Raw genomic sequence first — 144,179 nt, 5'->3', positions numbered from 1 at the left:
ACAAGGGAGTTTAAGTCACCTGCCCAAGCTCTCACAGGTGGTAAGATTTGGGGTGCTCTTCAGTGACTGCCAGGGTTGCTCTTCAGTGACTGCCAAGGGATGGAACTAGAGAGCGATGGTAGAATCCAGACTTTTTGCTGAGCTTCTCTGCTGGGAGGAGAGGGGATGCTAAGCCTATTTTGGGTGAAACATCCCCTTGGGAAGCTAGAGAATTGCCTTCCTTTTTCCTCAGATCACAATGCTGCTGGGTGGGACCTAGGGGGTAATGGGGCGGGAGCAAGGTAGGTCATAACCGGAATATCTTCTCTCTGACTGAGTTTATTTTTAACTAGGACATCTTGAGACTTCAGTGAAATGTGCTGATGGGAAAGGAAGAGAATGAGTTTCGGTGCAGAAAGGCATCTGAGGTAGGTATTGCCATTTCCTAGCTGTGTATCATTGCACAAGTTACTTAACTTTGCTGAGGTTTTTTTTCCATACCTGCAAAATGGAGATGATAATAATTCCTCCCTCTCCCTCAAAGGGCTGTTGTATTAAAAGGGGTGAGGATGTAAAATACCCAGCATTCACATATAATAAATAATGCTTTAGTGTTAGCTATTTTGTTATAACTCAATTAAATTTTGTTAAGCATGTACTATCAGCACAAGAAAACTGGAAATTGGAAAAATGCTAGTGTAGCCACAAAAGAAAAATGCTAATATAACTGGAGCCAGTTGAGACACATCCGATTTCCCTCCTCTCTTTGTCAAAGAACCTTTCAGCTCATGCTCTGGAGGTAATGAAAAGCTCATTATTATTTTCTCTTCTGGTTTGCAACTCTTCCTTTCAGGGGTTTGGCAAAGGGGGAAAGCACAAGTTGCCTTATCTAAAACAGTGTAATAATCGGTTGTCTTAGTGGTATTTCATGTTTTATTTTCCCAAGGGGATGGTTACTGGAGCAGATGGACTGTCTGGGCCCCACAGGAAGCCTCTGGGCCTTCTTACAGGAATGCATTTAACCTACACTCATAATATACACGCATTCACACAGTGTACCTATGCAAAATAAAGCTGCCAAGCTGCAAGTGCCTCTGTGCAATTAAAAAAAGGTGATTAAAAAAATAAAGCAAAACAAACTCTCTATGCAAGGACTTCAATTCGTTATGATTGTAAGCCTCCAGTCTCACTCTCAGCTAAAGGAGATTGCACATTATTGGTCTCTGAAAACCACTTCAGCGATCTCTTTCCGAGCTGCTGTTTTTTGTTTTTTTTTTGTTTTTTTTTCAGTTGCAGAGATGCTTTCTTTCTTTCTAAAAGATGGCCACTTCCTTTCATTCAGTGTTTGTGCTTCTTCACGTATCAATACAAGAGAAAAAAAATATTTTAAATGTTATGTGTCTGAAAATGAGTCCGTGGCTGGCTGCTTTTTATTTACTTGCTGGGTCCAAGGTGCTTTTGTGGACTTTGAGCTCCACCCAGTGGCAATGTGTAGCCAAAAATCTTAAAAAAAAAAAAAAAAAAAAAAAGAGATGATTTGGAGATGAAAGAAAATATCAGAAGCAATTAATTAGTTTCCTTTTAAATGATCTAGAGAACCTGGTGTTTCAAAAGCAAGGATATGACCAGGTCATTGCAATCCAATCAACATCACTGTAATGCTGACCTTTTCTTCTTTCTTGCTTTTTGTTCCTTTGGTTCTTTTGTGCAGTTTTATTATTATGGTTGCTGCCATGTGTTTAAAAAAAAAAAAATGAGTTTTTGCGATGGTTTGTAATGCCTATTCCCTGAGGCTGTTAGAAATAGACACGTTAGTAGTTTAAAATTGGATGGATAGCAATCTAATTCAAGTCCGCATGTTCCCACCACCACTCCATAGGGGTCTCTGAGACCTGTGATGCTACTCTATTGAGGAGAGAGCTGCCTTGTTTGCTTATTGTAACTGGGGCTGGCCACATAATTCTTCTGTTTTTAAATTCAGGGTACTGCTAACCTTGTCAGGCAAACTAAATTCACATGTGTTATAGACACTCACACACTGTTAGCTCACACCAAACTCACAAACAAGAGGGTCCTTTAGATGCTATAATTGCTTGTCCTGTGCCAAGTGCAATGTCAGGGAAATCCAACGCAGGTCCTTCCTTTTACTCACATCAAATTTCATCTGTTGGTTTTGGTCCCAGTGTTGTTGGGGACCACTGAAGTGTTTTAGTCATTTGGTCTAGTGTTATATCATCTAGAAATTTAATAATCATTTAGGCTATGTTTCAAGCGATTGATAAACATTTGAATAAGACAGGGCTAATAAGTGCCATGGCAGCATACCGGCATTCTCTGTCAGCTGTTAATCAACATTTTGGGGGTTGGTTTCATGAGTTTAGCTGGCTACTGTGAAGTTAATAAAATAATCACAACTATGACAATTTTTTTTTTTTTGAGATGGAGTCAGGCTGGAGTACAGTGGTGTGATCTTGGTTCACTGCAACCTCTGCCTCCCAGGTTCAAGCAATTCTCCCTGCCTCAGCCTCCTGAGTAGCTGGGATTACAGGCGCCTGCCACCACGCCCAGCTAATTTTTGTATTTTTTAGTTTCGCCATGTTGGCCAGGCTGGTCTTAAACTCCTGACCTCAGGTGATCTTCCCACCTTGGCCTCCCAAAGTGGTGGGATAACAGGTGTGAGCCACCGCGCCTGGCCAACTATGACCATTTTTGATCATCTTTTATACCCAGGCTTTGAGCTAGGTCCTTGACATGTAGTATTTCAAGGACTCACATTTCTGCAGAGTACGCATTATTATCCTCATTTTGTAAGCTGTCAAATAGAAGACTGGAGAGATTAATTGATACACTCAAGGTCACACCCAGCTTGGAAGTGATGGAGCTAAATTTGAACATACACCTTATTGACTTCAACGTCTACAGACTTTTCATTAGACCAGATTGCCTCATTGTTCCATCTTCTGGAGGCGTGACTCTCTGAAAGGTGACCCATGATCAAAAGAAGGAGAGAAATAGAGTTACAATTCCACACAAGTTTAGCTGGAAACAATTAGTATTGGTGGAATAATTAATTCATTATTATTATTATTTTTGAGACAGAGTCTTGCTCTGTTGCCAAGGCTGGAGTGCAGTGGCGTGACCTCGGCTCACTGCAACCTTGGTCTCCCAGGTTAAAGTGATTCTCCTGCCTCAGCCTCCCGAGTAGTTGGTATTACAGGTGCTTGCCCCCCCGCCCGGCTAATTTTTGTATTTTTAGTAGAGATGGGGTTTCACCATGTTGGCCTGCCTTGGCCTTCCAAAGTGCTGGGATTAATTAATTCATTATTAACGCAAGTCAGGACTGCATATGTATAATTGTTTCTGGGAATATGACAAAGTTACATTGTGATGAGAATGTCAGTCTACCTTATGTCAGTATGATAAATGGAGTAAGTACCAACTACTCATTAGTGAGTTAAATGTATTCAAATTCGTTAGAAATATATGCCTACCATTTAGGATGAAGACTAGTAACAACAGTGCATCCTTGCTCTTCTCCTGACCCTAGTAGGGATGCTTTTCATGTTCTGCTCTTAGGTGTGATGCTTGCTGTAGGTTTCTATTTAGTAGCCATCATTTGAATGAAGATTTCTTCTATATTTAGCTTGCTAAAGGTATTTTAAAAAATCAAATACTTTTTATGTGTCTAATTAAACAGTCATATTAAACGTTTTATCGTAAAAGACATAATATACAGAAAAGGTCTATAAGACACTATGTATGGTCCAAAGAACAATATTAAAATGAACACCTTGTATGAGATATTTCTGCTGAATGTTATCAGTTTCTTAGAAGCCTTCTGTGATTCCCCTTTCTTCTTCCCAGAAGTAACTATAATTCTTATATTTGTGTTAATGGTTTGCTTTTCTTTATGGTTTCACCACCTGTGTAGATATCATTAAGGATGTATAATTTAATTTTGCCTGTATTTGAACTTGATCAATGGAAATATACAGTATTCTCCTGTACTTACTTTTTCTGGCCCCAACATTGTTTATTTTAGATTCATCCACATGTATGCACCATACTGTACTTCATTCATTGCCCAATAGGACTCCATTGTATGCTGATGCCACTATGCATTTATTTACCATCCTGTTGATGGACATCTGAGTTTGTTTCCAGTTTGGGGTTATTATAAACATTGCACTGTAAATATTCCTGTACATACCTCTCAGAACACAAATGCCCTTTCTTCTCTGTGGTGGCCGTGGAGGTGCTGCACTCAGGTGTTCTTCAGGAGAATTAGCTTTGAGAAGCATGGCTGATTGACAGCCTCCCACTGCCATACCTTTGGATCTAAGGTGGGTCTAAAACTGCTTCCCTGTCCCACCCCAACTGGTAGCCAAGATAGTAAGACAAAAACCATATCACGCTCTAGGAATTGGTGCCACTATTAAATAAATAATGCAGGGATGGTGGTCTCTATCTTTTCTCCATTTAATTTGTTGGTGGGCTTTTAAGTGGGTGCAAGCTGAAAATAGCAGCTGCATTGGGGATGGCCTTGAAAAATCTCAGTGGGCTGAAGGCTTATTTATTTTGCATCTTAGGTCTTCCATCTGAGGTAGGTTTCCTTCAGAATACAGTATGCTCTTTTGAGTTTTTAAAAATAAGGATCTGTCAGTAGTCGTTTCTCTGTTTTTGTTTGTCTAAAATGTCTTATTTTGCTCTTATTTCTGAAAGTCTTTTCCTCCTTCTCCCCTCCATCTCCCTTATCACTCTGTGATATGGTTTGGCTGTGTTCCCACCCAAAGGCTCATCTTGAATTGTAATCCTCATAATCCCCACATGCCAAGGGAGGGACCAGGTCGAGGTAATTGAATCATGGGGACAGTTTCCCCCATGCTGTTATCATGATAGTAAGTGAGTCACAAGATCTGATGGTTTTATAAGTGTTTGATTGTTCCTCCCGTGTTCATTTTCCTTCCTGCCACCTTGTGAAGATGGTGCCTTGCTTCCCCTTTGCCTTCCATCATGATTGTAAGTTTCCTGAGGCCTCCCCAGCCATGCAAAACTGTGAGTCACTTAAACCTCTTTCCTTTATAAATCACCCAGTCTCAGGCAGTTCTTTACAGCAGTATGAAAATGGACTAATATACTCCCCTCCCTCCCTCCCTCCCTCCCTCCCTCCCTCCCTCCCTCCCTCCCTCCCTCCCTTCCTTCCTTCCTTCCTTCCTTCCTTCCTTCCTTCCTTCCTTCCTTCTGTCCTTCCTTTCGATGGGATATAGAATTAGAGGTCAGTAGTCATTTTCCCTCCATACATTTGAAGATATCGTTTCACTGGGTTTTGGCTTCCATTGTTCCAAAGTTGAGGTCAGCTTTCCATCTTGCTGCTTTCCTTAGGCTGCTTTTAAGCTTTGTAGTTTCAGTATGGTATGTCTGGTGTAGGGTTTTTTTTTTTTTTTTTAAATTCTTGGGATTTGTTGGTTTCTTAAGTCTAAAGGTTGTTGCATTCCATCAGTTCTGAAAACTTCTCATATCAGGTGTAGTGGCTCATGCCTGTAATCCTATCACTTTGAGAGGCCGAGGTGGGAGGATCACTTGAATCCAGGAATTCGAGACCAGCCTGGGTAACACAGTGAGATCCTGTCTCTATAAAAAATTTAAAAAAATTAGCCAGTATGGTGATGCATGCCTGTAGTTCCAGCTATGCAGGAAAGCTGCTGTGGGAGGATGGCTTGAGCCTGGGAGGTTGAGGCTGCAGTGAGCCAGGATTGCACCACTGCACTCCAGCCTGGGCAACAGATCAAGACCCTGTCTCAAAAAGAAAAAAAAAAAGCCTGCAGAAAACCCAAAATAAAAAACTTCTCAGCCATTAGCTCTTAAAATATTTTTCTCCACTATGTGTTTCGTCTTGAAAACACGGAGGCATAATTCAGCATAGATAACAAAAGTGTTCAGATTTGAGAGAATTAACTATCTAAGAAATATTTATTTTGATGGAAATATTTATAAATTGTAAAATATATCTTCCTATTTTTTTTTTTTTGAGACAGAGTCTTACTCTGTTGCCCCAGGCTGGAGTGCAGTGGCACAATCAATGGCTCACTGCAACCTTGAACTCCTCAGCTCAAGTGATCCTTTTGCCTCAGTCCCAGCTACCCGCTAACTTTTTTGAGAAATGAGGTTGCATCATGTTGCCCAGGCTGATCTCAAACTCCTGGGCTCAAGCAATCCACCCACCTTGGCCTCCCAAAGTGCTGGGATTACAGGTGTGAGCCACCGTGCTGGGCCTCCCTATTTTTTACACAAGGATATGATCAACTATGTAATCATTTATTGCAGTGGGAAGCAGGAGCTGGCTCCTACAGATTGAGGAGAGCCGTTGTTAAATATTCAGGAATTTTGCCAGCTGGTCATTACTATTAGTAGCTTGAAATTGGCCATTGGTGTTGGTATTCACACCTGAAATCAGCAAATGCTACAAATTAGAAGTTTTGCTTTGTTTTGGGGTTTTCTGGAAAGCCTGTTTACCAGGATCCCAATAGTTCTCATGCTTCAATCTATTCTCCACGTGAAGTAATCTTTCTATAGTGCAAATCTGTTGGGTTGTTTTTCTTCCACAACCCCCTTTATCCTTGGGTGTGGTCTAATGTTCTAGCGTGAAGTTGTAGCATCAGGAGTGGCTTTTGGCAGGAATTTAACTCTTCTAGAATGTCATTAGTTTTTCTCCATAATTTGATCCTGAAAATTGATATTTTCTCAATGATACACAAAGCCCCTCTTCTCCCCATGCAACCACATTGCCAGATGGTCTTTCCTGCCTCCAGTCTCTCCTTCCTCCTTTTCACCTTCCACAGATACAATACATTGTAGCTTCCTCTAATTCTGAACTTCCATGTCACACTAGCTAACTTATGCCATCACAAGGCCAGCTACATAATCTGCAGGACTCAGTACAAAATAAAAATGCAGGGCTCCCTTTCCAAATAGCAGGGAAAAAACATAAAGCCTTTTCCTTTCTTAAGTAGTCTCTCTCTCCAGTGGTTTTTATTTGCTACTTAATGTCATTGTAAGTACAGAAAAATTAAAAATTTAAATCCTTTTCATGAATTTTACCATTCATCTTCATATTGTTTTTTAATATAAGAAAACTTAGCTCCTATTTTGAATCACTGAAATTACCCAATTTGTATTTTGTAGCTGGTACATGTATATATATGTCTTTGGTTCTCTTCAATGGAGTGGAAACGCTTCCTGCAACTACCTCAACTGCCTCAACTGGTTTTTTTCTCCAGATATTTATTTTTTTTTTGAGACAGAGTCTCGCTCTGACACCCAAGCTGGAGTGCACAGGTCAGATCTCAGCTCACTGCATTCTCTGCCTCCTGGGTTCAAGTAATTCTCCTGCCTCAGCCTCCCAAGTAGCTGGGACTACAAATGCGTGCCACCATGCCTGGCTAATTTTTATAGTTTTAATAGAGATGGGGTTTCGTCATGTTGGCCAGGCTGGTCCTGAACTCCTGACCTCAGTTGATCTGCCCACCTTGGCCTCCCAAAGTGCTGGGATTACAGATGTGAGCCCCTGCGCTCAGCCTTTTTCCAGTTTTTAACACATGCATGTTCTACCAACACTCCTACCTTTTATTTAGTGATGAGTTAAGGAAGAATTGAAATGAGAAAGAATTATGAGTTACTCCTGCCCCCCACCCCCCACCCCCGCTTTTTCTCTAAGTCATTGTTTTCAGAAAGGATATAATAGATATTCTTGATCAGTGATGTTTCTTAGAGCACCATTGCCTTCTTTTTTCATTGAAAGCAACTTTTGGTTGGAATGGAAAATGTAGCCTCTTGTGCTATTGAGAGGTGACAGTGTGCTGGCAGCCCTCGCAGCCCTCACTGGCTCTCGGTGCCTCCTCGGCCTTGGTGCCCACTCTGGCTGTGCTTGAGGAGCCCTTCAGCCCGCCACTGCACTGTGGGAGCCCCTCTCTGGGCTGGCCAAGGCTGGAGCCGGCTCCCTCTGCTTGCGGGGAGGTGTGGAGGGAGAGGCACGGTGGCAACCAGGGCTGCCCAAGGTGCTTACCGGCCAGTGTGAGTTCCGGGTGGGCGTGGGATCCATGCGCCCTGCACTCGGAGCCGCAGGCCGCCATGGCCAGCCCTGGGCAGTGAGGGGCTTAGCACCCAGAACAGCAGCTGTGGAGGGTGTGCCAGGTCCCCTAGCAGTGCCGGCCTGCAGGCACTGCGCTCGAATTCTCCCCAGGCCTCAGCTGTCTCCCCCCGGGGCAGGGCTCGGGACCTGCAGCCCACCATGCCCGAGCCTCCTCCGCCTCCCCTGCCTCCCCCACCTCCCCCTCCCCCCACCCGAACATTCTGGTGGGGACCCTTTTGGGACCAATCCCATGGAAAACACAGCCTCCTTACCTTGCTCCTCCTGTTCCTGCATCTTTTCCTTCCCTTCTCTTTTAAGCAGCAGGGGTTCTTGTGAGTTTTGAATCTAATTTAAGACAATACAACACAAGCCAGGACTATAGGCCCTGTGTCCCATGTCAGTCATTCCTTTCTGTTTTCCACCTTCCATGCTTTCTCTTACCAATTAGCAGCCATGCTTCCCATCCAGTAGCTCAGCCCCTAAACCAGGCTTCTTGTGCTGTACTCAGGCATGATTAGCTACCTGAACAACCATCCTTGTTAGTGAAGATTAACCAAGTCTTGACCTTCTGGGTCAAAAAATACATCCTGGGTCTGTGTTAAAAAATACATATTCCCATTGGCTTTTGGAGACATGGTTCTAGTATTTTCCAAATCCTGCCTCTTTGATAGAGAAGTTTAGGGTGTTATTTCTGAACACTTAACTTGGAACCTGATTCTTCAGCCCTCTTAGGATTCTTTGAACTACCCCAATGCTTTCATATAAAAATTCCTGGCTGGGCATGGTGGCTCATGCCTGTAATCCCAGCACTTTGGGAGGCCAAGGCAGGCAGATCACCTGAGGTCAGGAGTTCGAGACCAGACTGGCCAACATGGTGAAACCCTGTCTCTACTAAAAATACAAAAATTAGCTGGGTGTAGTGGCTGGCGCCTGTAATCCCAGCTCCTGGGGAGGATGAGGCAGGAGAATCGCTTGAACCTGGAAAGCGGAGGTTGCAGTCAGCCACTGCACTCCAGCCTGTTCAACAAGAGCAAGACTCTATCTAAAAAAAAAAAAAAAAATTCCTTTCCTTTCTTAATCAGTCAGCAATAGAAGTTTGTAAGTGATAACCTAGACTACAGAGAAAGATCTTCAGCTTCCTGTTTTTTCTCTATTTCTCTTTGCTTTTTTAGGACTTTACCTCAATTCTTCCTTCTCCTTGCACACAGAGCATCATAAGAAACTACATCCATTGAGAGAACTTCTCAATGGGACCTGTTGCCTCTGCTGACTTCATTTCCTGTTTCTGAGCATGCTCATTCCTTCCCTATCAGCACTTGTCTCAGATCAAATTTCTCAACATGAATTCACCATTAGATTCCCAGTGCATATCCAGGGTGCCGCTCATCTTTCCTTCTTGCTCCACATGCAAGATTCATTCTCGTCTTCTGAATTTTTGGGTCTGAATTCTAGAGTTGTCATAAACAAAGCTAGTTTCTCTACTGGTGTTTTCTTATTCAATAGAGAATATTTAACATATATTTACTGATATATACTATGTAACAGACACTTTTCTAGGGACTGGGATTTCAGCAGTGAACAAAGCATACAAATTTCCTGCCCTATTATACCTTATATTTCAGTTAACATGTATGTTAGTTATATATTTAGTTTATATATAATACATGCTAATTATATTATCTATTTATTATATATAATTTATTGCATATATAATATATAATTTATTTATATAATTTATATATGCATTTTGTGAAAAACAAGTAAATATATAGTGTGGCAGATGGAGATGAGGGCTATGGAGAAAAACAAGCAGGAGAGAGGGTCACAGGAGGGTATAGGAATGGATTTGTGTTTTACACAGGGACTGGCAATATGATGTTTGAGCAAAGACATGAAGAAAATGATCATCTGTATGGAGAAAAATATTCCATGTAGAGAGAACAGTAAAAACAAAAACTCTGAGACAGGAATGTGTGCTTGATGAGATGACAACTTTGTCCCATAGATCATTTGGAATGTTTCTCAATCTGCAAATGTTTCTAAAACATTATGTGGCAGAATTTCTAATTAAAAAGTATAATCATCTCTTTCTATGGTTTGAATGTGTCTCACCAAAAGCAAGTATTGGAAACTTAATTTCCTATGCAGCAGTGTTGGGAGGTGGAGCCTAATGGGAGGTGATTAGGCCATGAGGGCTCTGGAGGGGATAATGCCATTTTTGTGGAAGTGGGTTTATTATTATAGGAGTGGGATCCTTATAAAAAGATGAGTTTGGCCCCCTTTTCTCTTTCTCTCTCTTGTCCTTTTTTGTCTTTCTGCAATGGATGACATAGCAAGAACACCCTTACCAGATGCAGCTCCTTGACCATGGACTTCCCAGACTCCAGAATCATAAGCCAATACATTTCTGTTTATTATAAATTACCCAGTCTGTGGTATTATGTTGTAGTGGCACAAAACAGACTAAGACATTTCTCTTTTACATTCAGTCTAACTAGAGGCAGAACTAATGTGTTCTGCCTGGGTTTTAGAAGCTGTTGTGCTTGGGCTTAGGGAGTTTAAATGCCTCTTTGTTTTCTATGTCACCCTGTCATCATGATACTTGAAGATACATTTCTGAGATTCCAAATTTAGGTAGTCTTAATTTCTTCCCCTAGCGGAGTGGGGTTTGGGCAATTATATATTTAATGAGCCAGGTTTGGAAACCCCTGGGATATTGGGAGGAGGACAGGGTTAGGAGTTGAGTATTGATTCTCTTCTAGATGGCCATGATGACCGAGGAAGGCAGTATGGTACTCTGCCAAAAGTCAGGGTGCCAAACATGGACTGCTGGGTTCTGCCATTTATAGCCACCTAGTTGTGTTCCTGATGTAATCCCAAGGAAGCTGGGCAAAGACAAACATACTGCATGCAAAACACATAAAAGTTACATTTCCCTGAGATAAACCCAAAAGACACACTTTAAGTAAAGGACACTAGTGAACATCAGTCTGGGGCCTATTCAGTGAGTCTTTTTAGTCAGAGTTAGTAGAAAACATATTTAACATGGCAAGGGCACAGACACCAGCCCATCAGTGGTGTCTCCTAGAGGCCCCTTACTGTGCCAGGTGTTAATTCTTCAGTTATTGAATTTTGAGGAGATGAGACAGGGACCAGGGGAAGGGCTAGGGCAGTGTTCATTTACAAAACAAGGTTATTATCTCTTTTTAAAATTACTTCAATAAGAAAATCATCATATTCATCGTACCAAGGATTACACAGGCTGTCTCTGTGAGAGGGTGGGATGCAGCATCTTGAGGACCACACTACTAGACTTGTTTTGAGGATTAAATGTGTAATAATGTATGTAAAGTACTTAGAACTGTCCCTAGAGCAAAGTGAGTATAAAATAAATGTTACCTACTATTGTTATTATTGTTATTAAGTCATTAATTTCTTTGAGCCTTAGTTTTCTCATCCATGAACTGGAGATAAAAATAGTGAAGATATTATAAGAATTAAATGCAGCAATGTAGGTGAATACACTTTTATAGTTGTAAAAGGTAATGCAAATGTTAATTGTATTAATCATTATGCAGGGAGGAGAATAGGCAGAGGGGAAGAGACAAGGTCTTCAAGGACTTTAAGGGGAACCAATGTTTCTGGACAGTATGAGCCTAACTTGCACTGAGTGGGCCGGGGGCAGCAGTAGGGGGTGCAGGGAGGGTTGGAAATGCCCTACCTTGCTTTTGACTCTACTGAGTGCCATGTGCTAAAATTCAAAAGGATGATTCCTGTACCCTGAGTACAAGGGTATGGGAACTAAATTCTATTTGAAAACTACTCAGAGCCAGGTACTGGGTTAATAATAAGTATAATAATTATTATGGTAATAATAGTATTGAAAAATAGGCTGGGTGCAGTGGGTCATGCCTGTAATCCTAGCACTTTGGGATGCCAAGGTGGGAGGATTGCTTGAGACCAGGAGTTCAAGACCAGCGTGGGCAACATAGTGAGACTGCCTCTACAAAAAATAAAATAGAAAAAAATTAGCCGGGCGTGATGGTGAGTGCCTGTAGTCCCAGCTACTTGGGAGGCTAAGCTGGGAGAATCACTTGAATCTAGGGGGTCAAGGCTGCAGTGAGCTACAATTGTGCCACTATACTTCAGTCTGGGTGACAGAGTGAGACCCTGTCTCAGAAAAAGAAAAAAAAAGTAAAAGAAAAAAAGGAAAACGGAGAAAAACTTACATTGAGTGCTTAGTTTGTGGCAGGTGTTTCATCTATGCCATGCATTATAATTCTCTCAAAATCCCTGTGGAGGAAATAGAAAACCCCATTTTGCTGAAGAGGAAACTAAAACTAAAATAGTTCCTTTTCATTTTGTTTTTGTGTTTAGTGCTTCTTACCCTCAGCGTACAGTCAGACTGACAAACCCAACCCCAGAAGTTCACAAAACCTTTGTTCTGTCGTTTCTTTTGGTTTAAAAAATTTAGAAGTTGTAAACAAGCTGATGCACCCCAGCTTGCAGTTGGTAGTAACTGCAGTTTTCTCTGCACAATGTTTTCACTTCACCTAAACAGAAGAATTGATGCAAGTTTTTTTAAACTGCTAAAACCTTGATAAATTTATTGGCATTAATAGGAATCATAAATTAAAAAACTCAAAAGATAGTTATATATTGAAACATATGCAATATTCTGATATCTCAGAGTAAAAATTCCAACTGTCTTCAAAGACCTTCAAAGAGATCAAGGCTAGAAGCATTGGAAACGTGAATTACATTAAGACTGACTGCTAGCTATGAAAATAGCTTGAAATAGCAAGAAAATAGAACCAGCATGAACAATCATGTCCAGCAAGGCCAGAATGCTGCCTGCCACTTTTCTTGGGCTTACTGAAAATTTTTGATAAGATAGATCTGGACATTTCTTTCCAATGGTGGATCTTTGATAAGCAGCCTGGTATCAGGAACAGACAGTATTCATTAACTTTCCATTCAGTCCATTTTAGGAAAACTCACTTTGTTCATTTTTATTTATAAAATAGTTCTTTTAGGATAATACATTGTGAATGAAGTAGATGAATTAGATTTCAAACAATATATGAATGCTGTCTTTTCTATCTGAAAATGACCTGAGTGTCTCAGCATCAATTGCTCTGTGTTAGCATCTTGATTGTGATGACAGCTTTCCCGTGATTGAACAGCATTCTCGTTTTTTTGCCGATGATCTCCATTCATATGCTTGTGAAAGATGCCTGACTGGCAATGGGGCACATGGTGATGAAAAAAAGATCAGAGACATAAAAACGTACAGCTGGAAAACATTCTAGACATTATCCAGTGTTTCTCAGACTGGAGTAAAATATGGACCTCTTTTAAGGGCAAATTTCTAGGGCCCTTTGTATTGACCTACATTATTTATAATATTTAAATATTTACATATAAAACCAAGGTTAAGACTAATTATTTAAGGTGACATAATATTTTGATAAAAATTTATAATATTGAATTTAATTCAAAAATATAAAAAATGTTTGGGCTTTATACGTCATTTGAAGATCTGATTCTTTTGATCTTGAACATAGTGGACCATCATCTGAGTCCTTATTATTATTGATATTATCTTGCCTTTAAAAAATAAATTTCTATTAAACCATTAATCTATTAAATGGACTTATAAAGGTATATTTCAATATTGAAGATTTAAAATGTTTTTCTGTCTCCTAGACTGGGATGCAGTGGCATGATTTTGGCTCCCTGCAACCTCTGCCTCCTGGGCTCAAGCCATCCTCCCACCTCAGCCTCCCAAGTAGCTGAGACTGCAGGTGCATGCCACCATGCCTGGCTAATGTTTTTGTATTTGTGGTAGAGACGGAGGTCTCACCATGTTGCCTAGGCTGGTCTCAAACTTTTGGGCTCAAGCAGTCCACCCTCCTCAGCCTCCCAAAGTGCTGGGATTACAAGCATGAGCCACCATGCCCAGCTTAAAAAGTTTCTTTCAACCAATAAAACAGGTAGGTACTGGGTGCCACATTTATCCTAATGAACTGTTTCAGTTGGTGTGTATAAGCAGTATGTTGGCTAGCAGAGTGAATATGATTCTGATTGTCACAATGTTGTTGTTTCTGTCAGCATTTTCAATGTGCTTTATGATACTTGAATTCTACCACCTTTATTCTCTATTCAAACACTCTGAACCCTTCATTTAACAGTGCCACTGTGATACCATGTAACTTACCTTTTTATAAATTTAATCGTTTATTTATTACATTTATATTTTCCTGTTTCTCATTAGCCTGTGAGATGGAGCACATTATTCTGTTTTACTATATTGGATTGGAGATAATTGACTAAAACATGTAGAACAATGCCTGGCAACTAGTAAGCATTCAATAAATATTACTCTTATAATCCTTTACAGAGTCTGAAACCTAAATTTATCTAAAAGATGCAAAGAAGCAGCAATTACACCCTTAGTATGAGAGACAGATACAGCATCCCTATTGCCAAGCTTTGTTTTGGAATGAGGTGGATCACACATTTAATGGATACGTATGTTTAGGAAATGGAAATTCTTACAGAGATGTTTGTTGAAGTAGCCATCATATTTATTTTGATGTAATGATGTCCCCCTCCCCATTTTTCTTAGATTCTTTGGCGACAGTGTGGGGAACTTGGCACTTCTCTGGTAAATAGTAACCCCAATTCTAATTCAATTCTAATTCTGGGATAGGGTTCAGTCAGGTCTGTTTTTGTTTTTATCCTTTTAATGAGCCAGGGTCGAGAACTACTGAGTTACATAATATGTGCATTCAGCCCATTATTAGCAAAAATGACATAATCTTTCTCCACCTCAGTTTTTTCATATATAACGTGAAGATTGGGTGAAGTACTTTTTAATTAATTTTTTTAGTTCAGGTACCACAAGTTTGGCTATCAACTGTTCTTCTTCTATGCATAAACATTTCAAAAAACTCAACTCTCAAAAATTATAGAAGTAATTCAGTTTCATTGTAGAAAAACTGGAATAAAGATAAGCAGAAAGGGAAAAATAAAAGCCATTTATTGACATTTTATAATCTTTCCATACTTTCAGAGTGGGTATATTGTATGTGTGTGTTAAACTTATTACTATTATTATGAGTGTTTGAGAGATTTTTTTAACAATATCTGTCTGATATGTTAGCTGAAAAACTGAGCAGAATAACACATATATCAGTAGTTTCTCTTGTTGCTTTTTAAGTTTAATTATTATACTTTAAGTTTAAGGGTACATGTGCACAACGTGTAGGTTTGTTACATATGTATACATGTGCCATGTTGGTGTGCTGCACCCATTAACTCGTCATTTAGCATTAGGTGTATCTCCTAATGCTATCCTTCCCCCATCCCCCCACCCCACAACAGTCCCCGGTGTGTGATGTTCCCCTTCCTGTGTCCATGTGTTCTCATTGTTCAGTTCCCACCTATGAGTAAGAACATGCGGTGTTTGGTTTTTGCCCTTGTGATAGTTTGCTGAGAATGATGGTTTCCAGTTTCATCCATGTCCCTACAAAGGACATGAACTCATCATTTTTATGGCTGCATAGTATTCCATGGTGTATATGTGCCACATTTTCTTAATCCAGTCTATCGTTGTTGGACATTTAGGTTGGTTCCAAGTGTTTGCTATTGTGAATAGTACCGCTATAAACATATGTGTGCATGTGTCTTTATAGCAGCATGACTTATAATCCTTTGGGCATATACCCAGTAAAGGGATGGCTGGGTCAAATGGTATTTCTAGTTCTAGATTCCTGAGGAATCGCCACATTAACTTCCACAATGGTTGAACTAGTTTATAGTCCCACCAACAGTGGGACTGTAAAAGTGTTCCTATTTCTCCACATCCTCTCCAGCACCTGTTGTTTGCTGACTTTTTAGTGATTGCCATTCTAACTGGTGTGAGATGGTGTCTCATTGTGGTTTTGATTTGCGTTTCTCTGATGGCCAGTGATGATGAGCATTTTTTCATGTGTTTTTTGGCTGCATAAATGTCTTCTTTTGAGAAGTGTCTGTTCATATCCTTCACCTACTTTTTGATGGGGTTGTTTGTTTTTTTCTTGTAAATTTGTTTGAGTTCATTGTAGCTTCTGAATATTAGCCCTTTGTCAGACGAGTAGATTGCAAAAATTTTCTCCCATTCTGTAGGCTGCCTGTTCACTCTGATGGTAGTTTCTTTTGCTGTGCAGAAGCTCTTCAGTTTAATAAGATCCCATTTGCCAATTTTGGCTTTTGTTGCCATTGCTTTTGGTGTTTTAGACATGAAGTCCTTGCCCATGCCTATGTCCTGAATGGTATTGCCTAGGTTTTCTTCTAGGGTTTTTATGGTTTTAGGTCTAACATGTAAGTCTTTAATCCATCTTGAATTAATTTTTGTATAAGGTGTAAGGAAGGGATCCAGTTTCAGCTTTCTACATATGGCTAGCCAGTTTTCCCAGCACCATTTATTAAATAGGGAATCCTTTCCCTGTTTCTTGTTTTTGTCAGGTTTGTCAAAGATCAGATGGTTGTAGATATGTGGCATTATTTCTGAGGGCTCTGTTCTGTTCCATTGATCCATGTCTCTGTTGTGGTACAAGTACCATGCTGTTTTGGTTACTGTAGCCTTGTAGTGTAGTTTGAAGTCAGGTAGCATGACGCCTCCAGCTTTGTTCTTTTGGCTTAGGATTGACTTGGTGATGCAGGCTCTTTTTTGGTTCCATATGAACTTTAAAGTAGTTTTTTCCAATTCTGTGAAGAAAGTCATTTGTAGCTTGATGGGGATGGCATTGAATCTATAAATTACCTTGCGCAGTATGGCCATTTTCATGATATTGATTCTTCCTACCCATGAGCATGGAATATTCTTCCATTTGTGTGTATCCTCTTTTATTTCATTGAGCAGTAGTTTGTAGCTCTCCTTGAAGAGGTCCTTCACATCCCTTGTAAGTTGGATTCCTAGGTATTTTATTCTCTTTGAAGTGATTGTGAATGGGAGTTCACTCATGATTTGGCTCTCTGTTTGTCTGTTATTGGTGTTTAAGAATGCTTGTGATTTTTGTACATTGATTTTGTATCCTGAGACTTTGCTGAAGTTGCTTATCAGCTTGAGGAGATTTTGGGCTGAGATGATGGGATTTTCTAGATATACAATCATGTCATCTGCAAACAGGGACAATTTGACTTCCTCTTTTCCTAATTGAATATCCTTTATTTCCTTCTCCTGCCTGATTGCCCTGGACAGACCTTCCAGCACTTCGTTGAATAGGAGTGGTGAGAGAGGGCATCCTTGTCTTGTGCCAGTTTTCAAAGAGAATGCTTCCAGTTTTTGCCCATTCAGTATGATATTGGCTGTGGGTTTGTCATAGATAGCTCTTATTATTTTGAGGTACGTCCCATCAATACCTAATTTATTGAGAGTTTTAGCATGAAGGTTGTTGAATTTTGTCAAAGGCCTTTTCTGCATCTATTGAGATAATCATGTGGTTTTTGTCTTTGGTTCTGTTTATATGCTGGATTACATTTATTGATTTGTGTATGTTGAACCAGTCTTGCATCCCAGGGATGAAGCCCACTTGATCATGGTGGATAAGCTTTTTGATGTGCTACTGGATTCTGTTTGCCAGTATTTTATTGAGGATTTTTGCATTGATGTTCATCGAGGATATTGGTCTAAAATTCTCTTTTTTTGTTGTGTCTCTGCCAGGCTTTGATATCAGGATGATGCTGGCCTCATAAAATGAGTTAGGCAGGATTCCCTCTTTTTCTATTGATTGGAGTAGTTTCAGAAGGAATGGTACCAGCTCCTCTTTGTACGTCTGGTAGAATTCAGCTGTGAATCCATCTGGTCCTGGACTTTTTTTGGTTGGTGAGCTATTGATTATTGCCTCAATTGCAGATCCTGTTATTGGTGTATTCAGACATTCAACTTCTTCCAGGTTTAGTCTTGGGAGGGTGTGTGTGTCGAGGAATTTATCCACTTCTTCTAGATTTTCTAGTTTATTTGCATAGAGGTGTTTGTAGTATTATCTGATGGTAGTTTGTATTTCTGTGGGATCGGTGGTGATATCCCCTTTATCATTTTTTATTGCGTTTATTTGATTCTTCTCTCTTTTCTTCTTTATTAGTCTTGCTAGCAGTCTATCAATTTTGTTGATCTTTTCAAAAAACCAGCTCCTGGATTCATTACTTTTTTGAAGGGTTTTTTGTGTCTCTATTTCCTTCAGTTCTGCTCTGATCGTAGTTAATTCTTGCCTTCTGCTAGCTTTTGAATGTGTTTGCTCTTGCATTTCTAGTTCTTTTAATTGTGATGTTAGGGTGTCAATTTTAGATCTTTCCTGCTTTCTCTTGTGGGCATTGAGTGCTATAAATTTCCCTCTACACACTGCTTTGAATGTGTCCCAGAGATTCTGGTATGTTGTGTCTTTGTTCTCATTGGTTTCAAAGGACATCTTTATTTCTGCCTTCATTTCATTATTTACCCAGTAGTCATTCAGGAGCAGATTGTTCAGTTTCCATGTAGTTGAGCAGTTTTGAGTTTCTTAATCCTGAGTTCTAGTTTGATTGCACTGTGGTCTGAGAGACAGTTTGTTATAATTTCTGATCTTTTACATTTGCTGAGGAGTGCTTCCATCTATGTCGTCAATTTTGGAGTAGGGGTGGTGTGGTGCTGAAAAGAATGTATATTCTGTTGATTTGGGGTGGAGAGTTCTGTAGATGTCTGTTAGGTCTGCTTGGTGCAGAGCTGAATTCAATTCCTGGATATCCTTGTTAACTTTCTGTCTTGTTGATCTGTCTAATGTTGACAGTGGGGTGTTAAAATCTCCCATTATTATTGTGTGGGAGTCTAAGTCTCTTTGTAGGTCACTAAGGACTTGCTTTGTGAATCTGGGTGCTCCTGTATTGGGTGCATATATATTTAGTATAGTTAGCTCTTCTTGTTGAATTGATCCCTTTACCATTATGTAATGGCCTTCTTTGTCTCTTTTGATCTTTGTTGGATTAAAGTCTGTTTTATCAGAGACTAGGATTGCAACCCCTGCCTTTTTTTGTTTTCCATTTGCTTGGTAGATCTTCCTCCATCCCTTTATTTTGAGCCTATGTGTGTCTCTGCATGTGAGATGGGTTTCCTGAATACAGCACACTGATGGGTCTTGACTCTTTATCCAATTTGCCAGTCTGTGTCTTTTAATTGAAGCATTTAGCCCATTTACATTTGAAGTTAATATTGTTATGTGTGAATCTGATCCTGTCATTATGATGTTAGCTGGTTATTTTGCTCATTAGTTGATGCAGTTTCTTCCTAGACTTGATGGTCTTTACATTTTGTCATCTTTTTGCAGTGGTTGGTACCAGTTGTTCCTTTCCATGTTTAGTGCTTCCTTCAGCTCTTTTAGGGCAGGCCTGGTGGTGACAAAATCTCTCAGCATTTGCTTGTCTGTAAAGGATTTTATTTCTCCTTCACTTATGAAACTTAGTTTGGCTGGATATGAAATTCTGGGTTGAAAATTGTTTTCAAGAATGTTGAGTATAGGTCCCCACTCTCTTCTGGCTTGTAGAGTTTCTGCTGAGAGATCAGCTGTTAGTCTGATGGGCTTCCCTTTGTGGGCAACCCGATCTTTCTCTCTGGCTGCCCTTAACATTTTATCCTCGTTTCAACTTTGGTGAATCTGACAATTATGTGTCTTGGAGTTGCTCTTCTCGAGGAGTATCTTTGTGGCATTCCCTGTATTTCCTGAATTTGAATGTTGGCATGCCTTGCTAGATCAGGGAAGTTCTCCTGGATAATATCCTAAAGAGTGTTTTCCTACTTGGTTCCATTCTCCCTGTCACTTTCTTGGTCTTTTCACATAGTCTCATATTTCTTGGAGGCTTTGTTCATTTCTTTTTATTCTTTTTTCTCTAAAGTTCTCTTTTTGCTTCATTTCATTCATTTTGTCTTCCATCGCTGATTCCCTTTCTTCCAGTTGATTGCATTGGCTACTGAGGCTTCTGCATTCGTCATGTAGCTCTCGTGCCTTGGTTTTCAGCTCTATCAGGTCCTTTAAGGACTTCTCTGTGTTGGTTATTCTAGTTATCCATTCGTCTAATTTTTTTTCAAAGCTTTTAACTTCTTTGCCATTGGTTTGAATTTCCTCCTGTAGCTCGGAGTAGTTTGATCTTCTGAAGCCTTCTTCTCTCAACTCGTCAAAGTCATTCTCCATCCAGCTTTGTTCCGTTGCTGGTGAGGAGCTGCATTCCTTTGGAGGAGGACAGGTGCTCTGATTTTTCGAGTTTCCAGTTTTTCTGCTCTGTTTTTTTCCCATCTTTGTGTTTTTATCTACCTTTGGTCTTTGATGATGGTGACGTACAGATGGGTTTTTGGTGTGGATGTCCTTTCTGTTTGTTAGTTTTCCTTCTAACAGACAGGACCCTCAGCTGCAAGTCTGTTGGAGTTTGCTAGAGGTCCCCTCCGGACCCTGTTTGCCTGGGTACCAGCAGTGGTGGCTGCAGAACAGCGGATATTGATGAACCGCAAATGCTGCTGCCTGATCGTTCTTCTGGAAGTTTTGTCTCAGAGGAGTACCCAGCCATGTGAGGTGTCAGTCCACCCCTACTGTGGGGTGCCTCCCAGTTAGACTACTTGGGGGTCAGGGAGCCACTTGAGGAGGCAGTCTGCCCGTTCTCAGATCTCCAGCTGCGTGCTGGGAGAACCACTACTCTCTTCAAAGCTGTCAGACAGGGACATTTAAGTCTGCAGAAGTTACTGCTGTCTTTTTGTTTGTCTGTGCCCTGCCCCCAGAGGTGGAGCCTATAGAGGCAGGCAGGCGTCCTTGAGCTGTGGTTGGCTCCACCCAGTTCAAGCTTCCTGGCTGCTTTGTTTACCTAATCAAACAACTAACTAGGCAATGGCAGGTGCCCCTCCCCCTGCCTCGCTGCCGCCTTGCAGTTTAATCTCAGACTGCTGTGCTAGCAATCAGTGAGACTCCGTGGGCGTAGGACCCTCCGAGCCAGCTGCGGGATATAATCTCCTGGTGTGCCATTTTTTAAGCCAGTTGGAAAAGCGCAGTATTAGGGTGGGAGTGACCTGATTTTCCAGGTGCCATCTGTCACCCCTTTCTTTGACTAGGAAAGGGAATTCCCTGACCCCTTGCGCTTCCTGGGAGAGGTGATGCCTCACCCTGCTTTGGCTCGTGCCTGGTGCACTGCACCTACTGTCCTGCACCTACTTTCTGGCACTCCCCAGTGAGATGAACCCAGTACCTCAGTTGGAAATGCAGAAATCATCTGTCGTCTGCATCGCTCACGCTGGGAGCTGTACACTGGAGCTGTTCCTATTCGGCCATCTTCTCTTGTTGTTTTTAATGTCAAATAATCGTTCTCTGAAGATTCAAGGACATTCAATGCCTATATAACAGTAGTGTATGTTTTTAATTATTTGGTTTACAACAAATAATTCACAGCTTTATAAATGATAAACTTCTTTTTACCCTCATTTATCACACTCTGTTTCCTCAAGGATTAAGGTAGCACCTTGATTGTATTCTGCATCTTCGTCATTAGAATTTTCTCTCATCATACTCCATTTACTATGTGAGTTTCTAGCTAATGTGTTGCATGTTAGATTTTATTTTCCAATTTTTTATTTTGGAGATAGAGTCTTACTCCATCACCCAGGCTGCAGTGCAGAGGTACGATCATAGCTCACTAACCTCAAACTCCTGGGCTTAAAAGATCCTTTGCCTCAGCCTCCTGAGTAGTTAGGACTAAGGCATGTGCCACAATGCCCAGCTAATTTTTAAATTTTTTTTTTTTAGAGATGGGGTCTCACTATGTTGTCCAGGCTGGTCTCAACTCCTGGCCTCAAGCAATCCTGCTTGTCTTGACCTCCTAAAGTGCTGGGATTAGAGGTGTGAGCCACTGCACCTGGCCCTGATGTACTTTTTAAACTATGTGGGTGAGAATGTTTACTCTGAATTTTGGGGTTAAAAAAGGAACTATGCATGAGGCAAAATGGGTGCAACTTTGAGAAATTTAGTTTAATTCCACTTTTTGAAAAAAAGTATTGTATACCTTTCATAATGGCTTGAGGCATGAAACTTTTCAAGGGAATTCTCAATTGTATCTTTATTCACAAAATCCACTGGAGTGAAACTATAAACATTACCTCTTACAATATTTTCTTCTGCTTCTTCTTCTTTTGTGTTGATCTCTGTCTAGTATGCAATCTGACATGAAGACACTTTTTACCAAACCTGGAATATTTGGATTGCATTATTTCCCTGCTACTGCTCTTTTTTATATGTAGATCAATTTTGAAAACTGGGTTTTAAGGGGCTGATTGTTCTTTGATAAAAATATTATATATTAGTGCTATCTGTCATGCATGACGCATTTTTTCTCTCTCATTGCCTAACTAGAAACTTGCAAACATTATTTAAGTTGTAGATAGGGCTCTGGACTAGAAGTTGTGTTTTTTTACTTTGCCATTTGGCACAGTTATCAGTTGAGAGCTTGGAGGTACCACTGTAAAATATACTAGTTTATTAGTTTAAGGAAGACCATGGGCCTTCCTGGCCCCTGACATTATGTTAGCATGTTAATTCAATGAGGCTGCTAGAAAGTGGTAGAATATGAAATTCGTAACTACTTATACAATAACCACCTAGTGAGAAAAAATGAGTGTTTAATATGAGATGAAGATGTATTTTATTACTTGCCAATTGACGATTTAAAAATGGATACAAAGAACTAAAGTTATAGTTAATAATGCAAGTGTAAATGTAGGTCCAACTTTAATAAATGTATCACTTCCTTTTTCAGATGCTGCCCAAGTCTGGGCTATTTATATTTTTAAACCTTCCCTTGTACCGTTCACATCACCAAAGCTTCTCTTGTTGAGGTCACCAGTGACCTTTATGTTGCTAATCCTCTGGTCAATTCTAAGTTTTCATCATCTTATCAGCAGTATTTGGCAGAGCTGATCATTCCTTCATCCTGGAAACACTTTCTTCATTTGGCTTCCGGAACCCTACTAGCCACTTTTTCTCCATTTTCTTTTGCTGGCTGCTCTTGTCTTCCCAATCTTTTAAGTTTGGTATTTCCCAGGGTAAAATCTTCATTATTTTTACTCACTTCATTGACAATTTTACACAGTTATATACTTCCAAATATCAATCATATTCTAACAACACCTAAATTTATCTCTCTAGTTTGGACCTCCCTTCTCAATACCAATCAGTTATGTAACCAAACATCATCTCAGCGTATCTATTTGTAAGTCTAGTAGAAGTCCAAAATCAAACTGCCCCCCCTCTTATCTTGTTCCTCTCGTGGTTTTCTCTGTTTCAGTTAATGGAATTCAGTTCTTCTAGTTGCTCAGGCAAAAATCCTTGGGGTTATTCTTGACCTCTTTTTTTCTTCACACACCCCACATCTAATCCCTCACTAAACCTCATTGGCTCTACTGTCTTGAAAAATATGTTCTTTATTGACCACTTTTCACCACTAGTCCCCTGGACCATATGACTATTATCTCTTGTCTAGATTATTGCAATAGCTTCCTAACTCATCTTGTCTCCCTATACTGTACTCTTAACACAGCCATCAGACTGATCATTCTGTTAAACATTAAGTCAGATCATGGTTCTCTTTCTAAGAACTGTCCAATGGCTTCCTCATTTCCCTTAGAGTGAAGTTGAAGTCCTTATATTATGCAGCAAGGCCCTATTTGATCTGATTCCCATAATCCCTAAAACCTCATCTCTCACTATTCTAACTGTTCTGACACCCCCCGATGCTGCCCCTCTATTCCATGTCAGTCACACTTCACACTTCTTCTTGTTTCTGAATAGGTTGGGCATGATCCCACCTCAGTGCCTTCTTACTTGTTGTCCCTCTGCCTGGATTGCTCTTCGTTAGCCATCTATATGGCTCTCTCCATTATCTCTTTCAAGTCTTTTCTCTAACACTAGATTCTCCTTCAGGCCTTCCAAGATTACGCTATTTAACATTTTAATGCACACTTCAGTCAGTGCTCAAGGCTGTAGCATTTCATCCTATTTCTATGCTTTGGTTTTCTCTATTGCATTTATCACTTTCTAACATAGCATGTAATTTACTCATTTATTTTGTCTAGCATCTGCCTCCCCATACTAGAGCATAAACTCTATAAAAGCAGAGATTTTTCCCTCAGTGCCTCAAACTATGCAGAGCATGTGGTAGACTCTCAGTAAATGTTTGGTAAGTGACTAAATGATTATGGTAGGGTAAGTGCTGATAATGCTCTAAAAATTAAAAAATACTTAATATTTTAGAAAAATTCATTTTTTTTCAAGATATCACCTAGAATTGGGGATGTCATAGAGGAGGGGGAGAGAAAGGAAAAACCTTTAAAAGTATTTTAAAGGTTTTATTTTATCGGCAGAGGTTAGAGATTAGGGAGTTAAATAAGATGCAAACAAATGGAAATTAATATTTTCTTATTGAAGGACAATATTATAAAATGTCAAGTCTCACAAAACTAATAAATGAATTTAATGCAATTCTGTATTAGTCCATTTTCACATTGTTATAAAGAACTTCCCTGAGACTGAGTAATTCATAAAGGAAAGAGGTTTAATTGACTCACAGTTCTGCATGGCTAGGGAGGTCTCAGGAAACTTGCAATCATGGCAGAAGGGGAAGCAGGCACCTTCTTCACATGGCAACAGGAGAGAGAAGTGCAAAGGAGAAACTTCCAAACACTTATAAAATCATCAGATCTCATGAAAATTCACTATCATGAGAACAGCACTGGGGAAACTGCCCCAATGGTCCAATTGCCTCCCTCCATGCGCAGATAAAATTTAGGTTTCTTTAGTTAATGAAGTTATAAGCTATGACTATTAAAAACAATAGCATATTAAAAATTATCCTGGGAAATGTTCTGTAGATAGGATTTTTGTCTTATTAGAATAAGCTTGGTAGAATGCCAAGTCCAGGATTGGCAAAAATTCTGCCTCACTGCAATTTCTTTCAAGTCCCTGTTTTCTTTTTGTGTTTCACATTATGTTAGCTTTAAAACCAGGAGAATTAAGTTATTCTGAGCAGTTACCAGGTGAGTACAGATGGTTTTGTATGGTTGCGGGGTGGAAAGCTCTGTGGCACAAATTTATAGTCATAAATTGGGTATGCCAAAAGAGGGGAGGATATTCACTTCTTTATGTGAGCTCTGTTTCACCAACCTGTTTTTCTTTTCTCCCACTCACTCATCTGCAGGAAAGCAGCTGAGTGAACTCTTATGTATCATGATCAATAATCTCTCACTTGCTCCTACAAACAACATGTTGTTTCTCCTGTTTGTTCCTGGGTACTTTTCATAAGCAAAAACCCCAGATGACATATGGTTCCACTGATTAAGAGTGTCAAAGCTTAGTGACCAAGGGCACATAGGAAAATACCTCTAGGGGTCAGATCTAATATATTGCATGGGTTTATTTGTGGTGCCAGTCAACTGTTCCTGGTTTCTCTTTATGGATCAAATAAACTAGCTAAATATGAGTTACAGCTACAAAGTTAAGGGTCTTCTAGTTTGGTCTGTTCATCTTGAGAATGTGAATTCTGTTGTTATTTTATGAAACTTCTAGGTTTCACAAAATCCAAATAAATAGCTGGCTTATAGTCAGAAATCTACCACATCTAACCGACCTGTCTACCAGACATGTGCATTTTAAAGGTGGCATTTCTTACTTGAGATCATTTTGGCATTACATGAGCAGTTTCTGAAACTCTGGTGGAAATCCATTCTTCAGAGAAGATGTCCAGTATCTCACATAAGACTCCACTGAGACTACCAAGCTCTTTTATCTTTCAATTTCCTCCAAGCATAAAAATGGCAAAAGAGTTAATTCTGAAAATGCTACAAGGATTTTCTGTCGCATATTTGTTTGAGATTAATCTCTACTTAAGTTGTCAGTTTTTGCATCCTGATTGGCTGATGAGAAAAATATTTCAGTATAAGTTTTGATATAAAGGTGGATTTCACCTGTTTGAAATTTTTGGAAAAATGTATTTAAATGTCCTTAAAGCTAAGCAAAACTGTGACCAAATATGCAAAATTCAAAAATATTATATTGTTTGATAGGAGACAAAAAATAAATGCCATAATTATTATACTGTAATAGCATTAAAATATAATTTTCATCAGTGACATAAATGAATGATTTATTTTGCATGTATTACACTTAGTTTTATGGTTCCTCCTTGGTTCAATTTTGGAATCTGTTATGCAAGAACTAGAGATATTTGGGGACTTGAGTTAATGATTAACCCAAATAACTGTCCAACATATTTCTGTTGAGATGGATTGAGATTTGAATACTCTTTTTGTGGCTATAGCATGCTGCATGTTTGGTGTATTTAAAAAACCAAAGAAAATTTCTTGTTCTGCTTGGAAATCTTTCATTGTTTCACTAGATTTCAAGTAACTTTGGAAGTAAGAGATGCTGGACTTTGGTGCCTGTATTGCGGCCATTTGAAATACATTATAGAGCTAGGACAGCAGAAAACTAGTAAAACCAAGCTGGTGAAAACTAATTACATTCCCATGCTCCCATTTTATGAGACAATCTCTTAAGTTTTGGAATTGATTTCTGGATTGCCATCCCATAATCCTCCTGCACTTAGAAAAAATGTAAGCTCTATAAATGACCAATTTAAACAAGGGATCCTAGGAATTAAAGTCAAGGGACTAGGGGAATGATAGGCTATTATTTGGATTCACACGGCATGTCATTTAGCTTTTATTGAATAAGAAACCACCCCAAAATGTAGAGTTTTAAACAACAGCCATTTATTTAGCTCACAATTCTTTATATCAGCAGTTTGGACTGAGATTCATGCTGGGTGATTCTTCTGGTTTCAGCTGGCACCTGTAGTAAGCTATTGGTCAGCTCTACTTCCAGGGGTTGGTTAGCTCTAAGTTTGGGTGGCAGGGCTGACCACATGTCTTTCATATCCCTTAGGCTAGTTGGGCTTCTTCACATAGTAGTGCTGGTGGCAGGGGTCCTAACAATAGCAAGAAGGGATGTCCTAATACACAAGTACTTTTGAAGTCTCTGCCTGCATCATGTTTGCTAGCATCCCATTGGTTAAAATATGACACATGACCAAGCTGAGAGTCAAGTTTGAAGGCATTGAAACTTACATGATGAGGAGGATGATGGATACAGGGAGAGGAAGCATGTGTGACTATTTTTCCAGCTTACTGCGTATGGTTTATTAAGACCAACTATTGAATTCAGTGGGAGAATCCTGGTCGTATAATTTTGACACAACCCAAAAGATGTTACTTTTTTTTAAATATTAGAGATGTTTCAAAGATAAGCTTAGTGGCAAATAACAGGTATGTTCAGCTAAAATTAACACTTTACATAAAAACTTTTGGGAATGCTATTTGGATTATCAGGCTTTATGGAGTTCAGAGGGAGTCATGAGCCCTCTGTGCTTGAAGTTTCTGTGGTCCGCATTAGAAAGTCCTGACAACCTTTGCTTAGGTTCTAACATGGTTAAATCCACCCAATCCTTATGTGTCTATAGTTTTAGTAAAATTATGTATTTTTAGCTAATATGTATTAATATGTATATAATTATATCATGGACGACTTTTAGTGGAATGGTAGTTGTAAAGGCAAGTTGGAATAAGATATTGCATTCTAAAAGGTTGAGAACTGTTGATTCACAGAGCTGAAAGAGGGAATTTTTTATCACTGCCTAATATTAGAGTGGGGACAAAAGTGATAGGATTCATCTGTAAAAAAAATACAATCACCCCACCTCCCTGTCCTACTCAGTCTGTTCTACTAAAGCTTAGCTTTGGTATTTCAGAAAATTCAAGACACAATAATACTTAGTTTTAAGAAAATCACCTAATTTTGTTCTTATCTAAATAATTAGCACCACTTTATATAAACTAAAGTCAAATTGTTTTCCTACTTAATATTTCAAGTAAGAACTTTCTGTTTTGTTAAAACTTTTCTAAGGACTCTCTCTTAGACTACTGCTTAGTGATTCTTTCTATCTCTTTTAAGGAAATTGCTAATTTTCAGACTCCTTTTATGTTTCTTTCTTGCGATAGATGCAGGATATTTTCTTGATCCCTTTGTTGGACTCAGGACAGGGAGGTTTCGTTTGCTCAGCCTGCCCCTGTCTACTCCTAGGAGGAGGGAGTGTGTGAGCAAATGAGTGCAGGAACTGTAGTGAGCGACTGCAGGAACCAGCCAACCACTTTTGGGTGGCAGCAGGTGCAAACTCTGTGCAGGCCCCATGGCAGCATCCAGGTGGGGGTGCCTGTGATCCCTGAAGCCCTAGAGGGCATGTTACAGTGCTGTTTCAGCTCTGCCATTCATGGACGGCTTAAGTGTTAACAGCTCAGTGGGCCCTTTGCCTTGTCACATGGGGCAGCTGCCCTCCGCTGGTTAGGGTAAAGGGCCAGTGTAACAACCTCTTTTTTTTTTGGGTACCCACACTCATGGCTCCTGAGTTCTTGTCTGATGTCCAGGAAAAATGAGGTCACACAAACGAATTGAAGGATGGTAAATGTGGAGGATTTTATTGAATGCCGAAAGTGGCTCTCAATGGGAAAGGGAGCTGGAAATGGGATGGGATGGGCAGGTAACCTTCCTCTCAAGTCTGGCTGTCTGCAGCCAGACTCTTCCCCAAAGTCAAGCCATCAAGCCATTCCTCTGAAGTCAAATCACTTCTTTCCAATGTCCACCTGCTTCACCCCTTCTCTCTGACCGAGTCTGGGGTCTTTATAGGCACAAGATAGGGGGCAGGGTGGGCCATGAGTAGTTTAGGAAAAGGCAACATTTGAGCAGGAAAGCAGGCATAGAAGTTCTCACTTTGGGCTGTGGGTTTTAGGCTTTTTGGTTTGAAGGTGGGGTTTTGTCAGGGACCTGCCCGTTTGCCTAAAATTTCTCTGCCTCCTGTTGCTATGACTATCACGTACTTGTTGCTCCAGAATTGACTGTGATGTCAAGCTTAAATAATTTTCCAGATGCAGACCAGCTTCAGTAATTAATATTGTTTGAGAAGGTTGATTTGAAGGAGAACATTATTTGGGAAGGTTGATTTGATTTGAATTCAAGTCATTTTCATGAGAAAAATATTTATTGAATTATGGTTCCACAAAGTGTTGAGCTCTTTTGATGTTTAAAAGTCAATAGTACCTCCGTTGTAGGAATTTATAATTCATTTTAAGACCTGCTTATGAAAAAGTACTAGAAATAAGAGCTGTACTGCATAGCCAGAGTGGGTAGCATGGATCTTGAAATTAAAGAAGAGTAATTCCACAAAAATGGCTAAGAAATAAGAGTTCTTCAAGGAGGTGGGACTTCAGGTGAAACAGGAAGTAGGAACTCTTGAAATGGAAGTCACTAAGGAATTGAGACTCTAAATCATAGATAGAGTCCTAAGCATGGAAGAGTCTCTAATTTCTAGATTCTGCTTTGTTAAAATTCATTCCAAAGTGCAAGGTCCTGAGGTACCAAGAACAAAAGGAGCAATCCAGGAATCAAACTTTCATGGGATGCCCAGAGCCGAAAGAAGAGTGACCAGGGGGTCATACTAGGGAGTAATGGGAACCAGTGCCAGGTTCTTAAATAAAGATGGATTAAGGAGGGCCTTGGCTATCCAAATGAAGATCTTGTTTTTTTTTTTTTTTTTTTTTTTAAACATTTATTTATTTATTTTTATTGACATGTAACAATTGTGTATATTTATGGGGTACATGGTGACATTTTGATACAATGTGTAATGATGAAATCAAGATAATTAGCATATCCATTTCAAACATTTATCAGTCTTTGTGTTGGAAGCATTCAATATGCTCTCTTCTAGCTCTTAGAAAATACACAACACATTATTGTTTAGTTATCCTACAGTGCTATAGAAAACTAAAACTTATTGGTCCTATCTAGCTGTAATTTTGTATCCTTTAACAAATCTTTTCTTATCCGTCCCTACCCTCTACCCTTCCCAACCTCTAGTAGCCTCTGTTCTACTCTTTATTTCTATAAAGAAACTTGGGTTTGACTTGTGCACATCAGGGACCCAGAAATGTTCAAAAAGAATTTTTTTTTTTAAGATTTGAGTACTGAACACTATTTGTTCAGTTATTTGGTTAAAGATGAATGGTGCCTGAAGGAAGAGCCTGCCAAGCTGCTCTTATGGTCAGATCAGGATAATTGGAAACCAGCTTATTACTTATACCATTAGTGGCAGTTGATTTATTTTCTTTCTTTCTTTTCTTTCTTTCTTCCTTTCTTTCTTTCTTTCTTTCTTTCTTTCTTTCTTTCTTTCTTTCTTTCTTTCTTCTTTCTTTCTTTCTTCTTTCTTTCTTTCTTTCTTTCTTTCTTTCTTTCTTTCTTTCTTCTTTCTTTCTTCTTTCTTTTTCTTCTTTCTCTCTTTCTCTTTCTTTCTTTCTTTCTTTCTTCTTTCGTTCTTCCTTTCTTTTTTTTTTGATGGAGTCTCACTCTTGTTGCCCAGGCTGGAGTGCAATGGTGTAATCTCAGCTCACTGCAATCCCCGCCTCCTAGATTCAAGCAATTCTCCTGCCTCAGCCTCCTGAGTAGCTGGGATTACAGGTGTCTGCCACCATGCTCAGCTAATTTTTTTTTTTTTTTTTTTTTGTATTTTTAGTAGAGATGAGGTTTCACTATGTTGGCCAGGCTGGTCTTGAACTCCTGACCTCAGGTAATCCGACCACCTCAGCCTCCCAAAGTGCTGGGATTACAGACATGAGCCACCATACCTGGCCAAAATTGATTTCCTTTTTGTACTCGAATTCCACTGCACTCATGGTAATGCTTGCAATTATTCCTTTTGGGTGTATGGTACAGATGGAAGGTTCAAATTCTCCAGTTGGGATAACACCAATATCAAATTAATGGCATCTGAATAAATGATACATTATTTTGAAGAAGGTGTCTTAGAACTCAGAGAATTTAGAAGAACTTAGAGCTAGAGAAGAGAATTAAGCTCTGTATTTTTATTCTGGCCATTCTTACACTAATCAGCGTTCTGTTATTCTATAAAAGTTAGTATTATCGACTAAAATATGATCCTTTCAAATCATAGTCAAAGCCCTAAGCCCCAATGTGACTGCATTTAGGAGATGGGGATTTTAGGGAGGTAATTAAGGTTAAATGAGGTTATAATCGTGAGGCTCTAATCCAACAGGAGTGATGTCCTTATAAGAAGGGAAGGAGACACCAGAAAGCTCTCCCCCTCCACCCAAGCACAAAGGAAAGGTTGTGTGAGGACTTAGGAGGTGGCCATCTACAAGCCAGAAAGAGAGACCTCACCAGAAACAGAATTTGCCACTACCTAGATCTTGAACTTCTAGCCTCCAGAACTATGAGAAAATAAATTTCTGTAGTTTAAGCCAGGCTGTCTGTGGTATTTTGCAATGGCAACCTGAGCAGACTCATTCAGATAGTAACCTTCAAAATGGAAGACATTAGGTCATTTGGGCTGTAGCTTAGAGCTGCCTAATTTGCCGTGTTGTCTATAACTAAGTTCTACGCATGGGAAGTATCTAGGGTTTTCTAATAAAATTGCTAAGAAAATTACTTCAGAATTTCTGATAAAATTTTAATAATAACTTTAAAATTTATAATAAAATTACTTTTAGAAGTGTGAGGTCTCAGATCTTGACTTTTGTCATTGTGGTGTACATGCCGTTCTCAAATTTTAGGGAAGAGTTTCTTGGCAATACTTTGGCAAGGACTATTATAAATTGTGGTCATGGATGAGAAATTTGGGAGACAATTTCCTAAAGAAATCTACACTGTTGTGCTGATAAGAGTAGTCATGTTTCTTAATACAGAACATCGATTCATGAACTCTAATTGAAGTTTGTGAGTGACCAAACTCTTCACAATAGCAGGGACTGACACATGTATTTGTGTAGTGAGTAGATTGTCATTTGGTTGCTGAGCATTATTTAGCACTATGCCAACAAGCTCTTTCTCCTGAATAATCCTGTGTTGCAATGTGCATTTATATAATAGTTGGTTTCCAGGCAGAATCAATATGATTTTGACTTAGGTTTTCTAGGACTCTTTTAGGTTTTGCATTCTCTTAAATATCAATTAGTGTGACTCTAAAATTAAAGCTGGTCTGCCAGACACTATTTTTTGCCACAGGATGTGCAATAATAACAATAATATTTCTTTCCTTCCTCCCTCCCGTTCTTCCAAAATGCTACCTGTTTCTAACCTTGTTGTCATAGAAAAAAAATCTATCAATTCAAACAGAACCCATTAAGATGTTTTGTTTTCAGGTTAAAAATATCTTTTAGTAGGATAGTTGCTGTAGTTTCAACATCAGTTTTGGTCATGGCTAGCAGAAGCAATTCTGCATTGGCTGGTAAGCTTGTAATCTGGAATTGGTGCTGTCTGTGTGGCTGATGCCTAAATGCTGTTTCTTTCTCTCATGGAGCATTTTATGGACTTTTAAGAAACACCAGCTTCCTTTCCTTTACCAAAGCCTTCAACATTTCCCTGAAGTTAGTGATGAATTCTCTGGCTAATGGCTTCTGATGTCCCTGCTAGTCTACACTATGCAGTCTCTTTCTGTGGGCTCACCATATCTCTCCAGGTAGTCCTCTAGGGTAAGGGCCCTTAGAGGTCACACAAGCCTGACTACCTGCTGCCATACTCACCCCAGGCCTTTGGAAACATTCTTCCTCGGATGGGTGCAAGTGCAGCTTTCTCACATCCCAGGTTTATCTCCTGGCTCCTAAAGCCATTCCAGACAGCTTCTCATTTTAAGAATTTCTAGGGCCGGGCGCGGTGGCTCACGCTTGTAATCCCAGCACTTTGGGAGGCCGAGGCAGGCGGATCACGAGGTCAGGAGATCGAGACCATGGTGAAACCCCGTCTCTACTAAAAATACAAAAAAATTAGCCGGGCGTGGTGGCGGGCACCTGTAGTCCCAGCTACTCGGAGAGGCTGAGGCAGGAGAATGGCGTGAACCCGGGAGGCGGAGCTTGCAGTGAGCCGAGATTGCGCCACTGCACTCCAGCCTGGGCGACAGAGCGAGACTCCATCTCAAAAAAAAAAAAAAAAAAAAAAGAATTTCTAGATAAAAGGTAGGCCCCAGTACCTACTCTCCAATTCTGGAGGATGCAGGTTAAACTTTCTCTCATGGCTGTGCCAGGACAGAGTAACATAAGCCTGCAGCTCAGTAAATGTTCACTTGGGGGTTCCTTTCATTGTTCACCTTTTATCCTCCTAGAAAACACCACCTTTCTCTCTGAGCATTCCTCTGAAAGCCCTGTCCTTGAGCTAGTGGTAGGGGAGTGGAGTAGTGTCTGGCAGACCAGCTTTAATTTTAGAGTCACACTAATTGATATTTAAGAGAATGCAAAACCTAAAAGAGTCCTAGAAACTAAACTCAGAGTGGAGTTTGGGGTTGGAATGCCTGACACTCTGACAACGCTGTTGGAAGGACTCACCAATAACGTTAAGTCATTTCTTAGCTTTCTCTCCTATATCCTGGTGATGTGCTAAGGGTTGTAATCTTGATTTTTTGGATGCTTTTTAGCCAGTCCTATATTTGGCACCTCTCTAAAATGTAGAGATAACTGTTATCTGTTAGTTTCTGCTGAAACTAGATTAGATTAGGAAATGTCCCATTTAATATTCAATTGTAAGAAGAATAATTGGAATTGTGAAGAGGAAAGAAATCTCATAGAATTAATAAAAATGAAATGTAAATATGTCATCAATAACTTACAATCAAGGTAGAAAAGCATAACAGGAAGATATGTTTTATAATTGTGAGCATTGCAATGTGAGATACTGCAGACAGTTAAGCACAGATAATAAACACACTGAATGCTATCTTAGGCATCTGTTTTATTATATGAGCTCTTTATAGGGTATGCATATGAAATGACAAACTACAGGAAACGTATTAGAGAGTATAACTTAGCAAAGTGTTCACATCAATAGTATAGCACTTGGGGGGGCAGTTCCAAGATGGCCGAATAGGAACAGCTCCAGTCTACAGCTCCCAGCGTGAGCAACGCAGAAGACGGGTGATTTCTGCATTTCCAACTGTGGTACCGGGTTCATCTCCCTGGAGCTCGTCGGACAGTCGGGACAGGACAGTGGGTGCAGCCCACTGAGTGTGACCCGAAGCAGGGTGAGGCATTGCCTCACCCAGGAAGCACAAGGGGTCAGGGAATTCCCTTTCCTAGCCAAGGACAGTGGTGACAGATGGTACCTGGAAAATCAGGTTGCTCCCACCCTAATACTGCCCTTCTCCAATGGTCTTAGCAAACAGCACACCAGGAGATTATATCATGCCTGACCTGGGGGGGTCCCACACCCATGGAGCCTCGCTCATTGCTAGTACAGCAGTCTGAGATCGAACTGCAAGGCTGCAGCGAGGCTGGGGGAGGGGCGCCTGCCATTGCTGAGGCTTGAGTAGGTAAACAAAGCAACCAGGAAGCTTGAACTGAGTGGAGCCCACCGCAGCTCAAGGTTGCCTGCATGCCTCTGTAGACTCCACCTCTGGGGGCAGGGCATAGCTGAATAAAAGGTAGCAGAAACCTCTGCAGACTTAAATTTCCCTGTCTGACAGCTTTGAAGAGAGTAGTGGTTCTCCCAGCAGGGTGTTTGAGATCTGAGAACGGACAGACTGCCTCCTCAAGTGGGTCCCTGAATCCCGAGTACCCTAACTGGGAGGCACCCCCTAGTAGGGGCAGACTGACACCTCACATGGCTGGGTACCCCTCTGAGATGAAGCTTCCAGAGGAACGATCAGGCAGCAACATTTGCTGTTCAGCAATATTTGCTGTTCTGCAGCCTCTGCTGCTGATACCCAGGCAAACAGGGTCTGGAGGGGACCTCCGGCAAACTCCAACAGACCCACAGCTGAGGGTCCTGACTTTTAGAAGGAAAACTAACAAAGAGAAAGTACATCTACACCAAAACCCCATCTGTACGTAACCATCATCAAGGACCAAAGGTAGATAAAACCAAAAGATGGGGAAAGAACAGAGCAGAAAAGCTGAAAATTCTAAAAATCAGAGCACCTCTCCCTCTCCAAAGGAATGCAGCTCCTCACCAGCAATGGAACAAAGCTGGATGGAGAATGACTTTGATGTGTTGAGAGAAGAAGGCTTCAGATGATCAAACTACTCTGAGCTAAAGAAGGAAGTTTGAACCCAATGCAAAGAAGCTAAAAACCTTGAAAAAAGATTAGATGAATGGCTAACTAGAATAACCAGTGTAGAAAAGTCCTTAAATGACCTGATGGAGCTGAAAACCATGGCACGAGAACTACGTGACAAATGCACAAGCTTCAGTAGCGAATTCAATCAACTGGAAGAAAGGGTATCAGTGATTGAAGATCAAATGAAGAAGAGAAGTTTAGAGAAAAAAGAGTATGAAGAAACAAACAAAGCCGCCAAGAAATATGGAACTATGTGAAAAGACCAAATCTACATCTGATTGGTGTAACTGAAAGTGACAGGGAGACTGGAACCAAGTTGGAAAATACTCTGCAGGATATTATCCAGGAGAACTTCCCCAACCTAGCAAGGCAGGCCAATATTCAAATTCAGGAAACACAGAATCGCCACAACAATACTCCTCAAGAAGAGCAACTCCAAGACACATATGTGTCAGATTCACCAAAGTTGAAATGAAGGAAAAAATGTTAAGGGCAGCCAGAGAGAAAGGTTGGGTTACCCACAAAGGGAAGCCCATCAGACTAACAGTGGATCTGTCAGCAGAAACTCTACAAGACAGAAGAGAGTGGGGGCCAATATTTAACATTCTTAAAGAAAAGAATTTTCAACCCAGTATTTCATATCCAGTGAAACTAAGCTTCATAAGTGAAGGAGAAATAAAATCCTTTACAGAAAAGCGAATGCTGAGAGATTTGTCACCACCAGGCCTGCCCTAAAAGAGCTCCTGAAGGAAGCACTAAACATGGAAAGGAACAACTGGTACCAGCCACTGCAAAAACATGACAAATTGTAAAGAGCATCGATGCTAGGAAGAAACTGCATCAACTAACGAGCAAAATAACCAGCTAACATCATAATGACAGGATCAAATTCACACATAGTGATATTAACTTTAAATGTAAACGGGCTAAGTCCTCCAATTAAAAGACACAGACTGGCAAATTGGATAAAGAGTCAAGACCCATCAGTGTGCGGTATTCAGGAGACCCATCTCACATGCAGAGACACACATAGGCTCAAAATAAAGGGATGGAGGAAGATCTACCAAGCAAATGGAAAACAAAAAATGGCACGGGTTGCAATCCTAGTCTCTGATAAAACAGACTTTAAAACAACAAAGATTGAAAGAGACAAAGAAAGCCATTACATAATGGTAAAGGGATCAATTCAGCAAGAAGAGCTAACTATCTTAAATATATATGCACCCAATACAGGAGCACCCAGATTCATAAAGCAAGTCCTTAGAGATCTACAAAGAGACTTAGACTCCCACACAATAATAATGGGAGACTTTAACACCCCACTGTCAATATTAGACAGATCAATGAGACAGAGAGTAAACAAGGATATCCAGGAATGGAACTCAGCTCTGCACCAAGCAGACCTAATAGACATCTACAGAACTCTCCACCCCAAATCAACAGAATATACATTCTTCTCAGCACCACATCACACTTATTCCAAAATTGACCACATAGTTGGAAGTAAAGCACTCCTCAGCAAATGTGAAAGATCAGAAATTATAACAAACTCTCTCAGACGACAGTGCATTCAAACTAGAACTCAGGATTAAGAAACTCACTCAAAGCCACTCAGCTATATGGAAACTGAACAACCTGCTCCTGAATGACTACTGGGTACATAATGAAATGAAGGCAGAAATATAGATGTTCTTTGAAACCAACGAGAACAAAGACACAACATACCGGAATCTCTGGGACACATTTACAGCAGTGTGTATAGGGAAATTTATAGCACTAAATGCCCACAAGAGAAAGCAGGAAAAATCCAAAATTGACACCCTAACATCACAATTAAAAGAACTAGAGAAGCAAGAGCAAATACATTCAAAAGCTAGCAGAAGGCAAGAAATAACTAAGATCAGAGAAGAACTGAAGGAGATAGAGACACAAGAAACCCTTCAAAAAATCAATTAATCCAGAAGCTGGTTTTTTGAAAAGATCAGCAAAATTGATAGATCGCTAGCAAGACTAATAAAGAGGAAAAGAGAGAAGAATCAAATAGGTGCAATAAAAAATGATAAAGGGGATATCACCATCAATCCCACAGAAACACAAACTACCATCAGAGAATACTATAAACATCACTACACAAATAAACTAGAAAATCTAGAAGAAATGGGTAAATTCCTGGACACATACACCCTCCCAAGACTAAACCAGGAAGAAGTTGAATCCCTGAATAGACCAATAACAGGATCTGAAATTGTGGCAATAATTAATAGCCTACCAACCAAAAAAAGTCCAGGACCAGACAGATTCACAGCCGAAATCTACCAGAGGTACAAGGAGGAGCTGGCACCATTCCTTCTGAAACTATTCCAATCAATAGAAAAAGAGGGATTCCTCCCTAACTCATTTTATCAGGCCAGCATCATCCTGATACCAAAGCCTGGCAGAGACACAACAAAAAAAGAGAATTTTAGATCAATATCGCTGATGAACATCGATGCAAAAATCATCAATAAGAGACTGCCAAACCGAATCCAGCAGCACATCAAAAAGCTTACCCACATGATCAAGTGGGCTTCATCCCTGGGATGCAAGGCTGGTTCAACATAAGCAAATCAATAAACGTAATCCAGCATATAAACAGAACCAACGACAAAAGCCACATGATTATCTCAATAGATGCAGAAAAGGCCTTTGACAAAATTCAACAGCTTTCATGCTAAAAACCCTCAATAAATAATAAGAGCTATTTATGACAAACCTACAGCCAATATCATACTGAATGGGCAAAAATTGGAAGCATTCCCTTTGAAAACTGGCACAAGACAGGGATGCCCTCTCTCACCACTCCTATTCAACATAGTGTTGGAAGTTCTGGCCAGGGCAATCAGGCAGGAGAAAGAAATAAAGGGTATTCAATTAGGAAAAGAGGAAGTCAAATTGTCCCTGTTTGCAGATGACATGGTTGTATATTGAGAATACTCCATCATCTCAGCCCAAAATCTCCTTAAGCTGATAAGCAACTTCAGCAAAGTCTCAGGGTACAAAATCAATGTGCAAAAATCACAAGCATTCTTATACACCAATAACAGACAAATGGAGAGCCAAATCATGAGTGAATTCCCATTCACAATTGTTTCAAAGAGAATAAAATACCTAGGAATCCAACTTACAAGGGATGTGAAGGACCTCTTCAAGGAGAACTACAAACCACTGCTCAATGAAATAAAAGAGGATACAAACAAATGGAAGAACATTCCATGCTCATGGGTAGGAAGAATCAATATCGTGAAAATGGCCATACTGCCCAAGGTGATTTATAGATTCAATGCCGTCCCCATCAAACTACCAATGACTTTCTTCACAGAATTGGAAAAAACTACTTTAAAGTTCATATGGAACCAAAAAAGAGCCCACATTGCCAAGACAATCCTAAGCCAAAAGAACAAAGTTGGAGGCATCATGCTACCCAACTTCAAACTATACTACAACGCTACAGTAACCAAAACAGCATGGTACTGGTACCAAAACAATGGAACAGAACAGAGCCCTCAGAAATAATACCACACATCTACAACCATCTGATCTTTGACAAACCTGACAAAAACAAGAAATGGAGAAAGGGTTCCCTATTTAATAAATGGTACTGGGAAAACTGGCTAGCCATATGTAGAAAGCTGAAACTGGATCCCTTCCTTACACCTTACACAAAATTTAATTCAAGATGGATTGAAGACTTACATGTTAGACCTAAAACCACAAAAACCCTAGAAGAAAACCTAGGCAATACCATTCAGGATATAGGCATGGGCAAGGACTTCATGTCTAAAACACCAAAAGCAATGGCAACAAAAGTCAAAATTTCCTCCCTTTCTGCATTGTTCTTTTTGGAAGAAAGTCATTTTTCACAGCCCACACTAAAGAAGCAGGAGCCTTCTTGAAGGGGCAGTATCTACATTATTTGGATAACTTGATGGGAGATTTTTCTATTTACCATTTATTTATTTAATCATTTATATAATTATGGACTCACGATAGTTATTTTATACTTTGGGCTATAATCCAATACTATGTTATTTTCTTTGTTGCTTAAACTGGTCTAGGTTTGGCCATTGGCAGCTCCAGTATCCCACTGACATACACCTATCATTGTGTTTTTTTGGCACATTTTGTTTTCTGGAACTACAAGATGCTTCGGACTCTTTTTATATATTCCCTGCCCCAGCCCTAGAACCAGCCATTTCTTAAAGGCACCCCCATTCCTTTTATTGGAAGATGGTGTTAGGAACCAAGATCTGAGCACTGAGTGTGCTGTTACTGGTGACTAGTTGTATTTTTAAACTTTGGAATTTCTATACTATCAGGAAAGAAGTAAACAGTAACAATTGTGGGTTGTGTATTTGCATCTGTCTGTGTGGGCCAGAGATTAATGAAGAAATTTCCAAAAACACTAATACCTGGAAGGCACAATCTGAGAGAGGTTTTAAGTTTCAAAGGCTGAGGACTTTCAAGTCAATGAGGATAGATTTTTCTGGATGAAGGGTGGAGACTTTTGCCTTGAGGAAAAGTGGCATGTATTCTAACCTTCAGGCATTGAATTTCCTGAGACAGAGGGTATAGAGATGATTGTTTTCATGAGTGTTAGAGTCTTGTGTCCTCCTTGTGGGTAGCACCCTAGTAGGGACAGGAGCTTTGGGATACCTGGGTGCGTACTCTATTAAGTGTAGGGGACTAGGTCCCTCAGGAGAATTCTCCACAGCAGAATTTGGCAACAGGGAAATACAGAGACAGCCAATCAAGACATCTTTAAATCATCCATATAGTCTGAAAAATGAGAATGGTCTGAGGATAAGGGCTCTCTTCCATGTTTTTCTGGAGTTCATTTGCCCTGAGTCCATTTATGCTTTCCATGTGTTCATTCCAAACAACAATATTTTATTTATTGCTTTTTAAAAAGTAAAAACAATCAACCTAAATTTTCAGAAATGTGTCTATGTACTTCTGTTTCAGTTTCATGAATTTTTTGTTTTCTATGTGACTTTGTTGGAAACTGATCTAACAAACATCCAAAGCACAGTTGGATATGATTGTTAGGGTTCTCCGGTGTTTAGCATACTGGGACAAAGTCAGGAGCTTAGGGTAACAAGAAAAATAAATATTTGGTGGGGGAATACTCTGATTACTATTGCTGCATAAGAAATTACTCCAAAATGTACTGGCTCACAACCACCATTTATTTGCCCACAAAATTGTTAGCAATCAAGAAGAGTTTGGGTAGGCAGTTTTTGCTTAGGATGCCTCACACATTTGCTTTCAGATGTCAGTTAGGTCTGCCGTCCTCTGAAGTCTCACTTTGGCTTAGAGGATGGGTTATTCCCATGGAAGTAGATGCTGGCTGTCAGCTGGGAACTCACTTGGGACTGTCAATCAGAGGATTTACACCTGGGCTCTCCAGGATGGTGGTCTCAGGGTAGGTCAACTTACACGGTGGTGGCTTCTTCCAGAGCAAGCATTCAAAGACCAGATAGAAAATTGATGGTCTTTTCTGACCTAGCCTCAGATGTCAAAGTATAATTTTGTTTTATTTTATTTGTCTAGTCAATCATAAACTCATCTAGATTCAAAGAAAAGAGACATAGCTCTCACCTCAAGATGGCAGTAGTATCATGTAGTTTAGAGCTACGTTTTAAAACTGCCAAAGCAATAAAACGCTTTCAATCTTAAATATATCTCTTACCCAGTCTATGTAAGTGTGCCTGTCTAGCACTTGAGTTTTGATTTTGAATGTCATAGAACAATTTTTACTTGTCCCGTGTCTTTGAAGCATGAGCTAATATTCAAGATTGAGTCCTAAGGAGACAAGGCACCAGATGGCTTGGCTGCTGCAACTCTGGGGATGTGCACAAGGCATGGCAGTGCATGAGGCATGGTGAAGAGAACCAGCTCTGCCATTTACTGGCTACAGGACCATGAGCAAGCTACTTAGTTTCTATGAGTCTATATATCCTCAACTATAAAATAAGCACAATGATAGCATTCATTCATTAATTTCTTCATACAATTATTGATCATCTATTATGCATAAAATTTACAGGATTATAGTGAGGATTATGCATGAGAAATGCTTGTCAAAGTGTCTGGGACGTGGTTAGAACTCAATAAAGGTTTTAACACCGTTATTATAATTAGTGGTAATATTTTGTCAACATGGTGTAGGTGAGGTAGATGAACCTGTGATTCAGCCTGAGACACATCCAGTAGACCAGAGGAATGGATATATTTAATGGTCAACATTAACTGTGGGGACATTTTCCAGGCTGAAAAGATTCTGCATTCGGGGAAGGAGAAACTTTGAATACAGCCAAGCAAAAATCAGAACGTCAGCTTTCAGCCAGGCATGGTGGCTCATGCCTGTAATTCTGGCACCTTGGGAGCCTAAGACGGGAGGATCGTTTAATGCCAGGAATTTGGACCAGTCTGAGCAATATAGTGAGACTCTGTCGCTAGAAAAAAAAAAAATTAGCCAGGCGAGGTGGTGTGTGCCTGTAGTCCCAGCTACTCAAGGGGCTGAGGTGGGAAGATCACCTGAGTCTAGGTGTTTGAGACTACAGTAAGCTATGATCATGCCACTGCACTCCAGCATGGGTGACAGAGTGAGACCTTGTCTCTAAAACCAACAAATCAACCAAGCAACCAACCAACCAACCAACCAACCTCAGTTTTCATCCCAGATAGGAGGCACTCACTGTATGGGCAGGGCAGTGGGGAAGGGGCTCCACACTTACCACATGGACACGAGGTTCTACACCATGAGGCCTGCTATTAGGTGTCCATTGGTATTATGAGCTACGTTGTGGCCCCCGCATCTCCAAATTCATATGTTAAAACCGTAAGGCCTCACACCTCAGAAAGTGACTGAATTTGGAGAAAAGGCCTTTAAAGAGGTGATTAAATTAAATGAGGCTGGTAGGGTGGGCCCTATCTGATCTGACTGGTGTCCCTACAGGAAGAGGAAATTTGGACACACAGGGAGACCAGAGTTGTGTGTGCACAGAGGAAAGACCATATGAAGATGCAGTGAGACAGAAGCCATCTGTAAGCCAAGGAGAGAGGCCTTGGGAGAAACCAAACCTGCTGACATCCTGATCTTGAACTTCTGGTCTCCAGGATTGTGAGGAAATACATTTCCATCATTTAAGCCACCAGACCATGGCATTTTGTTATGGTAGCCCTAGAAATGAATACAGCCATTGGGCTGGGATGTGAGGGACAGGTAGAAAAAGCGTGGAGGGTGCAGAAATCAAAAGAGAACTCTGGGACTAGGATCCGCGGTCCTCAGGGGTAGGAAGAGGTGGATATAGGGAGCATAAGGTCTCAGATCTGACTGGCAGCAAAGATGGCTCAGGAATCAACACAGACGCCCTTTAGGGTGTTCAACATGAGTAGATGGTGGGTCTCAAAAGTGGTTGTTTGGAAAGTAGGGCCTGGTGGGTCTTCATATGGGGAATGTTTTGATAAACTTGTCTATGAGAGGCTGGGAAACACAGGGGCTCCAGAGATGATGTGTTGTTGGTAGTGGGAGTCAGTCATGGAGGGCTATCAGGGATTTAATTGGTTATAGCATTAGGCTAACCATAATTTGGTTTATTGTAGGGGTCGTGATTTTTCTTTGGGTCAAAAGTATGATATTTATGCCATGCAGGGTGTTCAGTGTGTGTGCATGAGTACATGTGTGTATAAAATTGTATGGGAACTAGGAATGTATTTTAGTTAAGTTCACTTGGGTCTTAAAGTTATCTGACTGGTTAGGGCATTTACTCATATTTTTGTGTTGCCTGCACTTCTCAATAGACCATTCTTTTTTTTTTTTTTTTTTAAATTTCTTAAGTTTATTTAAAAATCAGAGAAAAAAAACCTGAGGGGATAAAAACAAGCACAAAGTAAAGAAAGAAACCAATAATTTTGCCATTATACTTTCTCCTGGATAACTGCAGATATTTCTTGTCATTTCCATTCTGTTTCAACACTGCCGAACAATACACTGGTGGCCCAATGGCAAAGCAATGTGCACAGGAGTGACAAAACATGGGAATCGGAAAAGGAATATAAATGTAAATCAAACTTTTAAATCCCAGTAATGCAACAGCTTCTTTCCTTATTTATTGGATTAATGTCCCTTCCACATGAACTCACATTTTGGTTCCAGGAGGCCATGCACCATAAGCCCTAATAACAAAGACCACTATTTGTAGTGCCTGTGGCCAGTATCTACTGGTGGCAAACTTGCAAAAGTCTTCTGGAAGACTCATACAATTATGTTCTATTTGTTTTCTGGATTCAGGGGACCATGGAAATAGAAAAAGATAGAAACAAGGCATGCTTTTGAGGTTTCTTGGGCTGGGTAGTAGAAAAATAGGTGTTTTCCTTTGGGGATTTTTGCAGCTGAGAATACTTTGTCATTTTCCTCAGTCTTTAAGGGAGTGGTAGGCTTTGGCTGTCCGGCTGTTGACAAAATCTGTCTTCTTAAACTGAGCCTTCTTGCAGGCATGATGCAGTTCCGTGTGTGCCCACAGAGAATACAGGAGGACGGAAGCAGCTTTACTTGCTTTGTTGGAGACAGAGGCATCGCCTGCACTAATGGCCATAATTTTCTGGATGCCCCCTGTGTTTAGAAGGTCCCGTGCATTCTGGTAACTGTTTTGGATTACGTTGTTCAATGTGTAACAGGCAGAGGCTGTAGTTTCAATGAGAAGGTCAGTACTTGGGACTGTGTCAGGAATGATGGAAACCAAATCAGGGAGAGTTTCTTTGGCAATTTCATTCTGCAGAGAAAGATTCCGGGACAGATTCCTCAGCAGCGAGATGGCTGTCTTTTTCACACTTGGGTCACTGACATGCAGCATCTTTCGGGTGTGCTGCAGGCCTTTTCCTTCTGGACAACTGTCTGAGCCACTGATGTCGGCATTGGTCCACTTCCGGCCGTGAGGTTCTGCAGAGCTCCTAAGGATGCTTCCTGTGTGTAGTTGCGGACACTCTTGGCGATCAAGGACAGATACATCCTTATCACGATGGAGTGCCACAGCCACTCCACGCCCTTGGAGTTGCTCTTTTCCTCCGGCATCGGCATGTCCTGGTATTGCTCTTTTACTTTCCTGCTTCGACTGCCAAAACATCCAATACTTTTGTTGTTGTCAGTCTGGATATTCCGGTTTTGAATATAGATATTCTGGGAATATTTCTCCGGGAGCTCTGCCTCCAGCTGGTAGGAGAGGTTATGAAGAATGCACACACAATTCTCCGTGGCCTTGTCATCTGGCTGGTAATCTGCAACGGTTCCTCTGACATAATGGACCAGTGAGTCAATGAGCCCGTCACATCTTCTCATTGCTTTTCTTCCATCAGGGCCAGCAGAACTCATGTTTCTTAGGCATCCAGTGACGTTGTAGAATATGTCAAAATCGAGCAAACCATTTGCTTTTGGGTAGTCTCCTTCAGGCCACCCAGAAAAGGGGATGATGATATTCTCTGTCGGCGTAAGCAATGCTTCTGTTATCATGAGATTCTTTAGTTTGTCATTAGATGACAAATTCCACAGCAAACCTGTTATTTGTTTTTTAGTCTCCAAGTCTCTGGTTTGCTTCAGCACCTGGAGCAGCCGAGGTACCCCATTTAGTTCAGCCACCTCCAATTTGTTGTCATTGTCTTCAAATAGTAAGTTTCTCAAGGCCCCACACACAGCTGGCTGAACGTCTTCATTCTGAACTTTTAGGAGCTGCAGAAGCTTGGGGATGCCACGAAGCTGGTTAACCCTCTTCCGAGCTTCAGATTTCTGGAAGCACTCGGGCTGTATGAAAGTGGCTGCAGCAGAAATCCTGGACGGCGGCATGCGGTCTGCGTTGAGCATACTCACTGCTCGCTCCAGAGTCATCTCCATGTATGCATTCCCCAGCTGGGAGTCAGTGAAAGTGCTTCTCTCGGTGAGCAGATTCCCACTTCCCCCTGCCGCCGCCTGGCCGACGGTCAAGTGCGCTCTCCTCCCACTGGAATCCACGGCGACACTGGGCCCAGCTTCCCTCAGCGTGCGGGTGCTGTGGAAGGAGCTCTGATGCCAGGAGGACCTGGAAGTCCTGTTCTGAGTGACAGGCTGCAGGGGCACCAGCAGCCTGACCTGCCCGACGGTGAGCCCTGCCGTCAGGTAGTTCTCTTTCTCCAAGAGGTTGCCCATGCTGCGGCTGGTCCCTGGCCTGGGGTACATGAGCAGGGCCGGGTTGGCAGGGATGCTGTCAAAAACGGTGTCGCTAACAGAGCCATGCTGGTACTGTCTGTGGTATGTGTCAAAGTGGCGCTGCCTGCTTGTGGTGCCAGCACGGCTGACCCCCACGATCTCGGAACGAGCATATCTCGGTGGCACTAGGAGGGCAGCCCGCCTGCTGTCTTGGTGGTGCAGGGTGTGCCCAGCCTGGCTTCTCTGGCTGTGTTGGTAATCGCTGTGTGTGTAGTGAGCCCTCTTCGGGCTGCTGTCAGGAGAAGTCGCCAGTCTCCTCAGAGGATGCTTCAAGGACCTTTCTTCCACGACTTCTGGGAGCTGTATTGTGCTGTTCCTCTTCCCCAGCGACCTTCATAAGTGGCAGATGTGCCAGCCTGTAGCATGTCATAGGTTTTAGGAACAGGGGAACGGCCTCCAACAAAATCATTTTCAACCAAGTGTAGGTTGTAGACATACTCAGGAACACTGCTGGTTCGGTGAAGATTTCCGTTGCCCACGGAGCTGGCGGCCCTTCCGGGCGAGGGTCTGCTGCACCTGCTCCTGGATCCGCAGGCTCTTGACGGTCTGGCCGCCGCGGCCGCTGCTCCCCGCCAGCTTCAGCTTGGCCTCGGAGGGCAGCGCCAGGCTGGAGCTGTCCTGTTGTCCCAGGATCTGCTGGCCCAGGACGGTCCGGATGTAGCCGTACTCAGCTGGGGCGCCGGGGGCTGCCATGGGGCCGGTGGGGGTGACCGAGCCGCTCGCCTGCCTCTGGACTCGCGGGCGAAACCGCCGCGGAGCTGGGGACGCTGGCGCGAGCCCCGCCCCGCTGGGGTCCGGCCCCGCCCCTGGCCCTCCCGCCGCGCCGGTAAGAGGCCCGGGCCAGGGGGAGCTCGGCCTCGTGTGCCGGACGCCCGGTCTTCCCTGAGGAGGGGGCCAGACCATTCTTATAGAGTCTGATGCAATCGGAAAATTTAAAAATAAGAACAAAATTCACTTAATAATTATTATATTTCGTAAATTAAATATTAAGTGAAACTGGTTTACCCAGTAATGATTTGAAAATTTACCCAGTAATGATTTGTTTTGGGTTTATATTATTGGCTTAATGTTTTTGATGCATTTTAGTATTTTGTGTAGCCCTTTATTTACTTATTTTATTCCCCAAGTCAGCCTTCCTAGTGTTCAGGCGTATTATGAAGCAGATTAGAAGGTCATGCAGAAAGAATTCATATTGTACACTGGATGATAATGTTATGGCCAGTAGAGGGCATCAAGGAATTGTCATAAGTACATGCTTTGATTAAAAAATACTTGCATTTTAATTGCCAAAGCATCTGTTCTAAAATAATTCCAAGATGTAAATGTACATTTAAAGCATCATGTTTACATTACTGAGTGATAATTTGGTCCCAATCAGTATAGATACACCTTAATTATACATTTTAAATAAGAGTGGATCTTATTTATATCAAAATGGTAATTGCTGAATTTTGACAGTCAGGAAAAATATAAAGGGTGAAATTTCAAAATAAATAGTATGATTTTGGCTTCTGAAATACTGTTTGTATGTATAGCCCCTTGGTGCCTCTGTTTCCTCATCTCATAAATGTGGGAATTGAATATACACTCTCCAAGGTCTAGTTTCAGTATAATATGACAATAATTTTTTATTTGTTTTTCTGGGAACACCACTGAAAACATTAGGATTTAGATGCATCGTGTATCAAACACTGGAGGGCTCTGAGATCAAATCAGAACTTGGATTAAAAGTGCTGGGCAGTTTCCGGATAGACATCAAATGTCTGACTTCTTAGCATTATTTATCAAATTAGAATCCTTTTAATATCATTGCATTATCTTACACAATTTTAAAGATTTTCTGACTTTAATTCCCATCCCCTTCAATCTCTTTTTCTGTCTTTCTATTTTACTCTTTGGCTTTATAGTTAACGAAAGCACTTTTTGAGTATTATATTATTTAACTCTCACAACAATTGGGAAGTATTTTTACCCGTATTTTATAGATGAAGAAACTTTCCTGATACCATTCAGCTAATAATTTTGGAATTGAAATTTAAACATAGGTTGTCTTACAGCATATTCAGTATTCTTTTCAGTCTACCAGAGTAAGTCTCAAGTTAATTTCAAATATATTACTTGAGAGAAGTAACCTAGTAAACTATGATTATTATTGCATATATTTTCAAGAATCATAAGAGTTAGTGGTGGAATTAACTGTTCTGATTTCTCATTAGCAAAAATGCTATGGCTTCCTCTGTATCTCCAACTCTGATTTTATCTTCTGTCTCTGTGTTGGTCTCAGCTTTGGTGCCTTCAAATAGAGAATATGGCCACTGGCAGCTCTGGGCTCCCATTTTAATAATTCTTAGGCACCATCCATAATCCCAGGAAAGGACCCGGATTGACCAGACCTTGGTCCCGTGCCCACTCCTTGCTGGGAGTGGCATTCTGTGATGGAAAGCCTCCTTGGAGCCATATGAAATGGGGATGGGGGGAAATTTCCTAAGCTGTTGTCGGAGCTGTTTCCAAAGGAAGAAAATGTTTTCTGAGCATGGGCTATTGGTCCAGGGTAGGTGTTACAGAGGTCTGTGGGCAGCTGGGAGCAACAGGAGGACCCTGGTGTCTGATGGTTATCAGAAGAGTAAGGAGCACAGAAAACAAATTTCACCTATTTAATTCCTTTACTGGCATCCAGTCCTGGCTGAATGCAAGCAAGAACAAGTGTAGGAAAGGCCCAAAGAGTATAACAGTGTTAAGGGTTGAACTTCAGAAATACCTTGTAAGGTAGTTTTTGATTGTCAATGTAACAAGAGCCAAAGAAAGCAAAACTATGATTCCTGGCTTTTCTTGATAGTGTAGGGCCCATCCTCAAAATGAGGAGGTGTGATGTGCCTCCTCACCTGGGATGACTCTCTGTATTGAGGCTTTTATCAGGACACACAGGCCTGAGAATTCTAGCTTCCTGAAGGGCAACAAGGCGTAAAGCTCACAGAATATATTCAGGTGGAACTCTGGAAGCTAGGTGAGCCATTTTTCAGATTCTGACTTAGGTGCACATTTAAATATCTTGTGTTAATGGTATAGACCCACATCCTGAAATTTAAGCACACATTTTAGATTATATTGTATTAAATGCAAAGTAAAGAACATTTTGTTGGGAAAGGGTCTTTTATTGATGTTTCTTTATTGCTTGTTTTATGTTTTTGTGTCTTGCTGTGGCAGCTGTTAGGACTCTGGATTTGCAGTATCCTGTAATTCAGGTGTGACAGAGGATAATGAAATAAACAGGAGCAGATTCCTCTCTTTCCCATTTCCTTTCCGCTTCTCTTGGCCTTTTAGTTGCTTTAAAAGACAAGGTAGATTGTCTCAGGATCCCAGTCAGCTAAATTCTCCTAGCTCATGTACTCTGTTTAATCTTGCCTGAAAAGGATGTTTAAGGTCCAGAAATTTTATTAGGACAACAAAAGAATTGGTTGAAAACATATGAACCCATAGGATGAAAGACATTTATAAAATATTTAATTTGAAGCATAAATGCACATAGCAAATTATTTAAACAGTATTATTATAACTTAATTTTGGGTCAGGTATTAAATGCTAATCCCTCTGCACTGGGCTGTGGGCAAAATGCGTGATGCAATGAGAACTCTGTCCTGGACCTTGTTTTCTACCTTCATGGCTCTGGTTCTACATGTCTGCTTGAGGTCCCAAGTGTGGACACTCATCTCCATTGTCTTTCTGCACCAACTTGCTCAAAGGTCAGTTGGATTTTCTGCTGTAGTTCCATCAGAGTCCTGCAAGTATGCCTGTATTTGCTTGTTCATTCTTTCTCTGTTCTTAATTGCTATTGCTGAAATCATGATATGCAGGAAATGCAGATTTTATTCTCCTGCCAATTTCTCTTCAAATGACTTTGAGCGAGAATGACTAACACTGGGTTATGGGAATCTGTGCCATTCAGTGTGTGGTCCCTAGACTAGAAACATCAACATTACCTGGGGATTTTTAGAAATACACTCTCTCAGGTACTACTCTAGACCATAAAGGAAATACTTCCCTTTACTGCACTTTAACACACTGTATTGAAAATGCTACTTAAATTGTTTCTCACTTTCATTACAGTGAAATCTCAGTCGGGGAAGGAATCTCAATTGTCTAGTTCACCACTAGATATCTAGGACCTAGCATAATTCGTGGCACGTAGTAGGTGCTCAGTAAGTGCTTGTCAAACGATAAATGAATGGATATCTGCTGGTGTGAGGGATGTTTGCTTAACCATGTTGTTAAGTAACCAATGTGTTTAGAAAGACTCAATGAAAGAGTAGTGCTAACAGTGGAGAAAATGAGGTATGTAATTAACACCTCTGATTATGTTGTTATTTCACAGAAAGATTTTCTGCCCAGTTGACTATGATTAAGCAAGGATGGACAATCTGCAAAGTAGAAAAAGAATTCATCCATTTGGCAATAGTGACTTGCTCTGTTCTACTGTATTATCAAATTGTGAGATTTACGTTCTGCTTCTGAAATTACTACATGGTCCTTTTTGCAATCTGAAACTTTGCTCTCTTTCAATGTAAAGAGTTTATCTTCTAGTTAAATCTACTTGTCTTTCATCCTTCAGTTTTATTTCTGAAATCTCTCTAGCATCTCCGCACCTTCCCCCTCCCCTCACTTTCTTCTTCTTCTTTAATATAGACTACCCTTTATTTCTCATTGGCTTTTTCCAACACCTGTTTACCTGGTCTTCATTCTTCCATCTTTTGTCTTTCATTCAAGAATGCTTTCAAAACTGCAGGCCTGATCTTGTTCTCCTTTGGTTAAAAAACCTTGGGTGACTTTCTGCTGTCTGAGGGATAAGATCTGTTGTCCTTAGCAAGGCATTTGAGGCCCTTCATGGACACTCCTCCCTGCCAGCCTCTTCTCCTGCCATTCCTCTTTTTACCCCGTACTCTGGCCGCCACAGGCCACTTTTCATTCCCTGAACACCATTTATATCTCAGCATCTACATGCCTTTGTTCATGCCGTTTATCTGAATAAATTGTCAGCCTAGCAAACTCATATCATGTTCCAGCTTAAAATGTGATTATTCCAGGCTCCTTTTTCCTATGTCTCACAGAAATTTTTATTTAGGCTTCTGTGCTCACATAATGCATTGTACATATCTCTATTATAAAATGTGTCTCACTCTATTGCAATCACTTATTTACTCAGCTTTCTCTTCCAATAGACCATATGTTCCTTAAGGGCTGGGGCTATGCCTATTGACAACACAATGTGTTGCAAAGCTTTACACACAGAGTTAACAAATGTTTGTTGATTGAACTTTATCTTCAAATTATTCTCTAGTAGACTGAATCCTCTCCTCCCTCCACTGGATTTTAGTAATTTTTCTTGGTTATTTCTTTTCAGAAAAGACTTCCCTAACTAGAAATATGTCCGTTTTATTTGCTGGAGTATATTCAGATCTGTAACATATAGATCTATAGCATATAACATCTATTTATAAGATAAGAGGAGGTGATTCTGTCCCCTAGGATGGCTGTGACTGGGCTAAGCCTGGCTGAGCACATGGTGGTGGTTAATATCATGACTGTGCTCTCCAAATCCCTTGAAAAACCCAGAGAGGATGCTAATGGGGCTGGTGAAGCCTGGTCCACAAACGTTGTTCAGATCCTGTAAGTACTTTCATCTCTCTGCCCACTACCCCTCCCATCCTTCCTTCACTACTCTTTCTCACTCTCAAGGCCAAAACTTAGGAAAAGTCAGTTGTTCCTTACATCACTTCATCCTAGGAACCAAAGCAAAAACAACAAAAAAAGGAAAGCAGCAACAACAAATAATAATAAATAGAATTGAAATACAGGTAGTAAAAAGTAAATGGAGGAATTGATTTCATGGAGGGAACTGAAGTATATCAGGCAGTAACAGAAACTCTGTACATTTCCACAATGGAAAGATCAATAGAAATGAAAATCATGACTTGAATCTGGCCCAATTGCACTTATTGTTCTGGTTTATTGTAACGGTAACTGTTGCAATAAGAGTAAAAGGAATCTCTGGACTACTCTTACAGCTAAACCTCAAGGATCTGGGAATAGTTTGAGACCTGGAAGGCTGTTTGGTGTTGGAAGAGGCATCTCTAGGGGATAAGCGAAATTGTTAGTTTCTCAGCAGCAGGAATTAACTGAGTTCATTCTTGTCCTGTGCGTTGAATGTGAGTAAGCTGGGGTTTTATTCAGCCTCTGTTTGCTTATCTTTCTCCTTCTGATCCATTGATAGTGGTATGTCCTTTGTATATTTTTAGTTCAAATTCTTGAGAGAGTAAGAATGTCACCATCTCAACGAATCACCTTGTGTTTAGGGGAAGCCTTTTGTATCAGACCAAGTCCTAGCACATGGCCATCCTTGGGCCAGGTGCTCAACTCCCCGCAACCAATCATCTGCAGGCAGAGAATAAGGGTGGGGGCAGGAGGTGTCACATAGTGCTACATGGTGCTTTGTGCTTAAGAAACCACCTAAGGTTGCTTTTCTCGTGGAAGCTGTACCTGATTATCCATTTAGAAGAAGTTTGTGGGCAGGGCAGGCATTCTATGGCAAGATCTTTTCAATATAGAAAACATTTTGGAGACTCTGATTATGATTTATCTTCAGCATGATTATTGAGGCTGTTATCTCATATTCTCCTATTATAGTTTGTATAGCATCCAACAATCATACATAGAATAATGTGTACATAGTACATCTGATATTATGCTTCGATATTACATTCCTAATTGCACTCTCCTAACCATTTAGCCGATGACACTTGCCTGTATCAAACTGATCTTTGCTTTCCTTACTGAGGTTGAGGATACTGTTTTTGCTTCTGTGTGTGTGTGTGTGTGTGTGTGCAATTCGAATGGGACGTCAGGTCTTAGTTTTTATTAGTAAAAAAGTAATAAATGAGAAGGAATCAGGTAAAGCTATCAGGTAAAAACCTGCATGCTGCCTCAACATTTTTGTAGTATTTGTCAAAACAATTTACATTTTGAGTATTATTGTTGTTCTCTATAAAACACTTCTCCCACCCTCCAAAGTACAAGAAGAAAGGATGGCTAAATGTTCAGCTTGCAGCCTCAGCTTTTTCATATGACTACTTCACACCTCTGAATGCATATTTCATTAGCATCTTTCTTACTAACTTACCTAAATACTTTTGCTAGATTGCCAAATTGTTGTCCTTTGTTATCCAACTTCCAGCTCAGGCTTGATTTCTTAACTGAGCAACTGATTTATTCATTTGCCAATCTCTTATTGGGTGTTTGCGAACTGGAAACACTTGAGGTTACCGGTCTGCTTATTATTAGACTGCATACAAGTCTAAATTTTTCTCAGTAATCTGTCTCCAACATCTTTCTTTTGGATGTCTTCATATATTAGCTTTCTTGAGTCTTTACTTGATGTACGATTGTTGGATACTAGACAAATTGGAAAAATATGATAGCCCACATGACCTTATTTCTTGTATCCAAAAATACAGGAATATGTATTCCTGCTTATAGATATTCTTTATATATTTTCTTTGAACAACCATCCCTTCTCTATTCTCCAGAGTTTCCAGTATCATTTTCATTTTCCCCAAGATTCGTATGTGCAAAATGTTCTCCTATGCCTCCTTTCCCTCCCACCCCCTTATAATTCTCTCTAAAATACCATTTTATACAGAAAATAAATATAATCAGCTTTCTACAAATCTGTTCTTAATATCTGGGTCTCATGGTTTTCCACTGGGATCATCTGCTGCCCCACCCCCACTTTTTTTTTCTCCTTACAGAGATCCCAGCGCCTAGTATGATGCTAAAGTCATAGCATGGGCTAAATTAACATTTTTAACAACAAACGACAATTGATATTATTAATATATTCTAACCTCTGCTCTTTCCGTTGCTGTGTTCTGTCTTGCTTCATATTATTGCTTTTATTCCTATTTTTCTTTTTCAATTAAAAAATTTCACAATGTACTTAAACTTATAGCAGGTGCTCAATGTGTTTCGATTACCTAAAATTCTGCTGATGCCATCTGTCAGCCCCTCCCTTTGCTGTTTCTTTCGTATCATTATTATTGTCCTGGATACTCCCTTTCCTTTAAAAAATTTTTAAGTATTTGACAATTCCACTTCCATATGAGAAGGTGCCCTCCTTACCCATTACATAGTTCTCCTTCTAAATTTATTTATTTCCTTCCTTCCTTCCTTGCTTCCTCCCTCCCCCCTCCCTCCCCCACTTCCTTCCTTCCTTTCTTCTTTCCTTCCTCCTCCCCCTCCCTCCCCACTTCCTTCCTTCCTTCCTTCCCTTTTTTTTTCTTTGGCAGAGTCTCACTCCTTCACCCAGACTAGAGTGCAGTGGTGCAATCTCGGATCACTGCAACCTCTGCCTCTCAGGTTCAAGTGGTTCTCCTGCCTCAGCCTCCTGCATAGCTGGGAGTACAGGTGTGCGCCACCAAAACTGGCTAATTTTTGTATTTTTAGTAGAGATGAGGTTTCCCCGTGTTGGCCAAGCTGGTCTTGAACTCCTGTTTTTGGGTGATCTGCCCGCCTTGGCCTCCCAAAGTGCTGGGATTATAGGTGTGAGCCACTGAGCCTAGCCTCCTTCTAAATTTCTTGAAATCTATAATCAGTGTATCCTTTCCAATTAAGTTCATCCAATATATATATATTATATAAATTACATGCCACCATGCTCTGTGCTAGGTGCTTCCAGGCAGCCAAAAGATGACTTTACTGAAGGAATTTCCCCTCAGAGTGATCCCTATTTATTCTGAAGAAAATAATTTAAAACTATTTTTGTGGTAAGGTTGAAACCCACTGTATATTCTCCAGGGTGTGGTCCTAGAGGATCCCTCTACGGGTACATTGGATATTCTTGAAACCCTAAAATTATCCCCTATGTCCTTGGATAATTTTAGGGTTGGATGTCCTTGGATAATTTTAGGGTCCCAGGAATATCCAGTTTCTCCTTCCTACCATTTGAAATGTCTCCTTCTCTTATGGACCAGTGCCTGAGATTCCACCTCAACACCGTTACTTGAGGACACATGAAGTGGATAACATTCGTGCTTTCTCTCCAATTTAAGAGAAGCTCTCCAATATATAAACTAGTTAAGGTCTGAAGGTTGTCCATCAATCCTTTTTAATTCCAAATCTGAGGTGGCTTAGGTGAGACTATGCTTATAGTCTTTGTAAGGTTTTCCATCAAATAAGGATGTGAGTCAATCCTCTGAAGCATTAATACCATGCACGCACTCCTCCTTGCTGATAGGCATTTTATTGGGCCCCTTTCTTAGTTACTTCTGCCAGTGTCATGGGAAACTCTTTAATCATTGTGGTGTTTTCATTTGCTGGCTTGACCCTCACTTTAATGTTGAGTAAATTCAAATTGGCTTTGAAACTTTGAAACCTTTCATGGCTCTTAATTAAATTTTGTAAGCAACATTCACCATGCTTCACCTTTAAGTTCTCAAAAAACTCCTAGTCAACTTCTAAATTAACATTAGACTTCTGAGCATCCCACATTGATGCTGATACTCCTGAATTTCTCAGCAGGTGGTGATATTGGTATTTTGGGTGGGACAATCCTTTACTGAGTTGGACTGATTTATCTACTGCAGGGTTTAGACTTACTGAATGCTACCACAAAAATGCCATTACTATTCTCTATGGAGACAACTGAAATGTCTACACACATTCCCAAACTCCCTTTAAAACTACTGTGTGGTGCTCAGACACTTTTATATCTCTAACCACTTTTCCTTCTTTTCTCCTTAATTATAGTCCATACTTTAGGCACAGAGGTCTTCACCTGTTACGTGTGGTAGTCCTTGAAAACTGAGCAAGATGTGATCCCATTCTCATATACGATGGTTGTCATTTTCTCAGCACTTTTACTTAAAAAATTATCTTTATTTGTATTCTTGTCATAGTCGTATGCTTCTTTTCACTAATTTTTCGAATGCTATCACTGCTTTTGCAAATGCTGTGCATAATGGAGTTAAAAGTTGTGTGCAGAAGACCTTAAAAACTAAGCAAAGGCAACACACACACATTAGTAGACCAAGACCAGTGTGATGGTTGAAACTAAAATGCGTTGTGCTGGAAGCCAGTGCAATTGCTGGATCTTGTTTGGGAACTTACCTCATACGTAATTATCAGAGTTTGAAAACTGAAGTCCAAAAGTATAGGAGGCTTGTAGCGTTACCCAAAGTAGACCATGGTAGCAATGCTGATGGGGGTTCTCACTGCCACCTGTTGTAACTAAAGGACCTGTCAGCTCTACCAGAGAGTGACTTATATTCAAGAATTCTTTCACCAAGAATAGAAAGCTAAGAAGTCCTAATTTCTAATGGAGGCAATCAAAATGCCATCCCTAGGGTTTACTTTTAGCATACTAATGTTTGCATGAGAAACACTGATTTTATTAAAAGGTAGTATTACTTCATTCAAGTTTTAGTTTAAAGGGGACAATAGTAGTCAATGGCAGCTGGCACTATTGGCTCAATAAGCAAAGCAAACAATAGATTATTTTTCAACAGGTTTGGTTTATACCAGGAAATATATGCAACTTCTTTGCTAAGGGCAGAGGCAGCTGTGAGATAAATGTATTTAATTAGGACTTACCTAGTAATTAGGAAATGAGTTAATGAAAATAAGCAAGTAAAAATTATTATGTATCTGCTTTTTGCTTTTTATTTACTTAGACTCTTAAAACTTTAAAACTCTTATAATTGCCAAGAATTTTCAAAGATAATATCTGGAGGATGATGGGAAAGCAGTGTGAGTGGCTCATATACTTTCTAGATATTGTACTCATAATAAATACTGAATTTTGAGCATAGGCACAATTTTGGTAAAATCACCTGTAATTTAGATGCCAACATCCTTGTACATAGATCACCCCTAGCTGGGCAGCCATGTGACTTTCCCAGTAATATTTGTGTTGCTCATACAGAAACCAATATCCGCTTGTGACAGAGATTATTCTTTGTCCCCTTATATCGAATCTCTCCTTTTTCCTTTCTCTCTTTTGAGAACAGCTTATCTGGAATCCTAATTAATAAAGAATATTCACTTATATTCAATGAAAACTTTATTTTCTTTCCATATATAAGTTTTTCCCAGAATTTTTCGAAACAAACCTGGAATGTCAGGGTAAGATTTGGAAAAAAAAAAGGTCAGTATTGCACCATGGATTTTGGAAGTTTTGTTTTCTCACTGAGAAAAGATGACATATTTATATTTTCTCCTCCAGGGACTTAATTCCATTCATATTAACAGACATTGAGTGCCGACTGTGTGTAAAACACTGTTCAAGTCCCTAGAGATACAGAGAGGAAACAGACACAGTCCCTGCCCTCAAGGAGCTCACAGTCTACTAGGGAAGACAGCACAAATACACAAACAAATGCACTCGAATATAGGATGCATATAATATTAGAGATACAATTGAAGTTATATGGGAGCATAGAGTGGGAAAGAGGACTTCCATAGGGACAGGGAAGGAAGAAGTTATCTCAGGAAGACTTTTTAGAAGAGATTGCATTTGAGCTGCATATGAAGAATTGGTGGAAGAAAGATGTGAAGCCATGGAGGTCAGGTTTCTAAAGCAATGGGATCAAATGTGCTTTCTAAAGGGGAGTTTAGAAAGCACAGGTAATACTCACATTTTTCTGGAGCATGAAGTAGGTGAAAAGAAGTGGTGAGATATAACTCTGCAAAGATAGTTTGGGGCCACAATGTAAGAGGCCTTGAATGCTATACTATGGACTATTAATTTGTTTTATATTGATAGGGAAAGAGTAAAGGATTTTGAAAAATGCAATTAAAAATCTACTGTATGCTCTAAAATAGTGACTCAAACTTTAGCTTGTATCAGAATCTCCTGGAGGTCTTCTTAAAACAGAGATTAATGGGCTCCACTCTTAATTTTTGATTCAGTAGGTCTTGAATGGGGCCCTTGACTTTGCATTTCTAACAAGTTCTCAGGTGCTGCTAATGCTGCTAGTCTGGAGATGCCTCAGTGAGAAACTCACACTGGGAGATGTGTGGGGGCCGAGTTGCAGGTGGGAGAATCCAGAGGCAGGTGGATCCAATAACATTTGATCTAGGGGAGAGGACCAACTTATGGGAGAGCAAGGTGGCATAAACACATGTTTCTGTAGAGGTAAATAGACAAGACTTCAGGACTATCTGGATGTTGGAGACCTGAGGCAAAGAGAAAGAATTACATTCATCTAATAGGAATGATAAAAAGCATGGTAATTCTGTTATCTGAGACTGAGAAGGTAGAAAGAGAAGGCTTGAGTGTGGAGAAATTATCTTGAGTTCAGTATAGAAAGGCTGTGTTTGAGATACTAAAGAAATATTCATAGGGAGAGGCTCACCAGATGTAACTCATGGGTCTGCAGTTTGAGAAAGAGAAAGATCAGGACTGAAGTCACAAATTTGGAAGCCACAGGCATGAAACTGATTGTTGAAATGGCCAAAGTTGGGATGGAATATGGAGATATAGGAGATGATTGCTGAGGACAAAACCTCAGGAGGAAGGAAAGGAGACAAAGAATAGATGAGGAGGTAGTTGGAGAACCAGGAGAGCAAAATATCCTGGAAGGTATGGGCTTAAACGTGAAAGGGATGGTTAGCTGTTGTAACTGATGAGAAAATGACAGGTAGAGATGCAGAGAACGGCTACGGGCAAGTCTCCAATGACCTTTGGGAGATAAGTTTGGGTAGAACTAGGGCATACTCAGATGGAAAAGGATAGAAAAGTCAGTGGAAGGTGAGAAGTGGAGGCAGAATGAGTGGATTAATGATTGGAGAAACCCAGGTGAGAGAGTTAAGGGAGAGATGAAGTAGGAGCTTGATGGGGAAGTAGGGCCAGAGGAAGTTGATTTTTGTGTCCAGGGGACTTGAGCAAAGTAATAGGTGAGATTAAAGAGGAGTGAGGAGGAAAAGTGTTGGGATGGGGAGGGAGAAAGGAAGTTGCAGAGGGAGGTTGGGTGTAAGAAGCAAGATTCTAGAAAGGTTGAGAGGGGATGGATTGAAGAACTAAAAACATGGAGGTGGAAAGGAGGCAAATCAATGTCTTCTCCCTACAAAGAAGAGTGAAGAGATGGGGAGAGGCTGTAGATGACAGACTAGGAGCAGAGATTGAGAACGGTCACCTACTTAGGAGTATGCAAGAATGTACAAACTTTCAGTCCTCCTGCCATCACTCTTGATTTTGTAATGGTGTACTCCTCCATGTGACTGGAGCAATCACTCCTTCTCAGGCCACACCCAGGGCCTCAGGTCCCACCTGCAGCCTCCTGGCCCCAGGGTACAGTCTGGCATGGAAGCCACAGGGATTCTAGGAGACGCAATTTCATTCTCATATCCTGATGAGTGGCCTTTGGTGTAAACATAGATTTTCAACTTTTACTTTTTTCCCCCAAGAGCACAACTGGTAATTTTTTTTTTTTTTTTTGAGACAGAGTCTCACTCTGTTGCCCAGGCTGGAGTGCAGTGGCATGATCTCTTCTCACTGCAACCTCTGCCTCCCAGGTTCAAGTCATTCTCCTGCCTCAGCCTCCTGAGTAGCTGGGATTACAGGCACGTGCCACCATGCCTGGCTAATTTTTGCATTTTTAGCAGAGATGCGCTTCACCATGTTGGCCAGGTTGGTCTCGAACTCCTGACCTCAGGTGATGCACCTGCCTTGGCCTCCTGAAGTACTGGGATTACAGGCATGAGCCACCATGCCCGGCTGCGACTGGTAATTTAATGAGTAATATTCTCCAATGAAGTTCTTCAGATAATATATTCTGTCATTTGATCACTGCACCTCATTAAGCTTCTTAAAAAGTTTCCCAAATTTGACATGTACTCCCACCTTTGTCCTGCTACAGTGAAAGTGTATATGGGAGGCTTAGCTGGGATAGATTTTAGAATTGGAGGAGGCCCAATGTGTCTATCGGGTAATATTGCAACACACTGACCAAAGTAGATTTAGATGACTTCTTATTTGATTTATGTTTTATATTCATAGTAAAAGACATAGAAAAGTGCCAGTGCATTTATTCCAGGTATTTCCATTTTAGAAAACGAGGAAGTTTATTTAATCATGAACTAAAAAGGACAAGCCAGCTGTACTATTTTTACCTGAAATGAATAGGCTATGTAGTCACAGTGCTACGGCAAACGACTTTAGCTCAGGTCTGCAAGCAGTAGATGACAGCACATCACTTTCTTTTAATTCTTTACGTAGTCATGCAATTCCCACTGGAATATGTATGCAGATAGAGCCATAATCTCAGATTTAATGCCATGGAGGGCCTATCAGGTATTTAATTTATAAGTAATAAGAAATTCTGCAAATAAAGATATTTTTGACATTCTTTAATTGCAGGGTAACTGAAATGGCCAAAAACAAACAAACAAAAAACCCATAAAAAGTATTTACTATTTCACCTTATTATTACTCCTACAAAATTTCTGTTTTTGTGTGACAATGTTTATTTGAAATTATGTATCACAGATAAGACCAGAGGTAGAAAACAGCACGTCAAATAACAATCCTCAAACAAAACAGAACAAAACAAACAAACAAGAAAACAAGACCACACATACTTACAAACTCTCCTGAACCAAGTATGTTTAAGAATTAATAAGTTGCACCCCTTACCCCCATCCACTCATGAGGCTCTGGAAAAAGTCGTGCCTTTTAGCTTTTTACAGTCTAAGTATGCTCTCGGCATCTAATGAGCTTTTTAAAAGCCAGCTTAAAGTCTTCATTAAAACTCGTATAGAGCAGAGGGTTGATCAGAGAATTAACATAACCGAGCCACGTCAGAAAGTCGGCCACTTCCGAGGACACGGTGTAGATGCTCAGACCCACAATCAACTCTTTGATGAAAAATGGCAGCCAGGACAAAATGAATGCACCCAGAATCAGCCCCAGGATGCGTGCTGCCTTCCGTTCCCTGGTGCTAGAGATCTGCTGACGTTCTCCTGGGTGATCTAGATCACTGTGGAAGGGAGGGATCCTGATGGAGGCATGGAACTTTTCAAACTCTGTGGTAGGGTCTGAGGTGGAGAAGTCAGACACACAGAAAGTCTGTGTAAGTTTACAACTTGCAAAAGAATTCTGGCTATCTGTGCTTCTGTTGCTTAAGTGCCGACTTGATCCCCTTTTTTGGTAAAGGCTCTTGGCCGCGTGGTAAATCCGGTAATAGAGAATCAGTATCAAAGTCAAGGGGATATAAAATGCACCCAGCGTGGAGTAAATGGTGTAGATAACATGGTCGTGCTGGATGGTGCACTGACTAGGGGGAGGGCTTAGGCGGCGGTGGCTCCTCCAGAACAGAGGGGGCATGGAGATGAAAATGGAGATGGTCCAGACGGTGAGGATCATCAGCGCGGCCCTCTTGGCCGTCCTCTTCCTGGCGTATTCAATAGCATTGGTGATGGCCCAGTACCTGTCCAGGGCAATGACACAGAGGTGGAGGATGGAGCAGGTGCAGCAGGTCATGTCCACACTCAGCCACACCTCACAGAGGAAGTACCCAAGCTTCCAGTGATCCATGACAATGTACATGATGCTCAGGGGCATGACGAGCACTGCCACCAGGAGGTCTGTCACGGCCAGAGAACAGATTAGGTAGTTGGCAGGCTGGTGGAGCTTCTTGGTGGTGCCAATAGCCATGATCACGGCCAAGTTCAGCAACATGGTGAGGGTGGTGATGACCACCAGAGTCATGCAAATGAGCATCTTCTCAGTGATGGTCTTGGGTCTTACAGCCATGCTGGCTTCTGTGGTACAGTTTGTGATGTTCATGTTTCCCTTGTTTCCGTCTACACTGTGGAGAAGCTGTTGGTTATTTTCCTTTGGCTGAAAACTACGTAGCCTCGAAGGTTTCTCACTTGTGAGGAGGCTATAATTTGTTCAGCTATGTGGTCTCTTGTATTCCATTTTCTGTTGGTAAAGGGAAGGGCCACAGCATTTCTTCTGAGTGAAGGTTCCTGGAAAATATTATGCTATTGGTTAATGAATGAGAAAGCCACACTTTTCCTGGAAAACATGAAAATAGTTTGATATTTATAAATTCTTTATAAATTTTAATTTTCTCTTTCCTGTGGAACTTGAGCTCATCTTTACATTGTTCCTCAAAGGATACTTTTTTACTTCAGGGAAGTTTTCAAACTGTTTTTTTTTTAATTTTACTTTAAGTTCTGGGATACATGTGCAGAACGTGCAGGTTTGTTACATAGGTATACACGTGCCATAGTGGTTTGCTGCACCCAACAACCAATCATCTACGTTAGGTATTTCTCCTAATGCCATCCCTCCCCTAGCCCTCCACCCCCCAACAGGCCCTGGTGTGTCACGTTCCCCGCTCTGTGTCCATGAGTTCTCATTGTTCAACTCCCACTTATGAGTGAGAACATGTGGTGTTTGGTTTTCTGTTCCTGTGTTAGTTTGTTGAGAATGATGGTTTCCAGCTTCATCCATGTCCCTGCAAAGGACATGAACTCATCCTTTTTTATGGCTGCATAGTATTCCATGATGTATATGTGCCACATTTTCTTTATCCAGTCTATCATTGATGGGCATTTGGGTTGGTTCCAAGTCTTTGCTATTATGAATAGTGCTGTAATAAACATACGTGTTCATGTGTCTTTATAGTAGAATAATTTAAAATCCTTTGGGTATATACCCAGTAATAGGATTGCTGAGTCAAATGTTATTTCTGGTTCTAGATCCTTGAGGAATCACCATACTGTCTTCCACAATGGTTGATCTAATTCACACTCCCACCAACAGTGTAAAAGCATTCCTATTTCTTCACATCCTCTCCAGCATCTGTTGCTTCCTTTTTTTTTATTATTATTATTATACTTTAAGTTCTAGGGTACATGTGCACAATGTGCAGGTTTGTTACATATGTATACATGTGCCCTGTTGGTTTGCTGCACCCATTAACTCGTCATTTACATTAGGTATTTCTCCTAATGCTATCCCTCCCCCATCCCCTGACCCCACGACAGGCCTCGGTGTGTGATGTTCCCCGCCCTGTGTCCAAGTGTTCTCATTGTTCAGTTCCCACCTATGAGTGAGAACGTGGTGTTTGGTTTTCTGTCCTTGCGATAGTTTGCTCAGAATGATGACTTTTTAATGATCACCATTCTAACTAGTGTGAAATGGTATCTCATTGTGGTTTTGATTTGCATTTCTCTAATGACAGTGATGATGAGCTTTTTTTCATATGTTTGTTGGCTGCATAAATGTTTTCTTTTGAGAAGTGGCTGTTCGTATCCTTTGGCCACTTTTTGATGGGGTTTTTTTTTTCTTGTAAATTTGTTCAAATCGTTTTTGACAAGAACATCACAATATTTTATTTTATTTTATTTTATTTTTTTTTGAGAAGGAGTCTTGCTCAGTCGTCCAGGCTGGAGTGCAGTGGTGTGATCTCGGCTCACTGCAACCTCCGCCTCCCGGGTTCAAGCAATTCTCCTGCCTCAGCCTCCCAAGTAGCTGAGACTACAGGCGCACGCCACCATGCCCAGCTAATTTTTGTATTTTTAGTAAAGACAGAGTTTCACTGCATCGGCCAGGATGGTCTCGATCTCTTGACCTCGTGATCTGCCCGCCTCGGCCTCCCAAAGTGCTGGGATTATAGGCGTGAGCCCCCGCGCCCGGCCTACAAAATTTTAAATGTACTTTGCCACCCCAATTAATTTCTTATTTATATTTATTCTTTTATACATGTTTATATATAAAAAGGCTTTTTTTACATTTGAAAATATATATTTATATTATGTAACATTAAACATTCTGGGACCATTAAAGAAAAAATTATATTGCTTATAATAAGCAGCTTTCAAATCAGATTTTAAACTTTCACAGTAAATAGGCTGAAGTGGCGGCTCACACCTGTAATCCCAGCACTTTGGAAAGTTAACTGCAATAATCAGAGCTAAAAATGGATACATCCTATGAGGAGTTGATGGAGGACCTTTTTGGGGATTTGTAACTTTAAATTTCCACTCTATTGTGACATAAAAAAATCATGAAGTCCAGGGCCATATTTAAATGGTTTTTCATAAAAATTACAAATAGGAGAGAATTACTCTAAACCAAACTGGTTAGTGTACGCTACTCCTCATTTCCAGGGATACCCTAGAGCCTCTGCTTTATACCATCCCAGTGAAGGTCAGAGCACCAGGGAGATGAGGTTATAGGGATGATAGATGTTGAGGCCGACTTTGGCATATTATTCTTTGGGGGCTTTGTCCTTTGCAGCAGATGAAGAGGGACAAGAATCTCTTTCTCATCCAGGAAGAGTTTCCAAAGCACCTAAGCATTATCAAGAAGGAGGAGTCAGCTGGCACCTGCTCATCTTAAAAATTATCTTAAAGAGGGTTTTATATTTTGGATCTGATTCCTCCATTAGAAAACTGACATTTCACTTCATAAGTCCTGATTTACTTTAACCTAAAAAGTGTGCCTGAGTCAGTGGTTTTGGAGAGGAAGCTTGGAGTGGCGACTACCCACATGGACTCTGAATGCTGACTCTGCCACTTGTCAGCTGCGGTGTAATCCTAAGCATGTTCTTTAACCTTAGCCTGCTTCAGTTTCCTCCTCTTTAAATCAGGAATAATGACATCTTTCTCTAAGGTAAGTTGTGGGGAAAAGAAAGAGAGATCAGATGGTTACTGTGTCTGTGTAGAAAGAAGTAGACATAGGAGACTCCATTTTGTTCTGTACTAAGAGAAATTCTTCTGCCTTGAGATGCTGTTAATCTGTAACCTTACCCCCAACCCTGTGCTCTCTGAAACATGTGCTGTGTCAACTCAGGGTTAAATGGATTAATGGCTGTGCAAGATGTGCTTTGTTAAACAAATGCTTGAAGGCAGCATACCACTCCCTAATCTCAAGTACCCAGCATCACCACTCCCTAATCTCAAGTACCCAGGGACACAAACATTGCGGAAGGCCGCAGGGACCTCTGTCTAGGAAAGCCAGGTATTGTCCAAGGTTTCTCCCCATGTGATAGTCTGAAATATGGCCCTGTGGGAGGGCCCCGACACACAGGGGATCCTGATGGGATCCTGTGGGAGGGCCCCGACACCCATAAAGGGTCTGTGCTGAGGAGGATTAGTATAAGAGGAAGGAACGCCACTTTGCAGTTGAGACAAGAGGAAGGCATCTGTCTCCTGCTCGTCCCTGGGCAATGGAATGTCTTGGTATAAAACCCGATTGTATGTTCCATCTACTGAGATAGGGGAAAACCGCCTTAGGGCTGGAGGTGGGACATACGGGCAGCAATACTGCTCTGTAAGGCATTGAGATGTTTATGTGTATGCATATCTAAAGCACAGCACTTAATTCTTTACCTTGTTCATGATGCAGAGAGCTTAGATCACGTGTTTATCTGCTGACCTTCTCTCCACTATTATCCTGTGACCCTGCCACATCCCCCTCTCCGAGAAACAAACACCCAAGAATGATGAATAAATACTAAGGGAACTTAGAGGCCAGCGGGATCCTCTGTATGCTGAACGCTGGTTCCCTGGGCCCCCTTATTTCTTTCTCTATACTTTGTCTCCGTGTCTCTTTCTTTTCCAAGTCTCTCGTTCCACCTAACGAGAAACACCCACAGGTGTGGAGGGGCAACCCACCCCTTCAGTAAGTAATGTGAAGATCAAATGTGTTAATACATGTAGAAGCTGAGAACAACGCCGTAAGTGTTTGCGGTCATTTGTTACATGAATTTTCCCAGTGTTTTTTGCATTGGGTAATGGAGACAAATTTCATCCCACAAACTCTGATGTGTAATAAAAGCCTATTAAAAATAAATCACCTTAATTTTGTTCTTTCTTTTTTTTCTTTCCAACTTTTATATTAGGTTTTGAGGGTACAAATGCAGATTTGTTTCATGGGTAAACTGTGTCGCAGGGTTTGGTGTACAGCTTATTTCACCACCTAGGTAATAAGCATAGTACCCAAAAGGTAATTTTTCAAATCTCACCCTCCACTCACCCTCTACCCTCATGTAGGCTCTGGTATCTATTGCTCCCTTCTTTGTGTTCATGTGTTATTCAATATTTAGCACCCAGTTATAAGTGAGAACATGTGTCAACCTAATTGCTGCCTCTAAGCTTCTCACTTCTCATGCTTGAGACTTTCTCTAACCCCAACCACACCCCCAAGTCTCTGGAGGATTATTCAGGGCCAAGGCATTGAGGTTTGGTTGGGGAGAGGGGTTTCAGGTGTTGCATGCACAGAGAAAGTCCTTGGTAAGATATTTACTGTACCCCACTCCTACAGTTCTTTCAGATCCAGACTGCTCCCATAATATGCTTAGGAAATGTCCTAAGGTTGGGAACCCCATGCCTAGGCCCTAAGTCCCTAGCGACACCATGCATGTATCCCTCTTTAAAATATTACAGACTCTCCAAGGCACTTCCAGAACTTCTGGCCTAAGTCTTAGACCCCCAGGATCTTTTCTGTTCCTCCATGTTGGGGGGATAGGTATGTAGACCATTGGATAAATTCCTTTCTTCCTTCACTTTTTTTTCGAACCCTTTCAGCCACCTATTAAAAGATCTCTTTTCCTTTTTTACTTATTTATAAATCTTTTATTAATAGATCTCCTATGGGCTTGGCTTTTGAGAACATAAATAGGGATTACTGTCTGATACTTCCGCTTTCTGAAATGTCTGTGAGGTAAGGAAGCATAAACCAGGCCACATGCTTGACTGAGGGAAAGGGAAAAAATAGAAAATAGCCTCCAGCCATACATGTAACATTGCTTGTTGACATAGTCCCCTTTCCTAGCATTCTTAGAGTTATCTGAAATATGGGACAAATATCCTTACCACAAAGTTTTGCTAAGACTTTGAATTATCAGAAAATATTATATAACGTCTCAACCATTAAAAGTTTAACATGCTGGTGGACCTGGAGCATTCCTGATCAACTCATTTACTTTGCATGTAATCACCATCATTTAGAGAATATTTTCCTGAACTGCTTTGAAGGAACCCAGGGTGTACTTGCCTTTCTCTATTTACTTCCCAGCATTTTCCCAGTCAACCTGTGTAAGTCCTGACTTCTGTCCGTTCCTAGACACTTCCAGATACCACTTCCGTTTGATAAGTCATTCCCTCCTGCTGCAAGGTTTCTGTTTTGCACATGGCCTCTAAACCGATCCAGGAAAACTGCCCTCAATTCTGTCAGCTTAGCCACCCTCTCTCCTAGCAGCATTTCCCGGCTCCACATGATGTTCTGGGCTGCAATTGCTTTACCTCTTGCCTACCAAAAATTCAGAGGTCACATAGTAGCTGTTGCAAATGGAGTTGAAGCTGTCTAAAGTCAATGTATTAAAAGTTTAAGCATCTTAGACCAATAACTACTTTAAAGAAACCACAGATAATCAAGAAACATGTTAAACTATCTTATGATTATGCAGTCATTGGAATCCAAACTGTAAAAAATTCATGGGTTAAATCACTCAATTTCTTAAATAAATTGCAGACAAGGAGGGCGATAAGAAGTGTGGCGTATAGACTAAAAGGGACTTAAAAGACACATAAAAATAAAAACAAGCAAACCAAAACTATCATTATCAGGGGTATGTATTTGAGTGATGTAACTTTCAAGGAAGCTTAAACATAAGGAGAATGGTTATTTTTAGAGGGGAGAGACACGATTGTGATTGAGACACAGCTTCTGTGTTTTGTCAAGTTATACTTCTTGATCTGGGTAGTGGTTTGCAGGGGTGATCATCTTATAATATTTTAATAAGCTACACATTTATTTTAATTTGAGAGGCTTAAAAACGTGCTCTTAAAAGTAAATAATAATTCAGCCTGGAATTCTGTTTCATGTGTTAATCAGCAAGCTGCATTTTATACTCTAAAATTAGTGCCTGTGAACCTAATTATGAAGGACTCTTCATAATTAGGAAGAGCCAACACTCACCTTTCCCCACAGAGAATGGCTGATTTTGGACATTGATGTATATGGCATGCTCAGTTCATTTTTAATTTCACCAATTTAGCTAATCTATTGGTTTTCAATAACTGTTAATTCACCGTAAATATTCTTTCATCTCTTCTTTGATCTCATTTTGCCCAAATTACTTCCAATTATTTAAAGAAGTCTTCAATATGTATCATGTACCAGTTTCTTCTTTTTTTTATTATTTCAGGAATGGCACCTTGCCCTCACATTAGTAATTTTATCTTTCTGTTTGTACAATTTCCTTTCTCAGCCTTTGGAAATAGTTTTCTTTGCCTCTCCAGGGAAAAGGAAGGGTGGATACTCTGTTTCCCTATTAGATCTTCAGTAGAAGCAGTGGGAAGATGTAGAGGAGATACTGCAGTGTGGTATTCTTTATTCTCTTTTTCTTTTTTTATTTATTTAAATTGTGATTGGAATATGACGTGATTATTACAAGGTTATTATATTTATAATAACAAGAAAACGTTACCATTTTATAATCTCAAAACAGTGCATAGAGTTTTAGGAGATGTTTATATACTCTGGATACAAGTCTTTTGTTGTCACAATGTTTTGTGAACAGTTCTTCCATTCTGTGGTTTGCCTTTGTGTTTTTTTAATGTTGCTTTTTGACAAGCAGAATGGTTTAATTTTTTTTTGAGACAGAATCTCACTTTTTCACACAGGCTGGAGTGTAGTGGCATGATCTTGGCTCACTGCAACCTCTGCCTTCCAGTGTCAAGCAATCCTCCTGCCTCAGCCTCCCGAGGAGCTGGGACCACAGACATGTGCCACCCCTTTGGCTAATTTTTGTATTTATTGTAGAGACAGGGTTTCACCGTGTTGCCCAGGCTGGTTTTGAACTCTTGAGCTCAAGTGATCCACCACCTCGGCCTCCCACAGTGCTGGGATAACAAGTGTGAGCCACCACGCCCAGCCAGAAGAGTTTAATTTTGAAAAATTTTTAAATTTTTTGTGGGTACATAGTAGGTTTATATATTTAGGGGGTATATGAGATATTTTGATACAGGCATACAACAAGTAATCATCACATCAAGGTAATTGGAGTATCTAATACCTCAGCATTTATTCTTTCTTTGTGTTACAAAAAGTCCAATTATACTCTGTTATTTTAAAATTTAGAATAAATTATCATTGACTATAGTCACCCTGTTGTGATATCAAATGCAAGATCTTATTTTTTCTATCTGACTATACTTTTGTACCCATTAACCATCCCCATTCTCTCCACCCCCTGCAACTACCCTTCTCAGCCTCTGGTAACCCATCATTCTACTCTCTACCTCCATGAATTCATTGTTTTAACTTTTAGCTCCTACAAATAAGTGAAACTGTGTGAAGTTTGTTTTTCTGTGCCTGGCTTATTTCACTTAACATAATGATCTCCAGTTCCATTTATGTTGTTGAAAATGAGAGGATCTCATTCTTTTTTATGGTTGGACGGTACTTGATTGTACATATGTACTACGTTTTCTTTTTTTTTTTAATTTTTATTTTTATTTTAAGTTCCAGGGTACATGTGCAGGTTGTGCAGGTTTGTTGCATAGGTAAATGTGTGCCATGGTGATTTGCTGCACCTATCAAGCCATCACCTAGTTATTAAGCCCTGCATGCATTAGCTATTTTTTTCTAATGCTCTTCCTGCCTTCTTCCACTACCCCCACAGGCCCCAGTGTGTGTTGTTACTCTCCCTGTGTCCATGTGTTCTATTGTTCAGCTACCACGGATGAGTGAGAGCATGTGGTGTTTGGTTTTCTGTTCCTGGGTTCATTTGCTGAGGATAATGGCTTCCAGCTCCATCCATGTTCCTGCAAAGGACATGATCTCATTCCTTTTTTATGGCTGCATAGTATAGTTTCCTTTATACTCCTGTTGATTTTCTGTCATTTTGTTCTGTCGGTTTTTGAGTGGGGTATGGAAGTCTCCAGTTCTAGTTATGGATTTGCCAGTTTCTCTTTCCAGTTCTGTTAAATTTTGTTTCACGTATTTTGCAGGTGCTATTTTGTTTATGAACATTTAGAATTGCTATGTCTTCTTGGTAGAGTGAGCTTTTTATCATTATGTAATGTCATTCTCTTTCCGTGGTAATTTTCTTTACTCTGAAGTCCATTTTATCTGATATTAATATAGACACTCCTACTGCCTTTGATTAATCTTTTCATGGCATATCTTCTTCTACTCTTTTACTTTCAACCTACCTAGTTACATTTGGAGTTTTTTGCAGACAGCGTATAGTTGGGTCATATTTTCTTTTTTTTTTTCTTTTCTTTTCTTTTTTTTTTGAGACGGAGTCTCGCTCTGTCACCCAGGCTGGAGTGCAGTGGCATGATCTTGGCTCACTGCAACCTCCGCCTCCCAGGTTCAAGCATCTCTTCTGCCTCAGCCTTCTGAGTAGCTGGGATTACAGGTGCCTGTTATCACGCCTGGCTAATTTTTGTATTTTTAGTAAAGATGGGGTTTCACCATATTGGCCAGGCTGGTCTTGAACTCCTGACCTCAGGTGATCTGCCTACCTTGACCTCCCAAATTGCTGGGATTACAGGCTTGAGCCACTGCGTCTGGCTGGGTCATGTTTTCTTAATCTACTCTTCCAATCTTTGTCTTTCATTCGTATGTAGACCTTTATTTATTTATTTATTTATTATATTATAGAGATGAGGTCTCGCTATGTTGCCCAGACTGGTCTCAAAGTCTTGAGCTCAAGTGATCCTCCCGCCTCGGCCCCCCAAAGTGCTGGGATTATAGGTGTGAGCCACGGCTCCGGGTCAGTATGTAGACCTTTTAAAATTCAATGTAATTATTGATATGTTAATCCTTAAGTATGCCATTTTATTTTTTGGTTTTCGTTTGTTTTCACTGTTTATGTTTTTCTGTTTATTTCTCTCAGCTCCTGCAGGTTACTTGGGGACATTTTAAAGGAATTCATCATAATTTACTTACAGTGTTTTTGGATTTACCTCTTTGTAGAGCTCTTTTAGTAGTTGCTCTAGATATTATATGATATATACACAACTTATCCCATCTGTTGGTGTTACCAGTTTCCAGTTCAAGTGCAGTGTAGAAACCTTACTTCCCTTTATATAATTTTACCCTCTTTCCATTTATAATAAAATTCTTAAATATTTCCTCTACATCCACTGAGAACCACATCAGACTGTTATAATTTTGCTTTAACTATCAAGCATAATTTAGAAAACAAGAGGAAAATGAAAGCATATTTCATTGATTCATATTTTCGCTCTGTTTTTTTCCTTTTTTCCTGATAGTCTAAGATTTCTCCTTATCATTTCTGTCTAGAAAAGCTATTCTTTTAGTGTAGATCTTCAGGCAAATTCCCTTAGTTTCCCTTCACCTAAGACTGTATTGAATCCTTCATTAGCGAAGGATATTTTCTTTGCATGTAGAATTCTGGGTTGACAGTTCTTTTCTGTGAGCACTTGAAAAATGTTGTGCCAGGTTTTTCTGGTCTCCATGGTTTCTGCTGAAAAACCTAGTCATTCAATTTTTTGTTTCTCCTAATAGGTATGGTGTCATTTCTCTTTCACAGCTGCAAGATTTTTTGTTTGTCTTTAATTTTCAGAAATTTAACTATGATATGTCTGGTGTAATTTTTTGACTTATTATATTTGTGGTTTGCTCAACGCTTTGAATCTTTTTCTATATCTTTTGCCAAAATGGGACATTTTTAGCCATTATTTTAAAAAATACTTTTTCAGCCCCGTCTTCTTTCTCCCTTATGAGACTCCACTGACATGAATGTTAGGTCTTCTGTTACATCTCACAAGTCCCCAATACTCTGTTGATTTTCTTCTGTTTATTTTATTTCTGTCATTAGATTAGGTAATTTCCATTTTTCTATCTTTAAGTTCACTGATCTTTTCCTCTGTTTTCCATGCTGCTCTTGAGTCCATACACTGAGCTCTTTAATTTCAGTTATTGTATTTTTTTCCATTGTAAAATGTCAACTTAGTTCTTCTTTATGTCTTCTATTTCTTTGACAAGACTTTCCATTATTTTATTTGTTTCAAGTGTGCTCATAATTCTTCACTGAGATGTTTTTGCTATGGGCTTCAAAAATCCTTTTCATCTGCAGATTTTTTTTTTTCTCATTTAAGTTAAATTTTCCTGGTCTTTGACATGGCGACTGACTTTTTATTACAACCTGGACATTTTGGGTATTATATTATGAGACTCTGGATCTTCTTTGAATCTTCTGTTGTAGCAGTCTTCCTCTGACATTGCTCCAGGGAGAGAAGAGGAGTGCTGGATGATTGCTGCCAGGCAGTGGTAGAAGGAAAGCAAATTTTGCCTTTTCTGGCAGGGGAGGAGATAGAGTCAACTTTTTTTTCTTTTTTTTTGGTAGTGCTTGGTAGAAATATAGTGGCTACAGTTAGTAAAATTTAGAACATATTCTGCTTCTCAGACTCCTACGCAAATAGTAGTTCACTTGTTCTGTGAAGAGCAAGCATCGTTTTTCCTTTCATTCTGCAGCCTGTTGTCACCACTCCACACCTGGCTGCTGAAGGCATTTAGTTTTCCCAAGGTTTCTTTAACTGTCCTCCTTGGATTTCACAATGCATTGGTTATAAAACCCCACCATTCTCCAGGCAGGAGCTTGCAATGAGATACATTTATACCATCTATTTTTTTTTTAAATAAACTTTTTATTTTGGAAAATTTTATATTTATAGAAAAGTGTAAAGATAGTACAGAGAGTTCTTATATACTGTCACCCAGTTTTACCCATTGTCTAAAAGTTTTCTTCTTGCTTGGCTGTTCCTTTTCTGGTCCTTCTTTTGGAGAATGAACTTCGAGCAGAAGTGGTATGTGCTACTTCCAGGTCCTGCACAAAAAAACCTTTAATGTGCTCCTAATCTCCATCTAGCTATTGGATGGAGAGGTCTCTGGGGACCTAGGGGAGGGCAGAGCCATGGGATGAAAGTATTTTGGGTCACTGAGTGGACGAGTGGGATAGAATATTCTTAGCCACACCCACCACTGACTTGCATTGAATGGTGATATGAGTGAGAAACATTTCAATATTTTATTGTGTTAAGCCACTGATATTTTTGAACTAATATTACTTATCTTAAGTAACACATCAATTCTCCTTGGGTAAGTTACTTAATCTTTGGAAGCTTGGTTTTACAATTTGAAAAATGAGGATAATTATACCTACCTTACACATTTATTGAGAGAATTAAATGGGACAGCATTTGCCAAAGTGCTTGCACGTTTCCTGACACCTAAGAGATACTCAATAAACATTTGTTCAGTCTGTTGTTTGCTGAACATGTTCGTATGCTGATGGATTTGTTATCTACATATTGAACTCTGAAGTATTTACTCGTGTTTACGTCTTTGAATGTTTAGTCCATCCCTTTTAAATTTATTCTTCAGCCATCAGTCAGCCAAGGTGATAAAACAAAATGTGAACCTAATATATATTGACCAAAGTATAATGCATTTGTCAGTCCAGTTCACATCGTTCTTTGGTAAACATTCATAGTAGGCTTGAGAACTTGAATTGAAAAACTGTTTTTAATAACCTCCATACCACATGTATTACAAGCTATGCCCAGGCCTTCGTTGGAATTTTTGGAAACACAACTCTATGTTTCTATAGAAAGATGAGGAGAAAAAGGGCAAGTTATATAGGTAATTTTCCCTATCTACATAAAGCTTTTGTAGAAAGCAGATACATTTCTCTTTACCCATTAAATCAGTTGCATTCATTCACAAAGTCATTTTGAAGGGATTATTGTTTAGAAGGCAAATCCAGAAAAAGGTGTTAAAGGCAAGAGGGTGGTTGAGATTTTTCTAGTGAGACTAAGGTATGTAAGTGGGATGGGCAGAGGGGGACAGTTTGGGTAGGAACTGAAACCTTCAGAATTGAAAGTAGAGGATGGCCTGAGTGGGAAAAGGAAGTAATTTAGAGGGCAGGGTGGCAGAAAGGTGATGCAAGTGATTGGCAAAATGGTTTCACCACTTTTGAGATGATAATATGAAAGTCAGATGTAATATCCTGCACAACTTAAAAGGAAAATTTAGAGAAATTTCTCCAATTTGAAGAGTTTGTATAAAACATATGTTTGCAACTGGAGTCTATTCTACTATTAAACATAATCATTATTGGGCAGCCGCTACACGTTTGTGTTTCTGTGAAATCTGGTTTACTTGTTGGTTTAAGCTTTTACCTTCCTTAATTTTTTGTTTAGAACATATTCTGCTTCTGAGACCACTACACAAATAAGACTTAGTTTGTTCTTCACTGAACAAACATCACTTTTCCTTTTATTCTACAGCCTGTTGTCACCTCTCCACCCCGGCTGCTGAATGTATTTAGTTTTCTCAAGTCTTCTGTCTTCCTTGGATTTGGCAATGCATTCGCTATAAAACTCTACCATGCTCCAGGGAAGGGCATGCAATAAGATACATTTGCACCATCTATTTTAAGAAATAAACTTTTTATTTTGGTAGAATTTTATATTTATAGAAGAGCTGTAAAGATAGTACAGAGAGTTCCTATATGCCCCTCATTCAGTTTTACCCATTGTTAACATCTTGTATTACCATGGTACATTTATCAAAATTAAGAAAAAGACATTGGCTCGTTACTATTAGCTAAACTTCAGACTTTATTTGGATTTAATAGTTTTTGCATTAATGTCTTCTTTCTGTTCCAATTCAGGACACCACATTGTATTTAATTTTTCTTATCTCCCCAGTCTCTTCTGGTCTGTGACTTTCTAATCTTTGCTTGTTTCTCATGACTGACTGTCTTAAGGAATACTGGCCAGGTATTCTGTAGAAAAAAATGTCCCCCTGATCTCAGTTTATCTGATGTTTTCCCTCATGTTTAGACTGGGGTTATAAGTTTTGGTGAAGAGTATCTCAGAAGTCAGGCCCTTCTCATTAGATCATATTAGAGAACATGATATTCACCTGACATTACTGGTGGTGCTAACTGTCATCATTTGGTTAAGGTAGCATTTGCCATGATTCTCTGCTATAAAGTTACTATTTTTCCCTTTCCCTGCTCTATTTTTTAAGAAGTGAATCACTAAGTCTAGTCTACCTCCAAAACTGAGGAATTAAGCTCTGCCTTTTGGAGAGGGAGAATATGGACATACATTATATGGAATTCTGAAAGGAAGATTTATCTCTTCTCCCCTACTTTATTTGTTCAGTCATTTATTTATATTGATATTTACTGTGCATATATTTATGATTCAGTCCCAAGGGGGCAGTAGCCTTTAGTTCTGGGGAAATTATTTTATAAATACACTATTGATGCCTATTTATGTTTATTTATATAAGTATGAACTCATGGCTATTTATTTTATTCTTTGGCTTATAATCCAATACTAGGTTATTTATTTTATTGCTCAAGTTTTTCCCGTTTTGGTCACTGGGAACTCTTTCAGTTAGCTCCTGCTGAACCATTTCTTTTATTAGACTGTTTTCGTTTGTCCTGTATAGACTGGCAACAACACCTCTTTGAAAGGTGATGGAGAAAAATGATCTGTCTTGTGAAATACAGATAAGGTTTTAGTCAGTACGAGTCTGTATTGAAGGCAAATAAATCATTTTTATATGAAGGACACCTGTAGGAGTGTTATTTACTTTTCAGCTGAGAATAATAAAAATGAACTTTATGAAATGCCTGTCATTTAAGCTAGCTGGTGCTTGAGGTTGTATTAGCATATTTTAAAAAAATGAAATGACTTTCTTTTGACCCAGCTTAATAACACCACTGAAGTAGGAAACTCCTCAGAGAAGAACTGGGCTCCCTCCTGTGCTGTGCACACATTTGCCTTTTGAATCTTTTGTAGCGCAGCATGCCTTTGTGGCAGCCCCAAGGGAATACACATGGAAGCTGCCTGCAGGGCTGAGGTTTTCTACTAGGCTTCTACTTAGTGCCATCTATCTAAGCTTCCACCTAGTGCACTGCTATCTCAGACCGCTTGATAGTGTTCCAGCCACCTCAAAGGGCATGTTCAAGAAGGAGGTTTGTATGTATCTTTTCTTTTTTTTTTTGGCTCAACCTACTGTAGGTTGAAAAGCAAGAGATAGTATGCTGTATAAAAATGGAGGAGTGGAGAACAGAACCCTCCTGCAAATGTGTCTTAGATACATTAATGATTGGCTGTGTGACCCTGAGAAAACACTCCTTGCTTCAGGTCTCTGTTTCCCTATCTGTAAAATTAGGACCTCATTATTTCTGACCATGTTTCGGGGTTAACATCCTATGGTTTTTATGCCACAGTCAGTGTTATGGTAATTGTTCTTACAGTTTATAACTTCCAGAAATTAATGGCAAATAGGTTAGGAAGGAACTGGTTAGAAACTACTGCTTTTTCAACAAGGACCAATAATGTATCCTCAGGTGACAGTGTTGTCTATTATTTTCCCCTAGATATTTAATTGAATTTTACAAAGTCACAGGAATCCTCCAATACCAGTTATTTGATTCCTAAGGCACTCTTTTCTTCCAACAACCACCTATGTCTGCAAAGTATAAATAGCTCATGATTTTTTTCTCATGATTTGGTGATAGCTTCTTAAGTTGGTGCAGAAAACACCTTCCAAGACCACTTCTCATCAGGGCATAAGGCGCTGCACACTTTCATTCAATATGCTCAAGGTAGAATTTGGTGATTTGGGGACTGGTACTCAGGAAGACAGGCAAAAAGGAGAGCTGCTTGGGGAGAGAAGATCTGGGGCTGGGTTCAGGGAGAAGGACATCTGGGAGGCAGTGTGGTGTCGGGGTAGGGGCAGTAACCTGGAGGATCTCTCAGAACAGATGGCTGCCTTGGGTAAGGGGTATGTGCTTGTATTTATCATTGAGTTCCAAGAAAGAAGTAGCCTTTAGTTTGGGGGAAATTATATTTAAAAACATGTTGTTAATGCCCAATAAAAATGTCAATGATTCATCACACTTATATGGCACTATTATTTCCCAAATTTACTTTCACTTTAATTTCCTGGCTTAACATTAATTTCTGGTTTTAACTTTGAACACGTAGTCTTTCTATCAAACATATACACTTACACCTCAGCTTGGCTCTTATGTTGATATTTAGTCATCTTTCTCTTTTCTTGGCTTATTTTCTACTCTTTGGTGAAAAAACAGGAGAAAATAGTTTTTTGCCAAACAGGAGAAGAAGTGGTGTGTGGTTTCTCACATTTATGCATGTTTTGGGACTTCCTTCATTTCAGGTTATCATTTCAAGGATGTTTGTACAGACAGCGTCCTTGGAGGATAGATACAGAGAAAGGGAGTCATGCTTACTGTTTATTATGATAAAGATAATACTCCACTTTGGAATAAGGAGTAGGCATGCTTTCTGCCCACTATAAACGATTTAGGTTTTCTAAGGTAAGTTTGCAAACTGTAATGCAACCCGTTGCATGCACAAGAGTCATCCGGCCCTCTGCATCCATCATTCTGTGGGAATTCGGGCTTGGGAAGCTGCTGTAAGAAAATGTTCATACCCTGTCTACTGCTATTACTGTGAGTAATAAAATCCTTTCACTCTGATCCAGGAGTTTTCTGTGTTCTGCTGGCTTTCCTGAAATTGGCATGCTAATTTGTTAGCTTACAAATAGGGTAAAATCTCAGATTTTCAGAGTTAGTTCTTTGCAGTGTACTTCCCATGGTAAACTCATAGTGGGCTGCATAGAACCACTAGTTTCAGGGCATGGTCTTCTTTTGATCCATACCTACCTTAAGTTTGATGTGGTACCAAAGAAAGGTCTGATAACTTAGATTTTGAAAGAATGAGATTCAAGTATACATTTGGTTACTCTCTAGCTTTGTAATGTTGGCAAGTCAGTATCTCTGTGTCTCTTTACCTTCTCTTTTTAATGGAGATAACCTACTTGACAAAGTTATTGTGAAGACCAAATTAGATAATATGGATACCTGTGCTATTCAATATAGCAGCCATATATAGTGCTATGGTTTGACTATGTCCTCTCCGAAAGTCAGGTGTTGCCAATGTGTTAGTACTAAAAGGTGGAGCCTTTAAGAGGTGATAGGGCCATGAAGGCTCCTCCTTCGTGAATGAGATTAAGACCCTTATAAAAGAGGTTTCATACATTTGGTGAGCTTGCCCTTCTGCCTTCTGCCATGTGAGGACGCTGTATTCTTCCCCTGTGGAGGATGTAGCTCTCACCAGACAACCAAACCTGCCAATGTCTTGATTTTGAAATTCTCAGGCTCCAGAACTATGAGAAAATAAATTTCTGTTCTTTATAAATTACCCATCTTGCTATTTTGTTGTAGCAGCACAAAATGACTAAGACACATGGCCAGTTAAACTTAATGACAGTAAAAATCAGTTCCTCAGTTACACTAGTGCTAATTTTCAAATGCTCAATAGGCACATGTGATTAGTGGCTGCCATATTGGATTGAACATATATATATATATATATATATGTTTCTATTATTGCTCAAAATTCTGTTGGGTAGTGCTGATAAAGCTCCTTATACATTACGGAGCATTAGAGAAATATAAGATAGTTTTCTTTTTCCTTTGCTATTGAAGGGAGGTTGGATGAGATCAGCTTATCTGCCTCACTGCTAACTTGTGGCAAATTTTAAGACTCGTGTGTCTTGGAGAGCCCTAGCTTTTTATATACAGTATAGTAAAAAACCTAAGAAAGCTTTAGCAACAGATGCAAGACTGGGAATGACAACTAAGCTTTATCTCATGTTTCAGTGATTATACTGACACTGTGTTGGGCTAAGATTACATATGGGCTCAGCATGAGAATTGCTGTGAATTGATAATTGATATTTGCCATGGCTGTGGGAAGGGGTTGGGGAGCATGCATTCTATATATTTGCCACCTTTGTTCTATATGTGTTTATTTACTTTGTATTTGGTTGTCTTGCCTCAACAGTAAATATGTTTTACTTTCCCTTTGTATAAACATATTTTCTGACTTTCAAGTTTCCAATATTTACTTGGTCAATTTTTGCCTCCTTTTCTTTTTCCTTCCTCAATACTATGGTTATGAAAGAGGCCAAGGGGACTTTGCTATGTTTCTTCTTACCCCCGGTGAACTTTCTTAGTTGCTAAGCTCTCATTAGCTACAATCCCTTCTAGAATATGGTTAATTAAATTTCACTATTTCTTAACAAAGTGTTGAAAGAGTCTGTGGGGATTAGTAGCACTAAGCAGAATTTGATAGGGTACTAATATCTCTGTAAATATTATAGGATTATATTTATTTTTCTTAACTGCTACAAGTGAGGTACTTCAGATATAATGGGAAATGCGAATAGTCTCACCTCATATAAACTTCAACTCATGGGTGCTTACTGATGGAGTGCTGGACTGAGTATTTGGAGGTGGTGTTCAGATTCAGCAGAAGAAAGTTATGACTGATTAGTGCTCATTCACTAGCAACTAGCCTACATTGATATCTGAATGTCAGAACTAAGATATTTTATTTTCCTAGAATTTAAAAAGACTGCCTTCAAGGGTCTTGAAAACTGTCATCTTTGTGCAATCTAATTTCAATCTTAGCTCTGCCTAGAGAAAAACAAATTCTTCCAAACACCATGAGTATGAATTCAAGCTCTTACAAAAACACTGATAGAATTGTGACCCTATATAATACTTTAAAAATGTTTCTAAGAAGCACAGCAAGGTTGTGATATAAACTTTTCTCCTGTGAAAAAAAGCATATATAGTAAATAACAGTCCTCCAGATATTGGAAATAGTAAACATTACCAGAATTTGTTCTGTAAAATGTGAAGAATGCCATCATAAATTTTGAACTAATAGTTTTGCCAATTCTCCAGATGTTTAGGACTGACAGAATAGATAATAACAGTTTTCTGAGGTGAAGAGTCTGTGGAGAAAAATATCTCATATTTACTACACAAAGTAAGAGGGGATGACAGGAGAAATGTATAGAAATAAATGAGTTCCAGTAAATTTAATCTGTGATAAAAGTCAGAAGCATCCAAATATGAGACAGATAAGAGCACTGCATGCCTCCCATCTTGACTTGACAACATATGGTTTCCAGAGTCAAGATATGCTTTAAAAATTTCACCTTGTTGCAATGTATCCTGCAGCGTTTAAAAGAAGCAAGTTGATGCACACATTGAATTTTATTCAGTTCTCCAAACCTGGGTAGATACTGGTAGTTGGGGCTAAAGGATGGCCATGGTCCTTGCCCTTGAGGTGCTCACATTCAACAGGGAAGGCAGATCTGAGTGAATCTGGGCTGTTAAGAGGACCCATCACCCAGTTAATTTATCTTTCGCAGCCATAATGGTTGTCCTGATGCTGTCTCTGCTGACTAGCACTATTCTAGTTCCTTTGATTTGGAACATCTTCCCTCATATCTTCTGCTTATCTGAGCCTTGCTTTTTTTCTAAGGCACTCAAATCCCATCCCATTTGTGAGGTCTTTTGGGACATTCCTTACACTTAATTAAATATCTGGACCAAGTTGATACGTTAAAGGGCTAGGATATTATAAAAAAATTTTGATGTTCCCTATACACGTAATTAAAAAATGTTAATCATAAGTATAAAGAAATCCTACAAAGTTGCTACCTTTATTTTGATGAACATTTTAATGCTATTTAAGGACACATCAGGGATCAAATTTTTTCGAAAACTTTCTTTTTTTTTCTGTCTCTAATTTTGGTGCTCCTACATTGGAATCCTAAAAATGTACTTGATTTGCTTTGAGGTAACCCAGCACTGCTCAGGCCTGTCTCCTATATGGGATTGAGAGCACCATCTTCATTTCCTTAGTTTACAGCCCAGCAAGTGCCAGCCGGTAGATGTTTGGTAAGCATTTGCCGAATGACAGAGTGAATACATTATAGTTCTTTATCGTCACTTGGCCTATGCTGTCTTTGATTATTACCACAGCATCCAGAATAAAATAGGTGTTGATAAATTCTTGCCTGATGGTGTTTGTGGTTGTGATGAATAGTTGTACACCAAAACTTGTGCTCCCTGTCCCATAGTTTAGGTTTAAGTACATTTTCTACACACTCCCCCTCCCGCCACCTTGCATCTTAGTTTGATTTTATGATTATTTCACATCAACGAAATGTGAGCAAAAGTGATGTGTGTTATCTCTGGGCCACAGTTTTTAAGAAACAGGATGTTTCTCCATGCTTTCTTCTTCCACCGGCAAAATGCAGAAGATTATGAGACCCTGAATAGTGGGACCACAGGAGGCAAGGAGTCTGTGTCTCAAATCACCATGTAGAGAAAAGCTACCTCCCAATTAGGAGTTCCAGAGTTGGGCCATTATCTGAATAAGAAATAACCTTCTGCTCTGTCAACCCTCTGACATTTCAGGGTTTATTTGTTACAGTACTTAGGGTTATTCTAACTGATAAATTCTTGTAATTAAGTTCTTAAAATCAGCATCCCTGTTTTTTCTGGTTGGTGGCTCTCTCTTGCTGTTGGTTAGAGTACAGTATTAAAATCCAAGTCATGGGTAAATTCCTTACACAGGCCAGAAAGAGTTGCTCTAAGCACTGAAGCTCAAATGGCTGTGCTTTGGTTTTTAAGAGAGGTCAATTGAAAGAATGTGGATTGATCAGTTTAAATCTATGTATTCATTTTGTGGAAAACATCCACATGAGAGTAGAATTATATGACCTTTCACCCAAGAAGACAGTATTATATTTTACACACAGGTAAAATATAATGAAATATATGAAATATAATGAAACCACTGCTGCTTTTGTTTCTGAAGTCCGAAGATGGTGGCCTTTTGAGCTCTAAATAAATATGCCTAGTTGTAGAATGTATTTGGGAAATGAGGCTTGAACTCAAAAGTGAAAGCCATCAAACCAAAGGCCACAGCAACTAGGATGCAATTTGGAAAACTTTTCTAGAGTACCTCCAAAAATAATTGTAAATATAGGTTAACATAAATTTGAATTTAATCAGGGGGATTGATCACAAAGAGTATTAGTTAAATGAAAGTCAAATAATTCTGGGAGAATATATATTTTAAAATATTATTTTTGTAATTTAGGATATGATCTTTGACTTTCTTGAGTTTTATATATTGGTTATTTTTGAAAACTAATTGTTTAGTAAAATGAATAGGTTTATTCAATCAGTTATAAATAGAAAAAAAGATTTGAAACATTTTAAGGCTATTGTCATGCATTTCTTCAATGATTATTAATATTTTACTATGCTCTGGTTACATTTTCATGGGCAATAAAATTATTCCAAAACTATACAAATCCACTAATGGATACTACCATAAAACAAACTAAACTCATTGGAAAACAAAATTAAGGTGGGCAAGCTGGAAGGATGCTCTGTCTCTAGGAGGCTTAGTGGGTATCATTGATTTTTAAAAGGAAAAAGTCACATATTTAAATTTGGTCCTAGAACAAATGATCAAACAAAAAAACCCAGGAAACATTTCAAGGGGTACCCATGAAAGTTTTTCCATAGAAAGTAGAAGACAGATGAGATAAATGTCATGTATCTCAGGTAATTACAGGCTTATTCAAAATTAATTTTTTTTTCCATTATTTTACAAGGTTTTGAAATTATCTAACATTTAAAATTTGTTCCTTAAGAAGCTTTACAGCAGAAACAAAAGTACTCTGGTCCCATAGACAGTAATAATGTCCTGGATTGGCAGGCCCCCAGAATTGTCTTAATTTCCATTCCACCCCACACCTCAAATTCTCTGGTAGTAAGTTGCAGAACTCTTACTGTAGTTGCAATTGGAGAGTTTATTTGTGGAATAATAGTTCAAGAGATCAGAGGCAACATGAGAGGCTAGCTACTGAACTCTAAATTCCCATAGTAGAATTCTTAAAAAGAACTTTAAAATGCAGTGAATCATTCCAGGTCATCATTCAACCTCCCCTTTCCCAAATAAATTAGAGAAAAGACCTCCTCTAATTGCACTAGACTGAGAAGACTCTTTTTTGGTGGGAATGTGGCATCAGATTTACTCCTCCTTGCTATTCCAGCCTGTTAATAGATACTAAGGTAAGTACTACATGAACCAGCACATACTGATCATGCATATGCATTTAGTGGAAAGTAAACTAATGAGCAGTTTCATATTGGCATCTCTGTTGAATGAAGACTGATGAAAATACAAATGAGAGAATAATGTAGCATCTACTTCTGAGGCTGATAGTCACCAAAGCAAAATACTAGCACTTTTGGTACAGTTGGTAACTCTGTGAACCAAAGATGTATTAACCTGTTATTCATTATAATAAGTACCTATTGAGCAACAGAAATATACCAAAGCTAAGCTGAATAAAATTTTAAATATCTTGATATGTGAGATGAAGTATTTATATATATATATCATATATATGATATATATATGATATATATATGATATATCATATATATCATATATATATCATATATATATATCATATATATATGATATATATATTTAAAATGTTGCTCACTCCATTAATTAGCTTGGCTCAGAAAAAAATGGCATGAATGGTATAAATGGTATGTTTTCAGCACATGTGACAAGAAATTATGGGAAAAAGGAAATCTGGTTAGGGCATGAAAAAACTTCTAGAAGAGTGTTCAAGAGTTTTCACTTTTAGAACCCTTGCCTTTCAGCTTTCATCACACTTTTCTGAGTGGAAGGTTTCCACGGAGTGTAAAGTGAACACAATATGGACTCTGCTGTCAGAGCACTGAGGCTCAAGTCCTGTCTTTGCTGCTTGCCAGTTCCCTGACTTTGAGGGAGATACAAGCCTATCTGGTCCTCAGTTTTCCCCATTTGATTGTTGGAGGTGTTGTAGGTAGAATAGAGTGGAACACTCATCTTCTCTGCTGAATCCCATGGAGGCATGGGAATATCTGCTTTACTTCCCAAGAGTGATCAGCAGCATTTTCAGAACACTTTTTCACCCACTGCAAAAACTTGTGAGAGATTGGTGAAACTGGAGAAGGCCTGACATTCACTCTGTCCCATCTTCCTGTCAGCTCATACAGCTGCTTTGGCCCAGGTGAGGCTGGAGCTCACACATGTAGGCCCCATTGGTAAGCAGATCACCATCAACAGACCACATGAGTTTGGCCCAGCTAGACCTCAGTTGTCTCTCTTCTAGTTTTACAGCTTGACACTGGGTAGAAAAGTCAGGATAGTTGATATGGTTTGGCTGTGTCCCCACCCAAATCTCATATTGAGTTCTCAGGTATTGTGGGAGGGACCCAGTGGGAGGTAATTGAATCATGGGGGCAGGTCTTTCCTGTGCTGTTCTCATGATAGTGAATAAGTCTCATGAGATCTGATGGTTTTTTAAGGGGGAGTTTCCCTGCACAAGCTCTTTTTGCCTGCTGCCATCCATGTAACATATGACTTGCTCCTCCTTGCCTTCTGCCGTGATTGTGAGGCCTCCCTAGCCACATGGAACTGTAAGTCCATTAAACCTCTTTCTTTTTTAAGTTACTCAGGCTTGGGTATGTCTTTATCAGCAGTGTGAAAATGGACTAATACAATGGTCATTCCATGATTATCTTTAATTCAGGAGAGATTGGCAAAACAATGAAACTTTTGCAAATTGAATTTGTCAACCACCACATAAAGCAGATGTCTTGATCCCTATTTAGAAACTTGTGATTTTTGTGAGGAGTAGTGAATTAAGAGATGTAAAAGCATGCAGATAGTAGTTGGCATATAATCAGTGCTGTTCGGTGCAAGTTGTGATTATGATTATTATTATTATCTTCAATTAGATTGTAAAAGGTTGTGATTAATACTTCCAAACATCTAATATGATTCAGTACTATTACTTGATTCACAAGGCTGTTGTGTATTAAACTACATAATTTATATCAATGTGTTTTGTAAACTATAAGGCACATTATATAATAGTGATGATAATATAGTATTTAGGGTCTTTATGGGAAGAACAATGACTCCATAGGGTGCTATTCCTCGTCAAATTATTTTGCCTTTCCTGGATTTTCCAGGACCAGTTTAATCTCTTGGTCAAATAATGCAGTTAAGCACTACAGTTGAATTAATATTTTGTTGATATCCCTGCATGACTATTTTGTGGCAAAGAAATTTCTTAAACACGCCATCGCTTAGCTCTTTGTTGAAACAAAGTTGTCCTGGGTCTGGACTTATGCCTGTTGTGTTATTCTAGAGATTGTAGAACATTTACATAAGAATCCAAGACTCTAAATAGAACCTGGACATATGTCAATAGAGTGTTTTAGTGTCAACCCAAACCTAGATTGAACTCCCTTGTTTTACATACCTGCAAGTTCTCTTTCTAAGACAAAGTACATTCACTGAATGGCCAGAGCAATTTCTTATTTGTACTATTGTCTTATAGGTATAAAGGTACAAAATTATCTAAAGCACATTCCTCACTAATCTTTTCCTAATTTATTAATCAACAGACATTTCTTGTGCACTGAGTTTGTATCAGTTACTGTTCCAGTTGCTGGAGGCGTGGTGTAAATAAAACAGATAAAAAACCATGACTTCCACAAGATTATATCCTGTTCACAGCATAATTTATTTGAAATAAAATATTAATTGTGGCTCCTTTAGAGACAGACTTAAATGTGTATTTTGAGCTGGGTGTGGTGGCACATGCCTGCAATCCCAGCTACCGGGAGGCTGAGGCAGGAACCTAGGAGTTTGAGACTAGTCTGGGCAACATAGCAAGGCACCCATCTGAAAAAAAAAAAAGCATTTTGTATAATTTGTAGGACACTGTACATTGTGGGAAATGTTTAAATAAATAAATACCTCTTTGTTTTTTATATGGAAACATTCCCAAAACTTTAGTGTTTATTGATTTATTAATTTATTCAATCAGATTAACCTAATGACATTATTTGTATATTTCTTATGTGATCTATTAGGACCAAAGTAAATAATTGTTTTCGGAATAGATAATACCACTACTGTGTTTGACTCACTACTTTTTTATTTTTAATTTTTGTCAATGCATAATAGTTGTACATATTTATGGGGTACATGTGATGTTTTGATACATGCATATGATGAATAATGATCAAATCTGGGTGATTGGGATATCCATCACCTTCAACATTTATAATTTCTTTGTGTTGGAAACATTCCAAATCTTCTCTTCTAGCTATTTTGAAACATACAATAAAAATTATTAACTATAGTCACCCTATTGTGGTATCAAGCTCTAGAAGTTATTTCTACTAACTGTATTTTTGTACCCATTAACCAACCCCTCGTCATCTCCCCTTTCTCATTACTTGTCTCAGCTTCTGGGAACCAGCATTTTATTCAATATATTCAATAATTTTAATTAAGAGCTTCACATTTCCTCAACATCTTTCAGTCACTAAAACCTCCTTTTCCTAGAACTTGAGGTACAAATGTTCTTCAAATGAATACCTTTAAATTTTGATCGAAAGATAGTGATACCATGATCAGAAGATAGTGATAGTGATATGTATGTTTCTAACTTGGCAACTCTTAAATAATCACTTTGAAGAAACGATTTCTTAGGGAAGAATTTTCTTTCTGGGATTTGCTAATTTCAGTTGAAACAATAAGAGTTACATGTTACATTAGATCTGAAAAATGGTTCTCTGTGTTACAAATTGTAAATGGCTCAAGTTGAGAAAGACAAGGAGAAGAATATTTGTGTTAATAGCTTCAGATACTACACTTGATCTTAGCCAAAAGGCCGAGAAGCGATAATAGCTTCAGATAATCAAACCTGGCTTATTTATAGAAAACGAGATAAATTTACATCATTTCTTTTACATGTTAAATGTTTCCGAATTTGCAATGCATTCTGCCATCCTTAAGGAAGCTCCTCTTTTGCATGGCTTGAGGAGCTCTCTTTTTCTCTCACTCCCTTCTCTCCCTTTCCTCTTTCTTTAATCAGATAACATAGACTTCATGCTGGATGGTTTAGGATGTGAAAATTGCATGGTAAGTGGAATGTAATTAAATTATATGGGCTGATAATGAATCAGTAAGATGCTATATTCCACATAGACTTGACTGGCTTTCATTCAAATTACCCAGTCTCATCTTATTATTTTTAGAACTTTCCTATTTTATAATCGTTCTTTGTTTCACTTAGTTACCCTGGAGAGGGAGCTCAGGATCTTTTCATTTTTGCATAGTCAGATTCCAGACTGGTGTTTAGGACCTTAAAGATCTTTTGTCTGGAAGAGGAATAGGTAATTAAGCTGAAGACACAAGTCAGGCCCACCAATCTGAGCAGGTACAGTGCACACCATGGTGCCTGCTCCAGACCCCTCTTCAGGGCTGACCCATTCCTGGATTCTCACTCCTCCTCAGGCATTCTTCTGTCACTTCCTTGCAGGTGTATCTCCTGAGAGCACATCACAACCAAACTTCTGCACACAATTCTCCATCTTAGAATCTATTTCCAAGAAACCCAACCTAAGACAAAGGGACAGTGGGTTAGGGCAGTGCCTCCCCTTAAAAAATTCTCAAAGCCCAGTAAAGGCATAAAATTATCTAAAGCACATTTAGAAGGTGAATGTTCTCTAGAGACAGTTGAAGTAGGGAGTAGGCTGTTTGGATAATTGGGTAATTATGGTGGAAGGGAAGAGGAGGTAGATACCTAGAGGAAAATATGGTCTATAATTAAGAAGAAAGACAAGAGATAGAACTTCTAGTGCCTAAAGACAGGTCACATTGATGTGTTGCTTGCCCCTGTTATGGAGCTGGAGAATACTGGCAATTGAGGTCAGGCCCAGCCCACCTTGTTCTTATTCTCCAGGGAATAGTAGATATTGCTAGAGGCACATGTGGAGGGCTAAGGGTTCAGATACATCACTCAAGGGAGAAATCAGAGTTAAGTGAACAGCTTCATTTTCTGTGAAAAACCCATGGAAGTGTTTGAGAGACAGTGAATATGTCTGGCCAGAGTTGCTGGAGACACTAGGGTAACAAGGATAGAGGCATCAGCTTTAGAATCTTAGGTTGAAATCCTGACTCTTTCCCTTCCTAGGTAGTGTCTTTGGTAAATTTACTTGATTTCTTTGAGACCAGTAAATTGGAGATAATATCAAAGGACATTTATGAGAATTAAACAATATATGTAATACACAGTGTGCAGTAGATATTAAATACGTAGCTAATTATTTATTTGTATGATGCAAGAATTTTGTACAAATACCCATGTGACTGCTGGCATGAAATACCTTGGCCTCAGCAGTGGCTCCATAGCTCCTTCCTCCATTCCAGGACATTGAAGATGATATTAAATAGAGTTTCTCCAGTGGAGCTGAATTACAATGTAAAGATCTATTCTAGGGCATGAATTATCTTCTTCCTTTCTCACAGCTTTGTGGAGTCATTACTTGGACATGTAAATATTTACCTGTGAAATGGTAAGCATAATTTATGCAATTCACGGAAATCCTAAGGTTCATGTGAGGCTGTAACTCTTAGACCCACAGAAAGTCACTGAGGATCTGTTGTATTTTAATGTCACCTGTTGCTTTCCTTATCTAATACTTAATTTAAAGTAGAGTAGTTAGCACTCTCTATATAAGTTTAAAACAAAGCTCTTTTCAAACCAGAGCAGTCAGTAAGCAGCAAAGTGGATGTTCCCATTAGCCATGCTGATCAGGCACAGGCATGGGAACCACGGAACTTAAAGTCGGTGGATATCTGAGCCTCTATTGCCTCAACCCATTACTCCTTTGAAGAGTAGTTGGAGGGGTGAGGGACTTGCCAAGAGACCTACAGCTTCTTAGTGAGAAGACAGATCATGACCAGTGTCTTCAGAACTCTTTCCACTGCACCAGAAAACCTATGCAATCCATCCCTGAAAAGACACAGACATGATGAGCTAGTGGTGGCCTTCCAGGTGCATGTACACATGGACTGTCAATTGATCAGTTCAGTACATTATACACACCCACCCACACATACTCCTGGACACAGTTTAGGTTCATAACAACTCAAAAGGGAACTGTGAATCTCATAGGAATTAGTATAACTTGGAGACGGAATCAAAACAATTGTTTCCAGTTTACATAAACACTTTACTCTTTAACAGGAATAAAGTACTGCCAAAGCTATGAAACTAGAATATTTTTGCCCGAGGGGAAAAATTAGCTTTACTATCAGAAAGTTAATGATTGTAAAATAAGTATTTGTTTATATCCATAAAGTTGGATATAAAACTAGCATTAACTAAATGGAAAGGATTCTGAAATATACAGCTTTGCCAAAAATGTGTATCAGAGCTACTGTGGAACTAAATATCTCTATTTCTTATTGAGAGTCCCTCCTGTACTGTTGTTATATGGGCAGTGTCTGAGTTGGGTGGCGCCTGTTTGCCTTGTCACGTCCCTCTTCATCCATGACCCTGTTTTGATTCTTCTCTTTTTTTCTTTCTTTTTTTTTTTGAGACAGAGTCTTGCTGTGTTGCCCAGGCTGGAGTGCAGTGGCACGATCTTGGCTCACTGCAAGCTCCGCCTCCTGGGTTCACGCCATTCTCCTGCCTCAGCCTCCCAAGTAGCTGGTACTACAGGCGCCTGCCACCACACCCGGCTATTTTCTTCTATTTTTAGTAGAGACGGGGTTTCACCCTGTTAGCCAGGATGGTCTCGATCTCATGACCTCATGATCCGCCCACCTCAGCCTTCCAAAGTGCTGGGATTACAGGCGTCAGCCACCCGCCCGGCCGCCAAAGTGCTGGGATTACAGGCGTCAGCCACCCGCCCGGCCGACCCTGTTTTGATTCTAAAGGACTGATCTTGTCAGATAAGATAGTCCTTTGTAGGGACATGGATGAAACTGGAAAACATCATTCTCAGTAAACTATCGCAAGGACAAAAAACCAAACACCGCATGTTCTCACTCATAGGTGGGAATTGAACAATGAGAACTCATGGACACAGGAAGGGGAACATCACACTCCGGGGACTGTTGTGGGGTGGGGGGAGGGGGGAGGGACAGCATTAGGAGATACACCTAATGCTAAATGACGAGTTAATGGGTGCAGGAAATCAACATGGCACATGGATACATATGTAACAAACCTGCACATTGTGCACATGTACCCTAAAACCCTAAAGTATAATAAAAAAAAAAAAAAAAAAGATAATCCAGCTTCAAGCCCCTCAGCTCTTGTTTGGATTTGGTCAGTGAGAGGCTTTGGCAGGAGGTCAGATGATGGCGAGAGAGTGAGAATCCATTTCCAGGGCTCCTTTCCTGTGGTGCTGCAGGTGGACCGTTTCTGTAACCTTCCACCTATGATCATAGCTCCTATCAGGCATCCTTCTACCACCACGACTCTCAATAGGCTAGCTTCGGCATAGAAGCGGTAATGGCCTCTCCTGTTGTCAATCCTAGGCTCTTTCACCATCCCTGTGGCTTCCCTTAATTCCATCTTTTACTCTTTTGTAAATAGTACTTTCATCAAAATCTCTTCAATTACCTGTTTTTTGGATTGTGTCTTAAGTTTCCTACAAGCACTTTGATTGATCCAGGCATGCACCTAATTTGTACCCACACAGCAATATATTGTCATTACATGTCTTAAAGTCTCCAGGGACTTCTTATTTGCTTGTTATGTTTCCCAACTATACTGTAATAGACTCAAATATATATACCACCACTTTGCCATATCCAAGAGGCAGTCACCTTATATCTGTCCTCTCAACCAGGCCAAAACTTAAAAAATACATCTTATTTCATTTCTTCTCTTTTCTTCTTTCATGGTAATTTCTCTGACCATCTATAGTTACTATTTGGCCTTCAGAAATAGTTTTTGAGTCATGGACTCCTTTGTGAATCAGATGAAAATATAATTCCCCTTTTCAGAAAAGTATATACACATACACAACAAATTTGCATATGATTATGGTTTCTCCTATTGAACTGGAAGTTGATTTTGTTCAGAGAGTATTTTCTTCGTGGAAAAAGCCATGTAAATTTAGTGGTGATTTTCAGGAAATAATCAAGATGAATCTAAACTGTGCAAAAGAATCAAAATAAAATCCTAAGAGTAAACATTAACTCTGTACAAATTAAGCCATCTGATGTTAAACTTGAAAAAGAGACTGACATAGCAATGTGAAAATTATCTTGGACACTCAATTGATTTTGACATTTTTATTTTGATGGCAGCTGGTACTAAAACCTGTGACTCAAAGGTACATTGCTGTCAAAGAACATCAGAATTCTCCAAGACTCTCTTGGGTTTAATTTGTGTAGCATCATTTCCTTTTTCTTCAAATCAATGAGGTTACCTTGCAAAGCTGGCGTTACCAATTCTCTCTATGCCAGGAAAGAAAGGATTATGAGGTCATGTTTAAGCTTTAAAATTGTCTGAGCAGAAGAAACCTGCATGGGAGCTATTCAGTGTTTTCAGTTATTTTCAGATTTCTTTCTGCAGGGAAGCTGTGAAGGCCTAACCTGCAGAAACACTGTCACCAGCACTTCAAAGTTGGCATGCATGTGTGCTTGCAATTTCAGTTTTCAGACAGGAGGTTGGACTTGATTTGATCACTTAGGATATTTCTGGCTGCAAGTACAAAAGCCCAAGTCAATGAGGAATTATACAGTAAAGAAATTTATTATCTCACATAACAGAGAGTCCAGGAGTAGAGTCAGCTTTGGTCAGGGTGGTGACTCAGTGATCCATAATGTGATCAAGACATAAATTCTTTCCATATTTCTGCTCTGTTGGACAGCCTGGAATTCAGACTTGTTCTCCTATGGTTACAAGTCACCTACCAGGAGAATCTGATGTAACATATGTTCTTAACATTGTAAAAGACAGTTCTTCCCCTAACTATGAGTGGACCAATGCAGGCCATGTAATTTCTCCTCTACCTACAACAGTAGCCAGAACAATGTCATGTGCTGACTGGTTTCAACTAAGGAGGGACAATTTGGCAATGAGATTTGTTTTCCTCAGTCATTTGGTGAGTGGGGGAAATAACGTACAAACTAAAATCAGGATTTCATTAGGAAGGAATAAAGTGAAATGAATGTTGGGAATGTAACTAATGTGCTCTACTGATATTTTCAGTAGCATCTATAATAACATCTGTACGAAGCATATAGAATGATTTACTTCAGCAAAAAAGATATGCTAATTAAACTAATCATGGAATAAATCTTCATCAAATTGTTCTGTGAGTATAAGACACTATCAACAGAGTAAACAGCTGACGTACAGAATGGGAAAAAATATTTGTAAATTACGCATCTGACAAAGGAATTTAAGCAAATCAAGAAGCAAAAACAAATAACCCCATGAAAAAATGGGCAAAGGATATTAACAGACACTTCTTAAAGGGAGTGATACAAGCAGCCAACAAATGTAGGAAAAAATGCTCCACATCACTAATCATCAGAGAAACGCAAATCGAAATCATAATCACAATATGATACCATCTCACCATTCTGAGATACCATTTCAGCCATTCATTCAGAATGGCTATTATATTAAAAAGTCAAAAAACAACATATGCTGGTGAGGTTGTGGAGAAAAGGGAACACTTACACACTGTTGGTGGGAATGTAAATTAGTTCAGCCACTGTGGAAAGCAGTTTGGAGATTTCTCAAAGAGCTTAGAGCTACCATTTGACCCAGCAATCCCATTATTAGGTATAAAACCAAAGGAAAATAGATCATTATACCAAAAAGATGCATGCACTCATAATGTTCATTTCCTCACTATTCACAATAACAAAGACATGGAATCATCCTTAGGTGCCCATCAATTGTGGATTGTGTAAAGAAAATGTGTTACATATACAGGGAATACTATGCAACCATAAAAAGAATGAAATAATGTCCTTTGCAGCAACATGGATGGAGCTGGGGGCCATAATCCTAAGCAAATTAATGCAGGAACATAAAACCAAGTCCGTATGTTCTCACTTATAAGTGGAAGCTAAACATTGAGTACCCATGGACACAAATGTGGGAACAACAGACGCTGTGAACTATCAGAGGAGGGAGAGGCGGAAGGGGACACGGGCTGAAAAACTACCTATTGGGTACTAAGCTTACTGAGTGTAACATACCCATGTAACAAACCTGCATATGTATACCGCACACCTATAATAAAATTTAAGAGGGAAAAAAAGAAATTGGCACCATACCAAGGTTTTGATACAATATTAAATAGTGTCACAATAAAGGTAGTTAATAGAGCATCTTAAAAAAATTGTTCTAAGAATGGATATTCTTTTTCTGTAAAAGGAGCGAAAATTTTCCCTTAAGTTTTATTGTGTTTAAAAACTACTTTTTGGAAATCCAGCAAACTTAGGTCTATAATGAAGAATATGAAGAGAATAACTTCACATTAAGGTATGTTTTTGAATTCAAAGTGATAAAAAGGCAATGATTTCATAACCTGGATTTGACAAGATCCTAGCATTAGACAAGACATTTTTCTGGATCATTGGTAGGGGATTGAGTCAGACACATTGCCGTGATGAAATGTGTAGTTTCTTTCTTTATAAAAGCAGCAAAATCAGATGTGATGCTAAGGGTGTAGGCATTCCATTTATACACATATCAATATTTTTCTTCAACAAAGTTTTGATCAACCAAGAACTTTTTCACCATCTTGGAGATGTTGATGTGTGGTGTCCAAAACTGATGCTCCAAACAGCAATTCTTTAAAGATGTCAGGAAGCAAATATGTAGACAAAAATTCAGAAGTTGGCTTCTCAAAAAGTGTATGAACTAACAGTTTCTCCATTACTTGCTTAGACATGTCAGCGATTTTGGAGTAGGTAACTTTTTTTTATTTTATTTTGACAACAGCACTGCTTTGGGGCTGATAATAAAGTTGACACCCTTTGCCATGGGATTTGGTGGCTAAGTCAGACTCTCCTGAATGCCACTCCCACTACTTTCTTTTCACATTTCTCCCATTTAGCATCCCACCTGTGGTTTTTCTCTCCCAGATCACCTCTTTCCATTTCCCTTCTTGCTACTTTCCTCATTCCCACCTTTTCTTTTTCTTATTTACTCATCCCTCTCCCTCCTGTTTTCCATAACCTCTTCCTTGTATTTCCTTTGTTTCTGTCATCAGTCTTGTGGAAGAATCTTTCCAGCAACAGAATACAATAGGTGGTGTTTTCCATGAAAAATATTAGTACTTTAGTATCCTTTGCCGATTTTGATCCACAGAGGATTGAGCAACAGTGAAATAAACTTTCATGGTAAAGGAATTGGAGTGTGTGTGTGTGTGTGTGTGTGTCAGAGAGAGAGAGAGAGAAAAAAGTGAGATTTAATAAAAAACTAATACACTTTCCCCCTTAAACAATGATTATATTGATTATATTGATGACTGGTCCGGTCTGACAGGCAGAAAAGAAGGAAAGGAATCACCTTTCCATGAGTGTGTTTCACGTATGCTAATGAATTCAGGTTTGGCCAAAGACCTTAAGGTATCAGGATATTCCTAGACTAAAAATCCTACCAGCATCTCTTTTTTCTTTAACTAAAAAATTTTATTATTTGTAATCAGAGTGAGAGGATGTCCATGTATGGGCATCCTAGTAGAGTGAGGAGGTACACATATAGGATAGTCCAAAGTGGGGTAACAGAGCCCAAGCAGGGTGACAAGGATATCACAGGGGGTGGGTGGCCTGGCATGGAATTTTCAGGCTTAGGAGAATATATAGATGGAGGGGTAGGGGAGAGTGACTTGACATGGGTTTCAGAGACTGAACAGAGATGAGAGGATATCCATGTGCAATCATGACCTGAGTGGAATAAGGAGGATATTTATATGGCAAGTTGATAGTTTCAAAGATGGGAGACATATATGGAAGTGTTTAAGTAAGTAATTATGTTAAGGATAATGGGAGCCAGGTTTTTCACTACTGGAAATAGAATTGCAAATATGGAAAGGGAGAAAGCTGGAATAAACTCAATGGAGTTGGAACCTTTAAGTGTGAACTCATGATTTTCAGTATCTACAGGTAGATAATAACTATTGATGTAAACGTGTGGATTTATACATGTGTGCACTTACACACATTCCCATGATTTTTAGCTCTGTCCACTGAGCAGTCTTCAGAGAAATACCACCCCAAATGCAATAAAAACTCCTAGGACTCAGACCTTGGTTTCTAAATACCATTCTTAAGGGAACCAGGAGTCCTTGTAGAACTATGGATGAGTCCAGGTTAGGGGAAGAGAAAATGCGAATGATCTTGGAACATCTTGTAACATAAAGCAAAGAAATGCTCAAAGAATGGTGAGGATGTATCAACGTACACAGGAACCACTTTGAAGGGGTTTCCACTGGCCAAATCTTGTCAATTTCAGGTTCAAAATAAATAATGATAGTAATGGATTAGAGCTCATAGAATAAAATAAACAGTGAGTCCATACTGACAAAAGATAAGTGAATGGATAAGTTAAAAGTTTCAAAATATATCTCTACAAAATATCATTAATTACACAGGGGAAAAGAGTAACTTCAAAGTTGAGAAGACTGGCAGAAATCATCTTAATCAAGCAATCAAAGTGAGCATAACTAATAACAGAACAAATTGCAATCATGCACCATTTAATAAGAACAAATCATCACTTCTGTGATATTTCTACTGAAGGTGCGTAAACTGGATCTAGTGATGAGGAGACACTAGAAAACCCAAATTGATGAGTACTCTGTTAGTCTGTATTTTCTAAATTGTCAAGGTCATGAAATTTAAGACTGAGACCCTATTCCAGATTGAATGAGATTAAAGAGATGATAATTAAATACAACACTTGATTCTGAACAGGATCCTTTTGCTATAAAGAACATTACTAGACTGAGGAATAGATGGCATTAATGTTTCAATATTAATTTTCTGATTTTGAAGGTTGTACTGTAGTTATTTAAAGAATGCCTCATTTCTTTGCAGGAAATACACACAAAAATATTCAACTGTGATGGAGCATTAGGCTGGCAATTTACTCTCAAGTGGTTTAAAAAAGTTCTCTGTATTGCAATTCTGATTGTTTCAAAATAAAAAAAAATATACATGAAAAAGGTAAAAACATAAAAGTCAAAGGAGGGAAAATTACTTCCAGCTGTGGGTATAAGAAGGGTTTTATGGAGAAGGAGATATTTGAATGGGAACTTGAAGGATAGAAGGATCTGGTCAAGCAGAGGTGAAGGAGATTTATTCTAGGCAGAGAATACACATGGGCTGTGTGGACTTGTGACTGGCCAGTGGTTTCTCTACCCTCAGAAAATAGAAATTGATGGAGAATCTAAGATGGGCTTTAGCAAGGCAGTTTATTGCGGCTTTCACCTGGAGCAGAAAGGGAAACTACAGCAGAAAGAGATCTGCTGTTGGCTCCCTAAAAGTGGGTTAGCTTGAACTTTTATTCTTTCTAAGCTCTCTTCCAGGTGACATTATTGCATGTTTGCAGTGGTCTGTTGGCTGCACCTGTGCAGTCTCTTGTCATGCTTCTTTATATGTCCCATGTCTTATTAGCATCTTAAATCTTCTCCCTGGGCTGTGATTTTTACTATTAAAATGAAGCAAAGGTTAAGTTAGGGTGAGCTAAGACCCTACAGAACATATGTATTTGGGGAGGATCTTTTGGAAAGCTTCTATGCTGATGGCCAGGGCATTTGTGGTTACAGTGCTCTATCTCTTTTAGGTCTGATTGGTTGATTTTATGGGAGTTGGTGGCTGCAAGGTTATGGAGCTGGGTATAGCTGTAATCAGCACAGCACGTAGAGAAGTCGGGGGAGATCCCCTCTCCTGCTTTCCCTGTCAGCCTCAGACTTACTGAATTTCCCACTCAGCTACACACACAGACACAGACAGACACACACACACACACACACACACACACACACACATGCACAGCCACTGCCTTTGTTCTGGCTCATTATTTCTTGCTCAGACTATTGCAACAGCCTCCTAATAGGTCTTCCAGCTTCCAGACAAGGAGCATAGAACCTACAGTGGAGTTAAAAGCCAAGGATTTAAAAGGAGAAGGTGGAAGGTAGAATGAAGATACACTTTTTACCCCCCAGGGAAGTAAATCCTCCTACTGAATAGTAAGGAGGTATCCAACCTTGCTAGAGAATTTCTATATTATAGACCAAGCTGTGAAATACAGCTGTAATAAAGAACTAGCTAACTAGAAACAGCAGCGGTAGAACATGCTCCTGTGTTCAAGCCTCTTTTTAGAAACCATCCTGTAAAGAGGGCTGTTTACCTAATCTGCCTGCTCTGGGAACTAGGATCTAGTTACGAAAACAGAATTTATTCTGATGAAAGTTATACAGATTTATTACAGAAACTCATGATGATTTAGCAGGTTGAAAATGAGAAGTAAAAATCATCTATATGCCATAACACCAATAATCACTGGCAGATTTTCTTCCAGAGTTCCCCCAACTCACATACACACTCATATAGATATCTGGGATAATTCCCTGCCCTTTTTAAGACTTAAAAATAATTATATTATAATTAGCTTGTTTGGCTATGAAATAATCTTTGAAATATGATTTTTAAAGTCATGGATATGCCATTATTATTAGAAATTTAGAATTTTTTCCCCTGTAATAAATAGTGCTGCAGTGACATATATCTTTTTGTTTCTTTATTTTTTAATATAACTTCTCAAATTGTAATAGAGTAAAATGCTAAATATTTCAAGGCTTTTCATACAACTTGGAAAACTGCCCTATACAACAATATTTCCATATGTACAACCACCAGTTGTAATGAGAAGATGAGAAGAGCTTTGTAAAAGTTGGTTACTTCACTTAGTTTAGGTAACCTTTTTTTTTCCCCTGAAAATACCCAAACAATACCTTTAAGTATTCTGCATGACCTTTAACCCCTGCATAGCTAAGAATGTAAGGGATGAAAAAAATGCATAAAGAATTTTTGCATAATACATTTTACTAACAGAATTTAAGCAGCATTAACTTATGAATAGAATGAATAATGTTTCAGCCATTATTTGTGCTATTTTAAGATAGCAATTGAAACATGAGAATATTCAAGTGATATAAAATTTTACACTTAATGAAAATTCCACCAACTAAAGTAGGTAAGATTGCTTTTAATTATTGCAAAATAAAAAATTATAATGCTCTGTTTAAAATCATAATAATGCAGTAGAACAAAAATTTTCTTATATTTGGTTGACATTCACCCCTCAATTGTCTGCTTGTGGGTTACCTGCTTTGTAGATTACATGAAGTAAATTTTAAGGACATTTAAAAATGGTTTCTAGAAAACCAGATACTGTATGTTCTTACTTATAAGTGGGAGCTAAACATTGGGTATACGTGGATACAAAGATGGAAATAATAGACACTGGGGATTCCAAAAGACTACCTATGTTTGCTACTTGGGCGATGGGATCTCTAGAGTCTAAATCTCAGCATCATGCAATATTCCCATGTAAAAACCTGCACATCCCCTCTGAATCTAAAATAAAATAAAATTAAAAAATAAAATGATTTCTGTTCATGTCCAGCACAATAATTATCTTTTTTATCACCCAGTTAACATATGCTCAGACAATCCAAACTCATTTTTTTTTCCCACTGGAGGCAAAATGAAATTAGCAAGGAAAATTTACTGCTGAACTCATCATAAAACAAGGTCTCCAAACACATATCAATGACTTTTGATTATCCACAATTTTATGTTCTCTCATTAGCAGAGGCAATTGGAAGCTAAATGAAACAATTTTATTTGCAGAAATCAGAGTAATTGCTCATATCCATGATGCGTTTTTTGTAGAATTTAGACAGTTCGTGGTTTTTCTAATCCATAAAGTTTCTGAAGGACAGTGAGGCTACAGGAGAAAAGGTGTGAAATAATCAGTTCTAACAGAGAATAAGTATTTGATATGTGCTGTTATATTATTATCATTTTATTTTTTTCAATTTGAAAACAGTTACTGTTTACTAACGGATTAGATTACAAAAATAATCATGGTAGACATCTTAGTTCATTCCCATAATAGGCCTGTTGATCTGGTCTTCTCTGTTGCCAGCATCTCCACCTTCTACAAAATGAGTGGTCTTTTCTTCATTCCTCCTCATGGAGAGGATAATTTGGAGGGCCACAGGAAGTTATCTGCTTCTTTGAAGTGTTTTCCAACAGTATAGATCTCACGAATCAGATTCTCCAAGCAGATGATGCCATATTTGCCAAGAGATCAAGCAAAGTGTCATCTGTCAAGGCGATTAGTTTATTGACTTTACCATAACCACTGTTGTAGATTAGTTCATTTACTGACTTCAAGTTTGGGTACCCTCATGCAATGTGTGGCTCTACAAGCCTCAGTATGTTAATTGAAGGCTTTCTGAGCTTCACAAAGGTTCCATTGAAGATCCGACAGAGGTGAAGAAGCTGCAATAATACTTTTCAGACCTTTGCGTGCACGCCATTGGTACTTCTGATCCTGATGATAAATGCCCATTTGGATTCTGCAGGTATATAGAGGTTGCCAGCTTTTCTTGCCATTCTGGCCATTCGAATCTCCATTCTGTCCATCTGCCTATATTCCTTGTGATAGTGCTTCAGTTTTTCACAGATAAGCTTTCTCCTTGCCTTTACAAGCATCTTTTGGGCAAACTTCTTTCTCAGGTGCTTGATCTTCAGCTCTGCAAAATTTCTTTGCTTTTTCCTGAGGGTTTTTGGCAAAGCAGGAACCTTCTTTGGCACACTCCTTGGTTCCGGCAATAAAAGAGGGTATCATCACCATTTTAATATCAAACCATAGGTGAGCAAACCAAGGATTTGGGCCCAGGTCAGCCTAGATTTGAATCCAGATTCTGCCATCAGTCAACTCAGTGATCTTTTGTGAGTAGAATATCCATACCTGGAAGCAGTTGTTACTTTAGGATTTAAAAGAACTTTGTCGAATTTTTTATTCCTTTTTCCTCCCTGTGTGTTTATTGAATGCTGCTGTGCTCCAGGAATGGAGCCCTGGGAATACAATAGCATTAAGACAAAGTTTCTTCCCTTAAGAAACAACCTTCAGGAGCTGTTAAGAAGTTGCAGTCATTTTCTAGAAGTGACAGAAAATTCAGCTTAAAACAATGTGAGGAAAACCAAGGAATTTATTACTAATGAGATAATCCAGGGATGAGATTTGTTTCCAGTTTGATCTAGGGCTTCAGATGGTTTTCCCTGTCCCTCCATTTCTTGGTTCTACTTCATTTTTGGTCCACTCTGCAGACCCCTGTTGTTGTAAGATGACTTCTGGTTTGAGTTTTCATTCAGGCTCCCCAGACCAAGTTTCACTGTGTCACATTAGCTCTCCTTGGGCACGTGCCAATCCCTGAACCAATCACTGGGGAGTGGAGAGTGACTCATATCAAGCAGCTTTGCCTAGGTCATGTGTGGGACCTCAGGGATGGGGTCAAGTCAGTGCCATCAGAAGCACCTGGGCTTAGTGTAAGAGAAGGAGAAGTCATCCAGAGAGAAACTTAGTTACTGAGAGAGATGACTAGAAGCTGGGAGTGAAGAAAAATGTCCACAACAGAGGTGAAAGCTTTAAGAGACTAGACAATACAATGCACAGAATGCTGCAGGGACCAAAAAAGGAACACTTGATTCATTCTTTGCCAAGTCATGGAAGTATATGGCGGAAAATAATGTTCAAGCTGAAACCTGAAAGATAATTAGTGAGAAGTCTACACTAGGCTAGAGAGGTAGGTAGAGACCAGACCAGAAAAGTCCTGGAGTTCATGTGATGCAGCTTGAACTTTATCAGGAGGAGTTGGAGTAGGTGTCCTCTCATTACATTTTATATCATTAAAGTATTTGTTTTGGAGTTGTCCCTACTTTTTCTCTGACATTTTAATCTTATTTTTCCTCTGGTCCTATTTGCTCTCTTAATTCCAACTAGGCACCCCTCCTGCTTCCTGCATATTGCTTTTCTGTGTTTCTTGCCCCACACATCTGCTTGGATTCAGTAGGTTATTATCAACCATCAACTCTAGTGAATTAACCCAGGGGAATGTCTACGTTTCTAAACTGAATAATGATGGCATTTACAAAGCACTTTCCCTACAAGGGAATTTAGTATATGACAGAAGTATTTCAAACTCATGGAAGAAAGTTGAATTATTCATGAATAGAGTTGGGACCACTTAATAGTCATCTATTAAAAAAATACAGTTAGATCCCTACCTCATAATAAAATAAATACCAAAGCTATTAACAATTTACATAAAAAAAATCATAAGTGAAAACTAGGAAGTTTCTTTTTAAAAAATAATCTTGTATTAATAGAGATGTTTATGAATGTGAAACAAAACTTAGAGGCCACAAAAGATTGATTAATACACTAAGTTATTAAAACTAGATAATTCTGTAATATAAAAATACCATTAATGAAAACAAATGCCACACTAGGAAAAATATTTGCAATTCAGATTATGTACTAAGGACTAATTTCATCAATATTAAAGGAGTTGCCAAAAACCAATTCAAAAAAGAACACCCACCCTATAAAAGAACTGAAAATATAGAGTTCACAGAAAAGGAACCACTAATGTTTTTGTTAAACTATGAACAAATGCTTAAGCAATCTTATACTTAGAAGGAATGCAAATGAAACTACCATGAGATTCTGCTATTCACTCATCAGATTATGAAATATCTCAAATTTTGATAACACATTGTGTTGGTGACAGCGTGGGGAAACAGGCTGCTAGGAATTGCAGCCAGTATACATTTTCCAGAGGGAATTTAGCAGTAACTACCAAATTACCAAGGCACATACACTTTGGCTCAGCAATTCCACTTACAGGAAATTATCTTACATATATACTTGCAGAGGTGTTTCTACAAAGCTACTTATTTAATTATTGTTTGTAATAGCAGAATTTTTCAGAAACAAACAAAAATTGTGACAAAAGTTCTGTAAATATGCTTTAATAACAGACCAGTTAAATAAATTGTGGTACACTTATATATGGAATAGGATGCAATCATTAAAAATAATAATGTAGCATGAAATAACCTCCAAAATATAAGAGAAAATAGGGTGCAGAACAGTGAACATAGTGTGATACCACATGTGTAAGCTGTATGTTAGTATACTCATTTATTATCTCTGGGTTGATATGCAAAAACGTGATTACAGTGACTGTTTTCAGGGAGGGAAACTGATAGCTGAAAGCCAGGTGAGAGGAACAATTGTTTTTTGCATATACTACCTATCCAAAAAAATCTCTCCCCTCTCTTTCAGTATGACTGCCCTTCCATGCTCCAACAAATCAGCTGATGCTTCTCTTGAAATAAAATTACCTCTCTTATTCTCACATCTTCCAGAGACTATATGCCAAGTTATATAATGAGATAGGTTTATAAAACACTTTGTAATGTATAAAACACGGAACACAAGAAATAACTATTATTAATACTATTATAATATCTTGAATTTTGTTAATTTGACAAGTGAACCACGGAAATGTTGGAGTAGAAATATAAATTTCCCTGATCCTAAGCTTTCCTCTCTTCTGTGTATTTGATCTGTCCTTGTCAGAGTAAGAAACACATCCTCCCAAAGTTTGGTACAGTGCTTAGCTCACTGTGGGTATTTAACGAATGTTAAATAATAATAATAGCTATTTATGGATCATTGCACTACTTGATAATACTTTCCATTGAATCACACCTTTTAGCAAGGCATTTTTAAAATGTATTCCTAACTAAATAAAGGTGCAATAATTCACAGTGAGAATTGATATTTATATAAACAAGAGAACTGGCACAAAATCAATGATTTAAACTGCAACTTTCCAATCCCTTCTTGGTGGCATTAATAATGGTGCCCTTTTGAAATGTCTTTTCTTCTTTCAAATACCACATTATAATTGTGATAGGTTGGCTAGAGGGTAGAGTCTTCCCAGTTGCTGTTTTTTTCCCTTGCCTTTGCTTTTATGTTTTGTGATATGCCATGGGGGAAGGGCATCAAAAGGAATAATAATCTAATTTTAACCTTTAATTGCACTTGCTCTTTAGCTACGTGTCTGGTTTCACAGTCTTTCTGCTCATTATACTATATCACTCAGCCATGGCACATGGGTACATGGGGGCTGAGATAAAAGATCCCTGAGGTCCCCTCCAATTCAGAAGCTCTATGTTTCTCTAGAAAATGTGCATTTTATGTGCCTTGTATTGTCTCTGGTTATGAAGAATTATATCTATTCAATAAACTTGAATAAGATATTAACCCTTTAAAATAATAAAAATTCTTTAAATCTTTTAAGAATATGTCCATGCAGCTGAGTTTCAGAAGCCTGGTGTAATGAAAATGCACATTTGTATTTTCAAGCCTTCAGATATGTTGGTTCTCCTTACTTGAAATACCCTTTCTCTGCCTGGCAAACTCCATCTCAGCATTCCATACTCAGACTGAGCATCACCTCTTTTTTGAATCAGTCCCCAACAATGCAGGTCAGCAAGTTCCTTCTTGGCTCCCACACCGTCTTACACACCCCTGTACTTACCTCCTAGACTCAAGGGATGGGAAGCACAGATCCCACCTCACAACAGGAGGAGATTCAATCTCATATTATAAGAAGATAATATGTGAGAAAAGATCTTGCTGTGGGAATCTTGGAAAGTCTCCCACAATTGCCCAAGATTCCAGAGCTGGAAAGAGGTGGAGATGAGATTCCATCTGTCCACTTTAGCTCAGGACCTGTATACTTTGCATTATCCACAGGGCCTCAGTCATTGGATGATGCTAATAACTGGATGGAGAGTTTCCTTATTTGTAAGTCTGTTCATTGAAATAACATTAACCTTCCTAAAATATCTAAATTATTTCCTTCTTACTTTTCTGTTTCTTCTTATAATTTTTTACCTTGGACTCAATCGCTTAACCTGACTTTTATTTTCAGCTGTTTTCCTTCTTCCCTCTTCTCGGTAATATTATTTCCCACCCAGATCCTGTATTCAGTTTTTTTCAGAGTCTGAAAAATTTGAAACCACCCATCCTTTCATTTTGTACCACCCTCCAAGAAAGACTGGATCAATTAGAACAACTTAGATAAAGGGGAAGACCGTCTATTTTTTTTGTGGGTGTTAGAGAATTCCTATTTATTTTTTATTTCCATAGGTTTTTGGGGAACAGGTGGTGTTTGGTTACATGAATAAGTTCTTTAGTAGTGATTTCTGAGATTTTGGTGCATCCATCCCCTGAGAAGTATACACTATAACCAATTTACAGTCTTTTATCCTTCAGCCCCCTCCCACCCTTTCCCCCCAGTCCCCAGAGTCTATTGTATCATTCTTATGCCTTTGCATCCTCATAGCTTAGCTTCCACTTATGAGTGAGGACATACAGTGTTTGGTTTTACATTCCTGAGTTACTTCACTTAGAATAAGGAAGACCATCTATTTGCTATCATTCCTTGAGCTATTTACTTATAGCAAGTTTGGTGTGTGTGTCTGTGTGTGTGTATGTAGACCCCTGGATGGACTGGTTTGGCTCTTGGCATTGACTGGGAAGGTGAGGCCTGCAAGAAGCCCACAAAGATAGTGGTCTTCAGCCCTGACTGCACATTAGAACCACCTAGGAAATTTCTAAAAACTGTTGATGACTCAAACCTATTCCAGAACGATTAAATCAGAATTTATGTGGGTGATGGCTAGGCACCGGTATTAAAAAAAAAAAATACAGAACTTCCCAGATGAATAAAATGTGAAACCAAATTTGAGAACCACTGTACTAAGAAGTTCTAGTGTTCTCAGTTGAGAATCATTGAGAACCTCTGAACTGGAACTCATAGAAAGTGGGGGGAGTGGGATAGATTCTGTGCCAGGAGTGAGAGCCTCATTATCAGGTAGGAACACTCCTGCAGAGATGGTGAGACTCCGAGAACTGCTTCAAGTCAATGGCTTGCTCTGTCAGAGGAGCAGTGAGCATGCCCAGGACGGATGGAGGAGCCCCTCAGGTGGCTTCAGTGAAGGAGGTGGAAAGCCCTGGATGCTGAGTCCCTCAAGTCAGATTTGGTCTGGAAGCCCACATATGGAATGGAGTGGAGGCAGTGATAGGGAATTTGACCTATAAAGACGAGGGAAACGAGGCATAAGGTGATATTCATTGAGCAGATTTGGTTCTGAAGCAACAGCTCGAACAACAAAATCTGTGGGTGAATGAAGCTCAATAAATTTGAAGAATATGTCTCTAAATATGTTCCTTTTTCTTTTACTAGTACTATGTTGTTTCATTTATTAATTTAAAATTATTGACTATAATTTTATGTGCAAGCTATAATTCCTATGATTGAAATAATTCATTATTGCAAGGCATTAAAATATAAGGAACCTTAAGAATTAATAAACATGAGTAACTTGTAATTACTCTTTTTTTTTTTTTTTTTTTTTTTGAGACGGAGTCTCGCTTTGTCGCCCAGGCTGTGTAATTACTCTTTCACTGAGTTCTTCAGTACTGTGGATCATTGTTTTAAGATGATTTTAAAAATTTTCAAAAACTTTGTTCAAACTGTAACGTATTTCTGTTGTAAGAAGTTTACAACTTTACTGTTATAAAGAGAAGTTTAACTTAGACAAATGTAACTACCTATGCTTGAAAGAAAATATAAAGGCAGAGAAAGAGAGAAAGAATTTAAGTACTGCAAACAGTTCTGCTATATCACTAAATGAGTATATCACCTGCTATCACATTTTCCTTGTGTCTCACATTGAGAGCATCTTGCCACAGAGTGTGATTCTTGCATTTATTGCATGGATGGCATATTGAGGCATATATATTACTTACTAAATATAGCCACAACACAAAACTATGCATATATTCATGCACTTAGTACTTTATCAGCAATATGTAGGATTTTTAAGGATAATTGTAAATATTCCTGATTTGTCTTATGTGTTAGTAGTGCAATCTGCCCCATGCCCCGAGATACGATTCCAATGCATATTTTTTCAGTCATGCAAATGACTATGAGCTTTCTTCATAGTCACATGATGATTTTATTTTTCAAACTAGAGGACTGGATATTGTCAGGAAGCCTTCCCTAGCATACCATTGCTCCAGGGAAGGCGCCTCTCTTCTTCTCCATAGCACCCAGTGCAACTTCTCTTCTAGGGTTTTCTAGAATGATGTCCTGAACTGTAGAGTAATTTTTGCTTGTCTGTTTGTCCTACCCCTAAGACTATGAGGGCTTTGAAAATAGAGTCTGTTTATTGTGTCTCCAGGGCCTAACAGAGAGTTGGGCATATAATAGGTGCTTACTAAGTATAGTCCTGCATTGCTTAACATCAGGGACATATTCTAAGAAATGTGTCAATAGGCAATTTTGTCCCTGTGTGAACATCACAGTGTACTTACAGATCTAGATGGTATAGCCTACTACACACCTAGACCATGTGATATAGCCTATTGCTCCTATGCTACAAACCTGTATAGCATGTTACTGTACCAAATAACGTAGGCAACTGTAACACAATGGTATTTGTGTATTTAAACATAAAAAAGTACAGTAAAAATACAGTATGCAAGAGAAAAAAAAATGGTACATCTGTATAGGGCATTTACCATGAATGGAGCTTGTGGGACTGAAAGTTACTCTGGGTGAGTCAGCGAGTGAGTGGTGGGTGAGTATGAAGGCCTAGAACATTGCGGTACACTACTGTAGACTTTATAAACACTGTACACTAAGGCTACATTAAATTTATAAACAATATTTTCTTCAATTATAAATTAACCTTAGCTTATTGTAACATTTTTACTTTATAAGTATTTAAATTTTTTTTTACTTCTTGATAAAAAAAAACACCAACATGGTGAAATCCTGTCGCTACTAAAAATACAAAAGTTAGCCAGGTGCAGTGGTGCACATTGTACAGCTGTACAAAAATATTTTCTTTTTTTATATCCTTATTTTATAAGCTTTTTCCTATTTACATTTTTTGTATTTTTTAAATTTTTCTGTTAAAAATTAAGACAAAAATATATACATTAGCCTTGGACTACACAAGGTCAGAATGATCAATATCACTGTCTTCTACCTCCACATCTTATCCCACAGGAAGGTCTTTGGGGCAGTAACATGGATGGTGCTGTCATCTACTATAATAGTAATGCCTTCTTCTGGAATACCTCTTGAAGGACCTGCCTAAGGCTGTTTGCCAGTTAACATTTTTTTAATGAGTAGAAGGAGCACACTAAAATAACAATAAAAGTATAGTATAGTAAATACATAAACCAGTAACAGAGATCACGTATTATGTACTATACATAATTGTATGTGGTATGCTTTTATTTTTATTTTATTTTTTATCTTATTTTTGGAGACAGTGTCTTGCTCCGTCACCCAGGCTGGAGTGCAGTGGCAGGATCTTGGTTCACTGTAATCTCTGCCTTCCAGGTTCAAGTAATTTTCCTGCCTCAGCCTCCTGAGAAGCTGGGACTGTAGGCATGCACCACTACACCCGGCTAACTTTTGTATTTTTAGTAGGGACAGGATTTCACCATGTTGGGCAGGTTGGTCTCAGACTCCTGGCCTCAAGTGATCTGCCCACCTCAGCTTCCCAAAGTGTTGGGACTACAGGTGTGAGCCACAGCACCCAGCCTGTGATATGCTTTCATATGACTGGCAGCCCAGTAGGTTTACACCAAATCACCACAAACACATGAGTAATGCATTGTGCCATGATGTTAGGATGGCACAAGGTAATAGGAATTTTCCAGCTCCATCTTATGGGACCACCATCATATATGTGGTCTGTTGTTGACCAAAATATCATTATGTGGTGTATGACTGTATTTATAGAACAAATAATTATGTTAATCTCTTCATGTCTACATCTGACCATTCTCAAATAGCTGATAAGATGATTTGCACTGCATCTCTGACATTTCTGACCCAAGCAACTTCAGGAAAATGTTTTTTATTTTCTTCTTTATGTGCTCCAGGATTGGGGATCATACTACCACATTTTATAAACTGTTCCATTGTACCTAACCAAAAAATTCTCCTTAATGTTCAAACAAAAATCTTACTTGCTTTATTTCCCTTCCTTTTTTACCATGTTCCTCAATGCCAGTCATGAGCCTGTACACCCAGTGCTTGATCTTGTGCCACAAGTTCATGCATTTATTACTTATCTTCCCTGCTGTGGATGTCAGCCTGTGCCTTTGCTATGACAGCAGAGGCATGCACGTAAGTAACTAAATGCTAAGAAAATCTGGAGTAACTGGAGGGCTCAGATTTAAAAGGGATTACTCAGATGAAGTTCTGCAAAGGAGCTGAATTTAGACTAGGTTAAAAATGTGAAATCTGTTCTGATCTTCACTCGCCACTCATTTCTGACGTGAGAATTCATACAGCTAGGCATGCATTTTTGTGTGCACACGTATATTTGCATGTGCATATGTGTGCATTACAAAAACCAAGAGCAACATAAAGGTTATAGTCAGTGCTCAAAGGCATGACCTCATCCCTCTTCTCCCGCTCAGCACACTGCTTCTGTTTCTTCACCGAGTCAGAGCTTCTTAATAGCTATGGAGACACCTCTGGCTAACAATACATGCTGACGCACTTGGCAAAAGAGGGGCATGGAAGTGAATCATTAAATCCGCTGATAAGGAGGAGAAAATTAATTAGAATAACCAGATACTCAGGAAAGGAATAATAAAATTTTATACCAAGCTTGGGCAAATGAAACTCATATAATTGATTTTATACATTTTAGTGTCATTCAAATGGGATGTGTAAGAATGGGAAAGACTTAAAGTCTGGTAAAATAATTAAATTAAAAAAATTCTTTTTCTTACGAACCTGACATCATGAACATCTATTTTCTTTTGTTTAATATGTGATCCACATTCAGTAGGTTAGCATTATAATTAGGTATGACTTTTAATTGTAAAGGCATGAGGAGACGATTTTAAAACAGATGAAAAAACCCATTTGACTTCCATAGCAACAAGAGATTTTCTGAATCAGTTGAGCAGAAAAAATATCAAAAAAGAAAAACTGACTCCCCAAATATTGGAAGCTGATTTGAAACCAAAATACTAAAGAATATAATGGTATTTGGAAATAGGACCAGGCTCTCTTGATAGTTCCTAGCTTCATTTTTATCACTGGCACAATATTATTTTCTACTTATAATTAGATAAACATACAGTATATGTGTAAAGCAATTCAGAATCTGTATTCAGACACACTATTGTGGGGGAAATAGATTTTTTTTAAATATGGGTTTTCCATTCTTTAAGTGGTAGAAATAAAACGAGCAGTAGTAGTAGATATTTGAAAGCACAAGGGTGCTAACACATATTAGGCATTAGGAGAGGGATCTGAGGCCACATGGCCAGCAGAGTGTCTGAGATTAGACATCCCATGAAATTATAGGGCTAAAGGAGAATCAGAGAAGAAACTGAGGTTTAGGGTTAAGTGACTTGTCCCAAATGATCAAGAGAGGTGTTAAAATCTAGAATTCAGGTTCTCCGTGCCTAGCTCAGCCTTTCTTTCATTTATCCTCACTTTCCTGAAGTGGTTGCTCCTGATTCACTTCCCCCACCCACTACAGCTCTCAATGGATCTTGATTGAACAACCGGGATAACAGAACATTCACCTGAGTTGTGTCATAAAGGTTGTCTAACTGGTGAAGTTCACCAGCTGGAATAATGTAAACCCCAAATATAAGCTTTTCAAACTTGCCTGGTTTGAATGTGTCCCCAAAATTCATATGTTGGAAATTTAATCCCCAATGCAACAGTGTTGGGTGGTAGGGCCTTCGGAGAGGTGTTTAGGTCAGGAGGGGTCTGCCTTTATGAATGGATTAATGTCAGTATAAAAAGGGTTATGGGGGTGAGTTTGCTGTCTTCTGCATTTCCACCACATGAGGACACAGCATTCATCCCCGTCTTGTCCTTCCATTTTTTGCCTTGGGATGGTGCAGCAAGAAGGCCCTAACTAGTCACTACATGCTGGCACCTTGAACTTGGTTACCCAGCTTCTAGAACTGTGGGACATACATTTCTATTCTTTATAAATCATCCAGTCTTCACTATTCCGTTAAAGCAGCACAAAACAGACCAAGACACCTGCTCAATTGTGTCCTGAATTATCTGGATAACTTTCCCAGTGTGCCCCTTCAGTTTGCTTATTTAGACAGTCTGCATTTCAATGTACTTACTTGTACATTGAGTAGAATTGGCTGGCTTCCTTACTAGTATGAGGAATATAGTGGCACTAAGGAAGAGTGTCCCTACAGACACAGCTGGGGATTCAGAGACGCTTTATCTTTGCCTGCAGCTTGTATCTGTATGCACTTGGCTGATATGGGGCTGTGAGGAGAGGGCTCCTATGGCTGAACATGAAGTGATCTTCTGATACTTGCATAAAAGAGGATTAACAGAGATTCAAAATTTGTCAGGAGGTTACACAAAACTTGCCCCTTCTTTCTCACACAATGTCTGTTTCTAATTTTTTCACCACAGGATACTCTCTGTGTTACCTACACAGCTAAGGCTCCAGCTGAGGTTCCGTCATCCTGCCCATGATGATAAATTTTGTGTTTCAACCCGGCTAGGCAAGGGTACCCAGATTAGTCAAAACACTAGTCACTAGAGTGCGGTGGCAGGATCTCCACTCACTGTAGCCTTGACCATCTGGGTTCAAGCATTTCTCATGCCTCTGCCTCCTGAATAGCTGGGGATTACACACAGGTGCCAGGGTGCCTGGCTAATGTTTGTATTTTTTCTGTAGAGACAGGGTTTCATCATGTTGCCCAGGCTGGTCTCGAACTCTGAGCTCAGGTGATCCACCTGCCTTGGCCTCCCAGAGTGTTGCAATTACAGGTGTGAGCCACAGTGCTTGGCTGAGTGTTTTTTCTTCTTCTTCTTCTTTTTTTTTAAGATGAGATTAACATTTAAACTCAAAGTAGACTTTGGGTAAAGCAGATTATCCTCCATAATGTGGTAGGCCTCATCCAATCAGTTGAAGGCCTCAAGAGAAAAAAGACTGAGTTTCCCCAAGGAAGAGGGAATTCTGCCTCTAGACTCTCTTCAGACTTGAGTTGCAATATCAGCTCTTCCCTGGGTCTCCAGCCTACCCGCCTACCCTGCAGATTTTGAGCTTGCCAGGCTCCACAACTGTGTGAGCCAATTTCTTAACATCGATCTCTCTCTTTCTGTACACACACACACACACACACACACACACACACACACACACAATTGGTTCTGTTTCTCTGGAGAGCCCTGATTAATACATTGTCTTACGCTGTGTGGGAGCTGGGCCAGTATCTGGTTGGTAGACACTTCCTGTTCAGAGTCTGGGGCTGCTAGGATCTTCCACCAGGCAAATTTTCTCTTGGATCTCTTGAAACAAATGTCTTCTCTAACAAATAAGAAAGAGTACTTTGGAAGCAGATGTAAAACTTGGGTCCACTGCTATTTTTGCTTGCAGCCCCTGCTCCTTCAGAGTTTTACAGCAGACAATAATGGCACAAGGGCATTTGTCTCATTCATTCTTATATTTATTCAAATATTTGTTGAGCATCTACTCAATGCTCGATTCTCCTCTAGATACTGGAGATGAAAACTGAACAAGACTGATGAGACTCCTGCCCTCATAATGCCTGTATTCTAGCTGGGAGAGAAGAGAGGCCAACAGATACTTATTAATTTTGGATTATGGCAAGTATCATGAGGGAAAAAACAGAAACAGGAACAGACTGGAAGACGAGAGGGCACTTTAGACAGAATGTTTGCGTCATTGTGAGGAGCTGCCATTTGAGTATAGGCACATGGGCTTCTCCCATGGGCTCATAAATTAAAAATGCCTCTATTGAGGCCAAGGTGGGCAGATCACGAGGTCAGGAGATCGAGACCATCCTGGCTAACATGGTGAAACCTCGTCTCTACTAAAAATACAAAAAATTAGCTGGGCATGGTGGCGGGCACCTGTAGTCCCAGCTACTTGGGAGGCTGAGGCAGGAGAATGGCATCAACCCAGGAGGCGGAGCTGGCAGTGAGCCGAGATCGCACCACTGCACTCCAGCCTGGGCGACAGAGCGAGACTCTGTCTCAAAAAAAGAAAAATTGCCTCTATTGGTCAAGGAATGCATGCCTCCTACCCACTCCCAGTTAAAAACAATTTAAAAATTAAATAGTGTGGGTTTAAAAAATTGAGTTTAAAAAATTTTAAGCCTGAGTTTAAAAAATGTTACTATTATGGAAGTTTATATGACTAAAGGTGACAGGCCCCCTCTCCGCTCACACTCCACTCACCTTCCATGGGTTACCAGCATCCACCATTGTGCTCCTGTAGGCTTTTGCCCATGCATTTCCATACACATGAGATCTCGATATGCAAGCTATTTTTTACTTTACTGTGTCCTTTTTTTCAATATCTTTGAAGTTTTCAATATCTTTGAAAACTTTTCATGCAAATGCATAAAAATCTTTTTTCTCCTCAATGGGAAAATAATTTATTTTGTAAGAAACTGTAAAACAAATGGAAAATATTAAACATTCAGATACATTGATTCAGAAGATAAGTGGGTGGCACTGTGATTTTTCTTCAGGGCCAAGTGACTGAGATGTTGGGGCTCAGGTATTCATGGACAGTCCCTTAAAAGTTAGGAGGTAAGGTGAAATATGACAGTGTAAGGGAAAGCTCATCTGAAATTCTGGGATTTAATTCTAACAATGTTTCATAAAAAAACAGATGGCCTTGGCCAGAATATATGGTAAGAAACTTGCAAATGTCCTAATAAGTAGAGGTTATCATACATAGCTATTTGGAGAAAAAAATAGATGTCTTATTTTATTGCCTTTTTAAAAGGTTAAAATAAAAAATTCTTCTTAGATTAGAATTATTTGAAAGATGTTGCTCAAGTAGTCACCTCAGAAGGCAGGAAAAAAATGAGCCTTGAACAATGTTGACTGCTTATTGTTTTTGAAAAGTCTCACAAATGCCAGCAAAAATGCCCCTGGGCTGGAGCCTAGATGCCCCAAACCATCTGCTTCCAAGACTTCTTAAATTTTGTTGGGTAGGTTTTACTAAGCTGTTTGAGTGCCATAGGCTTGTTGGATTTCTGAAGATTTGCTGTTTCAATAATCATGCTAAATCTCACATTGTTTTCTATACTAAACGACAAGGTTAACATGTAATGGAACTCAGCCATTGAACCCAGTGAACACCAAGAAAGGAGCAAACAAACAAATAAACAAAACCTAACCTTATAGTCTTCTAGCATGGCCGAATAGTATGCTAAGCATATTCACATACCTTTTATCATTTTATTCTCATAAGACTCTGAAGTTGGTGGAGTTGTTCTTATTTAAAAAACAGAAAGTGAAACATAAAAGACTCCATAAATAATGTGTGCAAGGTCATATGGCAAGCAAGTAGTATCCCAGCTCTGACCAAGAAAATCATGTTTTTATTTTTTTAAATTTTTTTTCTCAATCAATTTAGAAGTTTATTTTGTCAAGAATAAGGGCATGCCAAAGACACAGCTTCAGGAGGGTCTGAGAACATGTACCCCAGATGGTTGGGTTACAGCTTGGTCTTATACATTTTAGGGGGTCAGAAGTTACAAGCAGACATCAATTGATACATATAAGGTGTATATTGGTTTGGTCCAGAAAGGCAGAACAACTCAAAGCAGTGATGGTGGCAGGGTGGCTTCCAGTTATAGGTGGATTTAAAGATTTTCTGATTGGTAATTGGTTGAAAGTGTTAAGTTATTATCTAAAGAACTGGAATCAATATAGGAAGGAATGTCTGAATGAAGATAAGGGGTTGTGGAGACCAGGGTTCTTATTATGCAGATGAATTCTCCAAGCAGCAGGCTTCAGAGAGATTAGATGGTAAATATTTCTTATCAGACTTTTAAAGGTTCCAGACTTTTAGTTAGTCTTTCTTGGATCAGAAAAAAAAACCTGGAAAGGGAAGAGGATTCTCTATAGAATGTAGATTTCTCCCACAAGAGACAGCTTTGCAGGGCCATTTTAAAATACATCAAAGAAATATATCTTAGGGTAAAATACTTTCTATTTCTTTCAGGGCCTGCTGTCTATGATTTTGTGATATACCTTATCGCCACAAAGAATCTGTCTGGTCAGTCTTGAGATCTCTGTTGTACTGTTAATGTTTGTCCATTGTGCCCAATTCCAAAGAGAGAAGGGTATAATGAGGCGTGTCTAATCCCCCATTCCCATCATGGCCTGAACTAGTTTTTCAGGTTTACTTTGGAATGCCCTTGACTGAGAGGGGGTTTCAGTCAATTGGTTGGGGGGGTCTTAGATTTTATTTTTGGTTTACAATGTTGAGATGTTGCAGCAACAAGTGTAAATTTATCATCAGTTTCTCAGCTTTTTGAAAACCATATGTTAAAATGTATTTCATTTTAAAATACGTTTCCTTTGGAACACACATACATACACACACACACACACACACACACACTCTCTCACTCACTCACTCAAGCCTACACATAGCATTCTGTTATGTAAAATGTTATTTTACATTTGAGATTGAACACTGTATTAGTTGTCTATTGCTGTGTAACAAATTACCACAAATTTAGCAGCTTTAAACAACATACATTTATTATCTCATGGCTTCTGTGGATCAGAAGCCTGAGCATGACTTAGCTGAGTCCTCTGCACAGGGTCTCATGAGCAGGCAGAGGTAAAATTCTACATGTGGTCACCTACATTTCCAAGGTGGGATTTTACATCTGTATGATGACACTGGACATGAAATGACCCCTGCCACTTTATCTCACTATCAAGTATCTGTGAGAGAAGTTCCATTTCTCTACACGTACAGAGCATTCTAACGTTTTTAAAGTGCTACTGCATGCAGACGTCTCATTTGATCTGATAATAAACATACAGGGTAGCAGTAAGAGAAAATACTTGAAGTCTAAATTTTGCAGGAGACAAGCTGACAGGGAGGTGGACCTGCCTGAGTTCACATGATTGGTAAGTGCAAATGGGAAGATAATCTGCATGGGAACCATGTCTGCTTTCGGTGGTTCTGTAGAAAATAAGCCATGGTGCCAGTGAAGAGATTGCCCTGACAAGACCGTCAGGGAGATGGAAGCCTTGCTGAACCTCCGGGAAGCAGAGAAAAGTGTGGTAAAGTCATAAGAAGTGGGATCAGGGAAGCTGTTGAAAACCAAGCATCTTGTCAGGGAGCAGAGGGTCGATTTGCTCTGGTGTACAATGGGTTCCTTTCCCAGATACATCTTGAGATGGTGCTCTGGAATATTTCTCTCATTAGAGGTTGTTCCCAAGATAAGAGGGAGAAAATCAAATGAAAAAGAAATCTGCTGCAGACCAGATTTGACTTCCATTAAACATTGCTTTCAAGCTTTCTAGAAGAACTAAGAGTATCTACGGGCACTTCAGACTCAGAAAAAAATAGAAGAAAATGACAAGCTTGTTTTCAATTTTTCTTGCATTTTCCTGGCACTGACTTGGTAACAGAATACTGACTTCATCTGGAGAGTTGAATTTTTCAGGGCATATGGGTTTTGCCATTACATACTGTGATAGAAAGCATCTCCTGAGTCTCTCATCCTCTGAGAAGGGTCCCACACCACTCTCTTCTGCATAGGGGCCTCACAGTAACCACGTATCTATTCTGTGGCTCCCCATCCAGAAATAGTGGATGAATTGGGATGAATCACTGCCCCAAATCTGGGACAATCAAATCCTCTGTTTTGGGAATTGAAATTGGTGCTAAGAGATACTATTCAGCTGTCTGAGCAGATCACTTGAACTGAAGACATGCACACTGGGGATTTGTGGGGCAGGCCTCTAGGGTCTTACATACATACCTTGAATAAAGTAAGTTGAATAAAGTAATTGAATAAAGTAAGTTGTCTTAGTGAGAGAAGCAGAGTAAGAGGCCATACGATGAGAGGCAGACAGACAGCCTGAATAAAAATGGAAATATCTCAGGCTCTGCCAGCTTTACAGTTCGCAGTTCTAGCCCCTTGTGGTGTCTGGCTATGCAAATTATCTTTGACTTCTTCGAAATATCCCTTGTTGTAGACTGCAAAAATGTCCCCACTACAGCTCCTGCCATCAAGAGTTGAATCTATGATATGGTTGTATTTGTGTCCCCACCCAAATCTCATATTGAATTGTAATTCCTAATGTTGGAGGAGGGGCTTGGTTGGAGGTAATTGAATCATGGGGGTGGATTTCCCTCTGCTATTCTCATGGTAGTGAGTGAGTTCTCACGAGATCTGGTTGTTTAAGTGTGCAGCACCTCCCCCTTCACTCTCTTGCTTTATCTCCAGCCATGGAAGATGTGCCTGTTTCCCCTTTGCCTCTGCCATAATTGTAAGTTTCCTGAGGACTCCCCAGCCAAGCTTTCTGTACAGACTATGGAACTGTGAGTCAATCAAGCATCTTTTCTTTATATATTACCCAGTCTCAGGTAGTTCTTTATAGCAATGTGAGAACAGACTAATACAATCTGTTTTCTGTTCCTTGAGTCTGGGCTGACCTTATGAATTATTTTGACTAATAGAATGTGACAGAAATGGAATCATGTGAGTTTTGAGTCTGAGTCTCAAGGACTTTGCTGCTTTCTTCATTGTACTTTTAGGAACCCTGTGAAGATGCCTAGTGTAGCATCCTGGATGTTGAGAGCCACATGGCCTAGTCCCTTCTAACCACTGATTCCTTTGCACTAGCTGACAGCCTGCCTACCCTTAGAAATGTGAGAACACAGTAGATCATCTGGCTTGTAACTGACCTGCAAGCTCTTGCAGAGGCAGGAACAATCTCAGCAGAGACCACCAGAGCTGGACCACACGAGAAAAACTACCCAGACAATCACCAAAATTGACTTAAATAAAGAGTGCAGTTTTATGCCATTAAGTTTTGGGGTCATTTGTTATGAATTAATGTATCCTGGAACCCTTCCAGTAAACTCCTCCCAACATATTTTTTCCTTAAGCTAACTTAAAGTCTGTGGTTTTGTATCTGTGTATGTTTTTACTCACAACCAAAAGGATCTTTACTAAGAGAGAAATTGTATCAATAGAGAGAGCTACAGTTAACAAAGCTATGTAAAGAATATGAAACTGGTTGGCTGAGTCAGTCAAGGCAGCATGCAGAGAGGTTAACTTTATTTGCATTATATTGTAGTGAAGTACTTGATTTAGGAAGGAACCCACTCCAACAATAATGGAAGCCCATAAAACCTATTTATCCTACTCTTAACCTTTCTTGCAGTGCTTGTCTTGCAGGATGCAATATATTCTCTGGTCTGGTAACCAATGTATGATTTTGCTGTGAAGATTCTTGCTTCTTGTAATCATTTTTTGAGTGGGAATGTTTGTGGTTTTACTGATAACTTTCTAATTTTACCATTTAATCATTATGTTGCAGAATAAAAAGAGAAAGCTATTTTTCTGAACAAAATGAAGCCTAATCTACAGAAAAAAATGGACTATTCTGGGGATCATTCACTTTGAGAAGAGGGCCCCATTGATGACATTTTAGTATTCAGTTGCTAGATATGATTGATTGGATTATCCCCTTTAGGAAGAGGATGAATGAGTGTAGTTCAGTGTAAGATGGTTAAGTCACATATGGCAGGGAGACCTTTTAATAAATGGGAAGAATGGTAGGGGTGTGTGTGTGTGTGTGTCTGTGTAAGCCAAAAGGAAGAAAAGACAACTTTTTTGGGGTGTCTGTACAACCCAGATCCCCCTTTTTCTGCATACTGTTCCCCTCCTGCTAAGACTAGATTCCCAGAACCTGTGTTTGCACCATTGTTGATGGGCTAGGGATAGACAGCTAACTATAGCTGGGCCAAACTCCCTTTTTTTCTAGGAATTTGAACTGTGCGTGAGAGATGCTTGTTGGTTTTCTCTGTGAGTTGTTTGAATCTCGAAATCGAAACTAAGGAGCTATGGGACACCTACATTTAGCCACATGTGTGTAGACATATTCAAAGCCAGTCTTGGAGAGAAAAAAGGGAAGAGAAAAATAAGGTTCTAGATTCCTGATAATTTCCTCGTACCTAACTCTAGCTCTTGAGTTTCACCAAATATCCTGGCATCTTCTAATAAATTCCCTTCATGATTAAGCATAATTTAAAGTAGGCATCGTGTACTTGTAATCAAGAGAGTGTCAACTAAGGAAGGTCACATCAATGAGGAAGCAGTTATTATGAGTTTCTTAACAACAGTATAAAAAAAAATTTGCCAAGGCCTGGCTGCATCTAGTTTCTAGTTTATTTTCTGGTACTGTTGCCAATTGTCAATCTGGGGTCCAAATACACTGTGTGTTACTTAAAATTCAGGTGACATTCTTATTTGCATTATTCTATTTATATTACTAGAACAAAAATATTTTTCTGCTTCTTAGGGGATATTTCAATAGACATATCTATTTTTTTCTTTTAGTGAATTAAGTTTTGAATATATCCTTCATAAATCTGTAATTCAGTTTTCAAAAATGAGTATAAATATCAGTTAATACAAGCATGTTTTGTAAGGGAAACATTATCATCAGTTCAAAATATTATATCTGCTTAACAACAAATGCTCCTTTATCCCGTCTTTTTCCCTAGTGGTAATTGTTCTTGGAGTTTATAAATCAATAGAGTCACAGTTATTTACATAGGAAATAGAAAAGTTGCATCTTTTAAAGAAAAATATCAATTTAGATTTAATGATGATACATAAAGTCTTTCAGAAGTCTAGTTTGAAAGTTATGCCATTTAAATTGATTTCTTACTTTGGAATCTAGGCAAAAAATTTCAAAGCTCTTCATGAAAAGAAAACAAATATTTCAAAGGCTGTGTTGGTAAAGTACGTAGTTAAAGGCTAATAAGAAGAGTTTCACCCTAGCTTGATCAGTGTAGACAAGATAATACACTCAACCAAATAATGCATCCCGCCAAAACAATTAGGAAGAAATTATCCGTATTAGTGATCCTCATTAACCAAATTAATTCTTGAACTGGTTACTTTTGTTTGTGTTATCAGCATCATGAGCCCTTTGATCATGACAAAGACTCACTATGGAATCTGAAAGAATGTCAATAATATTATCAAAATCATCAGGACAAGGAAGGTTCTGCAATGAGCCATTGAATGCTCCTCCCCAAATGCTGCGAAAAAGCTGAGCACTGGATCGATAAAAAGTTAAAAATAGACAAACCTTGCTTTATTATTAGAGAAGATGATCACCTTTGGAGAGTGGATGCAGCTCGATTTCAGTGTAGAAAGGGGGAGCTTCTGAGCCAGGAGAAGGAAATTCACAGGGTTAATCACTCAGTTAAGGTGGGGCAGGAACAAATCACAATGGTGGAATGTCATCAGTTAAGGTAGGGCAGGGCCTTTTCACTTCTTTTGTGATTGTTCAGTTACTTCAGGCCATCTGGGTGTATACGTGCAAGTCACAGGGGATGCAATGGCTTGGCTTGGGCTCAGAGGCCTGACACTTCCCACATTTGCCCGTTATAGATTTTTGGTTTATCCCAATGTGTATGGGCATTGTCGTAGCATTTTAACCCCCAAAAGCACTTTTTATAGAATTTGGCCCAATTTACTCACCTAATGACAAAACTGAGGCCCAGGAAGATTTGATAGCTTTTTTAGGGTTATGAAACCAATTTGACAAAACTTTAGAGCCAGTGATAAAGCAGGTCTTATTATTTTTGAGTGCCTATTATGTGGCAGGTACTATGCTAAGAATATTGCATACATTTTCTCATTTTGATTCTGACAATCCTATGATGTTTGTATTATCATTACATGACATTATTCTTATCACAGATAAGGAAACTGAGGCAGAGGGTAGTTAAGTACCTTGTTCAATGCCTTTGCAGCCTAGAAGTGGCAGGGCTTCGTCTGAATTCCAACCTAACTGCTCCAAAGCTTAGTCTCCCACCCATTCCCCTAAGGGCATGGACCTTCCCACCACACTGTCATTCCTTCCACGCACTTCGTCTCTATCAGAACTTTGTAAGGCCTTACACAAAGGTTCTCTACTCAAAGAATAGTTTGCATTTTAATAACAGGCGATGTAGATATCTGAAAATATTTTTAAATAATAGAAGTTGAAAGGCAGCCTGGATGTGAATAGTATGACATTAAATATAAGATAACATGTACTTTTTCAAGCAGAATAGTGAAATTTTGTATAATTCAAGGGAAATAACCTGACTCCTAATATTTAACAATGATTATGAATTTGAACATAATATTCTTATTTAGAAAATATTTTATTCACTCTGCATTTAGGTATTAGACTAATTTGTGATGGAAAATTTCACTATGCAGCTGTGCCTTCATTTGCCATATGCCACGTTCTCTCCAAGCCAGACATGATGAAATCTGATTTACATTTGGGAGAGACCAGCTGCCTCCCCAGTAAATACGTTCACTCAGTGCTTGGTTAGGTAACGGGAGCCTACTAACCAAGAGCCAAATGATTCAAGCATTCTGCAAAGAGCAACTGGTTTAATAGGAAGGTATATTAAAAAAGACAACAACACTGTGAAAGGTGCTAAATAAAACACGGTGAAAGGTACAGTTACTTGTTAAAGTAGAAAATATTATAATAAAATGTATTTTAATTTTAATTAAAATTAAATTTAAACTTATTATAATAAAAATCATAATTTTTAGTTACAAGTTATGATAACCTATAATCCTACAGTAGCATCTGGTTATTGCTAGTAACTTAAATCTATTTTCTGGCCTCCTGGTCTACCTCAAAAACTTTTGATAGAAATGTTCAAATATGTGGATGGAAACTTCTGAAAGCTTAATACTCAAATATATCATAAAGATGACGATATGCTTAGCTCTTGAGAAAGAACAACAAGCAGAGAAAAGAGAAGACCTAAATTTGAATTTTAGCTTGGCTGCTAAATCTCTGCATGAGTGAAATAGGTCATTTACTCTCCTGTGTTTTCTTTCTGCCTTCAAAATAACAACAGCAGCAGCAGGGACACACTTACGTAGTAATTAAAATATACCAGGTACTGTTCTAAGCATTTTTTTCACATATTAACTTACTTAACCCTGCAAAACCTCTCTGAGGTGATAAGTATTAGCATTATTTTCATTTTATAGGTAGGGAAGCTGACTGGGGAAAGGTCATGTAACCTTCCCTTGTTACACTGTCAGTGATGGAACTAGGATTCAGCTCCAGAATCTGTCTTAACTACAACTCATTTTCATCAATTGAGAGGGTAAAAATCTCTGGATTATTAAAGACCCTTTAAAAGACAAATGACAGAAATCTTCTTAAATTGGCGTAAGTGAGAAGGAGACTTTACTTGCTCATGAAACTTCAGTGTCAAGTGTAGATCAGGCACAAGTGGATCCAGAAACTTAAATAATATAGTCAAGAACCTTTCTCCATCTCTTGGCTCTTCCTTCCTCCATGTAAAGTTTTATCCTCAGGAGGCACTCCCTTTATGTTGGGTCCCTGCAGTTCCTGGCATATATCCTTAGATCTCCAAATCCAATGTAGGTGACAGCAACTAAACACCTCTCACCTGAGCTTCATTGATTCCAGTTGGTCCTCTTGGATCATGGCCCATCCCTGAACCAATCACAGTGCCCTGTAGAACGAGACGTTTGGATGGGCCTGGGTCCCATGTCACTCTTGGAGCCAAGGGCGCATTCAGTGTGACCTGAACCATATGGGTCAAAAACGACAGATGGCCACCCCAATTAGATTGTTACTTCAGCATTAAAAGCCTGCAAATTTCTGCCAGTGGGAGGTGAGAGGAAGTGGTAGGGAAGAGGGAAGAGAAGACTGTGGTGTATATATTTATACTTGGATTACCAAACCTCATTTCCCCCTAGTGACTTCAAGGACTCCTTTGCTACTTTTATTAAGATAACTAGAATAATGAAAGACAAAGACTTATGTAAAAATGTTCTTTTCATGCTATAATTTTATAGTATAAAAACTGACAACCACCTAAAAGTCCAATAGTAATGACTGGTTAAATAAGATATAGTATATCCATACAACAGAATATTATATACTTATTAGAAATGATGTTTTCAAATAATAATTATATGTGAAACTTATTAAATAGATAATGTTTGCAGCCTTAAAAAAGAATGAGTTCATGTCCTTTGCAGGCACATGGATGAAGCTGGAAGCCATCATTCTCAGCAAACTAACACAGGAACAGAAAACCAAACACCACGTGTTCTCACTCATAAGTGGGAGTTGAACAATGAGAACACATGAACACAAGTCGGGGAACATCACACACTGGGGCCTGTCGCGGGGTGGAGGGTAAGGGGAAGGAGAGCATTAGGACAAATACCTAACGCGTGCAGGGCTTAAAACCTAGATGACGGGTTGATAGGTGCAGCAAACCACCGTGGCACATGTACACCTATGTAACAAACCTGCACGTTCTGCACATGTATCACCAAACTTAAAGTAAAATTAAAAAAAAAAAAAGGAAAAGAAACTACTTCACAATTGTTGGAATTGATTTAAAAAATCTGAATTCAATTATTAACTATATTTCTTACAGTTCATCCAAATTCCACTTTGGATATAGTCAATATTTACTAATTTATGTTGTTGAATCAATAAATGGAAATATCATTTAAAAAATATGTTAATTAGAAAAAGCAGAATACAAGAAAAATATATAACGTACTCCTGATTTCACTGAAAAAGAAACCACTCTTTTCTCCCTATAGAGAGGGAAAGCACGAAGGCAGAAATTCATCAAAGTATCAATAGTGGCTGCCTCTTGGTGGTGGTAATAAGAGTAACTTTAACTACATTTTTTATACTTTTCTGCATTTCCAAATTTTCCACAATGAACATGTGATATACTTATAAGCAGGAAAAAAATCTCTTAAAGTGGTTGAATGGAGGAGTTTGAACTTTACTTGTTTTGTATCTGCCAAATTTATGCCAATTTACAGTCAGAGAAGAAATGTAGATAACACAAGAATCAAACAAAAAGAACTCTTTGAGATAACCAAGAGTTAGTTTTATTTGCCTACTTCAAAAGGTTGTTTTGTGAGTTCTTAAGTAACTATAAATATTTATACAGGTGTGCCCAATTCAAGGGCACTTGCTATAATGCCAGAAAATTAAAATAATAAGATGAGGATAATTATTTATATTACAAAATATTAATGATATCACAAGATCACATAAGCATTGTACAATTCCACTAGATACATAGAAACCTTCTCTGTGCATTTTTTTGTTTTTGAGACAGAGTTTTGCTCTTGTTGCCCAGGCTGGAGTGCAATGGCACGATCTCGGCTCACCACAACCTCCACCTCCTGGGTTCAAGCGATTCTCCTGCCTCAGCCTGCTGAGTAGCTGGGATTACAGCCATGTGCCACCACGCATGGCTAATTTTGTATTTTTAGTAGAGACAGGGTTTCTTCATGTTGGTCAGGCTGGTCTCAAACTCCTGACCTCAGGTGATCCGCCTGTCTCGGCTTCCCAAAGTACTGGGATTACAGGTGTGAGCCACCGTGTCCGGCCTCTGTGCATTTTAATTATGGTTCAGTTTCTAAAAATTCTGTTTGCAAGTCACTTTTCAGGGGAGCATATCTAATGTGTTCAGCAAGATAAGATTAAACCATATAAAGTTATTGTAAAACTTGGGGTAGCTGGATTTGATACATACACTTAAAATATAACTGATAAAAATCATATCTAGTTACTTCAGTTGTCCTCAAAGGACCATGGAGTAGAAGCTGAAACACATAGTCATCTTCATCATTGTTGTTATGACCGTCATCTCATTTTTTTAGATTTCAGCATAATTTTATATATAGCCATGCATCATACATTCTGAGAAATGCATTGTTAGGCCATTTCATCATTGTGTGAACATCAAGATGTGTACTTCTACAAACCTAGATGGTGTAGCCTACTGCACACCTAGGCTATGTGGCATAGCCTATTGCTTCTAGGCTACAAAGCCAGACAGCATGTTACTGTATTGAATACTGTAGGCAAGTGTAACACAATGGTATTTGTGTATCTAAACGTAGAAAGGGTACAGTAAAAACATGGTATAAAGATAAAAAATGGGACACTTGTATAGGGAACTTATCATGAATGGAGTTTGCAGGATTGGAAGTTGCTCTGGGTGAGTCAGTGAGTCAGTGCTGAGCGAATATGAAGGCCTAGTACATTACTGTATACTACTGTAGACTTTAAAAACACTGTACACTTAAGCTACACCTAATTTGTAAAAACCATTTTTTCTCTCTCCAATAATAAGTTAACCTTAGCTTACTATAACTTTTTTACTTTATAAACTTTTTAATTAGGCCCGGTGTGGTGGCTCATGCCTGTAATCCCAGCACTTTGGGAGGCCAAGGCAGGTAAACTACTTGAGGTCAGGAGATTGAGACCAGCCTGGCCAACATAGTGAATCCCCATCTCTACTAAAAATACAAAATTTAGCTGGGCATGGTGGCATACACCTGTAATCCCAGTTACTTGGGAGGCTGAGGCAGGAGAATTGCTTGAAACTGGGGAGGCAGAGGTTGCAGTGAACTGGGATCACCACGCCACTGCACTCCAGTCTGGGAGGCAAGAACGAAATGTCATCTCAAAAAAACAAAAACAAAAACAAAAACAAAAACAAAAAAAAAACAAAAAAACCCCAAACTTTTAAATTAAAAAAAACTTTTTGACTCTTTTTGTAATAACACTTAGCTTAAAACACATTGTATAGCTATACAAAAATATTCTCATTATTTATAACCTTATTTTATAAACTTTTTTCTATTTTAAAAACTTTAAATTTTTTCTTTCCTTTTCAAACTTTTTTTGTTAAAAACTAAGATACTCACGCCTGTAATGCCAGCACTTTGGGAGGCTGAGGCGGGCGAATCATTTGAGGTCAGGGGTTCGAGACCAGCATGGCCAATATGGTGAAATCCTGTCTCTACTAAAAATTCAAAAAATTAGCTGGGCATGGTGGCGAGTGCCTGTAATCCCAGCTACTAGGAAGCTGAGGCAGGAGAATCGCTTGAACCTGGGAGGCGGAGGTTGCAATGAGGCGAGATTGTGCCGCTGCACTCCAGCCTGGGCGACTGAGACTCTGTCTCAAACCAACCAACAAACAAACAAACGAACAAACAAAACTAAGATACAGACTCATTAGCCTCAGCCTACACAGGCTCAGGATTATCAGTATCACTGTATCTATTTACACATCATGTCCCATTGGGAGGTCCTTCGGGGTAATAACATGCATGGAGCTGTCATCTCCTGTAATAACAATGCCGTTTTCTGGGATACCTTCTGAAGGACCTGCCTGAGGCTGTTTTACAGTTAAACTTCTTTTTACTTTTTTTTTTTATTAAGTAGGAACACACCCCAAAATAATGATAAAAAGTATAGTACAGTAAATATGTAAACCAGTAACATAGTTGTTTATTATCATTAGCAAGTGTTATATACTATATATAATTGTATGTGCTATACTTTTACACAACTGGCAGCACAGGTTTGTTTACACCATCCTCATCACAAGCACATGAGTGATACATTGTGCTACAACAACATTGCAATAGCAATGATTTCACTAGGCTGTAGGAATTTTTCAGCTCCATTATAATTTGTGGGACCACTGTCATATATGTGGTTTGTGGGTGACCAAAATATTGTCAGTGTGCTGCATGGCTGTCTATTATCTTATTTTATCCTGGTAAGTCTGTTATTATCATCACTTTTATGAAAGAACTAAGGTATGAAACAAATAAATGGCTTTCCCAAGGTCACACACAGAGCAAGGTGTAAAATTCGCATCTCTTAATCATTGATTTGCTGTTCTTATATCACCATCTATAAAGTGGAACTGGATTCTCAGCATTAATAAAACTAATAAAATCTTGATATTGTATAGAGCTTTCTTTGACATAGATTATCTAATTTCAGTCTGAGAACATTACTATGAAATAAAACTACGAGGTGATACTGAATTGAGTCTTTATCAAACAGCTTCTGATGTCTTATCATATTGTGGCAGGCAGTATCTCAGGTGGTTCTCAATGATTTGGTTCCTCTAGGTATTCCTCCCACTGTGTAATCCCTTCCCCTTGAATTCAGCTAGATCTAGTGACTTGTCTCTAATGAGGAACACAGCAGAAGCCATGGGCTATCACTTCTGATATCAGGTTACAAAAAGACTCTGGCTTCTATTTTGCCATCTTTCAATCTTAGCCCTTGCTCCAAGGAGAGCAAGCTGCAACATCTGCATAAAGCACTCTGTTTTGTTAGTAGCCCTATGGAGAGGTCCATGTGGTAGCAAAAGGATGTCTCCAGCCAGCAGCCAGCTGGGACCTGAGGCTTGTCAACAGCCACATGAGTGAGCTTGGAAGCATATCTTTCCCCAGTTGAGCCTTGAGATGTCTGCAGTCTCGGTTGAAACTTTGCAGCCTGTGAGTGAGATACCTGAGCCAGAGGACCTAGCTAAGCCATACCCAGATTCCCAACCCATAGAACTATGATAATAGAGATAATAAAAATCTGTTGCTTTAAGCCATTAGGTTTTGGGGTAATTTATTATTTAGCAATAACGAATACACATATTTAATTCTCATAATAGCCCTATGACACAGTACTGTTATGCGAGCCCCAACAAATGACGAAACTGAGGTTTAGAGATGTGAAAGCAGTTAATGAATGGCAGAGCTGGGATATGAACCTGGCTTTCTGGACTCCGGAGCTTGGGCTTGAGCCCCATGCTGTGTTACCCCCTAGGAGTATAACACAAGGTGCAGTTTGACATCACAGGTGACAATGAATCACAGTAGCATACTTTGTTTTGAGAAACTTCCCTGAAAGGAGGCTGAGGTAGACAGGGCATGTATTATTGTCCCCATTGTAATGATGACAGACCATGCAGCTCATGCAGCCAAGAGAATGGGGTATTAACCCAGGCCTTCTGACCCCAGGTCCGTAGAGTTGAGCCTGTGCTTCACCGCCACGATGGCACCGTGGCACTCACTGTGCATTCGGCAAGCCCTGAGGAAGCTGGCGGGAGCTTAGCGGACATCCGCAGGGTAGGTCAGTTTGTTCTCTGGAGAGCATTCCATGAGATGCAAATATCTTCACACAGGCCTGGGTTAATACCCCATCCTCTTGGCTGTGTGTAGACCCTCTCACCCTTATATTCAGACTCATTTTACTAAACAGGCAAAACATAGCTACAAATTTCGCATTATCTTAATATAACAGGAATATGTGGTAATAGTAACAGTACTATGTAATCATTAATTGTTAATTAAATGCATGCCAATGGTACATAAGTCTGAGAAAGGGCACTCAGTACACTTAATGCAATATGACAACACTTAAAGCCAATGGGACCTGGCTGGACATCTTTTGTGCTGGAGAAATTACTCCATCTGCATCACAAGAGCATTGCCTCTGTCACCAAGCTGAAACTAATCCAGTCTTGTGAGCTTTGAGACTTTTGCTTCCTCTAAAGTCATTTTTCATCCCTTCTTGGTAAGATGCTTCATTTATATGTAAGTCACCAAACCCTGGGGTCAGTACAGTCTGGTTCTCCAATGCCTGGGACATAAAGTAAAACCTTGGGTGGTCTTAGAAACAGGCTTACTGTATTGAAGAGAGGGTGAGGAGATTACATTGTTTTACCAGTTTACAATCTATGAAATAAAATATGCTCGCCAATATGAATGTATCTTGTAAATGATGTATTTCCTAATTATAAATTAAGTTACATATTTAATCCTTGATTTTTTAGAGCATCTGTGTAAGGAACTGAATTAGGCTCAGAAGGAAAGAATGATAAGAAAGTTAAAATGGCTCAAATGAAAGCATAATAAAAGAGGAAATCATGCTTCTTTCTTTGAATGTTAAATTATGATGAACTATATGGTAGGATAGTGTTTATGGATTACTCTATATCAAATTCTTGTGTTAGGTAACAAATACTTCCTTGACTAGGGCAGAGTTCAACATTAAAATTTGCACTATGTAATAAAGTTTAAAATGTAAGGTACTTAAGTAAGTATACAATTCTTGTTTACTTACAGGAAAGAATTAATTACAATGACAAACTACACTGTCAGAAATCATATAAGGATAAATATTATTGAATTCAGAGGGATGAGTTTGGAATGTGGAATCCTTTTCTGTAGGTTCTTCTTCCTTCATCTTCCTCAGATGAGGTGGGCTTTCCTTTCCCATTTTTCTTGGACGCTAACAGCATCTTTTATACCTCTCAGGCATGTTTTCTGCCCAACAGTGTACAAGCGTAATATAAATCCCTATGATTATATTGTTGCTAACCAGGCAAGCTATTGTAGCTAGCCACCTTACTGAGTTCTCTCATTCTTTCTAATGGCATTTTTATTTATCCCCTTGAATTTTCCTAGTAGCTAATTATTTAATCTGTAATTAATAATAAATCTTTTTCCTGACCAATATTTGTAACACTTCCCTCCCTTCCTTCCTTCCTTCCTCCCTTCCTTCATTCCTTCCTCCCTCCGTCCCTCCCTCCCTCCCTCCCTCCGTCCGTCCCTCCCTCCCTAATGGGGTCATTAGGAGGATCTGAGAGTTTTAGAACTGCTAGCTGCTGCTGCTGGTAGCTATTTCTCAAAATATTTTCTTCCTGCTATAAAATGCTTTCCTTCTCATACCAGATTTCATAAAGACCTTCCATCTGGTCTGCACTGATAACTAGAATCCAGAGATGCTCATTCCTCTTACAACTTGTAGTTTAAAATGATCCAGATGCAGAAGGATTAGGTTTTATAGCTTCTTCTAAAGGATTTTGTCTTCCTAATCCTACAACTGCATGTGTTGAGAATTGATCAGCATGAGAGAGTGCTAACAATAAACCTATTAAAGTGTCCAGTTTTTCATTTGACGTGTTTTAGGGGAATACAACAATGGGATCAAAACACTGACATCTATTAAGGTAAGGACTGCAGTAAACCAGATAATCCACAGTGGATGAGACAAAATAAGAGAACTAAAAATGAAAGACAAAATTATAGTCAATCTCTATTAGAAAGAGGGTTCTCAAGAATTTTATCAATTTGTTGTGATGCAGGAATATACCAACTGACTGAATGATCTCTATAAATTCTGGTTCTCAGTTTCTTAATCCACAAAATGTGGGAACGAATAAAAAGTAGCTGGGATTTTGATGAAAGTCCTTTCATCGCCAGGAAGATGAACTTTGGTAAGTTGACTGACCTAAGCCCCAAATTTTAGGGGCCACAATACTGGTTCTAGAAAATGATTCAGGGAGGAGAAAACAAAAGAGAAGTAAGTCACTCTAAAGTGCTGCTGCCCCATTTCTCTTCCCTGTTCATTTGTCCCCTCATCACTTACGACGGCACACTCATCTTCAATGTTTCACTGGGGTTTATGTTCATATAATTTCACACATAATAAAAATCTAGTCGGTGCAGAAGAAAGGAGCATAAAGCATGAGATGCTAAACTCACCTCTGCCTTGAGATGGCCTTGATAATTTATGGCATAAAAAGTAAGTTCCTATTTGGTAGAAATTCAGCTTTTGATCAGTCTCAAGCTTATTTTTTTGTGTAAATAAGCTTGTAGAAATAGAGGGAATGCTTTCCCACATTGGAGTGTTAGATTTGATCTTTCACTTTTAAAGGGTAGTGAAAGAATTCCAGGGTGGGCAATCAAAACAAACATGAAAAAAATGATCTGTGTGTAAAAGTGAGATGTAGGGAATTAGATACTTGAGTAATGAGAAGATGACACAAAAGTTCAGGGCCTGAGGCTTTCTGCAAAGAGACCTACTTTCTTTTTCTTCCTTTTCTTTTCTTTTTTTGAGACAAGGCCTTGCTCTGTCACCTAGGCTGGAGTGCAGTGGCACGAATTTGGCTCACTGCAACTTTGGCTTTCTGGGCTCAAGCAATCCTCTCACTTCAGCCTCCCAAGTAGCTGGGACTACAGGTACACACCAGTATACTTGGCTCATTTTAAATTTTTTTGTAGAGATGAGGTCTCATTATTTTGCTCAGGATGGTCTCGAACTCATGGGCTCATGTGATCCTCCCGCCTTGGCCTCCCAAAGTGTTGGAATTACAGGTGTAAGCCATCATGCCTGGCTGAGATCTACTTTTCATGTGAAGCCTTGGTATCTTGGTGGTGGTGGGGGGGTAGCATATTGAACCCACCTGGGGAATGGGCGGTGCTTGAGCCAGGTGGGGACAATGTGCTGCGAATGATATACCTTACTTCCCTCTTCAATAATAACCCCATCACACAGCAGGAAATTGAAATGTATTGCAGTGTTACCTGAACTAGAGATGTGTCCTGGATTTTATCTCTTCCTAGGCACCACTTCTGAGAAACCCTGACTTTGTTATCTTCCTCAAAAGAGTGGAAACTTATTTACATGATTGCTGCTGACCAGGCATCAATAAGAAGAAATGGGGAGCAAATATTTTGTATAGACACCAGAATGGCTAACAAAGGTGACATCACACTGAGTTGCAAGGGAGGCACCATTCCCTTGGGCAAATGTTGAGAGACATGAGCCATCGTCTCCATGCACTTGGTCTGGGACTAGGCCTTGAATGAAGTCATTATGGCAGAAGAGGAAAGAATGAAAACTTGAACTTACTATGTTTGTGATGTTGATTTCTGTGGAATTTAAAATTTGTCAGCTGGTGGATACACATTGTTAATTTGAATACTCTTCATTATAAAAATAATCTGCTAAGTTTTCATCCCTGGAAATTGTTATGAAAGCGAAAACAATCACCTAAAGGAATATTTGAACATGCATATACCTAATGACCAGAGTCATGGCTATACTTCAAAAGGCTCCTTTCTAGCTCTGTTACTAGAAGTCTCAATTGAGATCTATAGCAATCCTTGGAGCTTCTGCAGCCCATGTCAGGTGATGATGACACAATAGTTAAGTTCTATCAACAATGATGAATCAGGATTTGAGTGAGTTTCTCTATATAGCTCTCTTAGTGATGAAATACCTCTGTGCAGCAAAATAGTGGTGAGGGGCTATGCAATCTTAGAAAGAAGCAACATACTCTGTTTTAAATACGATACAGAAACTGAGCTGAGTCCCACTTAGGAGGTTGGCTTCATCATCACAACTCCGTGGGCTGGAGGCTAAAGCTCTGAAGGGAGAAAAAACGGAGGCAGGCATATTTTGTGCATTTGTTAAATGGGCCTCAAATGCCTCCATTCATTTATTTGTTGAAGACAGGTTCATCTCCTTTAATTCAGCAGGAAAACAACTGTACCAGAAAGAGAAAAGCTGTCTCAATCTTCTCTGTATTTCAAAGGTATTTCACATGTGCTCCTCATGAAGGAGACTGCACAGGGAATCAGACCCACGTGCCTGCTTTGCCTCTCTTGCGCAGGGTTAAGTAAGGGAAGCCCCTGATTCACAAGTGCATCCTGGCTGTTTAAGGTTATGCATATTGTGTCTGAATGTATAACTACGGTAAATATATATTGTGGAGCAATGTTAAATTCAGCTTAGGACGATGTACTGCTTAGAGCTTTGAGGGAAAACATAAGAATGATGAGATGAGCCTAAATTATTTTGGAAAAAACACTGATCCCCCAACCCATTTGACGATCTATTATTTCCTCCTGGGCTGCTCCCTCCCCAAGAGATTTGGTGCAGGAGGCAAGGAAGGACAGTAAGAAAGGTTAGGAAGAAGCACCTTGGGATGCTGACACCATCTGCCTTATCCTTCTAACTCAAGGACAAGCAGCGTTGGGTTGAACACAAGGTCCTTTCTTCCAAAACTGGGCACAGGCAGAAATATACATATAGATGCAAAACCACTATGATCCTGTGATAGGAGCTGGAATCACTTCCCTTTAGACTCAATTTCCTTTCTTTTTCATTAGGTAGGGGGTCAGCCTCTAACCTTGCAGTATTGGGTGGAGATGGCTTAAGACCAAACTTCTCATCTTAACTCTTACTTCCAAGATTTATTTTGTATTTAAAAAAAAATGAGCCTGCCTCATTACCTCCTCACCTGGGTATTTTGTTGATCAGGACTGAGCACAGTATTACTTTCTGAGGGCTGGGGCAACCGTGCAGTCCTTTCTAATCAAAGGTTTTTAAATCAGCCGGCTTTGAAATCACACGGTTCTCCCGGGGGGGGGGGGGGGGGTCCCTGGAGCACACCACCTGCCTGTGATTTCTACTCAAGTTTTCCTCGGCAGCCCCCAGCACCAGTTCCATACCTATTTAATCTTTAAGCTGCCTCTAATCCTTTTGCAAAGAAGCAGGATGAAACGCTCAAACCACAGTTATACACAATGTTGATTCTCAGGTTCACACATTTGAACAAGAAATACTCTCTGTACTATAATTCAGGGTGCAGGCACGGTGCCTGGGCGACCCTCACAGTCTCCCTCCGACACCCCGCATCCCAACTCCCGCCGCCTTTGCGCCTCAAAGCTGGCAAACATCCCCAAGCCAGAGCTGGAGTACCTGGAGTGGGTGGGGGTAAGAAGGGAAGCCAAGTTCGTCCCGGAAGGTGTGCGCCCCTCACCTTGTGGACGGTGCGTGCAGCCGCGCCGCACTGGGCAAACTGGCACGTCCCGCTGGCTCCAGAAGTCTCACTCGGAACCCGCTCCTTTTTCTCCTGAGCTGGATCAAAGCACTGCTTCTCTCAACATTCGATTCTGGAGTACGTTGAGCCCAGGGCGTTCTCCCCGCCAGCGTCCTTGCCCGCGCCAGTGCCCGCCGGAGTGCGGCGAGACAGAACCTGGGAGCACGGCCCGCCGGGCAGCCCGAGGCACCGCTGGTGGCAGGCGCTGCGCTTCGCCGAGTCTGAGCGCCTGGACTGGAAGACGAGGCGAGAGGGAGAGAGCGGGTAAGAGGAGGAGGAGCAGGAGCAGGAGCATGGGCAGGGGCAGTCTGCTAAATCATCTACGCAGGTCGCAGCCTACCGGGACACCGTGAACGGAGAGGAGGGTGGGGGGGGGGGGTGGGATGAAAAGATGAGCCCGGGTGTGAGGCAGGTGGTGTTGTGAACTGGAGGTCGCAGCTCCGAGGTTCTCCAGGTCTTGCTTAGGTTATAAAAGAGAAATTCTGGAGCTGATGGCGTCTTAGGGCTCCCGGTTGCAAACACTAGAGGGCAGGGCTGTCCATGTTATAAACTGGGCCTGCGGGGTTGGAGGTGTGGGCAAGGGACTCACCTCCTGAGCCCCTTGCCGGCCACAGCCCTGGCGGAGAAGGGGAAAATAGATGCAAGGGGGCAGACTCTACTCCCCTCTTCTGTAGCGAGCCTGGGTTGAGGAGGGAGAGGAACGGCGGGAACAGTTGACGGGTTTGCACGCTTTCTCTACGCGGCTCCAACAGGCAAACAAACCCTCTGGAGGTGCATTTCTTAGCTTTCCTCCAGGGGATATTACAGTCAACATCCACAGGACGCCTCAAGGATAGAGATTACAAGGAAGGGGTGAGGGAGAAGTGGAAGAAAATTGGGGTGGGTCAAAGTGGAAGGGGGGAAGAGAGTTGGGGAAAGCAGTGAAGAAAAGGAGACGGAGGGTGGAGTGGTTGGGGCTGAAAGAACTACTGAAGCAGCCTTGCCATTTTTTTTTTTTTTGAGGGACGTCTACCTGGGCGCCATCTCAGGTTGGCAGAGGGCTTTGTGCTCTTCTTAGGGTGCCAGGGGCTGTTCTTTTTGTTGTTCTGCTGCCGCAAGGTCAGAAAAGTTAAGCTGGGAGGGACTTAACAGAATCCTGGCATTGCTAAAAGAAGCTTCCTTATGGCTGGTTGGTTATTCTCTGTGGAGAACTTGGGTGACTCAACATTGAAGCCTAACATGGATTGAGTCCCCGCCATTGTAAAAAAGAAAATCAGATTGTTCAAACTAGCCATAAAATGAACTAGACAATCTTATGGAGACAGTATGATCTGTAGACAGCCTGATATACAAACCTTAGAGTTGAAAGGACCTTGGAAACCATTCAGGCAACTTGGGTAGCTTCCCCAAACACCTGCCTCACAGTTTTCTTTCTGGTTTGTAGCCTTATGGCTGATTTGAAAAGCACTTTAAGTTATTTATTTATTTTTTGAAGTTTGGCAATTCTAAACCAAATGAAACCCTTCTTCAGTTCAAAAAGCGAGCCTGTGTGCCCTTCCTCCTGCCTTCTGGAGTGCCTCTCAAGGCCAGCAGGGGCTGACTGATGGATTATCAGGGGAATTTCACTGAACAAGAGAAAGGAAGGTTGGTAAACTATAGTCTTGAATTGTGATTTGCTTCTGTTAATCCCATTAAACTGAGAATAGGCTTAAGTAGACTGAAGTCTAACAGGAGGATGAGGTGGAAATATGTTTTCCTACTAAAGATGACACATCTTGAAGTTTGTTTGATGATAAAGGTATTATGTAAAAATAAACAGAACAAGAATCATTCCTCATTTTAAAAAAGAATCTTATAGGACTGAAAATATTTTAGATATCCCAAGAGAGTAAGGACATTGTTCTACTCTTGCAAATTTGGAGTTCCTGCAAAATATAAAGGAAACATGAGTTTGTTAAATTGCTTTTTTAAAAATTGATTTACCTATTTTTTGGTTATTACAACATAAGGAACTATGGAAACACATATTATACACTTGGAAACTATCCTGAACATACCTCAGAATACCTGCTTTTTGGCAGATGTTCAGCTTTATGAAGTGTCTGATTATTTTCAAGCTATTAATTAACTTCTGGCATATATTTCACCAGTTTTAATAAAATCAATGCTCTCTTAATCAAGAGCTGCTAATTCAATTTGTATTACCCATTTGAGTTTCCAATGGGCTCTATGAGTGCTTTAAGATTGCAGGTATACGTAAATCACATCCCCATTTCATAATAGAGAATTCCTTGTCAGTTTAAAAAACTATAAGGATTGCCTGGAGCCCTGGGCATCTGGCATAAAAAAGTCATAAACTTGCAGCAGGAACTCAAAAGTCATTATGAAGAAATTAACTTATCAAATCCACTCGTTCATTAATTCAAAAAATGTTGATAAATATCTACCATGTTTGAGGCATGAGGCAACTTCTAGGACTAAAATAATGAAGAAACAGTTTATTCACTCAGTGGGAAGACTAATTCCCAAACTAGTAAATCCATTCCAGAGTAACAGTTTGGAGAAGGGGGAAGTACGAGATGTTATGGGAATACAAAGGAGGGCAATCTAATCCAGGTTTTAGGACCAGGGAGTAATTTCTGGAAGTGGTACTGGCAGTGGTGGTGTGTATAGACAGTGGGGTGGTTGATAGTGGTTGGGAGAGGGAAAAATAATGAATAATGGATTCCCTCTATCTCTAAGACAATTCTAATTACATTTGTTAATTTTTCACTTGGATGCTGGAACTTCACATTAATAGATGAGGAAGCAAGCACGCACATGGTACATTTTTCTGCTAGAAGTAAGACTACAAGTTTTGTGAGGCAGAACTGTGTATAACTTGTTCATCACACGATTACAGAGAAGAATCAAGATTCTGGTTGACATTGTCATTTCCTACCTTCACCACAGAAGTGGGAATGAAACGTGAAGGGAAGGCATTATGGTGGTGAGGGAGCTCACATTTCTGAGCTCACACCATCCTAGGTGCTCTCCATACACTATTCCACTAAACAATTTCAACAACCCTGTGACATAGTTCTCTCATTTTACTGTTGATTTCAAAGACTGAGCTTCAAATTGCATTTTATGTCTGTGGTGTGACAGAGGCCAGAGGGAGAGAATGAAATGTTTATATATAGGTTTCAACATTTGTCAGCTTTCAGGAAGTTATGCTATGGTAACCATCATAAACCCAAATCTCAGTGGCTTGCTATGGTAGAAGTTAGTGGCTTGCTAATAAAAGTATTAGCTGCGGATTGTCTGCAGCTCCATTTGGGGATCCAGGCTGATGAAGCCAGGCCATTTTTACGGTAGAGGGAAGAGTTACAGGGGAACATCACAATGGTTCTTAAAGCTTCAGCTGGATTATAAGATAAATCACTTATGCTCACATTCCATTGGCTAACCCAAATCATATGGCTAAGCCTGATGTCAGCTGAATAAAAAGCAGGCTTCCTCCACTGGGAAGGATTCCAGGGAGGGCTTCTGTAGAGATGGGCCTGGGAGTCACAATATTTTGTGAATAAATTATTAAATTGACAACAATCTCCAGCAATGCTTTTGAATGAAGGCATTTTCACTATAAAATGTTTTATTTGTTGATACTATTGGCTAACTGTGTTCACCAACCTCACGATACAGGGAACAAAGTAATGAATTTAGGTTGATTAGCTTAATCAACTAGAATATAGCTTAATTGATTAGAATACATCATCTAGATCTAAACTGTTCAGGGAACAGTTAGCAAGGTGGCCTTGCACTGAGAAAAAGCTTTACTCTCTGGCCGAAAACTGGCTCTTACTCCCTGTTGGCATGTGCTAATATTTGTTCCCAGGAGGAAATAATTAAGGCAGACTTGGTGGAATAAAACCTCAAGCTCTTGTGGTCTTGACAGTGGCTCATGATCAACACATTTTTTTTTCATCAAAAGTAATCATGAGAAGCAGCTCACTTACTCATGAGTAGAAATAGTTGATACATTTTCAATAACTATTTCTTGAACGCCTCCAACCTGGAAGTTTGAAAGAGATATAGGACTTGGTCCCTTCTCTAAATGAACTAAAAACCCAAGGAAGGTGAAGGCATTTACATGAATGACTACATGAAGGAGCTGAAGGAGCAGAGAAGCCTCTACGGAGGAATTGGGGCTTTGGAAAGATGTGTAGAGTCTGAGTAGGCCCTCTTGGTGTAGGGCGAATTTTTCTGTCTTCCTGCCCTCCAGTGCATGCTTCTCTTTGCTGCAGGGAGCTATCACTATGTGCCATGCATGTGCATCTGGGGACTCACCAGCCTAACCCTTTTCTCAAATGGACAGGCCAGAAGCCCTGTGTTATGACCATGTGGGCTAAACAATTATGTCCCTTTGCCCCTGTGTTCTTTTTTATTTTTCATTTTTATGAATTTTTCATTTTTGTGGGTATATAGGATGTATATATATTTATGGAGTACATAAGTACTACAAGCATGCAATGTGAAATAAGCAAATCATGGAGAATGGGGTATCTATCCATCCCCTCAAGCATTTATCATTTGAATTACAAACAATTAAATTATACTTTTTATTTTATTTATTATTTTTTTTTTGCGACGGAGTCTCGCTCTGTCACCCAGGCTGGAGTGCAGTGGCGCAATCTCGGCTCACTGCAAGCTCCGCCTCCCGGGTTCACGCCATTCTCCTGCCTCAGCCTCTCCGAGTAGCTGGGACTACTAAAAAATTAGCCCGCCACCACGCCCGGCTAGTTTTTTGTGTTTTTAGTAGAGACGGGGTTGCACCGTGGTCTCGATTTCCTGACCTCGTGATCTGCCCGCCTCGGCCTCCCAAAGTGCTGGGATTACAAGCGTGAGCCACCGCGCCCGGCCACTCTTTATTTTAAAATGTACAATTAAGTATTATTGACTATAGTAACCCTGTTGTTCTATCAAATAGTAGGTCTTATTCACTCTTTCTATTTTTTTGTACCCAAGTCCCTGTATTATTAAATAAATAACTTACAAGTGGAAACCATGAAGACACAAAAAACAAGCAGTGTGCAGATCAAGGTTTGGAAACTGGTGTGAAGGACAGGGTGGCTACTTTTGAAAGTGACACATCTATTCATGCATAGGCATTCTCGTAATGGAGAACTCCTTTGTTTCTGCCACTGCTGAGTCCTAGTCAAAGCTGGCATTCCTTGTTATGTGTTCATAGGTGGCCTTTGGTGACTTGGGAGGTGATTTGTCGATGTTAGGGCAGCTCCCTGCTTTCACCGTTCTGCTTGACAATATGTAGGCTGGTCATCAAGCATTCTGACTCTAGACTGAAACTTCAGGGTTCAGACACCAGCTCCACTACTTACAGCAGAGTGACCTTAGGCCAACTTATTGTACATTTGTCTCAGTTTCCAACATCTCTAGAATGGGGATGATAAGTCTTGTAAGAGGGTTTCTCACGTGAGACAGTGCATTAAAGTTCGTGGCACAGTGGCTGGCACACAGTAAGTAATGGGTGTTAGCTATTACTATGATCTTTTCCTTTTTATTTACTGTGTAAGAAGGAGATTCGTTTCTCAGATTATTTTTAATGTCTGTGCCTCTGGTTTCTGGCTTTCTTCTTCCAGCCTGCATATAGAGATTTTCTAGCCTAAATATTCCCTGTACCCCTCTCTACTCCCCTCTTTTCCTTGAATCTCTCTCTCATCTATATTATCTTTGCCTCTATTTGCCATTATCATTTAATGTCATGAAAAGAAAAAGAATTCATGGTCAGCATTTCTTCTTCCTCACCTCTCACTCGTTCCTCAGTAAACTGAATATAGCTTCTGACTTAGTCATGCTACCAAATTTTTCTTGGGAAAATCATCAGTGACTTTGTATAATAACTCCCAAATTCAGAGGTTGATTTTCAGTTATTGTCCTTCATCATTTTTAGCATTCTTACCACAAGTCTTTCTTAAACTTTCTCTACCTTTGGCTTCTAGAATGTACCTCTGCTGGTATTTCTATCTCTTGTACCATTATGTTTAAATGGCCTTTCCTGACTTTTCTTTCTTTGAGTGCAATTTAGGTATTGCTGCTTATACCTAGAACCTCTAATGTCAAAAATTCAGTAGACCCAGCCAATGCTAATAATGAGTAAAAAGCAAACTTGAGTAAATGGAGGTAAGTACCTGGATAAGAAGACTGAAGCATTCTTCTTCTTTTTTTTAATGGAGAGAATTGGACAGAAGGTTCTTTTTTTTTTTTTTTTTTTTTTTTTGAGACAGAGTCTCGCTCTGGCGCCCAGGCTGGAGTGCAGTGGCGCAATCTCGGCTCACTGCAAGCTCCGCCTCCCGGGTTCACGCCATTCTCCTGCCTCAGCCTCTCCGAGTAGCTGGGACTACAGGCGCCCGCCACCACGCCCGGCTAATTTTTTTTTGTATTTTTAGTAGAGACGGGGTTATCACCGTGGTCTCCATCTCCTGACCTCGTGATCCGCCCGCCTCGGCCTCCCAAAGTGCTGGGATTACAAGCGTGAGCCACCGCGCCCGGCCTGGACAGAAGGTTCTAATGTTTATCTGACATTATAAATGTAGTAGAAATGTAAAGAAATCTTTGAAAAAGGAATTAACTGGAGGACAATTATCGTAGGTGAAGTAGTATAATCTATGATAAGAATAAAGTAACTTTTAAAAGGGAATACTGGCTGGACTTGGTGGCTCACGCCTATAATCCCAGCACTTTGGGAGGCTGAGGTAGGCAGATCACTTGAGGTCAGGAGTTTGAGAGCAGCCTGGCCAACATGGTGAAACCCCGTCTCTATTAAAAGAATAAAAAATACAAAAATGAGCCGGGCGTGGTGGTGCGCACCTGTAGTCTCAGCCACTTGGGAGGCTGAGGCATGAGTATCGCTTGAACCCGGAAGGCAGAGGTTGTGGTGAGCCGAGATCACACCACTGCACCCTAGCCTGGGTGACAGAGCGGGACTCCATTTCAAAAAAAAAAAAATTACCATAAAAAGACATCTAAAAAGAATAGAAAAGATAGCACAAAGAGGGGTCTTGAATATAGACAAACTTAACCCAGGATAGTAAGGTAACACAAAGCAGTGAAAAGAATAATAAATTATGTGGCACTGTTCACAATAGCAAAGACTTGGAACCAACCCAAATGCTCATCAATGATAGACTGGATAAAGAAAATGTGGCACATATACACCATGGAAAACTATGCAGCCATAAAAAAGGATGAGTTCATGTCCTTTGCAGGGACATGGATGAAGCTGGAAACCATCATTCTCAGCAAACTAACACAGGAACAGAAGACCAAACACTGCATGTTCTCACTCATGAGTGGGAGTTGAACAATGAGAACACATGGACACAGGGAGGGGAACATCACACACCAGGGTTTGTTGGGGGGTGGAGGGCTAGGGGAGGGATGGCATTAGGAGAAATACCTAACATAGATGACGGGTTGATGGGTGCAGCAAACCACCATGGCACATGTATACCTATGTAACAAACCTGCATGTTGTACACATGTACCCTAGAACTTTGATAATAAAAAAGAAATTAACAAAAACAAAACAATTCAAAATATTCACATCATATGTAAATTACAACAAAATTCCAAAGGGTGAAATAGTTAAATGTAAATAATTCAGGACAACAATAGAGAAACATTTAGGTATATATTCTCCAATATTTTGATAAGGAAGAACTTTTAAGCACTAGGCTTGATATTTAAGGACATTTGGATCAGTAATTCTTTCTCCTTTAGCATCCAGAATTATAGAATTTTAATCACATTCATCATAATCTCAAGGCAAAACACACAAGAATATTTTGTTATTTTATACAAGTCTCAAGTTCTTCCTCCAAAGCTCCAGTGTAGCTTGTATTTGTTTCTCTTGTCTCTCTTGGATGGCAAAGTAGAAAATGCTGTTTCTCTTATGCTAGCCACATCACTTCCCTTTTCTTGATTCTTATTCTGGAGATTTCTCTTCTCTGATTACTTTTAGCCCTAAAATACCTATTCATTGTCACCTCTAACTTTTCCCTCCATTCATATGCTACAATAGGCTGCACTATATTATACACTTTACTGTTTGGCAGTGTGCTTGGTATACAGGAGGTGCTCAATAAATACTTATTGAATGAGAATTTTCCAACCATATTTTAAAATCATTTTTAAAAAAATTGGCCCTTGAGTAGAGGTAACAATAATATATTGTATCGTTTTAAATAGCTAGAAAGAAGATACTATTTCCAACCACAAAGAAATGATAAATGTTTGAGATGATGGATATGCTAATTACCCTGATATAACCACTATGCATTGTTTGTATCAAAACATCATTATGTACCCCATGAATATGTACAAGTATTATTTGTTGATTAAAAAATAAAATTAACCACCTCCCAAAAAATGGGCTTTCAAGTATATTCTTTAGCTATTCTTTTGTTCATTCTTTTATTCATGAAGTAATGGAGAGCTGCATTAAAGTAATGGTAGCAGAGATCATGAAAAAGGTTAAGTATAATTTCTGATTTAGACAACTAGATAGAAGAAGTACTAGAGTTAAATTTTGAACCTGTTAAATTTGAGGATGTTGCAGGCCACCCAGCATAGTATCTGGTCAGCAGCTGGAGCTGGAGATAACATTTTTTGGGGGGGAGGTCCCTAGGAATTGGCCTTTATGTGCATTTTGTGGTCTAGTTCCTCAAGCTGCATATCAGCATACTTATCCCCAGGATATTCTTTTACTCATCTCTCTGAGTTTTGTTGTTCTCTAACATATTTTTAATTTTTCTTGTTGGACCTTGTTTGCCCTTAAATCTTTTCAATTTATTACTTACCCAAAGCTATTCACAACTCAGAGAAAGAAAAATGTTCCTTTGATCTTTAATCCCTTGTGGCTTTTTCTAACTGACTTATATGAGGGAAAAAGATGCTCCACTCTTTTTCTTGGCCTTGGAAGTTTTTCCTCTTGTATGAAAAAGGAGATTTCGGTATTGGCAAGACACTGCTCCCACTGGCCTGGCTCTTTAGGCCTTGTCATTTAGCAGCTGTAATGACCATGTGCAGTGCACTTTCTTACCAAAGCCCCAGAAAAGCACCTGCTATCTGTCAGACTTGGCTTCTGATGGAGAATTATTTAAACCTTTGTTTCTTTTAAACTTCCACAACACATTTGGTACACAATAAACATCGAAGAATTAACAAAATATGCTAGAATTTTTTTTCCTACAGGAGAAAAACTGTGTTGAGCAAATACTAGGTGCTTTACATATGTTATATTTAATCAACACAATCAAAACAAGTTTAGGAGATGGACATTATCATTTCCACTTTACAGACAGAGGCAAGGAGGAGTGCAGGTGTAAATACTTTGCCTGATGTCACACAGGTAGAATGTGGCTTAGCTGAGGCTTGAACCTGTGTCTGTACTAAGGCCTGTTCTTTTTCATCCCATTGCAGTGTGTTCCAGGATGCACTAATAGAGCTCCAGGGAAAGCTGGGTTATGGGAGTGAGTGGGCTGAGTGTGGGAGGAAGGAAGAACTCAGAGTCACTAAAGGAGCAGCTTCCTGACCTGGGAGTATTTGGCAGGGTGAGTACATGTGGGGTAGACAAATCACAGCGTTCTTTAAAATGGGTTTATTATTTGTTTTTATTAATAATATTGTTAGTTTGTATAGAAACTTAGAATTTTCAAAGCACTTTCCGTATCTTCATTAAATCTGGCAATTCCAAATCATTTTCTAAGCAAAATACTGTTTATGAAATAACACATTAGGTGATGATAACACTATTACTTTATAGTTATTTATTTTTTATTTTAATAATTTATTGAGGGATAATTTATATAACATAAAATTCACTCATTGTGCATGTACAATTCAATGATTTTAGTACATTTCTAGAATTGTGCAGCCATCACCGCAGTCTAGTTGTAGAATGTCTCTATCACTCTAAAAAGTTTCCTCATGCCCATTTTTGGTGAATCTCTACTCCCAAAACCATCCTAGGCAACCACTGGTATGTTTTATTTATTTATTTATTTGTTTGTTTGTTTGTTTGTTTATTTTGAGACAGTGTTTCACTCTTGTTGCCCAGGCTGGAGTGTAATGGCGTGATCTTGGCTCACTGCAACCTCTGCCTCCTGGGTTCAAGCAATTCTCCTGTCTGAGCCTCTGGAGTAGCTGGGATTACAGGCATGCACCACCACGCCCCACTAATTTTGTATTTTTAGTAAAGACGGGGTTTCTCTATGTTGGTCAGGCTGTTCTCAAACTCCCGACCTCAGGTGATCCGCCTGTCTTGGCTTCCCATAGTGCTGGGATTATAGGAGTGAGCCACCGTGCCCCACCTGTTTTCTGTCTTTATAAATTTGCCTTTTCTAGGCATTTCATATAAATATTCAGTCTTTGCATCTAGCTTCTTCTACTCAGTGAAATGTCTTTGGATTCATCCATATGAACCATGTACCAGTAATTCCTTTTTTCAATTGCCAAAATGTTTTCCATTTATGGATATGCCATACTTTTTAAAATCATTCATCTGCTTGTGAACATTTGTATAATTCTTTACCTTTAAATAGTACTTTGTAATTTACATATCACTTTGACATTCATTATATTAGTTGATCCTCAGGAACCACGGGAAGAAGTGAAGACAGGTTGTTATTCTCATGTTATGACAATAGGATGATAATAGAGGCTGGTATTTATTGAACTCTTTCTATTTGCAGCACTGCTATAAACATGTTTTATGTATTGGCTCATTTAATCCCTGCATCATCCTTGTGGGGAAAAAGCTATTATTGTCATCATCTTTTATATTGGTAGGCTGTTATGAAGAGGTTAAGTAACTTTCCCAAATCTGCAGCCAGTATGTGGCAAACTGGGGTTTGAAACCAGGCAATCTGGAACCAGCATCGAGGCCTAGAGAAGTTAGAAGATGACATGTTCAAGGCCTTTTAAGTGGTTTTATTTTCTTTTGCTCTTCATATATACATAAATGAAATTTATAAATTTATCTATCAGATCCCAGAAAATTTTAGAGAAATTAGACACCATAGACATTAGTGTACAGTGTACTTCTTTATGTACAGATGAAGGATGAGAGCTTTTTTATGTACAGATGAGGGTTAATGTACAGTGTACTTCTTTATGAACAGATATGGACTGAGAAAAGCATGGTGTATATGACCTTCCCCAGAGTCACATGCCTGGTCATTGATAGGGCCTGGATTAGAATCCAGTTCTGCTGACTCCAAAGTTAGTACTTTTATCATTAGCTTGCTTCTTAAAGATTTATGCAAAACCTTGTACAAAGATTTATACCAAATATAATGGGGATATTTAGGATCCTGGGAGAGAGAAAAGGGATGAGCCTGTATTGAGGGGAGGGCACTGAAATGGGAAGAAGCATGAAAGACATATACTTGCTTTTTTTGAGCTTGGTGTGCAAAATATGCATGTGTGACAGGGCCCAGACTTTCTTCTGTTGCAACAAATCCTTGGATTCACAGGTGACTGGGCCAGTATGAGAATTCCACGTAGATTCTGTGTCTGTACAGAGGGAATTGGCCACAATCTTTCAAGAAAGGCTTGGCATTGAAAAAAAAAAAAGGTTTTTAAATTTAGCTGTTTCAGCTTTTGAAAACTATTATCAACAAGTACTTCCTCAAGTAAGTCTCTGGAAGGAAAATGGATCAAGTGAGTTTCCCATGAGAGCTTCTCTCAAAATTTTAGCTCTAGGAACTTCAGTGATCATAACTGCAGTGCTGTTTGTGGAATCCTGCAGTATTTTACCTTTCTCTTTGAATTAACGACTGCTTCGTCTCTCCTCACCTTGTGAGGAAGGGTCCCTGGTGTTATAGCTGAAATGGTCCCAGCCTCGGGATATGGTTTAAGCCTCAGAGCTGTGCTGTATGTGGAGGGAGGTGTGTACGCCACCCAGCATTGGGAGAGATTGCTGGTAGGGAA

General features: G+C 39.5%; 2 protein-coding genes and 2 pseudogenes across 2 annotated transcripts; all 4 read right to left on the bottom strand.

Annotated features, from left to right (window-relative positions):
• Positions 1–43,631: 43,631 nt before the first annotated feature.
• LOC129470270 (plakophilin-2-like) lies at positions 43,632–46,355 on the bottom strand. The gene is given in 4 exon segments (XM_055257919.2): positions 43,632–44,234; positions 44,237–45,883; positions 45,886–46,078; positions 46,080–46,355. Coding segments are annotated over 4 exon segments (2,508 nt in total). The 5' UTR covers positions 46,287–46,355; the 3' UTR covers positions 43,632–43,773.
• A 10,333-nt stretch (positions 46,356–56,688) lies between these two features.
• Positions 56,689–132,694, bottom strand: HTR1E (5-hydroxytryptamine receptor 1E). The gene is made up of 2 exons (XM_055258093.2): positions 132,150–132,694; positions 56,689–61,610 (listed from the first exon to the last, which is right to left on the bottom strand). Exon 2 carries the CDS (start codon positions 61,423–61,425, stop codon positions 60,328–60,330), a length of 1,098 nt encoding a protein of 365 aa, XP_055114068.1. The 5' UTR covers positions 61,426–61,610; positions 132,150–132,694; the 3' UTR covers positions 56,689–60,327.
• Positions 86,236–86,328, bottom strand: LOC129478219 (uncharacterized; annotated as a pseudogene).
• On the bottom strand, positions 98,582–99,587 carry LOC129462147 (large ribosomal subunit protein uL30-like; annotated as a pseudogene).
• Positions 132,695–144,179: the final 11,485 nt, after the last annotated feature.

Source organism: Symphalangus syndactylus, chromosome 2 (assembly GCF_028878055.3).
Source record: "Symphalangus syndactylus isolate Jambi chromosome 2, NHGRI_mSymSyn1-v2.1_pri, whole genome shotgun sequence".
Classification (NCBI taxonomy): domain Eukaryota; kingdom Metazoa; phylum Chordata; class Mammalia; order Primates; family Hylobatidae; genus Symphalangus; species Symphalangus syndactylus.
This window is presented reverse-complemented; position numbering and strand designations above follow the sequence as displayed.

Coding starts and splice junctions, on each gene's coding strand:
- HTR1E (XM_055258093.2), bottom strand. CDS start 61,425: ATGAACATCACAAACTGTACCACAGAAGCCAGCATGGCTGTAAGACCC.